The 107,187-nt window shown below is 42.6% G+C and overlaps 5 protein-coding genes across 6 annotated transcripts in view; all 5 read right to left on the minus strand.

Annotated features, from left to right (window-relative positions):
- Positions 1–3,354, minus strand: part of LOC128124029 (extracellular calcium-sensing receptor-like) — a 14,879-nt gene extending 11,525 nt beyond the window's left edge. The window contains exon 1 of the mRNA XM_052760264.1: positions 3,146–3,354. Within this exon, the coding sequence (XP_052616224.1) occupies positions 3,146–3,354 (209 nt within the window). The remainder of the gene's footprint in view (positions 1–3,145) is intronic.
- Positions 3,355–12,398: 9,044 nt separating this feature from the next.
- LOC128124030 (vomeronasal type-2 receptor 26-like) lies at positions 12,399–32,911 on the minus strand. Its single transcript, XM_052760265.1, has 6 exons — positions 32,703–32,911; positions 28,601–28,892; positions 25,525–26,322; positions 16,650–16,859; positions 15,780–15,903; positions 12,399–13,372 (listed from the first exon to the last, which is right to left on the minus strand). The coding sequence occupies exons 1-6, from the start codon at positions 32,909–32,911 to the stop codon at positions 12,399–12,401; spliced, it is 2,607 nt and encodes an 868-aa protein (XP_052616225.1).
- A 5,952-nt stretch (positions 32,912–38,863) lies between these two features.
- On the minus strand, positions 38,864–54,159 carry LOC128124031 (vomeronasal type-2 receptor 26-like). Its single transcript, XM_052760266.1, has 6 exons — positions 53,951–54,159; positions 48,327–48,618; positions 46,478–47,275; positions 43,148–43,357; positions 42,276–42,399; positions 38,864–39,873 (listed from the first exon to the last, which is right to left on the minus strand). The coding sequence occupies exons 1-6, from the start codon at positions 54,157–54,159 to the stop codon at positions 38,864–38,866; spliced, it is 2,643 nt and encodes an 880-aa protein (XP_052616226.1).
- Positions 54,160–57,341: 3,182 nt separating this feature from the next.
- LOC128124032 (vomeronasal type-2 receptor 26-like) lies at positions 57,342–78,114 on the minus strand. The gene is made up of 6 exons (XM_052760267.1): positions 77,906–78,114; positions 73,957–74,248; positions 67,911–68,708; positions 65,529–65,738; positions 60,742–60,865; positions 57,342–58,318 (listed from the first exon to the last, which is right to left on the minus strand). Exons 1-6 carry the CDS (start codon positions 78,112–78,114, stop codon positions 57,342–57,344), a joined length of 2,610 nt encoding a protein of 869 aa, XP_052616227.1.
- Positions 78,115–82,649: 4,535 nt separating this feature from the next.
- On the minus strand, positions 82,650–105,105 carry LOC128124784 (vomeronasal type-2 receptor 26-like). 2 transcript variants are annotated; one of them, XM_052761433.1, is made up of 6 exons: positions 104,787–105,105; positions 102,020–102,311; positions 92,510–93,307; positions 90,338–90,547; positions 87,496–87,619; positions 82,650–85,061 (listed from the first exon to the last, which is right to left on the minus strand). In XM_052761433.1, the coding sequence occupies exons 1-6, from the start codon at positions 104,993–104,995 to the stop codon at positions 84,052–84,054; spliced, it is 2,643 nt and encodes an 880-aa protein (XP_052617393.1). In that variant the 5' UTR covers positions 104,996–105,105; the 3' UTR covers positions 82,650–84,051. The 2 variants fall into 2 exon arrangements, with proteins under 2 accessions (XP_052617393.1, XP_052617392.1); XM_052761432.1 differs by having other exon boundaries at positions 90,308–90,547.
- Between the last annotated feature and the right edge of the window lie 2,082 nt (positions 105,106–107,187).

Here is a 107,187-nt window from a genome sequence, read left to right on the forward strand (position 1 = left end):
TTGCAGAAACTGTGTCATTATGGAAATGGGCTTTGAGGGTTCTTTTGCTTAAGCTATGCTCAGTGTCACAGGCAATTTCCTGATGGCCTTCTGATCAAGATGTAGCCAGCACCATGTCCAATGAACACTGCCATGCTCCCTGTAATGATGGTAATGGACTCAAATTCTGGAACTGTAAGCTGCCACTTCTGTTAAATATTTTCCTTTATAATAGTTGACATGGTCATGGTATCTCTTCACAGCAATAGAAACTCTAACTAAGACATATAGTATGGTTGGTTACAATCAACAGAAACTAACATCTATTTCAGAAGTGCTGAACCTAAGAGCCAGAAGACAGGGAGAAGAGATGTGAAATGCTGTCTTTAGGCCATGACTCAGACATTTGCAGACATGTGAGCCTGTCAGCAACCAATCATGCAGTGGAAAATTCCTTGTGTGGACCTACTCTTCCCTGCTGAACTATTGGCAATTAGCATATTTTGGAGAAAAGATATTCGTTGTCTTCAGTCATGTACCCAACAAGTGAACCCACCAAGCTTCAGTGGACAGTTCCAAACCTACAGTAACACAAACGGCCATGGTTAAAATCAGTGGGTCACAAAACAAAACAAAAAAAAGAGGGAATGTCAGGTGTAGAAGGAAAAGAGACTGGGAGAATGAGAATTTTAAAAATGCACTATAAACACATATGATAACTTCAAAAACAAATGTAATAAAATTTTAAAACATTTACAAAATAAACAATAAATGGATTCAACAGGTCACATTTATATAATTATGTATTAGTTCACATATTTATAGAATAATAATAATTAAAGAATAAAATAAATTTGAAGAGAGGTATATGAGGGGTTTGAAGGGAATAGATATAAATAGTGGAGGGGCTGTTGAGAGAGGGTCTCTTTGGAAAGCCATGTCTGGCCTGGATTCAAAGAGATATACCTGCCTCTGCCTCTTGAGTGCTGAGATTAAAAGCAAGTGCCACCACATAGAACTGATGTTAATTTCAATTAACTTTTTAAATGTTCATGTTGAGAGTAGATTTGTTTTCATTTTGAGGCAGAGTCTCCATATCACTAAGACTAACCTCACAGTTACCATATACCCAAGAATGATATTGAACTCCTTTTACTTGTGTATATGTATACACACGTTTTGGCCGAACGTTGACTTCTAGTATCTATTTCAACCATGCTCAGCATGTGTGTGTGTGTGTGTGTGTGTGTGTGTGTGTGTGTGTGTGTGTGTGTGTGTGTGTGTGTGTGTGTGTCAGAACTGGTACATATGTCATGGGTGTTTCACCATGGAGGGCAAAGACTGATGGGATTTCAGGATATCTTACTCAATTGCTTCTCCACCTTTTAAAGAACATTGATCTGTGTGCATGTGTGTATATGATGTGTCTGTAGACTCATACATGCTACCACACATAGAGGTCAGGGAACAACTTTGTGAGTCTATTCTCTCCTTCCACCTTTATGTGGGTTTCAGAGAGGGCTCAGGTCATACATAAGGTTTGCATGCGAAGTACTTTACCCTACAGGCATCTCAATGTTCCTTTTTCACCTTATCTTTCAGACAGGTTATCCCATTGAACCTGGACCTCATCTATTCAGATAGGCTGGCCGGATAGCGACCATTGGAATCTGCCTATCTCACTGCTCCTAGCCAGGATTACAGATGTTCACCTGGGTGCTAGGAATCAAGCTCAGGTCTTCACACTTGCACAGTAGACACGTCATAAACTCAGGCATTTTCCCAGACCCTAAGACCTTCACTTTCAGCTTCTCCTGTCTCCCATTCCCACATTAGATTTTAAACGGCCACATCACCAAAAAATAAACATGCGAATTGATGGGTTTGTGAGTGGGAGAGATTGATTACCACTCTATAATGTATACATTTATTAAAATATTGCATGATACCCAATACATGCATATAATTATTAGTCATTGGCTTTAAAAAAAAAACAACATGGGATCCAGGTATGGTGGCAAACACTTGTGATCCCAGCACTCAGGTTGGGGAAGCAGGAATATAGTGAATTCTAGGCTAGCCTCATCTACACAGTTAGACCCTGTCTTAAAAAAAAAAACAGGATAGCCAATGTGTCCAATGTGGTGGCTCATGCTTGTAATCATGTGTTAAGGGCTAGCCTGAACCACACAAAGCATTGCAAGCAAGTCCGAGCACAAAATGGTATACTGTATCAAAAAGGTTTAAAAAGTCATTTAAACTGATGTTAAATATGAAAATGCAGAAGTGAAACTCTCTTAATTTTCAGGCTGAATTCAAAGTGATACTAGTTTCTTTAGAAAATACTCTAACAACCTTTTTTGACTCAGATCTAATTATGTAATCCAAAATTGCCTGAAACTAACAATTCTCCCTCCTCAGTTTCCTGAGTGCTATGAGTAAAGCCATATACTCTATACTCAACCATTAATGCAAATAGAAAAATAAACCTAAATACAGCCAATTAACTAATAGTAACAAAAAGGCTTGTGCTGAAAACCACTGTGTGTAACAGTATGTTGGAAAGTTGGCACAAAAAAAATCCAAAATGGGGTTTTGGGTTGTGGCTCTTTTCATAGAGTTGGATCTGCAGCACCTCATAAAGTCAGTGTGGCTATACACTCCTATAATCACAGCAATCAGGAGGTAGTGGCTAGAGGAACAAAATTCAAGGTCATCGTTGACTACCTACTGAATTAGAGACTACATGACCCTTAGGAAAAATAACAGGCAAAAGGAGTACAGTACAGATAAATGATTAAGGCTGTTAAATGATAAAAAAAAATCTATTATTTACACATGAATTCATTCAACAAACACACCTATCTAAACATCACTTTAGGAACAAGTAATATAAAAAAGAACCAAGAATTGCCCCCTCGCCTGTGGAGCACATACATTACAGCCAGTACAGGAGCAGCTAGATTTCAGTCTGGTACAAACAAGAAAGATGACAGACAGAGGTGATGGAAAAGAAAACAAAATAAAGCTTACTGCATGAATACACAGAGAAAACTGGTGGCCATCGATCTGAAATTATGAGAATCAACCCTTATCAAAGACTTCACACAAGCTTGTAAAGCTGCTTCTGGATTTCAGAGATTCCTATACCACATCCAGCACTTACCCTGAAGCCACAAGTTCAGACGGTGGGGCAGTGAAGTCAGACAGGTTACCAATAGAGAGGTAAAAGATGGAGAAGCTGCCCCCCACTATTACATCTCCAGGACGGTCAAAGTGAGGCCTCTGCCTTGGCAACAGCCAGGATCTTGGTGCAGAAAAGGTAGACCCAGAGAGACAGCCACAGAGAACAGGAAGGAGAGTACACAGCCACATGCCTGCTGGGGGCCAGACAGCCAGTGACAGGAAAGCCCCACATGGGGCGATGGTTCGCAGTGAAGGGGACTTTTATCTGGGATACTGCCCTTGATCAAGGACCTCAGGCTAGGACCACACTGGGAGCTAGAGGTTTACAGGCTGTGGGGAGAATATTGATCAGGAGGTGGTGGAGGTGGGTGCTCACTAAATCCCAGAGCCATTAAAAGTTTTATCCCCTTCTCCTGAGGCTTCATGGCCTCTCTGCATCCAAGTTCACAGCTCTGGGCATCATTTGCAGACTACAGTAAGGGCAACAACAGGTCTGATGGTCTCCTAGGGGACTTGCAAGTGCAGGATCATCTGTGCTCAGGGCACTGTTTTGTAGCGAGACCCAGGTAGGTACAAGAAGCAAATACCCAAGTAGCTAAAGTGGAATAGTTCTTTCAAACTCTGTTTCTATACTATGTTGATCCACAAATCCATGTTCTCTGTGGTCTTTGCAGTTCTTTAAAAATTTTATCATGGAGCATATGGACATATATAAAACCAAACAGCAGAAAACAATAAATATCTATGTCTTTGTAGAGTCATGAGAAATCCTCCCAAGTGACTGAGCCCTTTTTCTATCATTTGAAAACAGATCCCAAGGTTGCCAAAGGTGGTTTTCAGGTAAAATCACTTGATACACAAACCTGAAGACCTGTGTTATCCCAAGAACCCACATACAGGTAGAAGGAGAGGACCAACTCTACAAAGTTGTCCTCTGTCTCCACATGCAAGCCATCACACACACACACACACACACACACACACACACACACACACACACACACACACACACACACACACACTTCATACATACACAAATAGATATATTCAAGTTAGAAGACAAATTTCAAACTCTGTTGCTCCAGCAGATAAGTATAATTCTCTAACATAACCAGAATCCCCTTCTAGAGGTTAAAGATAGAACCAAAGTGATGGCTCAGCTCCTTAGCAAGTAAAGGCAGCCTGATGACCCTCATTGAATCTCCAGACTCTGCGTGATTAGAGAAGAGAACTGACTTGTGCAACTTACCCTCCTCATATGTGCTCTGGCACTTGAATATCCAAAAACCCAGATCCACACATGCACACCAATCTGCCCATCAATAAATGTATAAAATTAAAAAGAACTAGAATAAATGAGCAATAACTTTAGTCCACTGATATTTCAGCCTACCTGTATTTAACTTCCACTTTCAAAAGTTTGATCTTTTCTCAGATTAAAATATAATGGAAGTCCACACTGTAATAGATGGATAATTTTTTTCATTCTATGTTCTCTTTATTGTTGTGTTCTTTGTTTCTTTTTTTTTCATTTTTCTTTATTAAAAAATTTTCCACATACCACCCACAGACCCCACCTCCTCACTCCTCCCATCTCCCAGCCCTCCCTACCAAGCCACCCCACATCCCCACATCCCCCAAATCAAGGTCTACCATGGGGAGTCAACAGAGCCGGCTCACTGAGCCTAGGCAGGTCCAAGCCCCTTCCCACTGCACCAAGGCTGTGCAAGGTGCCACACCACAAGCACCGGATTCCCAAAAGCCTGCCCATGCACCAGGGATGGATCCCGATCCCCATGCCTGGGTGTTCCCCAAACAGTTCAAGCCAAATAACTGTCTTCCATATCCAGAGGGCCTAGTCCAGTCCAGTGGGGGCTTCACAGCCACTAGTCTACAGTTCCTGGGCCTCCAATAGTGTGGCCGGTCACTTCAGCATTTCTTCCCATCATGATCTCGACATTCCCCACCTGCAGAATCCCTCCTCTCTCTCATCGATTGAATTCCCAGAGATCAGCCTGGAGCCTGGCCATGGATCTCTGTATCTGCCTCCATCAGTCTCTGGACAAAGGCTCTATGATGACAGTTAGGGTATTCACTAGACCGGTCACCAGAGTAGACCAGTCCAGGCACCCTCTGGACCACTGCCAGCAGTCCAAGGTGGTATCACCCTTGTGGGTTCCTGAGAGCCTCTTCAGCACCCTGCCTCTTCCTTTTCTCATGATGTCCTCATCTATCATGGTATCTCCCTCCCTGCCCTCCCACTCTGTCCCTGTTCCAGCTTGACCCTCCCATTTCCCTATGTTCTCATCCCTCACTCCTCGCCCTCTGCCACACACCCCCACACACACACCCAGTTCATTCATGTAGATCTCATCCACTTCTCCTTCACAGGGTCATCCACGTGTCCCTCCTAGGGTATATCCCTGTTAGCTAGCCTGTCTGGAGCTGTGGGTTGTCGTCTGGCCATTCCTTCCCTCACATCTGGTATCCACTTATGAGTGAGTACATGCTATGTTTGTCCTTCTGAGTCTGGGTTACCTCACTCAGGATGATATTTTCTAGTTCCTTCCATTTGCCTGCAACTTTCTTGATATCATTGTTTGTTACTACTGAGTAGTATCCCATTGTGTATATGTGCCACATTTTCTTTATCCATTCTTCAGTCGAGGGGCATCTAGGCTATTTCCAGGTTCTTGTTTTACAAATAATGCTGATATGAACATAGTTGAGCATGTGTCCTTGTGGTAAGATTGAGCATTCCTTGGGTATATGCCCAAGAGTGGTATAGCTAGTTCTTGAAGAAGACTTATTCTCAATTTTCTGAAAAACTGCCATACTGATTTCCAAAGTGGCTGTACAAGTTTGCATTCCCACCAACAATGGAGGGTGGTTCCCCTTGCTCCACATCCTCTCCAACATAAGCCGTCTTCAGTGTTTTTGATCTTAGTCATTCTGACAATGTGTTTTGATTTACATTTCCCTGATGACCAAGGATGTTAAGCAATTCCTTAAATGTCTGTCAGCCATTTGAAATTCTTCTGTTGAGAATTCTCTGTTAAGCTCTGTAGCCAATTTTTTAATTGTTCAGTATTTTGAAGTCTAGCTCTTTGAATTCTTTATATATTTTGGATATCAGCCCTCTGTCAGATGTGGGGTTGGTAATGATCTTTTCCCATTTGTTAGGCTGTCATTTTGTCTTATTTACCGTGTCTTTTGCTCTACAAAAGCTTCTCAGTTTCAGGAGGTCCCATTTATTAATTGTTGCTCTCAGTGTCTGTGCTACTGGTGTTATATATAGGAAGTGGTCTCCAGTACCGATGCATTCAAGACTACTTCCTACTTTCTCTTCTATTAAGTTCAGTATAAATGGATTTATGTTGAGGTCTTTGATTCACTTGGACTTGAGTTTTGTGCATGGCAACAGATATGGATCTATTTGCAATCTTCTGCATGTTGACATCCAGTTATGCCTGCACCATTTGTTGAAGATGCTTTCTTTTACCCATGGTACAGTTTTGGCTTCTTTGTTGAAAATCATATGTTCATAGGTGTGTGGATTAACGTCAGGGTCTTCAATTCGATTCCATTGGTCCATGAGTTGGTTTTTATGCCAGTACCAAGCTGTTTTTATTACTATAGCTCTATAGTAGAGTTTGAGGCCAGGGATCATGATGCCTCCAGAGGTTGCTTTATTATACAAGATTCTTTTAGCTACCCTAGGTTTTTTGTTTTTCCATATAAATAAGTATTGTTCTTTCCAAGTCTGTGAAGAATTGTGTTGGGATTTTGATGGGGATTGCATTGAATCTGCAGATTGCTTTTGGTTAAGATTACCATTTTTACTAAGTTAATCCTACCTATCCATGAGCATGGGAGATCTTTCCAATTTCTGATATCTTCTTCGATTTCTTTCTTCCGAAACTTAAAGTTTTTATCACACAGGTCTGTCACTTGCTTAGTTACAGTTACCCCCAAGGTATTTTATATTATTTGTGGCTATTATAAAGAGTGATATTTCTCTGATTTTTTTCTCAGCTCATTTATCATTTGTATATAGGAGGGCTACTGATTTTTTTGAGTTGATCCTGTATCCTGGTAACTTACTGAAGGAGTTTATCAGCTGTAGGAGTTCCCTGGTAGAATTTTTGGGGTCTCTAATGTATACTATCATATTGTCTGCAAATAGTGAAAGTTTGAATTATTCCTTTCCAAATTGTTTCCCCTTGATCTCTTTTTGTTGTCTTATTGCTCTACCTAGAACTTCAAGTACTATGTTGAGTAAGTATGGGGAGAGTGGACAGCCTTGTTTTGTTCCTGATTTTAGTGGAATCGCTTTGAGTTTCTCTCCATTTAACTTGATGTTGGCTGTCGGCTTGCTGTAAATTGCCTTATTATGTTTAGGTATGTTCCTTGTATTCCTGATCTCTCTAGAACCTTTATCATTAAGTGGTTTTGGGTTTTCTCAAAGGATTTTTCAGCATCCAATGAGATGATCATGTGTTTTTTTTTTCAGTTTGTTTATATGGTGTATTACATTGACTGATTTTCATATGTTGAGAAACCCTTGCATCCCTGGGATGAAGCCTACTTGATCATGGTGGATAATTGTTTTGGTGTGAACCAGAATTTTATTGAGTATTTTTGCATCAATGTTCATGAGGGTGATTGGTCTGTAATTCTCTTTCTTTGTTGCATCTTTGTGTGGTTTGGATATCAGGGTGACTGTAGTATCATAAAGGGAATTTGGTAATGTCCCTTCTGTTTCTATTGTGTGGAATTTGAAGAGTATTGGTATTAGCTCTTCTTTGAAAATCGGGTAGAATTCTAGGCTGAAACCATCTGGTCCTGGGCTTTTTTTGGTTGGGAGATTTTTTAATGACCTTCTATTTCCTTAGGGGTTACTGGTCTATTTAAATAGTTTATCTGGTCTTAATTTAACTTTGGTATGTGGTACCTGTCCAGAAAATCATCCATTTCTTTCAGATTTTCCAATTTTGTGGAGTACAGTTTTTTGAAGTATGACCTGATGATTCTCTGGATCCTCGTTGTCTGTTGTTATGTCTCCCTTTTCACTTCCCATTTTGTTAGTTTGGATGATCTCTCTCTCTCTCTCTCTCTCTCTCTCTCTCTCTCTCTCTCTCTCTCTCTCTCTCTGCTTTTTTGGTTAATTTGGATAAGGTCTTGTCTATCTTGTTGATTTTCTCAAAGAACCAACTCTTTATTTCATTGATTCTTTGTATTGTTCCCTTTGTTTCTATTTTATTGATTTCAGCCCTCAATTTGATTATTTCCTGGCATCTGTTTCTCCTGGGTGAGTTGGCTTCTTCTTGTTCTAGAGCTTTCAGGTGTGCTGTTAAGTCACTAGTGTGAGAGTTCTCCACCTTCTTTATGTGGGCATTTAGTGCTATTAATTTTCCTCTTAGAACTGCTTTCATAGTGTCCCATAAGTTTGGGTATGTTGTACATTCGATTTCATTGAATTCTAGGAAATCTTTAATTTCTTTCTTTATTTCTTCCTTGACAACCATTGGTGATTCATTTGGGCATTATTCAGTTTCCATGAGACCGTAGGCTTTCTGTAGTTTTTGTTGTTGTTGAAATCTAACTTTAAGCCATGGTGTTCCGATAAGATACAGGAGGTTATTCCAATTTTTTTGTATCTGTAGAGGTTTGCTTTGTGACTGAGCATGTGGTGGATTTTGGAGAAGGTTCCTTGGGGTGCTGAAAAGAAGGTATATTCTTTTTTGTTACGGTGGAATATTCTGTAGATATCTATTAAGTCCATTTGAGTCATAATGTCTGTTAGTTCCCTTATTTCTCTGTTAAGTTTCTTTCTGGCAGACCTGTCCACTGGTGAGAGTGGGGTGTTGAAGTATCCCACTACTAGTGTATGAGGTTTGATGTGTGATTTAAGCTTTAGTAATGTTTCTTTTACAAATGTAGGTGCCCTTATATTTGGGGCATAAATATTCAGAATTGAGACTTCATCTTGTCAGATTTTCTCTGTGATAAATATGTCATGTCCTTCCTGATCTCTTTCGATTGATTTTAGTTTAAAGTCTATTTTATTAGCTATTAGGATAGCTACACCAGCTTGCTTCTTAAATCCTTTTGATTGGAAAGTCTTTTCCCAGCCTTTTATTCTGAGGTAGTGTCTGTCTTTGAAATTGAGGTGGTGTGTTTCTTGTATGCAGCAAATGGTTGGATCTTATTTTGTATCAATTCTGTTAGCCTGTGTCTTTTTACAGGTGAATTGAGACCATTGATATTGATGGATATTAATGACCAGTTATTGTTAATTCCTGTTATTTTTTGGTGGTAGTGTTGTGTCTTTCCCTTCTTTGGTATTTGTTGTTGTGCGACTATCTCTTGCCTGTGCTTTCATGGCTGTATCTAACTTCCTTATGTTGGATTTTTCTTTCTAGTGCTTGCTGTAGGGCTGGGTTTATGGAAAGATATTGTTTAAATCTGGTTTTATCATGGAATATTTTGTTTACTCCGTCTATGTTGATTGAGAGTTTTGCTGGGAATAATAGTCTGGGTTGCCATCCATGGTCTCTTAGTGTCTGTATATTGTCTGTCTAGAACCTTCTGCCTTTTAGAGTCTCCATTGAGAAATCAGGTGTTATTCTTCTGGGTCTGCCTTTATATGTATGTTACTTGGCCTTTTTCCTTTGCAGTTCTTAATATTTTTCTTTATTCTGTATGTTTAGTGGTTTGATTATTATGTGGTGAGGGGAGTTTTTTGTTTTTGTTTTTGGTTTTGTTTTTGGATCCAGTCTATTTGTTGTTCTGTAAGTTTCGTGTATCTTTATAGGCATTTCCTTCTTTAGGTTGGGAATGTTTTCTTCTATGATTTTGTTGAATGTATTTTCTGTGCCTTTGAGTTGGTATTCTTCTCTTCCTTCTATCCCTATTATTCCTAGGTTTGGTCTTTTCATGGTGTCCCAAATTTCCTGGACATTTTGGGTCATGAGTTTGTTGGCTTTAATGTTTTCTTTGACTGATGAATCTATTTCCTCTATTGTATCTTCAACACCAGAGATTTTCTCTTCCATCTCTTGCATCTGTTGGTTATGCTTGCATCTGTAGTTCCTGTTCGTTTACTCAGATTTTCCACTTCCAGCATTACCTCGGTTTGTGTCTTCCTTATTGTCTCAATTTCAGTTTTCAAATCTTGAGTTGTTTCCCTCATTTGTTTAATTGCTTTCTCTTGACTTTCAAGGGATTTACTGATTGCTTCCCATGTTTTGTTTAATTATTTTCCTCTAATTCTTTAAGGGAATTTTTCATTTCCTCTTTAAAGATCTCTATCATCTTCTTAAGGTCATTTTTAAGGTCGATTTCTTCTGTTTCTTCTGTGTTGGGATGTTCAGGTCTTGCCGATGTAGTTTCTGATGGAGCCATGGTGGGGGTTTTTTTGTTGTTGACTGCACTTTTGCACTGGTGTCTACCCATCTCTTTCTTCACTTGGTTCAAGCGCTGTCTGTGTCTGAGGGAGGCTCTCTCGATCTGATCTACACTCTTAGCTCAGTGGGAGCTCTTGGTCTAGTCAGTGCTGATGGACTCATTGTCCCAGAGAGAAGCACTTAGTCCAACTGGGCTTTGTGGGCTCTGTCAAAGGGAGTAGTTGTAATCTTGGCATGGGTGGGTTGGGAGGGGTGGAGCTTGTGGGTTACAAGGTCTGGTGGGGGTTGGTGGTAGTCTGACCTGTCTGCAGGAGGTCTGCATGCCCAACTGGCCTGAAACTGGGACTGCAATGGGTGGTGGTGTCGGGGCACAGGGTTGTGCCCCTGGGTCCCACCTAGACAAAGACTCACCTCTTAGTCCAATAGGGTGCTGGCAGTCTCTGTCCCAGGGAACAGTTGTAGTCTGGGAGGATGGGTCAAATAATTTTATTTTTATTAACCAATTAATTTCTTCCCAGACCCATCATAGCCAACCTCCCTTCTTCAGCTCCCCCCAGTCTTGCCACCCCTAACATTTCCCCTTACCTCCCATCAACTCCCTCTCTCCTCTCCCCCAAAAATGCAGTCCTCCCATGAACATCAGTGAGCCCTGACACAACAAGCCACAGCAAGATTAGGCACCTCCAATATGAGCACATGAGTGCAGGTCCACACAGAGACCAGGGGGCTGGATCCACTGAAGCTGGAATTACAGGTAGCTGTGAGCTGCCTGGCATGGGTTCTGGCAACCAAACTGAGGCCTCTGGAGGAGTGAGTGCTCTGAACCATTAAGCCACCTCTACAGCCCCACCAAACAAATTTTAGACCTTCATCACCCCAGAAGGAAATACTGCACCCTTTAGTCTACACTCCTCACCTCTAAACCTCCCTCCACAAACCTCAAAAAACCATTATTCTAATATATGTCTTTCTGGGTTTACTTCTTAGTAGATTGGAATATTAAAATATATAATGTTCTTTATTTAGCTTCCTTAACTCAGTGTAAAATTCTCAGTATTTAACCACATATTAAACAGTATTCTATTTCTTTTATATTTATTTCTTATTGCCAAATAATGTACCAGTGATGAGTAAGTCATACCAAACACTCATAAACTGAAAAACATTTCAAATGTTTCAACTTTTAGTGCCTAAATAATGCTTCTCTGGATATTCACTTACAGTCCTTGCAGACATGTTTTTATTTTTCTTGGGTATATATCTGTGAGTAAGATTGTTAAATCACATGGTAAGTCTGTGAAGGAATTATCAATGAAAGATTCAATCCCCACTATTGATAGTCTCAAAACGAAAAAGAGAGATTAATAATTGGCCTGTCAATTCCTCACACCCTCAGCAACACGACATCATCATCACCTCATCATCCTTTTCACACTTTTACATTTACATTTTCTGTGTATTCAAATAGGAGGTGCTTCCGTTAGAAAGCAGAGGTAACACAACAAGTTAGTGATGTCACCTCTCTTCTCCCAACATCTGGATCCTCTGTATCAAAGCCAGGTTGTCAAGTTCAATGGGAAGTGCTTCTACCCATTGAGTCATCTTGCCAGCCCCCTTTCTAACTGTCTCAATTGTAATCAATTTTAGCAACACATAGAGAGGGAATAGTAAACAACCATCTATGTGGACACTATCAAGTGATAGTCATGAGTGTTTTGTTACAAGTATCTCACTTTAATCTTGATATGTCTTTTAAATACCTATTGATCCACACAAAAACAGTGAGACAAAATCAGATTGCTTGTCCTGGCAACTTCCCAAGGACTAGATCATGAAACCTTGTGGTGTGGATTTGGGGAGACACCTCTGGAGCATCTCACTCTGCCTCCTCTGCTGTGCCTGGTGGCCTTGCCTTAGCCAGGCAGCAGTGTTCCTCTCTGGTTTCAGCAAGATGATGTAGCACTTGGGGATGAAGATGCCACCCAGAAGGCCAGCAGTGGAGGCCAGGATAGAGAAGATCTCTACAGTCACAGTGGACTTGCCCCGGGCACTGTGGTACAGGGGCAGGAAGTCTATCCAGACACTGCAGAACAGCAGCATGCTGAAGGTCAGGAACTTAGTCTCATTGAAGACATCTGGCAGGCCCCTGGCCACAAAAGCCACAGAGAAGGTACCCACTGCCAGGAAACCCAAGTAGCCCAGCACACAGAAGAAGATGGTGCCAGAACCCTCCTGGCACTGGATGACAATGTGCTGGGGTTCCGAGACCATATCCCTGTCTGGGAATGGTGGGGAGGTGGCCAGCCAGGCTCCACAAAGAACAACCTGCATGAAGGAAGCAATTAGAACCACTGAGGTGGAAGCCCCAGGGCTCAGGCATACCCGGATCCTGTCCCCTGGCCTGGTGACCCTGAAGGCCAGGACCACTGTGAGAGTCTTGGCCAGAACAGAGGACACGGCCACCGTGAACACCACAGCAAAGGTGGTCTGACGGAGGACACACGTCGAGACACTGGGTCGCCCAAGGAACAGCAAGGCACACAGGGCACAGAGGCAAAGAGAGAGCAGGAGTAAGTAGCTGAGACTTCTGTTGTTCGCCCTGACCACAGGGCTGTCTCTGTGCTTCAGGAACACTCCCAGAACCAGGACAGCCAGACCAGCCAGGAAGAGTGCCACCAAAGCCAGCATGAATCCCAGAGGTTCCTCAAAGGCCAGGAAGATCTCTGTCCTGGGCAGGCAACGGTCTCTCGTGTGGCTCGAGTACTGCTCCTTGGGGCACAGAAGACAGCTCTTCATGTCTATGGGAGACACACAGACACCATTTCTGCAACACTAAATGAACTACACCAGCTCTGAAGGAAGGCATTCCAAGCACTAAGTGCTCTTACAGCCTTTCCATCATGTCATGTATTTATGAATTTTTCCTGGTGACCAGGGCTGGAATGTCTGGTATTAGAGGTAGAGGCACAGAGGGAAAAATTGCACAGTCTGTGTCTATTTTATGTGAGGAGTCTTGTTTCTGTCTTCAAACAGTGTCTCATGTAACTCAGGCTGGCCTTGAACTTGTTGAGTAGCAGAGGATGACCTTGAACTCTTAAGTCTTCCTCCACAACCTCTCAAGGGCTGTGATTATAGGCCTGGACCACTATACCTAATTTATGTGAGTTTGTGTATAGGCATATTTGTGTGTGAACACAAGTATTTGAGTGGATGAACATGCATGTGGAGACCAGAGACGATCAGATATTGTTTCTCAGTCATTTCCCTCACCTTATTTTTCTAATCAAACTTATTTGTATATTTTGGTGCGTGTATGTTTGCATGGGCTCAGACATGCCAAGGTGTGCACGTGGAGGTCAGGACAACTGTCAGGAATTTGGTGATCACCTTCCTCCATGCGGGTCTCAGGAACTGAACTCAGGCTCTCCATCTGGGCAAGGAGTGCTTTAACTGATGAACCATTTCACCTGCCTCAGAAATGTACTGTTTTCTTTTAAAGTTACTTGTTTTACTTTACTTGCTGAAGTTGTGGTCTGTACACTTTCATAAACTGCAGAAGATGGCATCGTTTGCCCTGAAACTAGAGTTACAGATGGTGTGATCCAACACTCCTAACCACTGAGCCACCCTCTCAGCCCACTCTTCCCTTTAGTTTTTGAGACAGGATCTCTCATTGAACCTGGAGATCACTGAGTTGACTACTCTGACCGCCACAATCCTAAAGATCCTCCCTTCTGTCTCTGTCTCCTAAGTACTAGGACTACAGGAATGTGCCACCACACCTGGTCTCCTATGTGAGTTTTTAATGGGTCATTTCTTCCCAATAGTATCAGTAACTGATTATATCCACAAATGTTTTAGACTGAGCTGTGAAACCAAAATTTATATGAAGTCCTACCCCTCAGCATCTCTAAAGGGAACTGGATTTTGTCATAAGTAAAATGGAGATGATATAATAAAGGTTAAATCGGGTCAGCAGGGTAGATGCTAATACCAACATGGCTGCTAATCTAATAAAAAGGGGGAGTTTTAGCTGGGTGTGGCTGCACATGACTTTAATCTCAGCACTTGAGAGGCAGAGGCAGGTCAATTTGTATCAGTTCAGGGTCATATTGGTCAATGTAGTGAGTTCTAAGCAAGCCATGGTTGCATAATGAGACATTGTTTCCAACAACAAACAAAGATAGACAGATAGATAGATAGATAGATAGATAGATAGATAGATAGATAGATAGACAGACAGATAGATAAAGAAATAAATTACCTCAAAATGAGAGCACACAGAAAGAGGATGACTCCACCAGGGCAAGAATAGGACTCAGACAAAATCAACCCTGATGAAATCTTGACTTTGCATTTTCAGCCTTCAGAATTATACAGGCATAAGTTCTATAGCTCAAACAGCCACTGTGAATATGGTGGTCAGTTGCCGTTCAATCTCTAGGATGAATCCCACAAATACAGAGGAACAAATAAGTAACAAAAAGACAACCACCATGCAATTCCACTTCCAGGAGGTTTAAACAGTAACTGAAATCCATCAACATCCGCAAAAGCCAGGGTTGTGATTACAGGACCACTTGAAGCTGGTGGAGTAAGTAGCTTATGCCTGTTTCTTGATTGGATCCAAAGGATACATAGTGTTTGCTAGAGGAGAATTCACTAGTTTTTTGTGCACTTCTCTATCTCAATAAAGCATTTGCCTAAGAACAACTGTAAGACTATAGTTCTGGCTGGTGTTCCACAGGAAAGCAAAGACTTGCAACATCAGTGGATGGGTGTGGTGGTTTGACTGAGGCTGGCCCCCATAGTCTCATGGATTTGAATGTTTGGTTAATAGTTAGTGAGTGGATTGTTGGAGGTGGATTGGGAGGTGTAGCATTGTTGGATGTGAAATTTTGAAAGTTCAAATTCCCACACCAGGCCCCATGTCTACCTCTCTGCCTTCCTGCTGCCTTTGGAGCATAAGGTAAGCTCTCAGCTAGTGCTGTGCTACCATGCCTGCCTGCCTGAGGCCACACTTCCTGCCATGATAGTGACAGACTGAAACTCTAAGTAAGCCCCTAGTTAAATGCTTTTCTTTTAGAAGCTGCCTTGGTCACGGTGTCTCTTCACAGCAGTAGAACAGTAACAAAGACAATGGACAAGTACAGGAGGCTCACAGTGCCCTCTTGACCCTCAGATTCCAGCTCCACATGTCCTTACCTCTTTGGTCTGCAAACTGTCCCTCAGGGCAGGGACTGCAATCAAAACAGCAGTGGGGGGCTCCCAGCCTGGGCACTTGGCTGAACCCTGGAAGGCAGCTTTCACTGCAGACAGAGCTGGGCACCTAGTAACAGTGAGCATAGTGTCATCAGGGACTCTCCAGGAATACAGATGCTTGACCTCAGCCTGAGAACCAAAACAGAACAGTTGCCTCGCAGAACACTAGATGAAATGCCTTTCAGAAAACATATCTATCCCAGCAGATGGCAGATGGGAGATGTACCTTTGAGTGTAAACAAGGAAGGGCTACATCTGGCTTACTTAGCTAAGGGATTCAAAAACATAGCTAAACAGTTTGATGTGTTGTCTTTCCAGACTCTCTGGGGCTCCTATATCAACAATTAAAGGTATTTGGGCAGGACAGAGGGCTCGGTGGTTCTGAGTACAGGTTGCTCTTCCAGAGGAGCAGGGTTCAATTCCCAGCACCCATATAGCAGCTCACACTATAACTCCAGTTCTAGAGGATCCGGTGCCCTCTACAGCCTCCACAAGCACCAGGCATGCACATACTACACAAATATACAAGCTTGGAAATCTCCATACATGTAAACAAAACTTGAAAAACAACTGTAAGTATTGGCAGACGTTAAGAAGTGCTACAGTACTGTCAGGTCATTTTTGCTGGTGAATCAATATCATTCAGAGAAAGATCTGTTATGAGGTCAACAACATAGCCAGTTATAACTGACTGGCCCATCCAGAGCTGCATCAACTAAATGCACAAGCACAGATGAGGAGCCCTGGACTTTGAATTGCCCTGTCACTCTAACACATTAGGATAAAACTTATCACTGCAGTCAGGCAACTCACTTGAAGATCCTCCTTCAAATGGACCATTATCTTGCTTCCCAAAGAGACTTGAGGGTCTATCATGCCTACATGAACCAAGTGAAATACACCCTCAGGGGTCTTCTGCCCTTGTAAAATGTCAAATTTTGTCACCAAATCTCCATTGGCATCAAACATAATCTTGATTCCATCAGGAGTCTTGAAGTGCACCTTCCTGAGGGCAAGAAGCATCTGAAGAAGGAAGGGAGACATTGTACACTGGCAAGGACCGGTTCAGGGTCTTGTCTAAAATGCAACATACCATTCACCTCTGCAATGATACAGAGTCATTTCAACCAAAGACAGCACCCTTAGTTAAAAGGGAGATAAAAGACCTGTGATAGTTTTAGACTAACAAATATGATTAGTTATAATTAATTCAAAATTCATAATATTTAATCAAGATAATTATTAATCCTAGCAGTGTGTGTGTGTGTGTGTGTGTGTGTGTGTGTGTGTGTGTGTGTGTGTGTGTGTGTGTGTACAGCTCATTCATATTGAATAATCCAGAGAACAACTCTCAGGAATGTTCTCTCCTGCTGTCAGGTGGGACACAGGAATCTAACTTACGCTTGGGGACAAGTGCCATTACCCACTCTTCCACCTCAACAACCTTAAAATTAAACCCAAAAACATGACAATGTGGTTCCTGCTCCAGGGTCTCATTTGGCTGTGCACTACTGTCCTCAGTCTTCCCATCACACTCAGTAGACTCCAAATCCTAGCAGGACTTCCACAGACTTCCCCAGCCCACCTAGACCACCCATTCACTCCCAACAGTCTCCCATTATTCATCAGTCCTTCCCATGATGCTCTTCTATTTGCTCCATTCTAGGGTCTTGACACACGATGTCCCTGCCATCTGCAATGTAATCACTTCTACCTATGATGAGACTTCTCACCCTCTTGTCTGGAACTCAGATATTTCTTCATAAAAGGAACTTTTCCAGCCTTTCACTTCTCTTCACTCATTCCTCATTCCGTCTTCTTTAAATCTTCCTCATAGAGTATGCACACAGTTACCACCACAATCATATCTGGTTTGTGCTGTGTAGTCCTGTTTGGCCTTGAATTCAGGATTCTATGCTCTCAACCTCCTGTGTGCTAGCATAACAGGCATTGGCCACCAAGCCGGGCCTCATGTAATTTGAAATCTGTCACTCTCAGCCAAAAATCCAACAACCATCACTGTGCATCTGGTTGATAACCACATGTACATTCACCAAGCACATAGTAGAGACTCAGGTCATCTCAGTGAAGGTGATGAAAATATACCCTCTCCGTGGTCACCACTCTCTTTAGTTACCTCACCAGGGAGCAACATTTTTTCCAAGGGCCTCCTTACATATCTGGACCTAGGCTACCCTGAATGGATTTGAGAAGACTGATAGATTGATAGATAGATAGATAGATAGATAGATAGATAGATAGATAGATAGATAGATACAGACAGACAGACAGACAGACAGGCTGGTGCCAAGAATACCAAAATGCATTATATATGTATATGAATTTATCAGTAATATTTTAAAACAGAATAATAAGTGAGGACTTTGAGTTGGCTCAGGGATTAAAACACTTCCTATAAAAGTTTGAGGATTACACAGAGAAAAGCACGGTATTTCAGGGGTCAAGGGAAAGGATGGTGGTCTTATAATAGATATAAAAGAAGGAATTTAAACAAGGGACTGAGGAATGAAATTTCCATAGAAAGATCAGATATTTATTATAGTAGATTAATAGAATAATACATGACATAACAGGAAGTAGGAAATAACTTTGGTTATTTTAATTTAGTCAAACTTAAATAGAGGACATGCTGTCTAATTTTTCTGTAACCATAAGGCTTTATGATACCAACTCTAAGGGAAAAGATATTGAGTTAAAAGAATTTATTTTTTTTTTTGGTTTTAAAAGAATTGATTTTATCATAATGTTAGATTTTAGTTCTCATGATATTTTCTGTTTGCTCCTTTTGTTTCTTTACTTTGATATGCTTTTGTAATCATGGAAGACTTTAGAAAATGTATGTACCATGAAAAGTCTTTATAATCAATAATTAAAGTTTGTGAGGAAATTTAAAAAAGAATTTGAGAACTACACCTCAAGTTCCCAGAACCCATCTGAATTTTAGGTGGATGTGGCAGCACATCTGTAATTACATCCTCAGAATGTGGAGACAAGAGGAGCCCAGAGAAAGCTGACTAGCAAAACCAGCCACATCAACAAGTTCTGGGTCTGAACAAAAGACCTTGCCCTGCCCCATCCTGCCCCGGACTTCCCTTCTGGACAAGAGCTCCCATCGTGCCCTGGAGTTCCCATTTGGACAAGAGAGCTCCCCTCTGAACAAGAGAGAGAGACTTCCTGAATCTGTCAGCTCTGTTTGAATCAAGTGTGCGGATAAGGCCAAGAACGAACCACAAGGAGATGGGCAGACGTCAAGGCGGAAACACATACAACAAAATGAATAGCAATACAGCATCACCAGGACCTAGTCCTCCTCCAACACCTAGACCTGAACATCAGAAATTGGAAGAAACAGAAGAAAACAGCCTTATGAATGACATCATGAAGAAGGTAGAGGCTTGTGTAGAGGAAAAGGCAAAAAAATGGGAAGAACCTAGAGGAAAGGGCAAAATATAAAGAAATCAATAAAGTCCTGGAAGAAAACAATAAAGTACTGAAAGAAAATCAAGAAAAACCAATGAAACAAATGAAGGAAACAGTCCAAGATCTGAAAAGGGAAATAGAAAAAATGAAGAAGACACAAACAGAGGGAATGTTGGAAATAGAAAATCTGAGTAAACGATCTGGAACTTCAGATGCAAGTATAACCAACAGAATGCAAGAGATGGAAGAGAGGATCTCTGGCGTTGAAGATACAGTAGAAGAAACAGATTCGTCAGTCAAAGAAAACACTAAAGCCAACAAAGTCATGAACCAAAATGTCCAAGAAATTTGGGACACCATGAAAAGACCAAACCTACAAATAATAGGGGTAGAAGAAGGAGAAGAATACCAACTCAAGGGCACAGATAATATATTCAACAAGATCATAGAAGAAAACTTTCCCAACTTAAAGAAGGAAATGCCTATGAAGATACAAGAAGCCTATAGAACACCAAACAGACTAGACCCCCAAAAAAAGTCCCCTCGCCACATAATAATTAAACAACTAAACATACAGAATAAAGAAAGAATATTAAGAGCAGCAAAGGAAAAAGGCCAAGTGACTTATAAAGGCAAACCCATCAGAATAACACCCGATTTCTCAATGGAGACTTAGAAAGCCAGAAGGACCTGGACAGATGTAATGCAGACACTAAGAGACCATGGATGCCAGCCTAGACTAATATACCCAGCAAAACTTTCAATCATCATAGATGGAGCAAACAAGACATTCCATGACAAAGCCATATTTAAACAATACTTATCCACAAACCCAGCCCTACAGAAAGCACTGGAAGGAAAATTCCAACCTAAGGAAGTCAGATACACCCTCGAAAACACAGGCAATAGATAAAGCCACAGCAGTAAACCCCAACGAAGAGAAGTATACACACCACACCACCAAAAAACAACAGGAATGAACAATCACTGGTCATTAATATCCATCAATATCAATGGACTTAATTCACCTATAAAAAGACATAGGCTTACAGAATGGATACGAAAGCAGGACCCATCTTTCTTCTGCATACAAGAAACACATCTCAAATTCAAAGATAGACACTACCTAAAAATAAAAGGCTGGGAAAAGACATTTCAATCAAATGGTCTTAAGAAACAAGCTGGTGTAGCCATCCTGATATCCAGCAAAATAGACTTCAAACTAAAATCAATCAAAAGAGATCAAGAAGAGCATTACATACTCATTACAGGAACGATCCACCAAGATGAAGTCTCAATTCTGAACATTTATGCCCCAAACACAAGGGCACCCACATATGTAAAAGAAACATTACTAAAGATTAAATCACATATAAAACCCCACACATTAATAGTGGGAGACCTCAACACCCCACTTTCACCACTGGACAGATCTCCCAAATCGAAACTTAACAGAGAAATAAAGGACTTAACTGATGTCATGACTCAAATGGACTTAATCAATATCTACAGAACATTCCATCCTAACAAAAAAGAATATACCTTCTTCTCAGCACCCCATGGAACCTTCTCTAAAATCGACCACATACTTGGCCACAAAACAAATCTCAACACATACAAAACAATTGGAATAACCTCCTGTGTTCTATCAGACCACGATGGTCTAGTGTTGGATTTCAACAACAACAAAAACTACAGAAAACCTACAATCTCATGGAAACTGAATAATACTCAACTGAATCAACAATGGGTTAAGGAAGAAATAAAGAAAGAAATTAAAGACTTCCTAGAGATCAACGAAAATGAAGACACCACATATCCAAACCTATGGGACACTATGAAAGCAGTACTAAGAGGGAAATTCATAGCTCTAAATGCCCACATAAAGAAGTTGGAGTAATCTCACACTAGTGACTTAACAGCACACCTGAAAGCTCTAGAACAAGAAGAAGCAAAGTCTCCCAGGAAAAATAGACGCCAGGAAATTATCAAAGTGAGAGCTGAAATCAATAAAATAGAAACAAAGAGAACAACACAAAAAATTGATGAAACAAAGAGTTGGTTCTTTGAGAAAATCAACAAGATAGACAAGCCCTTATCCAAACTAACCAAAAGACAGAGAGAGAGCATCCAAATCAACAAAATCAGAAATGAAAAGGGGGACATAACAACAGACATTGAGGAAATCCAGAGAATCATCAGGTCATACTTAAACCTCTACTCCACAAAACTGGAAAACCGAAAAGAAATGGATAACTTTCTGGATAGGTACCACATACCTAAGTTAAATCAAGACTAGATAAACTATTTAAATAGTCCAATAACCCCTAACGAAATAGAAACAGTCATTAAAAGTCTCCCAACCAAAAAAAGCCCAGGACCAGATGGTTTCAGCGCAGAATTCTGCCAGATCTTCAAAGAAGAGTTAATACCAATACTCTCTAAATTGTTCCACACAATAGAAACAGAAGGAACATTACCAAACTCCTTCTATGAGGCTACAATTACCCTGATTCCTAAACCAAACAAGGATACAACAAAGAAAGAGAACTACAGACCGATCTCCCTCATGAACATTGATGCAAAAATACTCAATAAAATACTGGCAAACAGACTCCAAGAACACATCAAAACAATTATCCACCATGATCAAGTAGGCTTCATCCCAGGGATGCAAGGGTGGTTCAACATACGAAAGTCCGTCAATGTAATACACCATATAAACAAACTCAAAGAAAAAAACCACATGATCATCTCACTAGATGCAGAAAAGGCATTTGACAAAATCCAACACCCCTTCATGATAAAGGTCTTGGAGCAATCAGGAATACAGGGAGCATACCTAAACATAATAAAGGCAATTTACAGCAAGCCAACAGCCAACATCAAATTAAATGGAGAGAAACTCAAAGCAATTCCACTAAAATCAGGAACGAGGCAAGGCTGTCCGCTCTCCCCATACTTATTCAATATAGTACTTGAAGTTCTAGCCAGAGCAATAAGACAACATAAGGAGATTAAGGGGATACAAATTGGAAAGGAAGAAGTAAAGTTTTCCTATTTGCAGATGACATGATAGTATACTTGAGCAACCCCAAAGATTCCACCAAGTAACTGATACAGCTTATAAACACCTTCAGCAACATAGCAGGATACAAGATCAACTCAAAAAAAAATAAGTAGCCCTCCTATATACAATGACAAACAAGCTGAGAAGGAAATCAGAGATACATCACCCTTTACAATAGCCAGAAATGACATAAAATACCTTGGGGTAACACTAACCAAGCAAGTGAAGGACCTATATGACAAAAACTTTAAGTCCCTGAAAAAAGAAATTGAAGAAGATGTCAGAAAATGGAAAGATCTCCCATGCTCATGGATAGGCAGGACTAACATAGTAAAAATGGCAATCTTACCAAAAGCAATCTACAGATTCAATGCAATCCCCATCAAAATACCAACACAATTCTTCACAGACCTGGAAAGAATAATACTCAACTTCATATGGAAAAACAAAAAACCCAGGATAGCCAAAAGAATCCTGTACAATAACACAACCTCTGGAGGCATCACGATCCCTGACTTCAAGCTCTACTATAGAGCTACAGTAATAAAAACAGCTTGGTACTGGCATAAAAACCGACATGTGGACCAATGGAATCGAACTGAAGACCCTGACATTAATCCGCACACCTATGAACATATAATTTTTGACAAAGAAGCCAAAAGTGCACAATGGAAAAAAGAAAGCATCTTCAACAAATGGTGCTGGCATAACTGGATATCAACATGTAGAAGGCTGCAAATAGATCCGTATCTATCACCGTGCACAAAACTTAAGTCCAAGTGGAACAAGGACCTCAACATAAATCCAGCCACTCTGAACCTGCTAGAAGAGAAAGTAGGAAGTAGTCTTGAACACATTGGCATAGGAGATCACTTCATAAATATAACACCAGTAGCACAGACACTGAGAGAAACAATGAATCAATGGGACCTCTTGAGAAGCTTTTGTAGAGCAAAGGATACGGTCAACAAGGCAAAGCGACAGCCTACAGAATGGGAAAAGATTTTCACCAACCCCACATCTGACAGAGGACTGATATCCAGAATATATAAGGAACTCAAGAAATTAGACATCAAAATGCCCAACAGTCCAATTAAGAAATGGGCTATAGAACTAAACAGAGAATTCTCTACAAAGGAAACTCAAATGGCCGAAAGACATTTAAGGAATTGCTCAACATCCCTAATCATCAGGGAAATGCAAATCAAAACAACTCTGAGATACCACCTTACGCCTGTCAGAATGGCTAAGATCAAAAACACTGAAGACACCTGTTGCTGGAGAGGATGTGGAGCTAGGGGAATTCTCCTCCACTGCTGGTAGGAATGCAAGCTTGTACAACCACTTTGGAAATTAATATGGCGCTTTCTTAGAAAACTGGGAATCAATCTCCCCCAAGATTCAGCTATACCACTCTTGGGCATTTACCCAAGGAATGGTCAACCACACCACAAGAGCACTTGTTCAGCTATGTTCATATCAGCATTGTTTGTAATAGCCAGAACATGGAAACAACCTAGATGCCCTTCAACTGAAGAATGGATAAACAAAATGTGGTACATATACACAATGGAATACTACTCAGCAGAGAAAAACAATGACATCATGAGTTTTGCAGGCAAATGGATGGATCTAGAAAAAATCATCCTGAGTGAGGTAACCCAGACTCAGAAAGACAAACATGGTATGTACTCACTCATAGCAGGATACTAGATGTGGAACAAGGATGACTGGACGGCTATTCACATCACCAGGGAGGCCACCTGGAAAATAGGACCCCAAGAAAGACATAGAGATCGCCCAATGATGGAGAAATGGAAGAGATCTACATGAACAGCCTGGATATGAGTGGGGGTAATGAAGGGTGAGGGTCGAGGGAAAGGGAGCTTGGGGGAGCGGGAGATCCCAGCTGGATCAACAACAGAGAGGGAGAACAAGGAATAGGAGACCATGGTAAATGAAGACCACATGAGAATAGGAAGAAGCAAAGTGCTAGAGAGGCCCACAGAAATCCACAAAGATACCCCCACAACAGATTGCTGGCAATGGTCGAGTGACAGCCCGAACTGACCTACTCTGGTGATGGGATGGCCAAACACCCTAATTGTCGTGCTAGAAACCCCATCCAACTACTGAGGGATCTGGATGCAGAGATCCATGGCTAGGTCCCGGATGGATCTCTGGGAGTCCAATTAGCGAGAAAGAGGAGGGTTTATATGAGCGAGAATTGTTGAGACCAAGGTTGGATAAAGCACAGGTACAAATAGCCAAACGAATGGAAACACATGAACTATGAACCAATGGCTGAGGGGTCCCCAACTGGATCAGGCCCTCTGAATGGGTGAGACAGTTGATTGGCTTGATCTGTTTGGGAGGCATCCAGGCAGTTTGACCGGGTCCTGTGCTCATTGCATGAGTTGGCTGTTTGAAACCTGGGGCCTATGCAGGGTCGCTTGGCTCGGCCTGGGAGGAGGGGACTGAACCTGCCTGGACTGAGTCTACCAGGTTGATCTCAGTCTGAGGGGGACACTTTGCCCTGAAGGAGGTGGGAATGGGGTATGGACTGGGGGGAAGGTGAGGGGGGGCCGGAGGGGGGAGAACAAGGGAATCAGTGGCTGATATGTAGAACTGAATTGTATTGCAAAATAAAAATAAAAAATTAAAAAAAAAAAGAGACCTTGCACTAAAGAATAAGGTAGAAGAGTGATGGAAGAATGATGTACACATGAGTGCACCCCCACCACATGGGCCTGCATGCCAATGCACATGAGCCCATAGACACGTACCACACACCCAAAAGAGGACAAATGAGTAAGTAGCATTTGGTATCTCTTTGAAATTCTGATTTGTATCATGCCTATACTGAAAATCAACTACTGTTTATCAAAGCTCAGTTTTAAGACACTAAAAGAAATCTATTTATTGTTATATGAAATTTTAATTTTATTAGGAACCCTGTATTTGCTAAGACAAGTGATGCTACAAGGACTGGACTCATCTGAGATCACACACATAGCATGGAATCCTTGTCCATTGTTCCTTCTAAGATTCCTCTTAGATACAAGTATGAGGAATCCTTGCTTAGGCATACAGTCAGCTTTTCTGTAGCTTAGTCAGAGTCAATGTACTCTTCCCCAAACATACCTGAACCACTCACACCACACATGCCTCTCTCACCTGCCAGGGTTGGAAGTCCTGAGAGTCTATAATTTTCCCATGCTGGTGCCCATGGGTTATCATGTCTTGCAGGGCATGAGCAATACTGTAGACAGCTGTGTAAGCAACATCAATTTTACTCACTTCTGGGAAAGCATACTGCTGGTTTTTCAGACTCTCATTCCCTGAGCACAACTGGACACCCTCTGTCACTGTGCTGCTCTGGTGGGGCCATGTACAATTAAAGGTGAACTCCCAAAACTTCTTTATAAACATGTCTTCTGTGTTCTGGCTGGGCCGCAGGCGAGCAAGGAACTCAGGAAAGTCAGTTGCCCTGCTGCTGTGAGGCAGAAGACCAAATGTGCTCTGCAATACCTGGGAAATGCCTGGAATGGTCAGGGCAAGAGCCATGTGCAGAGTGTCCTTGCTGACCCAGACATGGCCTGAGACAGGGACATCCAGTAAGCCATACAGGATGAGCTGGAAATTAGAATTGCTTAGGAAAACCAGAACAACCCTGGCTGTGGATTTTTGCATCGTCTGGACTATCTCTTCAATCTTCCCCAAGGACTCATGGGAAGGAACATGGAGGGTATACTCAATGCACACACCAGCTGTGCTCAGCTCCTGAGTGGCCAGAGAGCTGGCCTGCTGCCCAAAGTCATCATCATGGGCCAGAATGGTCACCCAGGACCACTGAAAGTGAATTATCAGCTGGGCCACTGCAAGAGAGGATGTGAGGTCACTAGTCAGTGTCCGCATGAAAGATGGGAACTGGATCTTGTCACTGAGGATGGGTAGTGAGGATCCATAACTGACCTGTCAAGGAAGAGCCAGGATAGAAGAGTGCAAGAGATCTGAACTTAGGCATGGGCTGATGATCTGGTTTAAATGTAGGAAGGAAGGGGATGGAGACATGACTCAGCAGTTTAGAGCCCTTGTTGTTCTTACAAAGGACCCATGTTCAATTCCCAACACACACCTCAAGTTGTTCACAGCTGCCCGTAACTCCAGCTCCAGGAAATCTGATACCTTCTTCTGGCTTCCTCCTGCATCCGTGGCATAGACTCCAACATATACACATACTCATATATGTATATTAAATTTTAAAACATAAATTATTTTCATGGAAGGACTTGAGCATCCTGATTTGAGAATTGTGCTGATTCAACAAGCAGCTTTGTGGCCCTCACTGACTGATCATCCCAGACACAGCCCTGTGGCTTCTGGAATGAAGCCCAGAACCATAGCTTTACCTGCTCCCCTCTGAGCATCTGTCCTTCATCTGCCATCTCATATTCGGTTCCTGTACTTCAGCTAGGATTGGCCTGACTCTCTGGTTTGCACACAGCTATTAGGTTGTTATATTTTAAATTCATGTGGGTTGTGTGTGTGTGTGTGTGTGTGTATGTGTGTGTGTGTGTGTGTGTGTGTGTGTGTGTGTGTGTGTGTGTGTGATGGTGCATATGTAAGGATCACACCAAATTGTTGGAGATTGTCTCGGGGTAGGAATGATGTGGTGCTGTACCTTTGGGCTTGTGGGGAATGTCTTTCTGCAGGAGGATGAAAATGTTCTCAAATCAACTGTGGTACTCATCCTAAGATAAAAGTCACTGAATTGTTCACCTTAAATGGAGAAATTATCCTCAAGTCACCTCTTAAACCTATGAACTGAAGAGATGATTGTCATATATGGCCAACCTTGTGGGAATGACACTGATGGCTGGGTTACATGGAACATCCAGGGGGTAGATGGGAGCAAGTGGCATGAGCCCAATTGCCTAGACTCAAATTCCAAACACCTACAGCTAGAAGAACTTACTGATAAATCCGTGTGTGTGTGTGTGTGTGTGTGTGTGTGTGTGTGTGTGTGTGTGTGTGTATGCATGTGTATTTATTTCTCTGTGAGCTGGAAGGATATCTCCTCAGGTAAAGGTGTTTGCCACCAAGCCTGAAAATCTGAGCTTAATCCCCTAAATCAACATAGTAGAAGAAAAGAACTAACACCTTAAAAATGTCTTCTGACCTCCACATGGACACCATTGCACTGGTGCTGAGTACACACACACACACAGACACACACACACACACACACACACACACACACACACACACACAAATTATAAATAAGGGTTGAAAAGATGGTACAGTGGATAACAGTACTTGGTGCTCTTTCAGAAGATCTGAGTTCAAAATCCAGCTCACTTGTGACAGATAAAAAACATCTGTAACTTCAGTTCTAGGGAATCCAGTGCCTTGTTCTGAATGTCCAAGTGCAACCAGGCACATATGTAATATATATTTATATAGATACATATATACATAGATATATATGTGTGTATGTGTGTGATACATATATGATATATTGATATATGATATATGAGAAAAATGTGTGTGCTTATATATACATATATACTTCATATATTTATTATATATATGAGAATGCAAAATACATATACACATTAATAAAAACTATAAAAATATATTTTTAAATAAAAAAAGGAAATTTTCCACTAACTTCATCTTTGAGAGGGATGATAGTTCTCTCTAAACTCTAAACATGTAGGAGAACCGTGTTGGACATGGAGAATATTTACAGGGAGACTGGCTCCACAGTAGAGATGCTCACTACTGTGACCATCACCACTGTTTTCACTACCATCTGTAAGGGATTGCACAGTAGAGCTGCTCACTACTGTGACCATCACCACCGTTTTTACTACCATTAGTAAGGGATTGCACAGTAGAGCTGCTCACTACTGTGACCATCACCACTGTTTTCACTATCATCAGTAAAGGATTGCACAGTAGCGCTGCTCACTACTGTGACCATCACACTGTTTTCACTATCATCAGTAAAGGATTGCACAGTAGAGCTGCTCACTACTGTGACCATCACCACTGTTTTCACTATCATCAGTAAAGGATTGCACAGTAGAGCTGCTCACTACTGTGACCATCACCACTGTTTTCACTATCATCAGTAAGGGATTGCACAGTAGAGCTGCTCACTACTGTGACCATCACCACTGTTTTCACTATCATCAGTAAGGAATTGCACTACAATCAGGAAGGAAGGAGACTTTCAGCAACTCACCTGGGGAAACTTGTACAGTCCCAGAAGTCTGGCCATGGAGACAGACAGGGATGACCGCGTGTCCCCAACCAAGGCAGCCTGAGGAGAGCCATGCTGGCATGTGTAGTTGGGGATGGGCTCCTGCTGCCTCGTGAGAAAGCTCATTGTCTCATGGAGGGCCCCATGTACTGTGTCCCCAGAGTTTCGAATAGAGAAGCCCAGGGTCACATTGGGCAACAAGTGAGCACTCCTATTAATCTCCTCAATGGCAAAGACAAAACTCTGGGCCACCCGGTAGCCCCAGTTGGAAACTCTGAGGGAAAGAGAAGCCCACATTCATCACTCATGATGGGGTAATGGAACAAGAATAATCACAGTGACTCAAGGGATACATGTAAAACCTACATCTCCACAAATACTTGTACACTGATATGCAGAGGAGCACAGTTCAGAATACATAAAGGGAAGCCAGAGGGAATGAGGAAACAGTGATCTGAAGGGACAGTTTCAGAAGACAGGAGGGATAAGTGAAGATGTATTAAACAATCTGAGTGTGGTGGCGTCATGTTGGGAGACAATTGTTGCTGTTTGTTATGGCAAGGGTGTGTGGGTTCACTGGGATCCATGGAAAGAAGAATCAGAGGCATCTTAAAAAAGAATTTACCCTTTGGTGGCTGCAGGAGGGTTCAGCTTCAAAGGACCAAATACTTTCCTTGTACTGAGGGCATTTTTATTTTCTCTCTATTTACAGTTTAGCCAGTTAATTTCCATACCTTCAAAGCAACCTAAAAGGAGCTCCCAAAGATAAAATGCCAACTGCAAATTCCTTGATTTCGCAGGTACCACAGTTTTCTGGGTTTTCTGAACCAAGTTTTGCATAGGCCTTTGATCCTTGGGAGACTCCCAGACAAGGTTCACATAGGACAATAAGAGAAACAAAAGGTGTTGGTTAAACAAAGGGTGGATTAGGGCTAGGTGCTACTCTCCAGAGCCAGGCCAAGAGTAGCTCAGCAGGAATGCAGCCACAACTTAATCCCAGCACTCAGGAGACAGAGGCAGGTGGATCTTCCTGAGTTAGAGACCAGCATGGATTACATACCCAGACCCAAGAACCAGAGAAACATACAGAATCTCTGTGTCATGAAAACAAAGTAAAAATCTATTGCATTGTATAGTTGGTTACAATTTATAGCAATTAAAATCTATTTCAGTAGTACTCAACCCAAGAGCCAGAAGACAGGGAGAAGAGATATGAAATACTGTCTTTAGGACATGACACAGACATTGCAGGCCTGTCAACAGCCAAGCATGCATTGGAAGATTCCTTGGGTGGCCCTACTCTTCCCTGCTGAACTACTGTCAACTAACGTATTTTGGGGAATAGACATTCATTGCCTTCAGTCATGTAAGGAACAGGTGAATCCACCAAGCTGCAGTGGACAGTTCCGCACTAGCAATTGGTCCTGGTTAAAATCAGTGAGTCACAAAACAAAATAGCATGAATGTGGGAAAGTGACCTCCGAGAATGAGAAGGGAATTTCAAGTGGGAAGGAAGAGAAGAGAGTCTGTGGAAATGAGAATAAACAATATAAATGCATGTAACCATCAAAGAACAGAAATCCACCTGCTTCTGCCTCTTGAGTAATAAGACAATTAGCAAGCGCCACCACATCCAACTGATGCTGTTATATTTTAATTAATTTTTAAACTTAACATCAAGAGTAGATTTGTTATTGTTTTGAGGCCAAGACTTCATATCACCGAATGCAACCTCACATACACTATATAACTTAGAATGATATTGAACTCCTTTTACATGTATATGTCTATGCACATATGGATAAGAGAGAAGTTGACTTCTTGTAGCATCTTCAACCATGCCCTGCACCTCTGTGTGTGTGTGTATGTGTGTTTGTGTGTGTGTGTGTGTGTGTGTGTGTGTGTGTGTGTGTGTGTGTGTGTCAGAGTTGGTATTGTGTGCATGGTGTATCCCTATGGAGGGTAAAGGCTGATGATATCTTTCTCAATTGCTTCTCCACCTTTTAAGGAACATTATTCTGTTTTCATGTGTGTATATGATGTCTCTGCAGACCAATACATGCTACAACACATAGAGGTCAGGAAACAACTTTTGAGTCAATTCTCTCCTTCCACATTTATGTGGGTTTCAGGGAGGGTTCAGGTCATCCATTAGACTTGCATGCCGAGCACTTTACCCCATATGGCATCTCAAGGGCTCCTCTTAACTTCCTTTTTGAGACAGGTTAACTCACTGAACCTGGACTTCATCCATTCAGATAGACTGGCCGGCCAGTGACCTTTGGAATCTGCCTGTCTCACTGTTCCTAACCAGGGTTACAGATGCTCAACATGCTAGGTTTTCACATGGGTGCTGGAAATTCAAACTCAGGTCTTCAGGCTTGCACAGCAGACAGGACACCAACACAGGAATTTCCTCATCCCCAAAGACCTTCAATTTTAGATTCTCCTGTCTCCACTCCCACATTAGATTTTAAATGTTCACATCACCAAACAATAAGTATGCAAAGTGATGTGTTTCTGGTGGGTTGATTAAATATTCTATATTGTATATGTTCATTAAAATACATCTTTGTGCAAAATACATACATACAATTATTACCCGATGACTTAAAAAGCAACATGGGATCCAGGTATGATGGTACACACTTGTGATTCCAGCACTCAGGTTGTGGAGGCAGGAAGACAGTGAGTTTTAGGCTAGCATCACCTACACAAAAAGACCCTCTCTCAAAAAAGAAAAAATACTCAAGGACAAGTCATTGTGATCACTGTGTTGATGACTCATGCTTGTAATCCTGTGTTTGAAGGGCTAGTCTGAACTACACAAGGAGTTCCAGACGAGTTAGAGCACAAAGTAGAATACTGTCTCAAAGAAAAGTAATAAAAACGGTGATAAATATGAAAAATCAGTAGTGAAAATCTCTTGCATTTATAGCTGATTACAAAATGATGGTAGTTACTGTAGAAAATACTGGGATTTTTTGCTTGTTTATTATTTTGGGGTTTTTTGATTTTTGTTTGTTTGTTATGTTACGTTTTTTTGGGGGGGTTGGTTGTTTTGGGGTTTTGGGTTTTTTTTTTTTTTTTTTTTTTTTTTTTTGGTTTTTCGAGACAGGGTTTCTCTGTGTTGTTTTGGGCCTCTCCTGAATCTCGCTCTGTAGACCAGTCTGGCCTTGAACTCACAGAGATCTGCCTGGCTCTGGCTAACAAGTGCTAGAATTAAAGGCGTGCGCCATCGCCGCCAAACTAGAAAATAATCTTAACAACTCTTTTTGACTCAGGTCTCATTATGCACCCCAATCTTGCCTGTAACTAATAATGCTCCTGCCTCAGCTTCCTAAGGGCTAGGAGTGCAGCCATATGCCCTATGCTCAGTCATTGCTGCAATGAAACACCAATAAAGCTAAATACAAACATTTAAAAACCAAATAATATCCCAAATACTTGTTTTGAAAACTACTACGTGCAACAGTATTTTGAGAGAGATGGGACAAAAACATCCTAAAGTGCAACTGTGGGTGGCTCAGGTCATAAGTTTTATCTCCAGCACCTAAGGAACTGAGTTGGTGATATAGTCCAGCTATCTCAGCACTCAGAAGGTGGAGGCAGGAGGATCAGGAGGATGATTTAAGGTCATCTTCGACTACCTAGTGAATTAGAGGCTTAGGAGGCTTAGGAAAAATAACAAGCAAAAAGAATATAGTACAGAGGAATCAGGGAGGCTGATAAATAATGAAAAATCTATTATTTACACACTAACCATTCAGCAAACACACCTACCTAGACACCACATTAGGAACCAAGGATATACAAAAGAATCAAGAAATGCCCCCTGGTCGGTGGAGCACATACATTACAGCCAGTACATGAGCAGTCTATATTTCAGTCTGGTACAAACAAGAAAGACAGACACACAGAGGTGATGTAAAAGGATAGCACCAGAGATACTGAATGTATACACAGAGAAAACTGGTGGCCATCTAGCTGGGATTCTGAAAATCAACCCTTATCCAAGGCTACAAACAAGCTTGTAAAGCTGCTTCTGGATTTCAGAGACTCCTATCCCTCATCCAGCTCTTACCTTGAAACCAGAAGTTGAGATGGTGGGGCAGTGAAGTCAGACAGGTTACCAATAGAGAGGTCAAAGATGGGGAAGCTGCCCCCCACTATTACATCTCCAGGACGATCAAAGTGAGACCTCTGCCTTGGCAACAGCCAGGATCTTGGTGCAGAAAAGGCAGACCCAGAAAGACAGCCAAAGAGAACAGGAAGGAGAGTACACAGCCACATGCCTGCTGGGGGCCAGACAGCCAGTGACAGGAAAGCCCCACATGGGGCAATGGTTCACAGTGAAGGGGGCTTTTATCTGGGAGACTGCCCTTGATCAAGGACCTCAGGCTAGGACCACATTGGGAGCTAGAGGTTTGCAGGCTTTTGGGAGAATATTGATCTGAGGTGGTGGAGGTGGATGGCAACTAAATCCCAGAGCCATTAAAAGTTTTATCCCCTTCTCCTGAGGCTTCATGGCCTCTCTGCATCCAAGGTCACAGCTCTGGGCATCATCTGCAGACTACAGGAAGGGCGACAACAGGTCTGACTGTCTCCTGGGGGACTTGCAAGTGCAGGATCAGCTGTGCTCAGGGAACTGTTTTGTAGAGAGACCAGGTAGGTACAGGAAGCAAACACCTGAATAGCTAAAATGGAATATTTCTTTCACACTCTATGTTCTGGGTGATCTTTGCTATTCCTTAAGGAAATTTTAGAGTGGTTTATCATGGATAATTTGGACATACAAACAACCAATCAGTAGAAAACAATAAATATCCGTGTCTTTGTAGAGTCATGAGAAATCCTCGAAAGCAACTGAGCCATTCTTCTATCATTTGAAAACAGATCCTAACGCTGCCACGATGGTTTTCAGGTAAAAATCACTTGATACACAAACCTGATGACCTGTGTGTGATCCTAAGAACCCACATAGAGGTAGGAGAGGACCAACTCTACAAAGTTATCCTCTGACTCCACACACAAGCCATGGTGCATACACACACACACATACACACAAACACACACACACACACACACACATACACACACACACACACACACACACACACACACACACTTTATACAGACAAAAAAGATATATTCAAGTAAGAACAAAATTCTAAACTCTGTTACTCCAACAGATGAGTATAATTTTCTAACATAATCATAATTCCCACACTGAAGCCTAAAATGGAGCCAAAATGATGGCTCAGCACCTTAGCAAGTAAAGGCAGCCTGATGATCCTCATTAAATGTACAGGTCCTACGTGATACGAGAAAAGAACTGGCCTCTCAAACTTATCCTCTGACCTCCACATAGTGCTTTGGCACTTGCATGTCCAAAAACATAGATGGGAACATGCACACACCAAATCTATCAAGCAATAAATGTATAAAATTAAAAACAGATAAATAAAACCCAGCAATACTCCAGTTCACTAATATTTCAGCCTATGCTTATTGAACTTTGACTTTCAATGTTTGATCTTTTCTTAAATATCAGGTAATATGGAAGTTCACACTCTGTAATTGATAGATAATTCTTTATTAATACAACCTTTATTGAGATATAATTCACGTAATGTACAGTTCATCCATTTACATTATGCAACTTTATTTTTTTCCTTTTTTATTGAGAAATTTTTTATTCATTCCACATGCCAACGGCAGGTCCTCCCTCATCTCTTCTCCCACTCCCTCCTAGCGTTCCCCAACAGCCCACCCCACAGCTCCTCGTCTAAAAAGGTATGGTCTCCCATGGGGATTCTGGTACATTCATCTGAGCCTGATCCAAGCCTCTCCTCTTGGATCAAGGCTGTGCAATTGTCCCACCATAGGCAATTGGCTCCAAAAAGTCAGTTCATGCACCAGGGACAGATCCTATTCCCACTGTCAGGGGCCCCTCAAAGAGACCAAGCTACACAACTGTCTCGCCCATGCAGAGAGCCCAGTCCAGTCCCAATACAGACCATGCACATCTGTCAGTCCAAAGTTCATGAGTTCCCACTAGCTTGGTTGACTTGTATCTGTAAGATTCCCCATCATTGTCTTGATGCACCTTGCTCACAGAATCCCTCATCTCTTTCTTAGACTGGAATTCAGAGCTTGGCCTGGTGGTTGGCCATGGCTTCTGCATCTGTTTCCATCAGTTACTGAATGAAGGCTCTATGATGACAGAGTATTCACCAATCTAATTACCTGGATAAGCCAGCTCAGCCACCCTCTCCACCACTGCTAGTAGTCTAAGCTAGGGTCATCCCTATGGATTCCTGGGAATTTTCCTAGAAGAAGGTTTCTCCTATACCAGTGATGGCTCCCTCTATCAAAAACTGTCCTTCAATGCTCTCACACTCTGCCCATGTTCCACCTCAATGATCTCATTCCCCCATGCTCACACCCACCGCCTCCTACACTCCATTGCTCCCCTCACCCACAGTTTACTCAGGAGATCTCATCTATTTCCCATTCCCAGGGCATTCCATGCATCCCTCTTAGGGTCCTCCTTGTTACCTAGCTTCTCTGGAGCTGTGAGTTGTAGGCTGGTTGTCCTTTGCTTTACTTCTAGTATCCACTTATGAGTGACTACATACCATGTTTGTCTTTTTGAGTCTGGGTTACCTCACTCAGGATATTTTCTTTTTCCATCCATTTGCCTGCAAATTTCATGATGTCATTGGTTTTTTACCACTGAGTAATACTTGATTGTGTAAATGTACCACATTTTCTTTATCCGTTCTTTGGTTGAGGGGCATCTAGGTTGTATCCAGGTTCTGGCTACTACAAATAATGCTGCTATGAACATACTTGAACAAGTGTCCTTGTGGTATGATGGAGCATTCCTTGGGTATATGCCCAAGAGTGGTATCATTGGGTCTTGAGGTAGATTGAGTCCCAATTTCCTGAGAAACCACCATACTGATTTCCAAAGTGGCTGTACAAGTTTGCACTCCCACCAACAATGGAGGAGTGTTCTCCTTGCTCCAAATCCTCTCCAACATAAACTGTCTTCAGTGTTTTTGATCTTAGTCATTGCAACAAGTGTAAGATGGTATCTCAGAGTTGTTTTGATTTGCATTTCCCTGATGACTAAGGATGTTGAGCAATTCCTTAAATGTCTTTCAGCCAATTGAGATTCTTCTGTTGAGAATTATGTTCATTCCTGTAGCTGATTTTTTTAATTGGATTGTTTGATATTTTGATGTCTAGTTACTTGAGTTCCTTATATATTTTGGAGATCAGCTCTCTATCAGATGTGAGATTGGTGAAGATCTTTTCCCATTCTGTAAGCTGTCATTTTGTCTTATTGACCATGTCCTTTACCTCATAGAAGCTTCTCAGTTTCAGAAAGTCCCATTTATTAATTGTTGCTCTCAGTGTCTGAGCTACTGTTGTTACATTTAGAAAGTGGTCTCCTGTGACAATGCATTCAAGGCTACATCCCACTTTCTCTTCTGTCAGGATCAGTGTAACTGGATTTATATTGAAGTCTTTGATCCACTTGGACTTGAGTTTTGTGCATGCTGATATATGCAGATCTATTTGCAGTATTCTACATGTTGACATCCAGTTATGCCAGCACCATTTGTTAAAGATGATTTCTTTTTCTAATGTACAGTTTTGGCTTCTTTGTTGAAAATCAGGTGTTCACAGGTATGCGGATTAATGTCAGGGTATTCAATTAGATTCCTTTGGTCCACATGTCGAATTTTATGCCAATGCCAAGCTGTTTTTATTACTATAACTCTAAAGTAGACCTTGAGGTCAGGGATGGTGATGCCTCCAGAAGTGGCTTTATTGTTCAGAATTATTTTGGATATCCTGAGTTTTTTTGTTTTTCATATGAACTTGAGTATTTTTCTTTCCAGGTCTGTGAAGAATTATGCTGGGATTTTGATGGGAGTTGCACTGAATCTGTAGGTTGCTTTTTGTAAGATTGTCATTTTTGTTATGTTGATTCTACCCTTCCAGAGCATGGGAGAACTTTCCATTTTCTGATATCTTCTTCCATTTCAATCTTCAGAGACTTAAAGTTCATGTCATAGAGGTCTTTCTCTTGCTTAGTTAGAGTTACTCCAAGGTATTGGATATTACTTGTGGCTATTGTAAAAGGTGATGTTTCTCTAATTTCTTTCACAGCCCATTTATCATTTGTATATAGGGGTTACTGATTTTTTTTAAATAATCTGGTATCCTACCACATTGCTGAAGGTGTTTATCAGCTGTAGGAGTGCTCAGGTAGAAATTTTGGGTAACTTATGTACATGATCATATCATCTGCAAATAGTGAACGTTTGACTTCTTCCTTTCTAATTGCTATCTCTTTGATCTCCTTTTGCTGTCTTATTGTTCTACGTAGAACGTCAAGTACTATATTGAATAGATATGAGAAGAGTGGAGAGCCTTGTCTTGTTCCTGATTTTAGTGGAGTTGCTTTGAGTTGCTCTCCATTCAATTTGTTGTTGGCTGTTGGCTTGCTGTAAATTGCCTATATTATGTTTAGGTATGTTCCTTGTATTCCTGATCTCTCCAAGACCTTTATCATGAAGAGGTGTTGTATTTTATCAAAGGCTTTTTCAGCAACTAATGAGATGATCATGTGGGCTTTTCTTTTCTTTCAGTTTGTTTATATGGTGTATTATACTGACAGATTTTCGTATATTGAGCTCTCCATGCATCTCTGGGTTGAAGACTACTTGATCTTTTCTTAGAAATCAGGAAATAATGGAAATTCACACTCTGTAATTGATCAATAATTTTTTATAAAAACAAGCTTTACTGAGACAAAATTCACACAGTATAAAATTCATCCATTTACATTTACTTTATGAAACTATCCAGGTGTAGGAATACATCTAAAATCTCAACACTCAGGACACTGAAGCAGGAGGATTGCTACAAGTTTGAAGTCAGCCTGGTTGATGTGGGAAAAGCCGGTCCCAAATAAATAAATAAAAGGAGATGACAGTTTAGTGGTGTTTAGCTTATTGGTGGAGTCTTACAACCATTACCAAGTCATTTTTTAATTTAGCATGGGGTGTAGTACGAGCACATGAATGCAGGTGCACTCAGAGACCAGGGTGTTGGATCCACTGGAGCTGGCATTACAGGTGGCTGTGAGGTGCCTGACTTATGTTCTGGCAACCAAACTGAGGCCTCTGGAGGAGGAGTGAGTGCTCTGAACCACTGAGCCAATTCTACAGCCCCACCAAACAAATTTCAGACCTTCATTATCCCAGAAAGAAATACTGTACCCTTTAATCTACACTCCTCACTTCCAATGTCCCCTCCACAAACCTCAAAAACACACTATTTTAATATATGTCTTTCTGGTTTGCTTCTTCATAGATTGAAATATTAAAATATATTATTTTCTTTATATAGCTTCCTTAACTCAGTATAAAATTCGCAGTATTGAACCACATATTAAACAGTATTCTATTTCTTCTATATAATTATTTCTTATTGCCAAATAACATCCTAGGAATGAGTAAGTCATACCAAACATTCATAAACTGATAAATGTTTCCAGTGTTTCAACTTTTGGTGCCTAAATAATGCTTCTCTGAAGATTCATTTACAGTCTTTGCCGACACGTTTTTATTTTTCTTGGGTATATATATATATATATATATATATATATATATATATATATATATATATATATGTGAGATTGCTAAATCACATGATAAGTCTGTGCAGTAACTGCAAGTGAAAGGTTCAATCCCCACTACTAATGATCTCAAAACAAAAAGGAGAGATCAATGATCAGCCTGTCAACTCCTCACACCCTCAGCAACACTTGAGATCATCATCACTTCATTACCATTTTCATAATTTATATTTATATTTTGTTTGTATGCAAATAGGAGGTGCTATGCAAATAGGAGGTGCTTCCGTTAGCAAGCAGAGATACCACAAGTTAGTAATGTCACCTCTCTTCTGGATCCTCTGTATCAAACCCAGGTTGCCAAGTTTAATGGTAAGTGCTTCTAACCATTGAGCCATCTTGCCAGCTCCCCTTTCTAACTATCTCAATTGTGATAAATTTTAGAAATACATAGAGAATAATAAATGACCATCTATGTGGCCCTACCATCAAGTGATATTCATGAGTGTTTTGTTAAAAGTATCTCACTTTAATCATGATCTGTCTTTTAAACACCTTTTGATCTCCACAAAAACAATGAGACAAAATCACATGGCTGGTCCTGGTGACTTCCCCGAGAAACAGGTAATAAAGGTTTGTGGCGTGGATCTGGGAAGACACCTTCTCTGGAGCATCTCACTCTGCCTATCCTGCTTTGCCTGGTGGCCTTGCCTTAGCCAGGCAGCAGTGTTCCTCTCTGGTTTCAGCAGGATGATGTAGCACTTGGGGATGAAGATGCCACCCAGAAGGCCAGCCGTGGAGGCCAGGATGGAGAAGATCTCTACAGCCACAGTGGACTTGCCCCGGGCACTGTGGTACAGGGGCAGGAAGGCTATCCAGACACTGCAGAAGAGCAGCATGCTGAAGGTCAGGAACTTAGTCTCATTGAAGACATCTGGCAGGCCCCTGGCCAAAAAGGCCACAGAGAAGGTACCCACTGCCAATAATCCCAAGTAGCCCAACACACAGAAGAAGATGGTGCCAGAACCCTCCTGGCACTGGATGACAATGTGCTGGGGCTCTGAGACCATATCCCTGTCTGGGAATGGTGGGGAGGTGGCCAGCCAGACCCCACAAAGAACAACCTGCATGAAGGAAGCAATAAGGACCACTGAAGTGGAAGCCCCAGGGCTCAGGCATACCCGGATCCTGTCCCCTGGCCTGGTGACCCTGAAGGCCAGGACCACTGTGAGAGTCTTGGCCAGAACAGAGGACACGGCCACCGTGAACACCACAGCAAAGGTGGTCTGACGGAGGAGACATGTCGAGACACTGGGTCGCCCAAGGAACAGCAAGGCACACAGGGCACAGAGGCAAAGAGAGAGCAGGAGTAAGTAGCTGAGACTTCTGTTGTTTGCCCTGACCACAGGGCTGTCTCTGTGCTTCAGGAACACTCCCAGAACCAGGACAGCCAGACCAGCCAGGAAGAGTGCCACCAAAGCCAGCATGAATCCCAGAGGTTCCTCAAAGGCCAGGAAGATCTCTGTCCTGGGCAGGCAATGGTCTCTCATGTGGCTCGAGTACTGCTCCTTGGGGCACAGAAGACAGCTCTTCATGTCTATGGGAGACACACGACATCATTTCTGCAACACTAAATGAACTACACCAGCTCTGAAGGAAGGCATCCCAAGCACTAAGTGCTCTTACAGCCTTTCCATCAAGTCATGTATTTATGATTTATTCCTGGTGACCAGGGCTGGAATGGCTGATACTAGAGGCAGAGACACAAAAGAAAAAAACTGCACAGTCTGTATCTGTTTTATGTGAGGATTTTGTTTCTGTCTTCAAACAGTGTCTCATATAACTCAGGCTGAGTAGCAGAGGCTGACCATGAATTCCTAAGCCTCCTTCCACATCCCCTCAAATGCTGTGATTATAGGCCTGCACCACTATATTTAACTTATGTAAGTTTCCTTATGTGCAGGTTTGTGTGTGCGTACATGTATTTGAGTAGATGCACATGCTTGTCCGGACCAGAGTTTATCAGATATTATTTCTCAATCATTTCCCCCATCTTATTTTTCTAATCAAACTTATTTGTATATTTTGATGTGTGTATGTATTGTGCCTTGGTATGCACCTGAAAGTCAGTACAACTGTCAGGAATTTGGTGCTCATCTTCCACCAGGTGGGTCTCAGGAGCTGAACTCAGGCTATCAGGGTTGACAGTGAATGCTTTTCCTGAAGGGCCATTTCACTAGTCTCAATAACTTTCTTGGAATTGTTTATTTATTTGTTCAGTGTTTTTTGGTGTATATATATGGAAATCATGTGTATGCCTGGTTCCTGCAGAAGTCAGAAGATGGCATCAGATCCCCTGAAACTGGAGTTACAGAAGGCTGTGAGTCTCCATATGGATGCTCTTAACTGCTGAACCTTCTTGCCAGTCCCTCACGATCATATTTTTTGAGACTGAATCTCTCATTGAACCTGGAGATCACTGAGTTGACTATAATAGCAAGACACAATCTCCAAGATCCTCTTGTCTCCATCTCCTGGGTGCTGAGATTCAAGGAATGTGCCACCACATCTAGTCTCTTATGTGAGTTTTTAATGTTTCATTTTTTCCTAATATGGTATCAGTAACTAGTCATATTAACAAATGTTTTCAACTGAGTTGTGCCCACAATTTCATTTTGTGAAGTCCTGTTATTTGGCACCTAAAATGCCACTGTATTTTGCTATAAGCAAGCTGGAGATTTTCTAATAAAGCTTAAATGAGGTCACCAGGGTAGACTCTAATTCCAATAAGTCTGCTATTCTAATAAGAATGGCGAGTTGAGACTGGGTGTAGCTGCACATGACTTTAATCTCAGCACTTGAAAGACAGAGGCAGGTAGATTCCTATCAGTTTGGGGGCAGACTGGTGTCATGTGAGTTCCAAGCCAGCAAGTGCTGCATGGCAAACCCTTGTCTCAAAACCAAACAACAAACTGAAAAAAGAGGGACACACACACACACACACACACACACACACACACACACACACACACACACACACACAATGAGGGGATGACTGTACCAGGGCAAGAGTGAGGCTACACACAACACCAACCCTGATGATAACTTTGCTTTGCATTTCAAGCTTTTAGGATGGTAAAAGAAAAAGTTCTGTAGCTCAAACAGTATGGGATGTGGTGGTGAGCTGCCATTCAACCTCTGGACTTAACCCCACTAATACAGAGGAGGAAGGAAATCACAAAAGAACATTTACCATGCACTTCAAACTTACAAGAGGTTGAAAAAGCAAATGAAATTCATCAGTGTGAGCAAAACCTAAGGTTCTATTACAGGACCAATAGAGCTTGTGAAAGTAACTTATGCCTGTTTGTTAATTGGGGGGGGGGCAAAGATATGCAATGTTTACTAGGGGAGAATTCATTCTGCAGCCAAATTATGGTCCCTGCACTTGTCTGTCTTGATAAAGCTTTTAACTAAGAACAACGATAAGCCTATCATTCTAGTTGGTGTTCCACAGGAAAGCAAAGATTGGGCAACATCTCAGTGGACGGGTGTGGCGGGTTGACTGAGAATGGCCCCCATAGCCTCATAGTTTTGAATGTTTAGTTGCTAATTGGTGGACTCTTGGGGATAGATTGGGAGGTGTAGCATTGTTGGATGATGGGTGGCACTTGGGGTGGCCACTGAACATTAAATCCCACACAAGGCACATTTTTCACCTCTCTGCCTGCCTGTTACCTGTAGATCATAAGGTAAAATCTTAGCTGCTACTGAAGCGCCGTGACTGCCTGCCTGATTTCATGTTTCCTGCCATGATGGTCATGGACTTACCCTTTGATACTCTAAGGAGGAAGCCTTCAGCTAAATGTTTTTCTTTTGTAAGTTGCCTTGGTCACGGTGTCTCTTCACAGCAGTAGAACAGTAACAAAGACAATGGACACGTACAGGAGGCTCACAGTGCCCTCTTGACCCTCAGATTCCAGCTCCACACGTCCTTACCTCTTTGGTCTGCAAACTGTCCCTCAGGGCAGGGACTGCAATCAAAACAGCAGTGGGGGACTCCTAGCCTGGGCACTTGGCTGAACCCTGGAAGGCAGCTTTCACTGCAGACAGAGCTGGGCACCTAGTAACAGTGAGCACAGTATCACCAGTGACTCTCCACGGATATAGATGCTAGACCACATTCTGAGAAGCAGCACAGAACAGTTTCCTCACAGCCCACTAGATGAGATGCCTTTCAGAAAAATGTCTATCCCAGCAGATACCAGACTGGAGATGTACCTTTGAGTGTAATTGAGGAAGGGCTACATCTGGCTTGCATGGCTAAGGGATTAAAAAAACATACTTAAACATTGTGATGAGTTCTCTTTCCAATCTCTCTGGGGCTCCTATATCAACAATTAGAGGTATGGGGCAGGAGAGAAGGCTCAGTGGTTCAGATTACTGGCTGCTTTTCCAGAAGAGGAGGGTACAATTTCCAGCATTCATACAGCAGCTCACACTGTAACTCCAGTTCTAGAGGATCCAGTGCCCTTAGCAGCATCCACAAGCACCAGGCATAAACATACCACACAAATAACATACTGGGAATAATTCATATATGCAAATACAACTTGAAGAACAATTTTAAATATTGGCAGACATTACAAAGTACTGCCATGCAGTGTTGTCAGGTCATTTTTGCTGATAAGTCAATATCATTCAGAGAAAGATCTGTTGTGAGTTAAACAGCATAGCCAGTTATAACTGACTAGCCCATCCAGAGCTGCATCAACTAAATGCACAAGCAGAGATGAGGAGCCCTGGGCTTGGATTTGCCCTGTGATTGTAACACTCTCAGACAAGAGTCAACCTGCATTCAATCAACTCACTCGAAGTTCCTCTTTCAAATAGATCATCATCTTGCTCCCTGAAGAGACCTGAGGGTCTATCATGCCCACATGGACCGAGTGAAATACACCCTTGGGGGTCTTCTTCCCTTGAAAAATGTCAAATTTTGTCACCAAATCTCCATTGGCATCAAACATAATCTCGCTTCCATCAGGAGTCTTGAAGTGCACCTTCCTGAGGGCATGAAGCAGCTGAGGAAGGAAGGGAGACATTGTACCTTGGCAAGAACCAGTCAGGTGTTTTATCCAAACTACCACATGCCAATGGTCTCTGAAGTGATACAGTGCCACTTCAACCAAGACCTGGCTCCACTAGGCAAGAGGGAGATTGAGGACCTGAAATTTTCAGACTAACAAAAATGTTCTAACTTTTTTTTTTAATTTATTTTGCAATACAATTCAGTTCTACATATCAGCCACGGATTCCCTTGTTCTCCCCCCTCCCGGCCCCCTCACCTTCCCCCCAACCCCCGCCCCCATTCCCATCTCCTCCAGGGCAAAGCCTTCCCGACAGACTGAGGTCAACCTGGTAGACTCAGTCCAGGTAGGTCTAGTCCCCTCCTCCCAGGCCGAGCCAAACAATCCTGCATAGGCCCCAGGTTTCAAACAGCCAACTCATGCAATGAGCACAAGATCTGGTCCCACTGCCTATCGGATGCCTCCCAAACAGATCAAGCCAATCAACTGGAAACACATGAAGTATGAACCAATGGATGAGGGGTCCCCACTGGATCAGGCCCTCCGAATGGGTGAGACAGTTGAAAATGTTCTAACTTTAATAAAGTAGTAATTCATAATAATCAATCCTGATAATTTTAAACCTCTGTCTGTCTGTCTCTCTCTCTCTGTGTCTCTCTGTGTCTCTCTGTCTCTGTCTCTCTCTCTGTCTCTCTCTGTCTCTGTCTGTGTGTGTGTGTGTGTGTGTGTGTGTGTGTGTGTGTGTGTGTGTGTGAAGTTCATGGTGTAAATTCAGAGAACAGCTCTCAGGAATGTTCTCTCCTGCTGTCATGGTGGACTCAGGAATCCAACTTATACTTGGGTGCTGTGGGATGTTCTGTATGGCAAATGTGTTGCTGATTAGTCAATAAATAAAACACTGATTGGCCATTGGCTAGGCAGGAAGTGTAGGCGGGACAAGGAGGAGAATAAAGCTGGGAAGTGGAAGGCTGAGTCAGAGAGACACTGCCAGCTGCCAAGATGAGAACAGCAGGTGAAGATGCCGGTAAGCCACGAGCCATGTGGCAAGGTATAGATTAATGGAAATGGATTAATTTAAGCTGTAAGAACAGTTAGCAAGAAGCCTGCCACGGCCATACAGTTTGTAACCAATATAAGTCTCTGTGTTTACTTGATCGGGTCTGAGCGTCTGTGGGACTTGCAGGTGAGAGAGATTTGTCCTGACTGTGGGCCAGGCAGGAAAACTCTAGCTACACTTGGGGACAAGTGCCATTACCCACTCTTCCACCTCAACAACCTTAAAATTAAACCCAAAAACATGACAATGTGGTTCCTGCTCCAGGGTCTCATTTGGCTGTGCACTACTGTCCTCAGGCTTCCCATCACACTCAGTAGACTCCAAATCCTAGCAGGACTTCCACAGACTTCCCCAGCCCACCTCGACCACCCATTCACTGCAAACTGTCTCCCATTATTCATCAGTCCCGCCCATGATGCTCTTCTATTTGTCTTCATTCTAGGGTCTTGACACATGCTGACCCTGCCATCTGCAATGCTATCACTTCTACCCATGGTAAGAGTTACATCCTCTTGTCTGGAACTCAAGTATTTCCTGACAGAGAGAATTTCTCCAGCCTTTCATTTCCCTTCACTCACTCCTCAGCCTTCCTCTACTTTACATCTTGTTCATAGAATACACATGGACTTCTTCATACTCACATATTTTTATTTTGTGATATGATCTTGCTTATAGTTCAGGTGGTTCTTGAACTGGGGCTTCTCTGGTCTCAACGTCCTGTGTGCTAAAATGGCAGGAATGACCACAACATCTGGCCTCTTGTAACTTTTAATCTGTTACCCTCAAGAAAAACCCAACAACAGCTATCCCTCTCTATCTGGTTTAAAACCACCTGTACCTTCACCAGGCACACAGAAGAGACTCAGGTCATCTGAGTGAAAGTAATGAACATGCTCACCTTCATTGGCCACCACGCTCACTGGTGACCTCACCACGGAACAACTAGTCTTCCAAGGGATCCCTTACACATCTGTGCCTAGGCTCCCATAAATGAATTGGAGAAAGAAAGGAAAGAAGGATGGAAGAAAGAGAGAAGGAAGGAAGGAAGGAAGGAAGGAAGGAAGGAAGGAAGAAAGGAAGGAAGGAAGGAAGGAAGGGAGAGAGAGAGAGAGAGAAGGAAGGAAGGAAAGAAGGATGGATTAATGGATAGATAGATAGATAGATAGATAGATAGATAGATAGATACATAGATACATAGATACATAGATACATAGATACATAGATAAAGACTGGGGGAAATGACAAACATATGTAAATTTATATATGTGTGTGAGTACATAAAATTATCAAATAATATTTCTAAAATAGAAAAATAAGTAAGGGCTTAGGAGATGGCTCCGGGATTATAGCACTGGTCATCAAAGCTTGAGGATCAGACTTCAGATCGCCAGAACCCATGTACATGTCAGTGGATGTGGAAGCCAATCTCTACTTACATCCTCAGAAGGCAGAGAGAGGAGATGCCCAGTACAACCTGGCTAGCAAGACTAGACACATCAACAAGTTCTGGGTTTGAGTGAGAGACCCTGTCCCAAAGCAAGATAGAAGAGGATTGAAAGGTGACTCCTCACTATCCTCAGACCTTCCCACATGTTGTACACATGAATGTGCTCCCCACTACATGTGTCTCCATGCCCCCACACATGTGCCCACATACATGTACCATATACCAAAAAACAAAAAATAAATAAATAGCATTGGATATCTGTTTGAAATTCTGATTTGCAGCATGTCTATACTGAAAGTCATTCACTTTTTATCAAAGCATAAATTTGAGATATAAAAAAATCTATTCACTGTTACCTGAAATATTAATTTTACTAGGCATCCTGTATTTGCTAAGTTAGGCAAGCCACAGACACTTGACTCATCTGAGATCACACACATAGCATGGAATCCTTGTCCACTGTTCCTTCTAAGATGCCTCTCAGTTACAAATAGGAGGCATCCTTGCTGGAGCATGCATGCAGTCAGCTTCACCTCTATAGCCTAGTTGGAACCAATGTCCTCTTCCCCAAACATACCTGAATCACCCACTCCACACATGCCTCTCTCACCTGCCAGGGCTGGAAGTCCTGAGAGTCTGTAACCTTCCCATGCTGGTGCCCATGGGTTATCATGTCTTGCAGGGCATGAGCAATACTGTAGACAGCTGTGTAAGCAGCATCAATTTTACTCACTTCTGGGAAAGGATGCTGCTTGTTTTTCAGACTCTCATTCCCTGAGCACAACTGGACACCCTCTGTCATTGTTCTGCTCTGGTGGGGCCATGTACAATCAAAGGTGAACTCCCAAAACTTCTTTATGAACATGTCTTCTGGGGTCTGGCTGGGCCGCAGGCGAGCAAGGAACTCAGGGAAGCCAGTTGCTCTGCTGCTGTGATACAGAAGACCAAAGGTGCTGTGTAATACCCGGGAAATGCCTGGAATGGTCAGGGCAAGAGCCATGTGCAGAGTGTCCTTGCTGACCCAGACATGGCCTGAGACAGCAACGTCCAGTAAGCCATACAGGATGAGCTGGAAATTAGAATTGCTTAGGAAAACCAGAACAACCCTGGCTGTGGATTTTTGCATCGTCTGGACAATCTCTTCAATCTTCCCCAAAGACTCAAGGGAAGGAACATGGAGGGTGTACTCAATGCACACACCAGCTGTGCTCAGCTCCTGAGTGGCCAGAGAGCTGGCCTGCTGCCCAAAGTCATCATCATGGGCCAGAACGATCACCCAGGACCACTGAAAGTGAATTATCAGCTGAGTCACTGCAAGGGAGCATGTGAGGTCACTAGTCACAGTACGCATGAAAGATGGGAACTGGATCTTGTCACTGAGGATGGGTAGTGAGGATGAGTAACTGACCTGTCAAAGAAGAGCCAGGATAGAAGAATGAATGAGATCTGGACTTAGGCGTGGGCTGATGATCTGGTTTAAATGTGGGAAGGAAGGGATGGAGACATGGCTCAACAGTTAAGAGCCCTTGTTGTTCTTGCAGAGGACGCATGTTCCATTCCCAACACCCACATCAGCTTCCTCACATCTGCCTGTAACTCCACCTCTGGGAAATCTGATACCCTCTTCAGGCTTCCTCCTGTACCTGTGGCATAGACTCCAACACATACTCATATATGTATATTAAATTTTAAAACATCAATAATTTTCAGGAAAGGACTTGAGCATCCTGATTTGAGAAGAGAACTGACTCCCAAGAGTTGTCTTCTGACCTCCACATGGGCACCATGGCTCTAGTGTTAAGTGTACATACACATTAATAATAATAATAATAATAATAATAATAGATAAGGGGCTAGATAGATGGTGCAGTGTTTCACAGTATTACTGTTGTTTCAGACAACCTGAGTTCACTTCCCAGAATCAACATCTGCCACTCCACTTCTAGGGATCCCAATGATCTTTTATGACTTCCATAGGCATCAGGTACACATGTGGTACATACATATATACATGAAGTCAAAATGCTCATGCCCATTAAAAAATAAGTAAATCTTTAAAAATACTTTTTAATGAAAACGAACTTTCTCAGTTACTTCATCAATGTATCGATACATGGAAAAGAACCGTATTAGACACGGAGAATATTAGCAGGAAACCTGGCTCCACAGTAGAGCTGCTCACTACTGTGACCATCACCACCGTTTTCACTACCATCAGTAAGGGATTGCACAGTAGAGCTGCTCACTACTGTGACCATCACCACTGTTTTCACTACCATCAGTTAGGGATTGCACAGTAGAGCTGCTCACTACTGTGACCATCACCACTGTTTTCACTACCATCAGTAAGGGATTGCACAGTAGAGCTGCTCACTACTGTGACCATCACCACTGTTTTCACTATCATCAGTAAGGGATTGCACAACATTCATGAAGGAAGGAGACTTTCAGCAACTCACCTGGGAAAACAAGTACAGCCCCAGAAGTCTGGCCATGGAGACAGACAGGGATGACCGTGTGTCCCCAACCAAGGCAGCCTGAGGAGAGCCATGCTGGCTTGTGTAGTTGGGGATGGGCTCCTGCTGCCTCATGAGAAAGCTCATTGTCTCATGGAGGGCACCATGCACTGTGTCCCCAGAGTTTCGAATAGAGAAGCCCAGGGTCACATTGGGCAACAAGTGAGCACTCCTATTAATCTCCTCGATGGCAAAGACGAAACTCTGGGCCACCCGGTAGCCCCAGTTGGAAACTCTGAGGGAAAAAGAAGCCCACATTCATCACTCATGATGAGGTAATGGAACAAGAATAAACACAGTGACTCAAAGGATACATGTAAAACCTACATCTCCACAAATACTTGTACACAGATGTGCAGAGGAGCACACTTCAGAATACATAAAGGGGAACCAGAGGGAACGAGGAGACAGTAATCAGTGGGGGCAGTTTAAGAAGACAGGAGGACAATGCCACATGCTCAGCTATGTTCATATCAGCATTGTTTGTAATAGCCAGAACCTGGAAACAACCTAGATGTCCCTCAAATGAAGAATGGATAAATGAAAATGTGGTACATGTACACAATGGAGTACTACTCAGCAGAGAAAAACAATGACATCATGAGATTTGCAGGCAAATGGATGGATCTAGAAAAAATCATCCTGAGTGAGGTAACCCAGACTCAGAAAGACAAACATGGTATGTACTCACTCATAAGTGGATACTAGATGTAAAACAATGGATGACTAGACTGCTACTCACAACTCCAGGGAGGCTACCTAGTAAGGAGGACCCTAAGAAAGACACAGGGATCTCCCAACTACAGAGAAATGGATGAGATCTACATGAACAAACTGCTCATGGCGGGGCGGGGGGGGGGGGGGGATGGGTAAAGAAGGGCAAGGGTTGGGGGAAAGAGAGTTTAGGGGAGCGGGAGATCCCAGCTGGATCAAGAACAGAGAGGGAGAACAAGGAATAGGAGACCATGGTAAATGAAGACCCCATGGGAATAGGAAGAAGCAAAGTGCTAGCGAGGTCCCCAGAAATCCACAAAGATACAGCCACAATAGACTACTAGCGATGGTCAAGAGAAAGCCCAAACTGACCTACTCTGGTGATCGGATGGCCAAACACCCTGTCAGGATAGAACTCTCATCCAATGGCTGATGGAAGCAGATGCAGAGATCCACAGCCAGGCCCCAGGTGGAGCTCTGGGAGTCCAATCGGAAAGAGAGGAGAGATTGTATGAATGAGAGATGTTGAGACCATGAATGCAAAAAGCACATGCACAAATAGCCAAACTAGCGGAAACACATGAACTATGAACCAATAGCTGAGGAGCCCCCATGGAACTGGATCAGGCCCTCTGGATAAGTGAGACAGTTGATTAGCTTCAACTGTTTGGGAGGCCTCCAGGCAGTGTTACCGGACCTGTCCTTAGTACATGAGGTGACTTTTTGGAGCCTGGGGCCTATACTGGGACACTTTGCTCAGCCTGGGTGAAGGGAGGAGGGGACTGGACCTGCCTCAACTGAATCTACCAGGCTGAGCTGAATCCCCAGGGCAGTCCTTGCTCTGGAGGAGATGGGATGGGGGGATGAATTGGGGGGGAGCGCAGGGGGAGGGGGCGGGAGAAGGGATGACAGGGGAATCCGTGGCTGATATGTAAAATTAAATTAATTATAAAATTTTAAAAAAATGAAAAAGAAGACAGGAGGAATAATTGAAGATGTATTAAATAATCTGGGTGTGGTGGCATACTTTTTTAATGCAAGGACTCAGGAGGCAGAGGTAGGTGGATCTTTGTGAGTTGGAGACCAGAATGGATTACATAGCTACAACACCCAGGAAGCCAGAGCTACATCAAGAAATTTTGTCTCAAGGAAACAAAGAAAAAAATCTAATGTGTAGTGTAGCAATTTGAATGTAATTGACCCCCATAAGCTCATAGGGAGTGGCACTATTAAGAGGTATGACTTTGTTGGAGTAGGCATGACCTTGTTGGAGGAAGTGTGTCATTGTGGAGGCGGACTTTGAGGTCTCCTTTGCTTAAGCTTTGCTCAGTGTCCCAGGCAACTTCCTGTTAGCCTTCTGATCAAGATGTAGCCAGCACCATGTCCACTGAACACCGCCATGCTCCCTGTAATGATGCTAATGGACTGAAACTCTGGAACTGTAAGCTGCCACTTCTATTAAATGTTTTGTTTATAATAGTTGACATGGTCATGGTGTCTTTTCACAGCAATAGAATCCCTAGCTAAAACACATACTACGGTTGGTTACAATCAATAGAAACTAACATCTATTTCTGAAGTGCTGAACCTAAGAGCCAGAAGACAGGGAGAAGAGATGTGAAATGCTGTCTTCAGGACATGACTCAAGACATTGCAGACATGTGAGCCTGTCAGCAGCCAATTATACACTGGAAAATTCCTTGTGTGGACCTACTCTTTTCTGCTGAACTATTGGCAATTAATATATTTTGAGGAAAAGACACACATTGTCTTCAGTCATGTACCCAACAGGTGAACCCACCAAGCTTCAGGGGACAGTTCCAAACTGCAGCCATGGTTAAAATCAGTGGGTCACAAAACAAAAAAGGCATGAATGTGGGAAAAGGACCTGTAGTAAACAGGAGGGAATGTCAGGTGTAGAAGGAAAAGAGGCTGGGGGAATGAGAATAAACAAATGCACATACACATATGATAACTTCAAAAAACAAATGTAATAAAACTTTAAAATATACAAAAGCAACACTAAATGGACTCAACAGGCTACCTTCATATATTTGTTTGTATATTGTTTGCATATCTATAAATCAATAATAATAAAAGAATAAAAGCCTGCTGTGGGATGTCTTTCTGTATGCTGTGAATATGTGTTGCTCCCATTGGCTAATAAATAAAGTTGTTTTGTCCTATGGCAAGGCAGCTTAGAGGTAGGTGGGAAACCCAAGAAGAGAGACAGGAAGAAGGAAGGCAGAGAGAGACTCTGAGCCAGCCACCCAAGGAGCAACATGTAATGGGATACAAGTACAGCCACAGAACATGTGGCAATACACAGATTACTAGAAATGGGTTAATTTAAGTTGTAAGTGCTAGCTAGTAAGAAGCCTGAGCCACAGGCCATATAATTTACAATTAATATTCAGCCAATGAATGATCATTTTATAAGCGACTGAGAAACCACAGGCCGAGCAGGACCAGAGGAAACTTCTGGCTACAAAAGGCCATAAATTTGAAGGGAGGGGGCATATGGGAAATGTTGGAGGGAGTAGAGTGCATACATATATGTATATATATGGGGGGTGCTGTAGAGACAGGGTCTCTCTGTGAGGCCATGGATGGCCTGGAATTCAAAGATATCCACCTGCCTCTGCCTCCTGAGTGCTGAGATTAAAAGCAAGTGCCATCACATAGAATTAATGTTACTAAATTTTAATTAATTTTTAAAAGGTTAATGTTGAAAGTATATTTGTTTTCATTTTGAAGCAGAGTCTCCATATCACCCAGTCTGACCTCATAGTCACTATATAGCCTAGAATAATATTGAACTCCTTTTATGTGAGTATATGTATGCACATAAGTTTCAGGCCAAGATTGACTTCTAGTATCTTTTTCAACCATGCTCAGCATGTGTGTGTGTGTGTGTGTGTGTGTGTGTGTGTGTGTGTGTGTGTGTGTGTGAGAGAGAGAGAGAGAGAGAGAGAGAGAGAGAGAGAGAGAGAGAGTTGGTACGTGTGTGCATGGGTACTTCCCCTTGGAGGGAAGACTGATGGGATTTCAGGATATCTTACTCAATTGCTTCTCCACCTTGTAAAAATATTATTCTGTGTGCATGTGTGTATATGATGGATCCGTAGTCCAAAACATGCTACAACACATGGAGGACAGAAAACAGCTTTGTGAGTCAATTCTCTCCTTCCATTTGTATGTGAGTTTCAGGGAGGGCTCAGGCATCCATAAAGCTTGCACGCCAAGCACTTGACCCCACAGGGCATCTCAACAGCCCTTTCCATCTTATTTTTGAGACAGGTTATCCCACTGACATGGATCTCATCCGTTCAGATAGGCTGGCCAGTGACCTTTGGAATCTACCTGTCTAACTATTCCTAACCAGGTTCGACGTGCTAGGTGTTCACCTGGGTGCTAGGAATCAAACTCAGGTCTTCATGCTTGCACAGCAGACACGTGACCAACATAGGCATTTCTTCAGCCCCTAAGACCTTCACTTTCAGTAGACCTGTCTCTGCTTCCCACATTAGATTTGAAATGTTCACATCACCAAAAAATAAGTACACAAAGTGATGGGTTTCTGAGTGGGGTAAGCATTATTAATCATTCTATAATGTGTCCATTTATTAAAATATTGCACCGTACCCAATACATACATAACATTATTACCCATTGGTTTAAAAAACAACATGGGATCCAGGTATGGAGGCACACACTTTTGATTCCAGCCCTCAGGTTGGGGAGGCAGGAATATAGTGATTTCTAGGCTAGCCTCATCTACATAGTTAGACAATGTCTTAAAAAAAAAAAAAACCAGGATAGCCAGTGTATCCAGTGTGGTGGTTCATGCTGGTAGTCCTGTATTTGATGCTAGCCTGAACCACACAAAGAGTTCCAAGGTCATCTCAGAACAAAGTGGAATACTGTCTCAAAAATTTTTTAAAGTTGTTAAACAGATGTTAAATGTGAAAATGCAGAAGTGAAACTCTCTTGCATTTTGAGGCTGAATACAAAATGATAGCAGTTTCTTTAGAAAATACTCTAACAACCCTTTTTGACTCAGGTCTCATTAAGTAACCCAAAGTTGCCTGAAACTAACAATTCTTGTGCCTCAGTTTTCTAAGTGCTAGGAGTACAGACATATACTCTATACTCAGCTATTGATAGAAATAAAAAAAGCCAAATACAGCCACTTAAGAAATAATAATAACGAAAAAGCTTGTGTTAGACACTACTGTGTGTAACAGTATATTGGAAAGCTGGAGAAAAAAATCCAAAAGGGTGGAAGGAGTTGTGTTTTGGGATCTTTTCATAGAGTTGGATCTGCAGCACCTCATAAAGTCAGTGTGGTTATACACTCCTATAATCACAGCAACCAGGAGGTAGCAGCAAAAGGAACAGAAATTCAGGGTCATCGTTGACTACCTACTGAATTGGAGACTACATGACCCTTAGAAAAAAGAATAAGCAAATGGAATACAGTGCAGATAAGTGATTAAGGCTGTTAAGTGATAAAAATTTATTATTTTCACATGAATTCATTCAACAAACACACCTACCTAAAGACTACTTTAGGAACCAAGGACATACAAAAGAATCAAGAATCCCAGCCTGGCCTGTGGAGCACATACATTACAGCCAGTACATGAACAGGCTATACTTCAGACTGGTACAAACGAGAAAGACAGACAGACAGACAGATGTGATATAAAAGGAGAACACCAGAGCTATTACATGTATACACAGAGAAACGTAGCTGGAATTCTGAGAATCAACACTTATCTAAGGTTTCACAAGGGCTTGTAAAGCTGCTTCTGGATTTCAGAGACTCCTATCCCACATCCAGCACTTACCCTGAAACCAGAAGCCCAGATGGTGGGGCAGTGAAGTCAGACACGTTACCAATAGAGAGGTAAAAGATGGAGAAGCTGCCCCCCACTATTACATCTCCAGGACGATCAAAGTGAGGCCTCTGCCTTGGAAACAGCCAGACTCTTGGTGCAGAAAAGGCAGAATCAGAGAGACAGCCAAAGAGAACAGGAAGGAGAAAACACAGCCACATGCCTGCTGGGGGTCAGACAGCCAGTGACAGGACAGCCCCACATGGGGCAGTGGCTCGCAGTGAAGGGGGCTTTTATCTGGGAGACTGCCCTTGATCAAGGACCTCTGGCTAAGACCACACTGGGAGCTCTAGGCTTGCAGGCAGTGGGGAGAATATTGATCGGGAGGTGGTGGAGGTGGGCGTCCACTAAATCCCAGAGCCATTAAAAGTTTTATCCCCTTCTCCTGAGGCTTCATGGCCTCTCTGCATCCAAGGTCACAACTCTGGGCATCATCTGCAGACTACAGGAAGGGCGACAACAGGTCTGACTGTCTCCTGGGGGACTTGCAAGTGCAGGATCAGCTGTGCTCAGGGCACTGTTTTGCAGTGAGACCCAGGTAGGTACAAAAAGCAAATAGCCCAGTGGCTGAAGTTGAATAGTTCTTTCACAATCTGTGTTTCTATACTATGTTGATCCACAAATCCATGTTCTCTGTGGTCTTTGCAGTTCTTTAAAAAGTTTTTTAAAAACTTTTATCATGGAGCATATGGACATATATAAAACCAAACTGTAGAAAACAATAAATACCTCTATCTTTGTAGAGTCATGAGAAATCCTCCCATGTGACTAAGCCTTTTTTCTATCATTTGAAAACAGATCCCAAGGCTGCCAAAGGTGGTTTTCAGGTAAAATCATTTGATACACAAACCTGATAACTTGTGTGTGTTCCCCAAGAACCCACACAGAGGTAGAAGGAGAGGACCAACTCTACAAAGTTGTCCTCTGTCTCCACATGAAAGCCATCACACACACACACACACACACACACACACACACACACACACACACACACACACACTTCATACATACACAAATAGATATATTCAAGTTAGAAGACAAATTTCAAACTCTGTTACTCCAACAGATAAGTATAAGTCTCTAACATAACCAGAATCCCCTTCTAGAGGTTAAAGATAGAACCAAAGTGATGACTCAGCTCCTTAGCAAGTAAAGGCAGCCTGATGACCCTCATTGAATCTCCAGACTCTGCGTGATTAGAGAAGAGAACTGACTTGTGCAACTTACCCTCCTCATATGTGCTCTGGCACTTGAATATCCAAAAACCCAGACCCACACATGCACACCAATCTGCCCATCAATAAATGTATAAAATTAAAAAGAACTAGAATAAATGAGCAATAACTTTAGTCCACTGATATTTCAGCCTACCTGTATTTAACTTCCACTTTAAAAAGTTTGATCTTTTCTCAGATTAGAATATAATGAAAGTCCACACTCTGTAATAGATGGATAATTTTATTTTTTATTAACCAATCAATTTCTTCCCAGACCCATCATAGCCAACCTCTCTCCTTTTCCTCCCCCCAGTCTCTCCACCCCCAAGATCCCCCTTCCCTCCCATCAGCTCGCTCCCCCAATCTCCAAAAAAGTGCGCTCCTCGCATGTATATCAGGGAGCCATGGCACACCAAGTCACAGCAAGTTTAGGCACCTCCCCCCACCAAAAGCACAAAGGCTGGACAAAGCAACACAGTCGAAGGAAGGGGTCCCAAAAGGAGGAAAAAGAGTCAGAGACATCCCCTGCTCCCTGTTAGGAGTCGCACAAGAAGATCAAGCAACACAACTATAGCAAATGTGCAGAGGATGTAGGTCAGACCAATGCAAGTTCTCTGGTTGCCACTCAGTCCCTGTGAATTCCTAAGAGCTCAAGTCAGTTGATTCTGGGGGTTGGGTTTTCTTGTGGGGTCCTTGGCCCCTCTGCCTCCCAGAATCTTTCCTCCCCCTTTTCCACACAATTCAAATAATTATTTTATAATATCAGCTTTACTGAACATAATTCACATAGTGTACAATTCATCTATCTACAGTATACAATTTTCCAGATGTGGGATCACCCTCAGGATGCTGAAGTATGAGGATTCCTACAAGTTTGAAGCCAGCCTGGAGGATGTGGAAAAGCCTGTCCCAAATAAATAAATAAAAGGAGATGACAGTTTAGTGGTTAGATGACAGTTAGCTTATTGGTGGAGTCTTACAACCATTACCAAGTCATTTTTTAATTAAGCATGGGGTGCACATGAGTGCAGGTGCACAGAGACCAGGGTGTTGAATCCTCCAGAGCTGGAATTTCAGGTGACTGTGAGCTGCCTGACATGGATTCTGGCAACCAAACTGAGGCAGTTGGAGGAGAAGTGAGAGCTCTGAACCATTCAGACACCTCTACAGCACCACCAAACAAATTCCAGACCTTCAATGCCCATGAAGAAACACTGCACCCCTTAGTATACACTCCTCACTTCCAATGTCCCCTCCACAAACCTCAAAAATTATTATTCTAATTTATGTCTTTCTGGGTTTACTTCTTCATCGATTGAAATATTAAAATACATTATGTTCTTTATTTAGCTTCATTAACTTAGTGTAAAGTTCTCAGTATTTAACCACATATTAAACAATATTCTATTTCTTTTATATTTATATCCTATTGCTAAATAATGCCTAGGGATGAGTAAGTCATACCAAACATTCATAAACTGATAAACATTTCGAATGTTTCAACTTTCAGTGCCTAAATAATGCTTCTCTGGATATTCATTTACAGTCCATCCAGACATGTTTTTATTTTTCTTGGGTATATATCTGTGAGTAAGATTGCTAAATCACACGGTAAGTCTGTGCAGGACCTGCAAGTGAAAGGTTCAATCCCCACTACTGATGATCTCAAAACAAAAAGGAGAGATCAATGATCAGCCTGTCAACTCCTCACACCCTCAGCAACACTTGAGATCATCATCACTTCATCACCCTTTTCATAATTTACATTTATATTTTGTGTGTACGCAGATAGGGGGTGCTTCCGGTAGAAAGCAGAGGTAACACAGCAACTTAGTGATGTCAACTCTCTCCTTCCAAAATATGGGTCTATATCAAACCCAGGTTGCCAAGTTCATTGAGCCATCTTGTCAGCTCCCCTTTCTAACTGTCTCAATTGTGATCAATTTTACCAATACATAGAGAATAATAGTAAATAACCATCTATGTGGCCACTATCGAGTAATAGTCACAGGTGCTTTGTTTAAAGTATCTCACTTTAATCTTGATCTGTCTTTTAAATACCTTTTGATTCACACAAAAACAGTGAGACAAAATCACATGGGTGATCCTAGTGACTTTCACAAGGACTAGACCATGAAGTTTTGTGGTGTGGATCTGGGGACACACCTTCTCTGGAGCATCTCACTCTGCCCCTCCTGATGTGTCTGGTGGCCTTGCCTTAGCCAGGCAGGGGTGTTCCTCTCTGGTTTCAGCAAGATGATGTAGCACTTGGGGATGAAGATGCCACCCAGAAGGCCAGCAGTGGAGGCCAGGATGGAGAAGATCTCTACAGCCACAGTGGACTTGCCCCGGGCACTGTGGTACAGGGGCAGGAAGGCTGTCCAGACACTGCAGAAGAGCAGCATGCTGAAGTTCAGGAACTTAGTCTCATTGAAGACATCTGGCAGGTCCCTGGCCAGAAAGGCCACAGAGAAGGTACCCACTGCCAATAATCCCAAGTAGCCCAGCACACAGAAGAAGATGGTGCCAGAACCCTCCTGGCACTGGATGACAATGTGCTGGGACTCTGAGACCATATCCCTGTCTGGGAATGGTGGGGAGGTGGCTAGCCAGACTCCACAAAGAACAACCTGCATGAAGGAAGCAATAAGGACCACTGAAGTGGAAGCCCCAGGGCTCAGGCATACCCGGATCCTGTCCCCTGGCCTGGTGACCCTGAAGGCCAGGACCACTGTGAGAGTCTTGGCCAGAACAGAGGACACGGCCACCGTGAACACCACAGCAAAGGTGGTCTGACGGAGGAGGCACGTAAAGACACTGGGTCGCCCAAGGAACAGCAAGGCACACAGGGCACAGAGGCAAAGAGAGAGCAGGAGTAAGTAGCTGAGACTTCTGTTGTTTGCCCTGACCACAGGGCTGTCTCTGTGCTTCAGGAACACTCCCAGAACCAGGACAGCCAGACCAGCCAGGAAGAGTGCCACCAAAGCCAGCATGAATCCCAGAGGTTCCTCAAAGGCCAGGAAGATCTCTGTCCTGGGCAGGCAACGGTCTCTCGTGTGGCTCGAGTACTGCTCCTTGGGGCACAGAAGACAGCTCTTCATGTCTATGGGAGACACACAGACACCATTTCTGCAACACTAAATGAACTACACCAGCTCTGAAGGAAGGCATCCCTAGCACTAAGTGCTCTTACAGCCTTTCCATCAAGTCATGTATTTATGAATTACTCCTGGTGACCAGGGCTGGAATGGCTGATATTAGAGGAAGAGACACAAAAGAAAAACCTGCACAGTCTGTATCTGTTTTATGTGAGGATTTTGTTTCTGTCTTCAAACAGTGTCTCTTGTAACTCAGGCTGGCCTTCAACTTGTTGAGTAGCAGAGGATGACCACCAACTCCTAAGCCTCCTTCCACATCCTCTCAAGTGCTGTGATTAGAGGCCTGTACCACTATACTAAATTGTGTGAGTTTGTGTATGTGCAGGTTTGGGTGTGCGCAAATGTATGTAAGTGGATATACATACTTTTCAAGACCAGACATTATCATCAGATATTGTTTCTCAGTCATTTCCCTCACCCTATTTTTCTAATCAAACTTATTTGTATATTTTGCTGTGTGTATGTGTGCATGGGCTCAGACATGCCAAGGTGTGCACGTGGAGGTCAGGACAACTGTCAGGAATTTGGTGCTCACCTTCCTCCATGCGGGTCCCAGGAACTGAACTCACACTGTCACGGTTGACAGGGAATACTTTAACTGGTGAACCATTTCACCAGACTCCGAAGCTTATTATTTTGTAACTCCTTATTTTATTTTACTTCTTGACTGTTTTGTCTACACCTATGTATGGAAATCATGTGCATGCCTGGTGCCTGCAGAACTCAGAATTTGCCATCAGTTCCCCTGAAACTGGAGGTACATGGGTTTGTGAGCCACCATGTGGGTGTTCCTAACTGTTGATGCATCTCCTCAGCCCCCTTTTTACCTTAGGTTTTAAGACAGGATCTCTCACTGAACCTGGACATCACTGAGTTGACTATACTGGCAGACCAAAATCCCCAAAGTCCCTCCTGCCTCTGCCTCCTGAGTGTTGAGATTATAGGAATGTGCCAGCACAACCTGTCTCCTCTGTGAGTTTTTAATGGTTCATTTCTTTCCAAGAGTATCAGTAACTAGTCAAATTAAAAGGGTTTAACCTGAGCTGTCCCCCAAAATTCATTTCTTCAAGTCCTGTCTCTAAGCACCTCAAAATGGGACATACTTTGCCATAAGGAAACTGGAGATGATGTAATAAAGTTTAAATGGTGTCACCAGGGTAGAATTAGCCCCTAATTCCAACAAAGCTACTATGTTAATAAGAAGAGGGAATTGGACTGCATGTAGCTGCACATGACTTTAATCCCAGCACTTGAAGGGGAGAGGCTGGTAGATTTCTATCAGTTTGGGGACAGACTGGTCAACATAAGGAGTGACAAACCAGTCAGAGCTAGGGGTGAGACAGTGTCTCAAAACCAAACCACATACCAAAGACAAAAGGAAACAACACACACACACAGACACACACACATGAAGAAATGAGAGCACACAGGGAGGGGATGACTGTGCCAGGGCAAGAGTGAGACAGCACACAACACCAACCCTGAGGATAATTTTGCTTTGCATTTCCACATTTCGGGCTTTCACAATGATAAAGGAATATGTTCTGAAGCTCAAACAGTATGGGATGTAGTGGTCTGCTGCCATTCAACCTTTGGAATGGACCCCAATAACATACAGGAGGAAGGAAATCAAGAACATTTACCATTCATTTCCACTTACAATAGGTTTAAAAAGCAAGTGAAATTCATCAGTGTGTCAAAAGCCAGGGTTCAGTTACGATATTACTAGAAGCTTCTAGAAGTACCTGATTCTTGATTGGAGGCCAAGGATGGGTTGTGTTTGCTAGGGGTGTATTCATTCTACACCCCAAATATGGGAAGTGCACTTGTCTGTCTGAACAAAGCATTTAAATAAGAACAGCCATAAGACTAGCATTTGGCTGGTGTTCCACAGAAAAGCAAAGACTGCAATATCTCAGTAGATGGGTGTGGTGTTTTGACTGTGAATGACTCATATATTTGAATGTTAGGTTTCTAGTTGGTGAACTGTTGGGATGGATTGGGAGGTGTAGCATTGTTGGATGAGGGGTGTCCATGGGGGTGGCCTTTGAAAGTTCAAACTCCCACACCAGGCACATGCTCCACCTCTCTAGCAGCCTGGTTCCTGTAGATCAGAAGGTAAGATCTCAGCTACTGCTGAAGCACCATGACTGCCTGTCTCATACCATGTTTCCTGCCATGATGGTCATGGACTTATGCTTTGATCCTCTGAGTAAGCACCCAATTAAATGCTTTTCTTTTAGAAGCTGCCTTGGTCATTATGTCACTTCACAACAGTAGAACAGTAACAAAGACAATGAACAAGTACAGGAGGCTCACAGTGCCCTCTTGACCCCACGCCCCAGATTCCAGCTCCACACGTCCTTACCTCTTTGGTCTGCAAACTGTCCCTCAGGGCAGGGACTGCAATCAAAACAGCAGTGGGGGGCTCCTAGCCTGGGCACTTGGCTGAACCCTGGAAGGCAGCTTTCACTGCAGACAGAGCTGGGCACCTAGTAACAGTGAGCACAGTGTCACCAGGGACTCTCCAGGAATACAGATGCTTGACCTCAGCCTGAGAACCAGAACAGAACAGTTTCCTCACATAACTCTAGATGAGATAGATGCCTTTCAGAAAAAATGTCTATCCCATCAGATGCCAGACAGGAGATGTAACTTTGAATGCAAAAGAGGAAGGGCTTAGTCTGCCTTTCTTGGCTAAGGGATTCAAAAACATAGCTAAACATGTGATGCGTTTTGTTTCCCAGTCTCTGGGGCTCCTACATCAACAATTGAATGCACAGGGGCAGGAGAGAAGGCTCAGTGGTTAAAAGTGCAGGCTGCTCTTCCAGAAGAGCAGGGTTCAATTCCAAGCCCCTGTAGGGCAGCTCACACTGTAACTGCAGTTCTGCAGAATCTAATATCCTATTCTGGCCTGAACAGACACCAGGCACACAAAACAGTACACAAAAATACATGCAGGGAAACATCCGTATATGCAAAAAACCTTTGAAAAGATTTTTAATATTGGCTGCCATTACTAAAGTCCACAGCCTAGATAAGATTTCCTTGATGCTCGTGGTTTTCAATTTCTTTCTCTAAAACTCCCAACAGCCTGGTAGCTACTTGATGCACTCCATGTCTAACTCAGAAGACATGATGATCTCACTTACTTTTCTCCATCTACATCTCTGAAGCTGCTAAGACTTACAGTTTGACTGCACTGCTGTTTTTCACTTAAACTCTAATAGTAAAGTATCATCCAGCTTCAATAAGAGAAAAAAATTTAAGTACTGACTCCCTCAACACACAAAGACACATACACACACACACACATTTTCACACCACACTTAATCATCCTCTCCTTTACCTTGGACCTGCCAAGGATGACTCAGTTTTTCTTAGCAGAGCTCTACCTCCAGGCAAGGATTAGGAAGATGGAAGTGTGGCATGCTGACATCGCTGCCACAACAGAAGACAGCAGAAAACCCTCCCATGATCAAAGCCATTGAAAGGTTCTTCAAAGAAGTCCTTGGAACACATAGCATGTGTCATTCATGCTTGAGAAATATAAGAAAGGGAATCTCATTCTCATGTGGAAAACCTTAAGGCCACCATTGACTGGAAATGCCACCAGAACAACGTTAGATCAAGTTGTAGAGGAGAGAACTCTATGTACACTGGTGTTAGGCAGCTGAGGCATTTCTATGCACCAGACTCCACACATAGACATAACTACCTCAACACTACTTCTGATTGTGATAGTAAATGTCTGGGCTTGAACCTCAAAAGTTTCCCAAAGTCTCCTATGTTGGACCACTGGTTACCTGACAGTGGATATTTAAAGATGATTGGATCTTGATAACTGTGGTGGTTTGAATGTAATTGGTCCCCATAAGCTCATAGGCTCTATCAGAAGATGTCACTTTTTGGAGTTGGTGTGGCCGTGTTGGAGGAAGTGTGTCTATACGGGGATGGATTTGGGGGTATTATATATGCTCAGACCATGCCCAATGACCCAGTTCACTTCCTGTTGCCCATAGGTCAAGATGTCGGACTTTCAGCTCCTTCTCCAGTGCCATGTCTAAGTGCAAGCCACCAAGTTGCACCAAGATGATAATGGAATAAATCTCTGAAAATGTAAGCCACCCCAATTAAATGTTTTTCCTTTATAAGAGATGTCATGGTCATGGTGTCTCTTCACAGCAATAGAAAGCCTAATAAGATGGAAGGTAATTCCTGGCACTGGGGTATTGAAGTGATAGGCCTGATCATGTTATTGTTTGAATAAATATGGACCATGGAACAATGGATTAGAAAAGCAGTAGGAAGATTTAAGTGCTGCTTAGTGGGCCATCTCGTAGGAGCATAGAAGACTGAGGTGCTGAGTGTATTTAGATGAAATGTGGGCCTGGCTCAAAAAGTTTCAGAAGAGAAGAATACTAATGTGTGACCTAGAGACTGTTCTTGTGATATTTAGGTGAAGAATGTGGTTGCTTTTTGCTCTTGTCCAAAGAGTCTGCCTGAGGCTAAAGTAATGAGTTTTGGATTAATTCCATTGGCAGAAGAAATTTCAAAATAGCCTAATATAGACTCTGTTGTGTGGTTGTTAGTGTTAACTCTAAGAAAGATTTATAATGAAAAGGAACAAGCTGAGCAATGAAAAATATGAAATGTATAGTTTGAGGAAAAAAGGAACACCAGGACCTGGAATGGAGCTAAGTCCTATGTTCAAGGTGATAAACAGATTAAGAAATGGAATAAAGGGATTGGTGACCACAGGGCAAGATCCCTTTCAGCTAAATTTCCAACTTGTGAAAAGGCATTAGAGAGAAGCTTAAAGTCAGGTATGGTGGTGCATACCTTTAGTCCCAGAGCTCAGAAGGCAGATGCAGGTGTATCTCTGACTTTGAGGCCAGCCTAGTCTACAGATCCAGTTTCAGGGTAGCCTAGGTTAGGCAGTGAAGGAAACCATAAAAAACAAAAAGCTGATAAAGATGTAATTGAGTGAGAGGGCCATGTTCAGCCCCAAAAGCAACAGAACTTGGCAGTCTGGCTACATGGTTCTGGCTCTTAGGCTAGAAGAAAAGGGTTATGGAAATTGCCTCTGAGACTATGGAAAGCTGCTGAGGCAAGGCATGTATCCAGGGAGTCCCTAAATGGAGGCCTAGAGAGGTCATTGCATGAAGCTTTGAACGTAGGGCCTGAATTGCCTTGAAGACCCCAAGATGTTAGAAATGCTAGAGTCGTGGAACACATGCTGGGGAGAGCTACTAACAGGGAGTGGAACCAGCAAAAGAATGAGAAGTGTGAAGCAGTTAACATAGATGAAAGGAGTTGGCGTTTGAGGAACGTATTAACAACTGACATAAATATGCAGTTTAGAGTTTTCCCACCTGGTCACCTGTCCTGCTTTGGTCCACTATTTCCTCACTATGCTCCCTTTTATACATTTGGAGCAATAAAGTACATCCTGTGCCATTATATGTTGGAAGAATGTGATCTGTTGTTTTACTTTGATTTTATAGGGGATTACAGTTAAGAGACTGCATGAATCTCAGAAGAGACGTTGAACTTTGGACATTTAAACATTGTTTCAACTATGATAGACAGTGAGAACTTTGGAAAATGGACTAAATATACTTGCATTATAATAATTTTACAAGCATTGAGGGGCAGAGAGAGAAATTTGGTGGTTTGAATATAACAGGCCTCCATAAACTCATAGGGAGTGGCACTATTAGAAGATGAGCCTTTGTTGGAGTTTCTGTGGCCTTGTTGGAGGAAGTGTGTCACTATGGAGATGGGCACATCTTATCTATGCTCAAGCCTCACCCAGTGACCCAGTCCACTTCCTGTTGCCCACAGGTCAAGATACAGGACTATCAGCTCCTTCTCTAGAACCAATTCGGCCTGCATGCCACCATGTCCCATAAGGATGATAATGGATCAAATAAACCTGGGAAAATATAAGCCACCTCATTAAATGCTTTTATTTTATAAGAGATACTGTGGTCATGATGTCTCCTCACAGCAATAGAAACCCTAAGTAAGACAATGCCTCTGACATAATCAATGGAATAGGTCCTCTGTGGATTTATAATTTGACTAATTAGTGTACATATTGGAAATAGAACATGGGACCTAGTTAGGATTAGTGGGACACTGGGGCTATCACTTGTAAAATGTAACTTGCTTACCTATCTAACCTATCTGGCTCCCCACCTTCCCTACCTGTGCCCCATGAACGGAGCAACCTCTTCCACCACACATGCCTGCTGCCATGCATGACATACTGCCTCAAGCACACATACACACAAAGAAATAGATACATCTGAACTTGGATATCTCAAACCAGGAGACAAATAAAACTTTTCCTCACTTCAAACTATTTCTCAGGTATTTCTCATAGTGGCTAAAACACCTAACACAACAAGTACACTGAGTGTCTGTTGAGTCTATGTCCCAGATAGACCATGGGAAAGTAAATCACTATCATACTCTTCTCAGAGCAGGTCCTGAACACAGACACTGAAAATACTTCCAAGGGAGCACCAGCTACAGATTCTCATTCTATTTTGTAGGTCTTATATGTTCTCCCCAGCCCTATTTTTATGTGTATTTGGTATAAATATGCTTACATGCAATTGTACATCTATGTGGGATCATGTTCATGTATGAACAAGTACATGTGGAGGCCCAATGTTAAAGTTGGGAATCATCCTCAACTGCTTTTCCTCTATGTTCTTTAAGGCAGAGACTCAAAGTAAAACCCAGACTACACTGATATGACTAGTCTTACTAGCCAGTTTGCTTTGTGCATCTCCTTGTCTCCACCTTCCAAGACTGAAATTATAGGTGGGCCACACTGCCCACTCATCATGTACAAGTGTTCTGGACATCCAAAGTCTGGTTCTTGTACTTGCATACAAAATACTTTAACCACTGAACCATCTCCCGATTCCAGGTTTGTATTTTCATTTTTGATTGTGAATCAAGTCCATCCAGAGAAAGATCTCTTAGGAGGTAAACAGCATAGCCAGCTATACCTGACTGGCCCAATCTAGGGCTACATCTACTTCATGCACAAATGGAGATGAGAAGTCCTGGACTTGGATTTTCCCTCTGATTTTAACACACTCAGACAAGAGTCATCTCTGCATTCAGGCAACTCACATGAAGATCCTCCATCAAATGGAACTTCATTTTGCTCCCCGAAGAGACTTGAGGGTCTATCATGCCTACATGGACCAAGTGAAATACACCCTCAGGGTTCTTCTGTCCTTGGAGAATGTCAAATTTTGTCACCAAATCTCCATTAGCATCAAATATAATTTCACTTCCATCAGGAGTCTTGAAGTGCACCTTCCTGAGGGCTTGAAGCAGCTGAAAAAAGAAGGGATATATTGTGCACCAGCAAGGGCAGATCTGGAGTCTTCTCCAAAATAGAACATACCATTTACCTCTGCAATAATACAGAGTCATTTCAACCACTGTCTGGTCCCATTGTGCATGAGGAAGATCAAGGACATTTGCTATTTTCAGGGACTGACAAATATGTTTTACCTTTAACGAAGTAATAATACTTAGTCCAGATAATTTTTAAACCTAGTACAGTATGTGTCACGCACACACACACATACACACAGACACAGACACACACACACACACACACACACACACACACACACACACACACACACACACACACGCATGTACATACAGCTCACTCATATTGAGTAATCCAGAGAACAACTCTCAGGAATGTTCACTCCTGCTGTCATGTGGGACTCAGGAATCCAACTTATGCTTGGGGATAAATGCCATTACCCACTGATCCACCTCAACAACCTTAAAATTAAACCCAAAAACATGACAATGTGGTTCCTGCTCCAGGGTCTCATTTGGCTGTGCACTACTGTCCTCAGTCTTCCTATCACACTCAGTAGACTCCAAATCCTAGCAGGACTTCCACAGACTTCCCCAGCCCACCTAGACCACCCATTCACTCCAAACTGTCTCCCATTATTCATCAGGCCCACCCATGATGCTCTTCTATTTGCTCCATTCTAGGATCTTGACACATGCTGACCCTGCCATCTGCAATGCAATCACTTCTACCCATGGTGAGACTTCTCACCCTCTTGTCTGGAACTCAGATCTATTTCCATACAAAGACAACTTTTCCAGCCTTTCACTTCCCTTCATCTGCTCCTCACTCAACTTACTTTATATCTTCATCATAGAGTATGCACAGACATTTCAAAACACACATATTTTAATTTTGTGGCAGGATCTTGTTTTGTAGTCCATTTTGGCCTCAATATCCTGTGTGCTCGGAGGCCAAGGTTGGAAGCCCATACCTGTCATGGGCCTCCAAGCCTGGCCTCCTGTAAATTTTAACCTGTCACCCACAGCCAAAATGCCAACAACTATCACTCTCCTTCTGGTTTACAACCATATGTATCTTCACCTGGCACATAGTAGAAACTTAGGTCATCTGAGTTTCCATAATGAAAACATACCCCCTCCTTGGCTATGATTCTCACTGTTTACCTCATCAGTGAGCAACATGTCTCCCAGGGGTCCTCTTGCCAAATGGGACCTTGATTACCCTGAGTGGCTAGGAGGAGAAAGTAGATAGATGGATGGATGGAAAGATAGATAGATAGAAGGATGGATGGATGGATGGATGGATGGAAGAAAGGAAGGATGGATGATGGATGTGTAGACAGACAAACATCAGACAGAGAGACAAATAAAGACTCAGGACAAAATGACCAAAATAGATAGATAAATGTATGAAATTATCAATATTTCTAAAATACAAAAACAACTAAGGGTATAGGAGATGGCTCTATGATTAAATCACTGGTCATAAACACCTAAGGATCAGACTTCAAATCTGAACCCACATAAATGTCAGGTGGATGTGGGAGACAATCTCCACTTACATCCTCAGAAGGTGAAGACTGGAGATGCCCAGACCAAGATGGCTAGCAAGACTAACCACATCAACAAGTTCTGGGATTGAGTGAAGACCTCAACACAAAGTAAGCTAGAAGAGGATTGAAAGGTGATTCCTCATCATGCTCAGACCTTCCCACATGAGTGTTCCGCACCACAGGTGTCTCCAAGCCCACACACATTTGCCCACATACCTGTACCATATACCAAAAGATGAAAAATAAATAAATGGCATTTGATATCTATTTGGAATTCTGATTTTGAAGCATGCCTATGCTAAAAGTCATCCACTGTTTATCAAAGCTTAAATTTGTGACACTAAACAATCTATTTACTGTTATGTGAAATATTAATTTTACTAGGCATCCTGTATTTGCTAAGTTATACAAGCTACATGGACAGGACTCATGTGAGACCACATACATAGCATGGAATTCTTGTCCACTGTTCCTTCTAATATGTGTCTCAGCTAAAAGTATGAGGCATCCTTGCTGAAGCATGCAGTCAGCTTCACATCTATAGCCTAGTTGGAACCAATGTCCTTTTCCTGAACCATCCCTGAATCACCCACTCCACACATGCCTCTCTCACCTGCCAGGGCTGGAAGTCCTGAGAGTCTGTAACTTTCCCAAGCTGGTGCCCATGGGTTATCATGTCTTGCAGGGCATGAGCAATGCTGTAGACAGCTGTGTAAGCAGCATCAATTTTACTCACTTCTGCAAAAGGGTACTGCTTGTTTTTCAGACTCTCATTCCCTGAGCACAACTGGATACCGTCTGTCATTGTGCTGCTCTGGTGGGGCCATGTACAACCAAAGGAGAACTCCCAGAACTTCTTTATAAACATGTCTTCTGGGGTCTGGCTGGGCCGCAGATTAGCAAGGAACTCAGGGAACCCAATTGCCCTGCTGCTGTGATACAGGAGGCCAAATGTGCTGTGCAATACCTGAGATACTCGTGGAATGTTTAGTGCCAGCGCCATGTGCAGAGCGCCCTTGCTGACCCAGACCTGGCCTGAGACAGGGACATCCAGTAAGCCATAAAGGATGAGCTGGAAATTAGAACTGCTTAGGAAAACCAGAACAACCCTGGCTGTGGATTTTTGCATCGTCTGGACAATCTCTTCAATCTTCCCCAGGGACTCATGGGAAGGCACATGGAAATTTAACTCAATGCACACACCAGCTGTGCTCAGCTCCTGAATGGCCAGAGAGCTGGCCTGCTGCCCAAAGTCATCATCATGGGCCAGAATGATCACCCAGGACCACTGAAAGTGAATTATCAGCAGGGTCACTGCGAGGGAGGATGTGAGGTCACTAGTCAGTGTCCGCATGAAAGATGGGAACTGGATCTTGTCACTGAGGATGGGTAGTGAGGATGAATAACTGACCTGTCAAGGAAGAGCCAGAATAGAAGAGTGCATGAGATCTGAACTTAGGCGTGGGCTGATGATCAGTTTTAAATGTGGGAAGGAAGGGGATGGAGACATGGCTCAGTAGTTAAGAGCCCTGGTTGTTCTTTCAGAGGACCCATGTTCAATTCCCAACACACACCTCAGGTTGCGCACATCTTCCCATTAACTCCAGCTCCAGGAAATCTGATACTCTCTTCTGGCTTCCTCCTGCATCTGTAGCATAGACTCACACAGACATATCCACACACATAAGAGTGTATTAACTTTTAAAACATAAATAATTTTCAGGGAAGGACTTGAGCATCCTGATTTGAGAATTGTGCTGATTCTATAGGCAGCTGTGTGCCCCTCACTGGCTGATCATCCCTGACACAGCCCTGTGGCTTCTACAATGAAGCCCAGAACCATAGCTTTACCTCCTCTGCTCTCAGCATCTGTCCTTCACCTGCCCCCTAATATTTCATTCTTGCACCTCAGCTTGGATTGGTCTGACTCTCTGCTTTGCACACAGCTGTTATGTTGTTCTTTGAAATTCCGTGTGTGTGTGTGTGTGTGTGTGTGTGTGTGTGTGTGTGTCTGTGTGTCTGTGTGTCTGTGTGTGTGTCTGTGTGTCTGTGTGTGTGGTGTGGTGTGTGGTGGGATAGTACATGTATAGAGGTCAGAAGACAAATTGTGGGAACTGGGTCTCTTCTTCCACCATGTCGATCACAGAGGCCGAATCTCACGTCATCATGCTTGGCTAGCAGCTTTACCACATCAGCCATCTCACTCTCCCTGGTATGAAACAGTCAGTTCCTGGTAGGAACCAACCTGCAAGAATAACAATCGGCTCGTATCACAGCACCATTGTGAGATTTTCCAGTTTTCAGACAAATAGGAGTCTGGTTTGACATGTTGTCGAGGAAGAGATGGTACCATGTTCTCAAAAGAGAGAGTTCTTGGAGATGTGACAAGTGAGGAATCTGTGTCTGTGTTTGTTTTGAGGGGCACAGAATGTGGCTGCTCAGCCTCAGAGTATGAGTGCAAACCCTTTTCCTGCCACTACAAGATCTGTAAAAGTTTTATTGTCTTAACACAGAGGCCCTAGCATTTTGTTGGTTCATATGGAGGGATAAGGCTGACTCAATCTCATGCAGGTGGTCCTGCCAGGCTCTCCAATAAAATAGAAGATATCCAGTTCAGTTTGATTACAGACAATGATCATTTTTATAAGCTTATCCAATTGCACACACATTATTAACTAATGACAAATTATAATTTAGTGGAAATATTGGGATAAAGTTTGACTATAAATAATTCATTGTTTCCTTGATATTTAAATATTTACTCTTTTCCATGCATGAATGTTTTGATTGTATGTATGATTGTGCACCACATGAGTGTCTGGTGCCCTTGGAGGACAGAAGGAGCCCCATTGCTGGAAATGGAGCTACAGATGACTGTGAGTCCCCATGTGGGTGCTGGGAATTGAATTTGGATCCACTAGAAGAGCAGCCAGTGAGTACTCTTAACCTCTGAACCTCTGAAATTCAAATTAAACTAAATCTTATCGGGCAGCTCAACAAGTTAGAAAACTAGATGTTCTTTAAGTAAGTTCAACATATCAAGTTTCTGTTCTAGTCATGATAGTGCACAGCACTTAGGAATCAGAGAAAAAAGGAATGAGAGCTCCAGAGCAGCAGAGTTACATGGAGAGTTGCTGTCTCAACACACACCACCACCACCACAACCACCACCACCACCACGAATAACATAAATGAAGCATTCTGCTGTATATGTCATCATATCCAGAGTAAGAAATGAAGTTTCTAATCATTAAAATATCCCTAAATGAGATGGGATGGAAAGATGCCTCAGTGGTTAAAAGCACTGTTTTACAAAAATCATAAGGATAGGAGCTCAGATCCCAGTACCCACATAACAAGTTTGGTGTCCCTTTCATGGCTGTAACCTCAGCTACAGGATGGATGCACATAGGAGGCTAGATGGAACTTACTTGCTTCCAGCCTAGCTGAGGAAACATGGCCCTAGGTTAAGGGAGAGATTCTGCCTCAAAGTCAGAGGTGGACAGTGATGAAGTAGGCCACCAGATGGCCTCTAATGGCCTCCACACCTATGCAGAGCTTCATACACTTGCACACACACACACACACACACACACACACACACACACACACACACACACACACAATCAGAGAGAGAGAGAGAGAGAGAGAGAGAGAGAGATGCATACACTCATGGAAATATACACATACATGGATTATGCCATAATTTCAAAAAAATAATCCTGCCTTACAGCGGGGCATGGTAAAACACACTTGTAATGTAACATTTGGGAGGCTGAGGCATGAGAATGTATCTGCAATTTCAAGGCCAGCCTGGTCTACATATTGAGTTCTAAGCCACCTAGGTCTTCAGGGTAAGACTCTGTGTCTCAAGAAACAAAATTACAAACTTTACAGAAACCTCAAGTTCAGAAGCACTTCAGTGAGAATCTACCCATAAGTGGTGATAGGTAAGTCCCTGGATACAGTTCTGTGGATTACACCATTCAGCTTCAAGGGACACGGGAAAACCCATCTAAAAAAAAAATTAACAAATGTGAGACATTCAAAGAGACTGGAATTTACTCAAATTTAGAGAATTCATAGTGAAAAGCAAATAATTTAAATCAGAATCTTCACACAATGCTTATGTTAATGTGAAGCGTGAATATATATATATATATATATATACATTTGTATATATACATATATGTGTGTGTATACATATATATGCATTGAGAAGGGGTCTCAACTAGCCAAGGCTAGCCTCAATCTCACTATATAGCTAAGGATAACATGGCACACTGGATCCTCCTGTTTCCACCTTCCAACTGCTATATTATAAGAACACTAGAGTTTAGAACCAGGGCCTTGTGTGTGCTAGGCAAGTGCTCTAGCAACAGAGCCACATCCCAGTTCTTGAAGTGACTATTATGGTTTGAATCTGAGATGTTACCAGAAGATTCACATGTGGGAACTTGGTTTCCTGTAGATGGATTCTAGGAAGTGACTGGATCCTCAGGGCTCTGTCCTGATCAATGGTTAGTCCTTTAATGGAGTCATAGTGGTGGCATTTTTATAGACCCCATGGAAAGTAGGTGGGAGGAACCAGATCTCTGGAGCTGTGTCCTGGTGGATGTAGTGTGTCTCCCACACCCTATGTCTCTCTGCTTCCTGACCACTGGGGTTGACTGTCCCACTGCACACTTCTGCCATGAAGCTCTGGATTACCACAGGCCCAGAAACAATGGTATCAGATCACAAAAGTGTGAAGCTTCAGAAACTAAGTCAGAATAAATCTTTCCTCTCTTAAGCTGTTTCTCTCAGGTATGTCTGTCACAGCAAGGAAAAGCTAATTAACAGTTTAGTGATTGGTTAAATAGCTCAACAGAATTGCCATTTGACCAAGCAATTTTATCTACATTCCTATGATAACCAAAATTATACGGACATTAAAAAAAACCTATATTCAAATATTCATAGAAACAGCACACATGAGAGCCCCAAAGAGGAACCAGCTCTAGTAGTGATTGCTCATTGGTGTGAGAGAAATATCTGACAAGAAGCAATTTTAATGAGGAAGGGTAGTTTTAGGTTCATGGTTTGAAAAAGTACAATCAATTAATTGTGACATTTCTAAAAAAAAAAAAAAGTACAATCCATGTGGCGGTGTATACACGGCAGCAGAGAGTGCCATGGAAGTAGATATGGACCTGGGAATCATCATTCTTCATGGAACAGGAAGCAAAGAACATACAGGAAGTGGAACCATAGTATTAAACCCTAAGGCCCATCCATCTACACTGGCCATGTTGCTCAAGGTTGCATAACCTTCTAATACAGGCCCACAGCTGGGGCTGAGGGTTAAGTCTTCAAACACATGAGCGTATTTCATAATCAAATGTATATGAACTGATAAATGGATAAGCAAAACATAGTCTTTGCATACAAATTATTATAATTATTAATACAAATTAATATAATTGTTATAATAGTAATATAATTTCACATGCCCCGCTGTAAGGCTATGACATGGATGAACCTTGAAGACATGCTCAGTGAAAGAGGCCAGGCCAGATAGCTGTGGAGAGTGTGATTCAGTCATGTGAAAAGACCAATAAGGTCAAATCCACAGAGACAGAAAGGAGAAGAGGTTGTGTCTGGATAGGAATGATGGGATGTGGCACTAATTGATTTGTGGCACTAATAGCTCCTTGCAGGAAGATGAAAACATTCTTAAATCAATTGTGATAATCACACTAAGATAAAAGTCATTGAATTGTTCAACTTAAATGGAGAAATTATCCTCAAGTTACCTCTTAAACCTATGAACTGAAGAGATGATTGTCATATATGGCCAACCTTGTGGGAATGACACTGATGGCTGGGTTACCGGGAACATCCAGGGGGTAGATGGGAGCAAGTGGCATGATCCCAATTGCCTAGACTCAAATCAAAGCTCCAGTACCTACAGCCAGGAGAGCTTACTCTTACATTGTGCTTTTGGTTTTGTTTGTTTCTTTGTTTGTTTTCTCTGCAGACTGGGAAGATGTCTGTGCAGGTAAAGGTGTGTGACACCAAGCCTGGAAACCTGAGTTTAATACCCAGAACCAACATACTAGAAGAAAGGAACTGACTCTCAAAAGTTGTCTTCTGACATAAAGATGAGCACAATGGCACTGGTGTTGTGTACAAACACACACACACACACACACACACACACACACACACACACACAATATTAATAATAATAATGATATGATAAAATCTGTAGAGATGGTACAGCAGCTAACAGTATGTACTACTCTTTCAGAGGATCTAGGTTCAATTCTGAGACTCCTCACAGCAGCTAAAAACCATCTCTCACTCCAGTTCTAGGAAATCCAATGCCCTCTTCTGATTTCTATGTGCACCAGGCACACTTGTCATACATATGCGTACATAAAGGCAAATATACATACATATAAAAGAAAATAAGTAAATCTTTAAAGACATTTTCTAAAAAGAATTGTCTAAGTTTCCTCATCAATGAGAGGGACAATAGTTCTCTCCAACATATGTACACATGTAGGAGAACCACATTAGAGCTGCTCACTACTGTGACCATCACCACTGTTTTCACTATCATCAGTAAGGGATTGCACAACATTCAGGAAGGAAGGAGACTTTCAGCAACTCACCTGGGGAAACTTGTACAGTCCCAGAAGTCTGGCCATGGAGACAGACAGGGATGACCGCGTGTCCCCAACCAAGGCAGCCTGAGGAGAGCCATGCTGGCATGTGTAGTTGGGGATGGGCTCCTGCTGCCTCGTGAGAAAGCTCATTGTCTCATGGAGGGCTCCATGCACTGTGTCCCCAGAGTTTCGAATAGAGAAGCCCAGGGTCACATTGGGCAACAAGTGAGCACTCCTATTAATCTCCTCAATGGCAAAGACAAAACTCTGGGCCACCCGGTAGCCCCAGTTGGAAACTCTGAGGGAAAGAGAAGCCCACATTCATCACTCATGATGGGGTAAATGGAACAAGAATAAACACAGTGACTCAAGGGATACATGTAAAACCTACATCTCCACAAATACTTGCACACAGATGTGCAGAGGAGCACAGTTCAGAATACATAAAGGGGAACCAGAGGGTATGTGGAGACAGTAATCAGAGGGGCAGTTTCAGAAGACAGGAGGGATAAATGAAGATGTATTAAATAAGCTGGGTGTGGTAGAACACTTTTTTAATCCCAGCACTCAGGAGACAGAGGCAGGTGGATCTTCCTCAGTTAGAGACTAGCATGGATTACATAGCCAGACTCAGGCACCATACCTACATATAGAAACTCTGTGTCATGAAAACAAAGTAAAAATCTATTACATTGTATGGGTGGTTACAATCAAAAGAGACCAACATCTATTTCAGAAGTATTGAACCCAAGAGCCAGAAGACAGGGAGAAGAGATGTGAAATGCTGTCTTTAGAACATTACTCAGACATTGCAGACCTGTGAGCCTGTCAGCAGCCAATCATGCACTGGAAAATTCCTTGTGTGGCCCTACTCTTCCCTGCTGAACTATTGTCAACTAATGTATTTGGGGGAGAAGAGACTCATTGTCTTCATTCATGTACCCAATAGGTGAACCCACAAACTACAAGGACAATTCCAAACCTGCAACCACACAGATATCCCTGGTGCCGGACAGTGGTGGCGCACGCCTTTAATCCCAGCACTCGGGAGGCAGAGCCAGGCGGATCTCTGTGAGTTCGAGGCCAGCCTGGGCTACCAAGTGAGTTCCAGGAAAAGGCGCAAAGCTACACAGAGAAACCCTGTCTCGAAAAACCAAAAAAAAAAAAAAAAAAAAATCACTGGGTCACAGCCCAGTGGTTGTGGCACATGCCTTTAATCCCAGAACTGGGAAGGAAGAGGCAGGTGAAACTTTGTGGGTTCAAGACAGCCGGGTCTACAAAGTGAGTTCTTGAATAGCCAGAGCTACAAAGAGAAATCTTGTCTAGAAAAAAACAAAAAAAAAAGAAAAGAATCAATGGCTAATGAAACAAAAAGCCATGAATGTGGGTAAAGGACCTATATAGAGGAGGAAGGAAGGGCAGGTGTGAAAGGAAGGTAAGAAAGGCTGGGGATTAGAATTAAACAAAATGCACACTATAAAAATATCAAAGGAACCAAGAAAAATGCAATAAAATTTTGAAACATATACATACAAGTAACACTAAACGAACTCAACAGGTCACATTAATGTCTTTATATATTTGTTTGCATATTTATGCACCAAAATAAGTAAAGAATAAAAGACCATGAATTAGAGCGGGAGAGGCACATGGGAGGTGTTGAAAGGAGAAAAGTGAGCTACATATGTGCATATACAAATATGGGGTTGTTCACATAAAAAGACTCTGCATAGCCCTGGCTGGCCTGGAAATCAGAGATCCACCTGCCTCTGACTCTTGAGTGCTGGGATTAAAGGAAAATGCCGCCACATCCAGTTGGTGTATTTTTTCTAAATGTTAATGTTGAGAGTAGAATTTTTTTTGTTTTGATGCAGTCTCCACACCAGCCAATCTGAACTCACACTCACTATTTAGCCAAAAATGACCCCAGTCATTATCTGTATATGTGTGTGCATGCAAGTATAAGACAGAAGATAACTTCTAGCATTGTCTTCAAGCATGGTGTGTGTGTGTGTGTGTGTGTGTGTGTGTGTGTGTGTGTGTGTGTGTGTGTGTGTGCAGAGTTAGTATGTGTGTGCATGGTTGTATCCTCATTGAGGGTAAAGGTGATGTGATGTCAGGATATCTTTCACAATTGCTTCTCCACCTTTAAAAAACATTATTCTGTGTGCATGTGTGTATATGATGTGTCTGCAGACCAAAACATGCTATAACACATAGAGGTCAGAGAACAACTTTTGAGTCAGTTCTCTCCTTCCACCTTTATGTGGGTTTCAGAGAGGGATCAGGTCATCCATAAAGCTTGCATGCCAAGCACTTTGCCCCATAAGGCATCTCAAGGACCCCTCTTCACCTTATTTTGTGAGACAGGTCATATCACTGAGCCTGGACCTCATCCAATCAGATAGGCTGGCCAGCCAGTGACCTTTGAAATCTGCCTGTCTCACTGTTCCTAACCAGGGTTACAGAGGCTCAACATGCTAGGCTTTCTCGTGGGTGCTGAGAATCCAAACTCAGGTCTTCAGGCTTGCACAGAGGGACAGGTCACCAATACAGGAATTTCCCCAGACCCTAAGACCTTCACTTACAGATTCTCCTGTCTCCAATTCCCACACTAGATTTTAAATGTTCACATCATGAAAACATAATACGCAGTATGGTGGGTTGGTGGGTTTGTTGATGAGTTAATGAAATATTGTATATTGTAAATGTTCATAAAGATATATCTTTGTACCCAATACACGCATGCAAGTACTACTCATTTTATTTAAAAAAAAAAAAAAAAAACATGAGATCCAGGTATGGTGGCACACATTTGTGATTCCAGCTTGTAGAGGAAAGAAGATAGTTCTAGGCTAGCATCATCTACACAGTAAGACCTTCTCTCGAAAAAGAAATAAAAACACTCAAGGACAAGCCATTGTGGCCACTGTGTTGGCCCATGCTTGTAATCCTGAAGGTGAGGGTTAGTCTGAACTGCACAGGGACTCCAGAATAGTCGGGGCACAGAGAAGTTTACTGTCTCAAAAGAAAAAAAGTAATATAAATGATGATTAATGTGAAAAATCAGTAGTGAAAGTCTCTTGCATTTGTAGCTGATTATAAAATGATGGTAGTTACTGTAGAAAACTCTCTTAACAACTCTTTTTGACTCAGGTCTCATCATATACCCCAATCTTGCCTGTAACGAATAATGCTCCTGCCTCAGCATCCTGAGGTCTAGGAGTGCAGCCATATGCCCTATGCTCATTCATTGCTGCAATGAAAAACCAATAAAGCTAAATACAAACATTTAAAAACCAAATAATATTCCAAATACTTGTTTGAGAACTATTGCATGCAACAGTATTTTGAGAAAGCTGGGACAAAAATATCTTAAAGTGCGACTGTGAGTGGCTCAGTTCATAAGTTTTATCTCCAGCACCTAAGGAACTGAGTTGGTGATATGGTCCAATCATCTGAGCATTCAGAACGTGGAGGCAGGAGGATCAAAAATTCAAGGTTATCTTCAAGTTCCTAGTGAATTCGAGGCTTATGAGACATAGAAAAAAATAACAAGCAAAAGGAATATAGTACAGAGGAATCAGGGAGGCTGATAAATAATGAAAAATATATTATTTACACACTAACCCATTCAACAAACACACCTACCTAGATACCACTTTAGGAACCGAGGATAAACAAAAGAATCAAGAATCGCCCCTGGGCTTTGGAGCACATACATTAAACACAGTACATTAGAAGCCTATATTTCAGTCTGGTACAAACAAGAAAGAGAGACAGACAGAAGTGATATAAAAGGAAAAAAACAGAACTACTGCATGTAGTAGTACACAGAGAAAAGTGGTGGCCATCTATCTCAGGTTATGAGAATCAACCCTTATCCAAAACTTCACACAAGCTTGTAAAGCTGCTTCTGGATTTAAGAGAATCCTATCCCACATCAAGCACTTACCCTGAAGCCACAAGTCCAGATGGTGGGGCAGTGAAGTCAGACAGGTTACCAATAGAGAGGTCAAAGATGGAGAAGCTGCCCCCCACTATTACATCTCCAGGACGATCAAAGCGAGGCCTCTGACTTGGAAACAGCCAGGATCTTGGTGCAGAAAAGGCAGACCCAGAGAGACAGCCAAAGAGAACAAGAAGGAGAGTACACAGCCACATGTCTGCTGGGGGCCAGACAGCCAGTGACAGGACAGCCCCACATGGGGCAGTGGCTTGCAGTGAAGGAGCTTTTATCTGGGAGACTGCCCTTGATCAAGGACCTCAGGCTAAGACCACACTGGGAACTCCAGGTTTGTAGGCTGTGGGGAGAATACTGATCGTGATATGGTGAAGGTGTGTAGTCACTAAATCTCAGTCATTAAAAGTATTATCCCCTTCTCCTGAGGCTTCATGGCCTCTCTGCATCCAAGGTCACAGCTCTGGGCATCATCTGCAGACTAGAGGAAGGGTGACAACAGGTCTGACTGTCTCCTGTGGGACTTGCAAGTGCAGGATCATTTGTGCTCAGGGCACTGTTTCGTAGAGAGACCAGGTAGGTACAAGAAGCAAATACCCAAGTAGCTAAAAAGGAATATTTCTTTCACACTCTATGTTCTGGGTAATCTTTGTTGTTCCTTAAGAAATTTTTACAGTGGTTTATCATAGATAATTTGGACGTACAAACAACCAATCAGTAGAAAACAATAAATATCCATGTCTTTGTAGAGTCATGAGAAATCCTCCCAAATGACTGAGCCTTTCTTCTATCACTTGAAAACAGATCCCAAAGCTGCCACGATGATTTTCAGGTAAAAATCACTTTATACACAAACCTGATGACCAGTGTGTGATACTAAGAACCTACATAGAGGTAGGAGAGGACCAACTCTACAAAGTTATCCTCTGACTCCACACACAAACCATCTCACACACACACACACACACACACACACACACACACACACACACACACACACACACACACACTTTACACATACAAAAAAGATACATTCAAGTAAGAACACAAATTCTAAACTCTGTTACTCCAACAGATGAGTATAATTTTCTAACATAATCATAATTCCCACACTGAAGCCTAAAATGGAGGCAAATCCATGGCTCAGCACCTTAGCAAGTAAAGGCAGCCTGATGATCCTCATTAAATGTACAGGTCGTAGGTGATGAGAGAAAAGAACTGACTTCTCAAACTTATCCTCTGACCTCCACATAGTGCTTTGGCACTTGCATGTCCAAAAACATAGATGGGAACATGCACAAACCAAATCTATCAAGCAATAAATGTATAAAATTAAAAACAGATAAATAAAAACCAGCAATACTCCAGTTCACTAATATTTCAGCCTATGCTTATTGAACTTTCACTTTCAATGTTAGATCTTTTCTTAGGTATCAGGATATAATGAAAGTTCACATTCTGTAATTGATAGATAATTCTTTATTAATACAAGCTTTATTGAGACATACTTCACATACTGAACAGTTCATCCATTTTCACTATGCAACTTTAATTTATTTTTTCCTTTTTTATTGAGAAAATTTTTATTCATTCCACATACCAACGATAAGTCCTCCCTCATCTCTCCTCCCACTTCCTCCCAGCTGTCCCCACCAGCACACCCCACAGGTACTCATCTGAAAAGGTATGGCCTCCCATGGGGAGTCTGGTACATTCAACTGAGGCAGGTCCAAGCCTCTCCTCCTGCATCAAGGCTGTGCAATGTGTCCTACCATAGGCAATTGGCTCCAAATAGCCAGTTCATGCACCAGGGATAGATCCTATTCCCACTGTCAGGGGCTCCTCAAACAGGCCAAACTACACAACTGTCTCACCAATGCAGTGAGCCCAGTCCAGTCTCATGCAGACTCCACAGCTGTCAGTCCAAAGTTCACGAATTCCCACGAGCTTGGTTCAGTTATATCTGTAAGTCTCCCCATCATGGTCTTGATGTACCTTGCTCACAGAATCCCTCATCTCTTTCTTAGACTGGAATTCAGAGTTTGGCCAGGTGGTTGGCCGTGGCTCTCTGCATCTGTTTCCATCAGTTACTGGATGAAGGCTCTATGATGACAGAGTATTCACCAATCTAATCACCTGGATAGGCCAACTCAGGCACCCCCTCCACCACTGCTAGCAATCAAACTTTAGTCATCCCTGTGGATTTCTGGGAATTTCCCTAGCAGAAGGTTTCTCCTATTCCAGTGATGGCTCCCTCTATCAAGAAATCTCCTTCATTGCTCTCACACTCTGCCCACGTTCCAGCTAGACAATCCCATTCCTTCATGCTCACATCCACCACCTCCTACACTCCATTGCTCCCCTCAGCCACAGTTTACTCAGGAGATCTCATCTATTTCCCAATCCCAGGGTGTTCTATGTGTCCCACTTAGGGTCCTCGTTGTTACCTATCTTCTCTGGAGCTGTGGATTGTAGGCTGATTATCCTTTGCTTTACTTCTAGTATCCACTTATGAGTGAGTACATACCATATTTGTCTTTCTGAGTCTGGGTTACCTCACTCAGGATATTTTCTTGTTCCAACCATTTGCCTGCAAATTTCATGATGACATAGTATTTTACTGCTGAGTAGCACTCCATTGTGTAAATGTACCTACCACATTTTCTTTATCCACTCTTTGGTTGAGGGGCATCTAGGCTGTATCCTACAACCATACAAATAATGCTACTATGAACATACTTCAGCAAGTGTCCATGTGGTAAGATGGAGCATTCCTTGGGTATATATGCCCAAGAGTGGTATCATTTGGGTCCTGAGGTAGATTGAGTCCCAATTTCCTGAGAAACCACCATACTAATTTCTAAAGTGGCTGTATAAGTTTGAACTCCCACCAATAATGGAGGAGTGTTCCCCTTACTCCACATCCTCTCCAACATAAGCTGTCTTCAGTGTTTCTGTTCTTAGCCATTCTCACAGGTGTAAGATGGTATCTCAGAGTCTTTTGATTACATTTCCCTGATGACTAAGGATGTTGAGCAATTCCTTAAATGTCTTTCAGTCATTTGACATTCTGTTGAGAATTCTGTTTACTTCTGTAGCCCATTTTTTCATTGGATTGTTTGTTATTTTGATGTCTAGTTTCTTGAGTTCTTTATATATTTTGGAGATCATCCCTCTATCAGATGTGGGATTGGTGAAGATCTTTTCCTTTTCTGTAGTCTGTCATTTTGTCTTATTGACCATGTCTTTTGCCTTATAGAAGCTTCTCAGTTTCAGAAGGTCTCATTTATTGATTGTTGTTCTCAGTGTCTGTGCTACTGGTGTTTTATTTAGGAAGTGGTCTCCTGTACCAATGCATTCAGAGCTACATCCCACTTTCTCTTCTATCAGGTTCAGTGTAACTGGATTTATATTGAAGTCTTGAATCCACTTGGACTTCAGTTTTCTACATGCTGATATATGCAGATCTATTTGCAATCTTCTACATGTTGACATCCAGTTCTGCCAGCACCATTTGTTGAAGATGCTTTCTTTTTACCATTGTACCATTTTGGCTTCTTTGTTGAAAATCAGGTGTTTATAGATATGCGGATTAATGTCAGGGTATTCATTTAGATTCCTTTGGTCCACATGTCAATTTTTATGCCAATACCAACCTGTTTTTATTACTATAGTCTATAGTAGACCTTGAGGTCAGGCATGGTGATGTCTCCAGAGGTGGCTTTATTATTCGAAATTATTTTGGATATCCTGGGTTTTTTGTTTTTCATATAAACTTGAGTCTTGTTCTTTCCAGGTCTGTGAAGAATTGTGTTGGGATTTTGATGGGGGTTGCACTGAATCTGTAGGTTGCTTTTTGTAAGATTGTCATTTTTGTTATGTTGATTCTACCCTTCCATGAGCATGGGAGAACTTGTCATTTTCTGATATCTTCTTCCATTTCTATCTTTAAAGACTTAAAGTTCTTGTCATACAGGTCTTTCACTTGCTTAGTTAGAGTTATTCCAAGGTATCTGATATTATTTGTCACTATTGTAAAGAGTGATATTTCTCTAATTTCTTTCTCAGCCCATTTATCATTTGTATATAGGAGGGTTACTAATTTTTTTTTAGTTAATCTGGTATCCTACCACATTGCTGAAGGTGTTTATCAGCTGTAGGAGTGCCCTGGCAGAATTTTGGGGACTCATGTATACTATCATATCATCTGCAAATAGGGAAAGTTTGACTTACTCCTTTCCAATTTGTATCCCTTTGATCTCCTTTTGCTATCTTATTACTCTACCTAGAACTTTGAGTACTATATAGAATAGATATGAGGAGAGTGGAGAGCCTTGTCTTGTTCCTGATTTTAGTGGATTGCTTTGAGTTGCTCTCCATTCAATTTGATGTTGGCTGTTGGCTTGCTGTAAATTGCCTTTATTATGTTTAGCTATGTTACTTTTATTCCTGATCTCTCCAAGATCTTTACCATGAAGGGGTGTTGTATTTTGTCAAAGGCTTTTTCAGCACCTTATGAGATGGTCATGTGGAGTTTTTTCTTTCAGTTTGTTTATACAGTGTATTACACTTACAGTTTTCATATATTGAGCCCTCCATACATCTCTGGGATAAAGCCTACTTGATCTCTTCTTAGACTTCAGGAAATAATGGAAATTCACACTCTGAAATTGATGGGTAATTCTTTTTTAAAACAAACTTTATTGAGACATAATTCACATAGAGTACAATTCATCCATCTACATTTTCTTTATGCAACTATCCAGGTGTAGGAATACATCTAAAATCCCAACACTCAGGACACTGAAGCAGGAAGATTTCTACAAGTTTGAAGCCAGCCTGGTTGATGTGGAAAAGCCTGTCCCAAATAAGTAAATAAAAGAAGATGACAATTTAGTGGTATTTAGCTTATTGGTGGAGTCTTACAATCATTACCAAGTCATTTTTTAATTAATGACTTGTGAGCTGCCTGACATGGGTTTTGGCAACCAAACTGGATCCTTTGGAGGAGGAGTGAGTGCTTTGAACCACTGAGCCACGTCTACAGCCCCACCAAACAAATTTCAGACCTTCAATGCCCAAGAAAGAAATACTGCACCCTTTAGTCTACACGCCTCACCTCCAATGTCCCCTCCAGAAACCTCAAGAAAACACTATTCTAATATATGTCTTTCTGGGTTTGCTTCTTCATAGATTGAAATATTAAAATATATAATGTTCTTTATCTAGCTTCCTTAAATCACTATAAAATTCTTAGTATTTAACCACATATTAAACATTATTCTATATCTTTTACATTTATTTCTTTTTTTAAGATTTGTTTATTTATTATGTATATAGTGTATGTATGCCTGCATGCCAGAAGAGGGCACCAGATCTCTCTATAGATGGTTGTGAACCACCATGTGGTTGCTGGAAATTGAACTCAGGACTTGGGAAGAGCAAGCAGCCAGTACTCTTAACCTCTGAGCCATGTCTCCAGCCCTTATATTTATTTCTTATTGCCAAATAACGTCCTAGGGATGAGTAAGTCATACCAAACATTCATAAACTGATAAATATTTTGAGTGTTTCAACTTTTAGTGCCTAAATAATGCTTCCTTGAAGGTTCATTTACAGTCCTTGCAGACGTGTGAGTGAGATTGCTAAATCACATGGTAAGTCTGTGAAGGAACTGGCAATGAAAGGTTCAATCCCCACTACTGATGATCTCAAAACAAAAAGGAGAGATCAATGATCAGCCTGTCAACTCCTCACACCCTCAGCAACACTTGACATCATCATCACTTCATCACCCTTTTCATAATTTACATTTATATTTTGTGTGTACGCAGATAGGGTGTGCTTCCGGTAGAAAGCAGAGGTAACACAGCAACTTAGTGATGTCAACTCTCTCCTTCCAAAATATGGGTCTATATCAAACCCAGGTTGCCAAGTTCATTGAGCCATCTTGTCAGCTCCCCTTTCTAACTGTCTCAATTGTGATCAATTTTACCAATACATAGAGAATAATAGTAAATTATCATCTATGTGGCCACTATCAAGTAATAGTCACAGGTGCTTTGTTTAAAGTATCTCACTTTAATCTTGATATGTCTTTTAAATACCTTTTGATCCACACAAAAACAGTGAGACAAAAATCACAAGAGTGGTCCAGGTGACTTCCCCGAGGAATAGGTCATAAAGGTTTGTGGTGTGGATCTGGGGAGACACCTTCTCTGGAGCATCTCACTCTGCCTCTCCTGATGTGCCTGGTGGCCTTGCCTTAGCCAGGTAGGGGTGTTCCTCTCTGGTTTCAGCAAGATGATGTAGCACTTGGGGATGAAGATGCCACCCAGAAGGCCAGCAGTGGAGGCCAGGATAGAGAAGATCTCTACAGCCACAGTGGACTTGCCCCGGGCACTGTGGTACAGGGGCAGGAAGGCTATCCAGACACTGCAGAAGAGCAGCATGCTGAAGGTCAGGAACTTAGTCTCATTGAAGACATCTGGCAGGCCCCTGGCCAGAAAGGCCACAGAGAAGGTACCCACTGCCAGGAAACCCAAGTAGCCCAGCACACAGAAGAAGATGGTGCCAGAACCCTCCTGGCACTGGATGACAATGTGCTGGGACTCTGAGACCATATCCCTGTCTGGGAATGGTGGGGAGGTGGCCAGCCAGACCCCACAAAGAACAACCTGCATGAAGGAAGCAATAAGGACCACTGAGGTGGAAGCCCCAGGGCTCAGGCATACCCGGATCCTGTCCCCTGGCCTGGTGACCCTGAAGGCCAGGACCACTGTGAGAGTCTTGGCCAGAACAGAGGAAACGGCCACCGTGAACACCACAGCAAAGGTGGTCTGACGGAGGAGGCACGTAAAGACACTGGGTCGCCCAAGGAACAGCAAGGCACACAGGGCACAGAGGCAAAGAGAGAGCAGGAGTAAGTAGCTGAGACTTCTGTTGTTTGCCCTGACCACAGGGCTGTCTCTGTGCTTCAGGAACACTCCCAGAACCAGGACAGCCAGACCAGCCAGGAAGAGTGCCACCAAAGCCAGCATGAATCCCAGAGGTTCCTCAAAGGCCAGGAAGATTTCTGTCCTGGGCAGGCAACGGTCTCTCGTGTGGCTCGAGTACTGCTCCTTGGGGCACAGAAGACAGCTCTTCATGTCTATGGGAGACACACAGACACCATTTCTGCAACACTAAATGAACTACACCAGCTCTGAAGGAAGGCATCCCTAGCACTAAGTGCTCTTACAGCCTTTCCATCAAGTCATGTATTTATGAATTACTCCTGGTGACCAGGGCTGGAATGGCTGATATTAGAGGAAGAGACACAAAAGAAAAACCTGCACAGTCTGTATCTGTTTTATGTGAGGATTTTGTTTCTGTCTTCAAACAGTGTCTCTTGTAACTCAGGCTGGCCTTCAACTTGTTGAGTAGCAGAGGATGACCACCAACTCCTAAGCCTCCTTCCACATCCTCTCAAGTGCTGTGATTAGAGGCCTGTACCACTATACTAAATTGTGTGAGTTTGTGTGTGTGCAGGTTTGGGTGTGCGCAAATGTATGTAAGTGGATATACATACTTTTCAAGACCAGACATCATCATCAGATATTATTCCTCAACCACTTCCCCTTCCTTATTTTTCTAATCAAACTTATTTGTATATTTTGGTGCGTGTATGTGTGCATGGACTCAGACATGCCAAGGTGTGCACGTGGAGGTCAGGACAACTGTCAGGAATTTGGTGCTCACCTTCCTCCATGCGGGTCCCAGGAACTGAACTCACACTGTCAGGGTTGACAGGGAATACTTTAACTGGTGAACCATTTCACCAGACTCTGAAGCTTATTATTTTGTAATTCCTTATTTTATTTTACTTCTTGACTGTTTTGTCTATACCTAGGTATGGAAATCATGTGCATGCCTGGTGCCTGCAGAACTCGGAATTTGCCATCAGTTCCCCTGAAACTGGAGGTACATGGGTTTGTGAGCCACCATGTGGGTGTTCCTAACTGTTGAGGCATCTCCTCAGCCCCCTTTTCACCTTAGGTTTTAAGACAGGATCTCTCGCTGAACCTGGACATCACTGAGTTGACTATACTGGCAGACCAAAATTCCCAAAGTCCCTCCTGTCTCTGCCTCCTGAGTGCTGAGATTATAGGAATGTGCCACCACACCTGGCCTCTTATGTGAGTTTTTAATGGTTCATTTCTTTCTAAGAGTATCAGTAACTTATCATATTAACAAATGTTTTAGCCTTAGCTGTGCCCACAAATTTCATTTGTTGAATTCCTGTCCCTAAGCACCTCAAAATGGGATATATTTTGTCATGAGTAAACTGGAGATGATATAATAAGGTTTAAATGAGGTCACCAGGGTAGACCCTTATTACAACAGGGCTGTTATCCTAATAAGAAAGGGGAGTTGGGGCTGGGGCTGGCAGCGCATGACTTTAGTCTCAGCACTTGAGGAGCAGAGGCCAGTAGATTTCTATCAGTTTGGGAGCAGACTGGGCAACATGAGGAGTTAAAAATCAACCAGAGCTGCAGGATGAGACAGTGTTTATAAACCCAACAAGTCAAAAAAAAGCAAGACACACACACACAAATAAGACAAAATGAAAACACACACTTAGGAGATGACTCTGCCAGGGCAGGAGTGAGACCACATACCAAACCAACCCTAAAGTCAACTTGCTTTATATTTCCAGCTTTCAGAATGGTAAAGGAATATGTTCTGAAGCTCAAACAGTGTGGGATGTGGTGGTCTGCTGCCATTCAACTTCTAGAATGAATCCCACTAATACAGAGGAGGAAAGAAATCACAAAAGAACATCTACCATGCAATTCCACTTACAAAAGTTTTCAAAAGCCAGTGAAATTCATCAGTGTCAGCAAAAGCCAGGGTTCTGATTACAGAACCATTAGAATCTTGTCTAAGTAGCATATGCCATCTTTCTTGATCGGGGCAAAGTATGTACAGTGTTTTCTAGAGAAGAATTCATTATGCACTCCAATTATGATCCATACACTTGTCTGTCTCAATAAAGCATTTACTTGAGAACAACTATAAGTCTAAAATTCTGGCTGGTGTTACACAGAAAAGCAAAGACTGTGTAATATCCACATATCCGTCAGTGGATGGGTGTGGAGGTTTGACTTAGAATAGCCTACACACCGTCTCATATATTTGAATGTTTGGTTCCTAGTTGGTGGACTGTTGGGATGGATTGGTAGGTGTAGCATTGTTGGATGAGGGGTGTCTATGGGGGGGGGTGGCCTTTGAAAGTTCAAACTACCACACCAGGCCCACCCTCCACCTCTGAGCCTGCCTGGTACCTGTAGATCAGAAGGTAAGATCTCAGCTACTGCTGAAGCACCATGGCTGCCTGCCTCATACCAGGCTTCCTGCCGTGATGGTCATGGACTTACCCTTTGATACTCTAAGGAAGCCCCCAGTTAAATGCTTTTCTTTTAGAACCTGCCTTGGTCACGGTGTCTCTTCACAGCAGTAGGACAGTAACAAAGACAATGGACAAATACAGGAGGCTCACAGTGCCCTCTTGACCCTCAGATTCCAGCTCCACATGTCCTTACCTCTTTGGTCTGCAAACTGTCCCTCAGGGCAGGGACTGCAATCAAAACAGCAGTGGGGGACTCCCAGCCTGGGCACTTGGCTGAACCCTGGAAGGCAGCTTTCACTGCAGACAGAGCTGGGCACCTAGCAACAGTGAGCATAGTGTCAACAGGGACTCTCCAGGAATACAGATGCTTGACCTCAGCCTGAGAACCAGAACAGAACAGTTGCCTCGCAGAACACTAGATGAGATGCCTTTCAGAAAACCTGTCTATCCTATCAGATGCCAGATTGGAGATATACCTTTGAATGAAATAGAGGAAGGGCTACATCTGGCTTGCATCGCTAAGGGATTCAAAAACATAGCTAAATATTGTGATGTGTTTTCTTTCCCAGTCTCTGGGGCTCCTACATCAACTATTGAATGCATGGGGGCAGGAGAGAAGGTTCAGTGGTTCAGAGTACAGTCTGCTCTTCCAGAGGAGCAGGGTTCAGATCCCAGCATACATATATCAGTTCACACTGTAACTCCAGTTCCAGAGGTTCCAATGCCCTCTTTTTTTTTTTTTTTTTTTTTTTGGTTTTTCGAGACAGGGTTTCTCTGTGTAGCTTTGCGCCTGCTGGCCTCGAACTCACTGAGATCCGCCTGGCTCTGCCTCCCGAGTGCTGGGATTAAAGGCGTGTGCCACCACCGCCCGGCCCAATGCCCTCTTATAGCCTCCCCAGGCACCAGCATGCACATACTACACAAATATACATGCTAGAAAACATGCAAAATAAAACTTGAAGTAGCATTGTATCAGCAGACATTATAGAAGTGCCGCCATGAAGTACTGTCAAGTCAGCCTGCTCAACTCAGTTACTCAGAAAAGAGGATTTTTCCTTTTTCCATATTTTTAACTCTTTCTTTCTTTTACATACTCTCCATATCCTGGACATGCTTTCCTTGATGCTCTTGGCTTTCTATTTCTTTAACTGAAGCTTCCAGCAGCCTTGTGGCTGCCTGCTGGCCTCCATGCCTAACTCAGAAGACATGATGATCTCTCTTACTTTTCTCCATCTACCTCTGTGAAGTTGTTGAGATTTACAGTTTGACTGCCCTGATGTGTTTCACTTAAAAATCTAATAATAAAGTATCATCCAGCTTCAATAAGAGAAAAATTACAAGTACTGACTCCCTCAACACACACACACACATTTTCACACCACACTTAATCATCCTCTCCTTTACCTTGGACCTGCCAAGGATGACTCAGTTTTTCTTAGTGGAGCTCTGCCTCCAGGCAAGGATTAGGAAGATGGAAGTGTGGCATGCTGACATCGCTGCCACAACAGAAGACAGCAGAAAACCCTCCCATGATCAAGGCCAATGAAAGGTTCTTCAAAGAAGTCCTTGGAACACATAGCATGTGTCATTCATGCTTGAGAAATCCAAAAATGGGAATCTCATTCTCATGTGGAAAACCTTAAGGACACCATTGACTGGAGATGCCACCAGAACAAAGTTAGATCAAGCTGCATAGGAGGGGACTCTTTCTTCACTGGCACAGGACGGGGATCTGGGGCATTTCTATGTACCACACTCCACACATAGATATATCTATCTCAACACTGCTTTTAATTGTGTTAATAAATGACAGTGTTTGAATCTCAAATATTTCCCAAAGTCTCATGAGTTGGAGCACAAGTTGCTAGATGGTAGGTTGTTGAAGAATGATTGGATCTTGATGCCTCTCACCTAATGAATGGATTTTTTTTCAATGGACTCCTAACTTGATGATTTATTGTAGATGGTGGAAATGGAAGTAGGACCTAGATGGCAGAAGTGGGTCACAGAGAGTATGCCCAGGTAAGACGTAACTTGTTTACCTATCTAAAATATCTAGTTCCCCACCTCCCTACTTCCTGGCACCCATGAATTGAGCAATCTTTTCCACCACACATGCCTGCTGCCATGCATGACATACTGCCGCAACCACACACACCCAAAGCAAAGGATGCGTCTGAACTCAGAGCTCTCAAACCAGGAGGCAATAAACACCTTTCCTCTCTTTGAACTGTTTATCAGGTATTGCTCATAGTGGGGAAAAGAAGCTAACACAGCAGATAAACTGTCTGTTGAGTCCACGTCCCAGATAGACCATGGGAAAGTGTTTAACTTAGTGGATCAGTATCGTCTACCTCTCAGATCAGGTCAGGTCCCGAACAAAGACAATGAAAATACTCCCAAGTGAGTACCAGCTGCAGATTCTCATTCTATTAGTGAGTCTAGTATATTCTTTTCTTCCTCCATGTTTATGTGTGCGTATGGTATAAATATTTGTTTTCCACTTGTACATTCATGAGGGATCATGTTCATGTATGAACAAGTACATGTGGAGGCCCAAGGTTAATGTTGAGAATCATCCTCAACTGCATTTTCACTATGCTCATTGAGGCAGAGGCTCAAAGTAAAACCCAGAGTTTACTGTTATGGCTAGTCTTACTAGCCGGTTAGCTTTATGCATCTCTTTGTCTCCACCTTCCAAGACTGAAATTACAGGTGGGCCACACTGCCCACTCATCATGTACAAGTGTTCTGGAGATCCAAAGTCTGGTTCTTGTACTTACATACAAAACACTTTAACCACTGAGCCATCTCCTGATCCCAGCTTTTATATTTTCATTTTCGCTGGTGAATCAAGACCATCAAGAGAAAGATCTCTTAGGAGGTAAACAGCATATCCAGCTATACCTGACTGGCCCAATCTAGGGCTACATCTACTTCATGCACAAATGGAGATGAGGAATCATGGACTTGGATTTTCCCCTGTCACTTTAACACACTCAGACAAGAGTCATCTCTGCATTCAAGCAACTCACATGAACATCCTCCATCAAATGGACCATCATTTTGCTCCCCGGAGAGACTTGAGGGTCTATCACGCCTATATGAACCAAAGGGAATACACCCTCAGGGGTCTTCTGCCCTTGGAAAATGTCAAATTTTGTTACCAAATCTCCATTGGCATCAAACATAATATCGCTTCCATCAGGAGTCTTAAAGTGCACCTTCCTAAGAGTATGAAGCAGCTGAAAACAGAAGGGAGACATTGTACCTTAGCAAGAACTAGTCAGGTGTTTTATCCAAATTACCACATGCCAATGGTCTCTGAAGTGATTGAGTGCCACTTCATCCAAGGACTGGACCCATTAGGCATAACAGAGATCAAGAACCTGTGATATTTTCAGACTAACAAAAACATTCTAGATTTAATAAATAATAATTCGTAATAATTAATCCAGATAATTTTAAACCTGATACTCTGTGTGTGTGTGTGTGTGTGTGTGTGTGTGTGTGTGTGTGTGTGTGTGCGCGCGTGCATGCATGTGTACATGTGCAACAGCCTTAAAATTAAACCCAAAAACATGACAATGTGGTTCCTGCTCCAGGGTCTCATTTGGCTGTGCACTACTGTCCTCAGGCTTCCCATCACACTCAGTAGACTCCAAATCCTAGCAGGACTTCCACAGACTTCCCCAGCCCACCTAGACCACCCATTCACTCCAACCAGTCTCCCATTATTCATCAGTCCCGCCCATGTTGCTCTTCTATTTGTCTTCATTCTAGGGTCTTGACACATGCTGTCCCTGCCATCTGCAATGCTAGCACTTCTAGCCATGGTGAGACTTCTCATCCTATTGTCTGGAACTCACGTATTTCCACACAAAGAGAACTCTTTCAGCTTTTCACTTCCCTCCTTTACTCACTCCTCACTCCTTTGTCTACTTTACATCTTCATAAAATACACACAGATATCTCAACACATATTTTAATTTTGTGACAGGATCTTGCATTGTAGTGCAGGTTAGCCTTGACTTCAGGATTCTATGGCCCCAACCTGCCCAAATGACAGGCATGACCAAGAAAGTCTGGCCTCTTGTAATTTTTAATCTGTCACTCTCAGACAAAAAGTCAACTTCCATTACTGTCTATCTGGTTACAACCACAGGTACCTTCACCAGGCACACAGTAGAGACTCAGGTCATTTGAGTGAAAGTGGTGAAAATGTACCTGTTCCTTGTCCACCACTGATCATCTCACCATGAAACAATTGGTTTACAGAGGGGCCCCTTACAGATCTGGGCATATGCTAAATTGAATGGATTTGAGAAGATTAGATAGATAGATAGATAGATAGATAGATAGATAGATAGATAGATAGATAGATAGATGGACGGACTCGTGCCAAGAATACCAAAATGCACTATATATGTATATGAATTCATCACTAATATTTTAAAACACAATAATAAGTTAGGACTTGGGAGATGGCTTCATGATTAAAGCACTGGTCATAAATGCTTGAGAATCAGACTTCAAATCCCCAGAACCCATGTAAATGTCGGGTGGATGTAGCAGCCAATCTCTACTTACATCCCCAAAAAGATGCAAGTAAGGAGATTCCCAGACCAAGCTGGCTAGCAATACTACACACAACAACAAGTTCTGGGATTGAGTGAAAGACCCTGCCCCAAAGCAAAATAGAAGAGGATTGAAAGGTGATTCATCATCCTCAGACCTTCCCACATGTTGTACACACAAGTGTGCTCCCCACCACATGTGTCTCCATGCTCACATACATGTGCCCACATACATGTACCATATACCAAAAAATGAAAAACAAATAAATGGCATTGGATATCTGTTTGAAATTCTGATTTGCAGCATGCCTATGCTAAAAGTCATCAACTGTTTACCAAAGCTTAAATTTGTGACACTAAAAAAATCTATTTACTGTTATGTGAAATATTAATTTTACTAGGCATCCTGTATTTGCTAAGTTAGGCAAACCACATGGACAGAACTCATCTGAGATCACACACATAGCATGGAATCCTTGTCCACTGTTCCTTCTAAGATTCCTCTAAGTTGCAAGTATGAGGCATCCTTGCTGAAGCATGCAGTCAGCTTCACTTCTATAGCTTAGTTGGAACCAATGTCCTCTTCCCCAAACATACCTGAATCACCCACTCCACACATGCCTCTCTCACCTGCCAGGGCTGAAAGTCCTGAGAGTCTGTAACTTTCCCATGCTGGTGCCCATGGGTTATCATGTCTTGCAGGGCATAAGCAATACTGTAGACAGCTGTGTAAGCAGCATCAATTTTACTCACTTCTGGGAAAGGATGCTGCTTGTTTTTCAGACTCTCATTCCCTGAGCACAACTGGACACCCTCTGTCATTGTGCTGCTCTGGTGGGGCCATGTACAATCAAAGGTGAACTCCCAGAACTTCTTTATAAACATGTCTTCTGGGGTATGGCTGGGCCGCAGGTGAGCAAGGAACTCAGGGAAGCCAATTGCCCTGCTGCTGTGATACAGAAGACCAAAGGTGCTGTGCAATACCTGGGAAATGCCTGGAATGGTCAGGGCAAGAGCCATGTGTAGAGTGTCCTTGCTAACCCAGACATGGCCTGAGACAGGGACATCCAGTAAGCCATACAGGATGAGCTGGAAATTTGCATTGCTTAGGAAAACCAGAACAACCCTAGCTGTAGATTTTTGCATCGTCTGGACAATCTCTTTAATTTTCCCCAGGGACTCATGGGAAGGAACATGGAGGATGACCTCAATGCACACACCAGCTGGGCTAAGCTCCTGAGTGGCCAGAGAGCTGGCCTGCTGCCCATATTCATCATCATGGGACAAAATGATCACCCAGGACCACTGAAAGTGAATTATCAGCTGGGTCACTGCAAGGGAGGATGTGAGGTCACTACTCAGGGTCCGCAGGAAAGATGGGAACTGGATCTTGTCACTGAGGCTGGGTAGTGAGGATGAGTAACTGACCTGTCAAGGAAGATCCAGGATAGAAGAGTGGATGAGATATAGTCTTAAGCATGGGCTGATGATTTAATGTGGGTTTAAATGTGGGAAGGAGAGGGATAGAGACACGGCTCAGCAGTTTAGAGCCCTTGTTGTTCTTGCACAGGACCTAAGATCAATTCCCAGCACCCACATCAAATGGCTTACATCTGCCTGTAGCTCCAGCTCCAGGAAATCTGATACCCTCTTCAGGCTTCCTCCTACACAGACATATTCAAATACACATAAATGTATATTTAAATAAAAAATATGAAGAATTTTCATGAAAGGACTGATTCCTCTTGTTCCCGTCCCCACCTATCCCCAGTCCACTGAAAAATCTATTCCATATCCCCTTCCAAGGGAGATCCGTACATCCCCCGTTGAGCCCTCCTTGTTGCTTAGCTTCTCTGGGTCTGTGGATTGTAGCATGATTATCCTTTACTTAACAGCTAATGACCACTTGTGAGTACATACCATGTTTGTCTTTGTGGGTCTGGGTTACCTCACTCAGAAACATTTTTTTCCAGTTTCATCCATTTGCCTGCAAATTTCATGATGTCATTGTTTTCAACAACTGAGTAATACTCCATTGTGTAATGTATCACATTTTCTGTATCTATTCTTCAGTTGTTAGACATCTACATTGTTTCCAGTCTCTGGCTATTACAAATAATGCTGCTATTAATATAGTTGAATAAGTACCCTTGTGGTACGATGGGGCATCCTTTGGGTATATGCCCATGAGGGTTATAGCTGGGACTTGAGGAGATCAATTCACAATTTTGTGACAAACTGCCATATTGATTTCCAAAATGACTATACAAGTTTGCACTCCCACCAGCAGTGGTGGGGTATTCCCCTTTTTCCACATCCTCACCAGCATGAGCTGTCACTTTTGTTATTGAGCTTAGCCATTCTGACAGGTGTAAGATAGAATCTCAAAATAGTTTTGATTCGCATTTCTTGATGAGTAAGGTTGTTGAACATTTCTTTAAGTGTTTCTCAGTCACTTAAGGTTCCTCTGTTGAGAATATTCTGTTTCAATCTCCACCCCATTTTTAATTGGGTATTTATATATTTTGGATATTAGGCCTCTGTTGGATGTGGGGTTGGTAGAAATATTTTCCCATTCTGCAGTCTGCCAGTTTTTCTATTGATAGTGTCCTTTGCCTTACAGAAGCTTCTCAGTTTCATGGGGTCCCATTTACAGATAGTTGTTCTTAGTGCCTATGCTATTGGTGTTCTGTTCAGGAAGTTATCTCCTGTGCCAAGACTATGCATTCAAGACTATTCCCCTCTTTCTCTTCTACTAGGTTCAGTGTATTTTGTTTTTATGTTGAGGTCTTTGATCCACTTGTACTTGAGGGTTTTTTGTTTTGTTTTGTTTTGTTTTGTTTGGGGGTTTTGTTTTTGTTTTGTTGTTGTTTTGATTTTTCAAGACAGGGTTTCTCTGTGTAGTTTTGGTGCCTATCCTGGATCTCGCTCCGTAGACCAGGCTGACCTCAAACTCACTGAGATTCACCTGACTCTGCCTCCCAAGTGCTGGGATTAAAGGTGTGCACCACTGATGCCCAGCTTGTACTTGAGTTTTGTGCAGGGTAATAGATATGGATCAATTTGCATTCTTCTACATGCTAACATCCAGTTACACCAGCACAGTTTGTTGAAGATGGGTTCTTTTTACCATTGTATATTTCTGGTTTCTTTATCAAAAATCAGGTGTCCATAGGTGTGTAGATTTACATCTATGTCTTCAATTAGATTCCATTAATTAACCTGTCTGGTTTTATGCCATGAGGTTATTATTACTATAGCTCTGTAGTACAGCTTGAAATCAGAGGTGTTGATACCTCCTGATGTTCTTTTATTTAACAGGATTGTTTTAGGTATCCTGAGTTTTTTGTTTTTCCTAGCAAAGTCTCCCAGTAATGGGGGATACAGAGCCCAAACTGGCTATCTGCTATAACCAAGCAAGGCTCTTGGCAACGGGACTGGGACATCAACCTAGTCATAAAACCTTCAACGTACACTCTGCACTGCCTGCAAGATGTGCTGGGGCAATGGTAGCACAGAACTTATTGGAGTGGCCAACCCATGACTGGTCCTTCTTGTGACCCACACTGAGAGAGAGAGAAAGAGAGTCACATTGCCTGTATGGCCAGGAACCAGAGGCAGAACAGCCCAGAGACCCAGGACAGAATCAAACACAACTGGCAAAAAAAATCAATGAAATGATTCCTAATGATATTCTGCTATAGTCATATATCAGTGCCTAGCCCAATTGTCATCAGAAGGGTGTTACCTAGCTTCTGATAGCAGCTTATGCAGAGACCCACAGCCACACACCAGTCAGAGCAAGAGGAACCCAGCAGAAGAGGAGGAAGAAAGAGTGTAGGAGCCAGAGGGGTCAAGAGCACCATGAGAACAACAGGCCTTTGAATCAACTAAGCAGGGCTCATAGGAGCTCACAAAGACTGAAGCAACAAATATAGACCCTGTATGTGTCTGAGATAGCTTCTCTGCATATACCTTACAGTTGTATAGCTTGATGTTCTTGTGGGATTCCCGACAATGGGAGTGGGGGTGTCTCTGACTTTGCCTATACTTGGGAACCTTTTCCTACCTACTACATTATCTCATCCAGCCATGATATGAAGATTTGTGCCCAGTCTTATTATATCATGTTAGGCCATGTTCACTGAATATCCCTGGGAGGATATCTGCTCTTTCTTTCTTTTTTTAAAGGGAAACAAAGGAAGAGTTGATCTCGGGGAGGTGGGAGGTGCGGGGAGACTGGGAGGAGTGAAGGGAGAGGGAGCTACAGTCAGGATATAACGTATGGGAGAAAAATAAAAGTTAAAAAGGGGGGGATAGCAGGCCCAGAAAGACAAACATGATACTCACTCATAAGTGGACCTTAAGTGTAAAGTAAAAGATAACCATGTTACAATCCACAGACCCAGAGATGCTAGGTAACAAGGACAGCCCAAGGCGAGATGCATGGATCTCTGTGAGAAGGGGAAATAGAGGAGATCTCCTAGGTGGACTGGGGATGGGTCGGCTTGGGAACTTGAGGGGTCGGGTTGTGGGGTGGTTGGAGGGGGACAGTGCTGAGAGAGATGACATGGAAATGGGGGCCTTATGGAGTCAAGTAGAAGCCTGAGGCAAGGGAAACTTGCACGACTCTATAAGGTGGCCCCAGCTAAGACTCCTAGCAGCAGTGGATGCACAGCCTGAACTGACCATCCCCTGTGATTAGATTGGTGACTACCCCAATTGTCATCGAAGAGCCTTCATCCAGTGACTGACGGACACAGATTCAGAGACCCATAGCCAAACATTGGGCTGGGGAGTCCTGCTGAGGAGAGGGAAGAGGGACTGTAGGAAAGAGGGGGTCAGGAACATTGCAGGAAAACCCACAGAAACCACTAGCCTGGCTCATGGGAACTCACAAAGTTTGAACCAATAGCCAGGGAGCCTGCATGGGACCCAGCTAGGCCCTCTGCATATATGTGACAATTGTGTAGTTTGGTCTATATGTGGGACTCCTGGCAATGGGAGCAGAGGGAGCAAGTGCTTTGGCTGGCTCTTGGGAACCTATTCCTCATGCTGGTTGCCTGGCCGAGCCTGAATACAGGGAGAGGTGCTTGGTCTTAAGGCATCTTGATATGCCATGCTTTGCTGAAGCCCATGGGAGGCCTGCCCCTTTCTGACTGATTACAAAGGAGTAGTGGATTAAGGGGACAGAGGAGAGAAGAGAGGAGGGAGGAGGGGAAGAGGAAGGAGGGATGGCTGCAGCCAGAATGTAAAAATAATTAATTAATTAATTTTTAAAAACCTTCCAGTGCCAGGAATGAGCTACATCTTGTTGAGTATTTGGCCAAAGAGGTCCCATAGAATCTCCTAAACATCATAGACTATTCCTAAGGCCATTGTTTATCCTCCACAACCTGATGGTAAGGCTCTATTGCTGAACATACTGCTTACTTATGTCATCAAACACTGGAGAAATCGAGCTGGAGCCCAGCTAGAAGCTTCACCCCCTACTGACTAGCATTTGTGGCTCTGCAAAGTACTCCACATTACTGGAGGTGAAAGTAATCAACACTACCACCCAGCTACAAACCCTGTGTCCAACAACAGCAACCTGCCTATAAGATATACTGGTGCAATAGTGGCAAGAATGTTAGGGAAGTAACCAACTACTTTTTTATTGGATTTGAGGCCCATTCCATGAGATAGAATCCAACCTGACATTAAAGTGGCCAAGAATTTGAGGCTAGACAAGTCATAGGACCTGGGAGAAAATCTACTATTGTTATTCTGCTAAAGAAACATGGCAATACAATGACTCCTAATGACATATTGCTACATTCACAGATCAGTGCCTTGCTCAAACCTCATTAGAGAAGCATCTTCTTTCTTGGTAATTAACAGAGATCCACAACTGAAAGATATGCAGACAGTGAGAGTCTTTGGAGTACTCAGTCATAAATGGGATGTCTTCATCAAGTCCCTCCCCTCAACGCTCAGGGATCCATGTGGAAGAAGAGGTGGAAAGATTATAAAAGCAGAAGTGATGAATGACTCCAAGGATGCAGCATCTTCCAGACACAACAGAACTGATACACATATGAACTCAGAGACTGTGACAGCAGGCACAGGATCTCAATAGGCTCAAACCAGACAAAGTCCCAGCTCCAAGAAAGGGAGGTGGAAATCAAAGTCCCACTGCTAACCAAGAAACTATTTGCAATTGATACCTACTGGGAAAGGGATTTAGCTTTCTAAAATGGCATCTCACTGGGTACAACAACTACAATGCAGCATAGGACCCATGCCTAGAAGTAGTTACCAATGCAAAATAGACTTCAAGTTTGTTTGTTTGTTTTGTGGGGGAATTTTGGTTCATTTTGATTTGCTGGGTTTTGTCATTAATTTTTGTTTGTGTTTTCATTGTTTTTGAGAGGGAGAGACAAAGAGGGAGAAGGGGAGAGGGATGGGGTAAGAGAGAGGGACAGAGTGAAAGACTAAGATAGAGGGAGGGAGAGAAAGAGAGAGACAGAGAGAGAGTATGCATCATGAAGTTGGGTGGGTAAGGAAGTGGGAAGGTCTGGGAGTAATTGGGAGAGGGGAAAGAATATGATTAAAACATATTTTATGGAAATTTTTTAAATAAAAAGAGAATGGCCTAGTTTTAAAAAATGGGGGGGTGATAGGTGGAGAATGATAAAGGAGGTCACCAGGTGGCCCCCACACCTATGAAAAGGTTCACACACTTGCACACACACACAGAAGCACATACTCATGGAAATATATACACAAACATTAAATATGCCAGAATTTCAAAGAAACAAATAATCCTGCCTTACAGCGGGGCATGGTGAAACACACCTGTAATGTAACATTTGGGAGGCTGAGGCATGAGAATGTATCTGCAATTTCAAGGCCAGTCTGTTCTACATAGTGAGTTCTAAGCCACCTAGGTCTTCAGGGTAAGACTCTGTATCTCAAGAAACAAAATTACAAACTTTACAGAAACCTCAAGTTCAGAAGCACTTTAGTGAGAATCTACCCAAAAGTGGTGATAGGTAAGTCCTTGAATATTATTCTGTGGATTACACCATCCAGTTTCAAAGGACAGGGGAAAGCCCATCTTGCAAAAAAAAAAAAAAAATTAACAAATGTGAGACATTCAAAGAGACTGGAATTTACTCAAATTTAGAGACTTCACAGCAAAAAGCAAATGGATTTAAATCAGAATCTTCATACAATACTTATGTTAATGTGAGGCATGAATATACATATACATTTGTGTATGTATGTATATATACGTGTGTGTATATATACATTTGTGTATATGTATATATACATGTGTGTATATTTATACACATATATATTATAATATGTAATATATATACATATATATATATATATATTGAGAAGGGGTTTCAATTAGCCAAGGCTAGCCTCAATCTCACTATATAGCGAAGGATAACAAGGCACACTGGATCCTCCTGTTTCCACCTTCCAACTGCTATATTATAAGAATACTAGAGTTTAGAACCAGGGCCTTGTGTGTGCTAGGCAAGTGCTCTAGCAACAGAGCCACATCCCAGTTCTTGAAGTGACTATTATGGTTTGAATCTGAGATGTTACCAGAAGATTCACATGTGGGGACTTGGTTTCCTGTAGATGAGCTTCTAGGAAGTGACTGGATCCTCAGGGCTCTGTCCTGATCAATGGTTAGTCCTTTAATGGAGTCATAGTGGTGGCATTTTATAGACCCCATGGAAAGTAGGTGGGAGGAACCAGATCTCTGGAGCTGTGTCCTGGTGGATGTAGTGTGTCTCCCACACCCTATGTCTCTCTGCTTCCTGACCACTGGGGTGTCTGTCCCACTGCACACTTCTGCCATGAAGCTCTGGATTACCACAGGCCCAGAAACAATGGTATCAGATCACAAAAGTGTGAAGCTTCAGAAACTAAGTCAGAATAAATCTTTCCTCTCTTAAGCTGTTTCTCTCAGGTATGTCTGTCACAGCAAGGAAAAGCTAATTAACAGTTTAGTGATTGGTTAAATAGCTCAACAGAATTGCCATTTGACCCAGCAATTTTATCTACATTCCTATGATAACCAAAATTATACGGACATTTATAAAAACCTATATTCAAATATTCATAGAAACAGCACACATGAGAGCCCTAAAGAGGAACCAGCTCTAGTAGTGATTGCTCATTGGTGTGAGAGAAATAACTGACAAGAAGCAACTTTAGTGAGGAAGCTTTAGGCTCACAGTTTGAAAAAGTACAATCCATGTGGCGGTGTACACACAGCAGCAGATGGTGCCATGGAGGTAGATATGGACCTGGGAATCCTCATTCTTTGTGGAACAGGAAGCAGGGAACATACAGAAAGAGAGACCATATTTAACCCTAAGGCCCATCTCCACTGGCCAAGCTCCTAAAGGTTGCAAAACCTTCTAACACAAGCCCATGGCCAGGGGAGGGGGGGTTAAGTCTTCAAACACATGAGTGTATTTCATAATCGAAGGTATATGAACTGATAAATGGATAAGCAAAACACAGTCTTTGCATACAAAGGATTATAAATGTTGATAGAGTGAAATGCATGCTGGCACACGCTACAACATGAATGAGCCTTGAAGGAATGCTCAGTGAAAGAGGCCAGTCTGGATATACACACATAGTGGGAGTCCAGTCATGTGAAATGATCAGAAAAGCCAAATCCACAGAGACAGAAAGTAGATTAGAGGTTGCTTCAGAGTAGGAATCATGGGATGTGGTAGCCAATGGGTTGAGAGGGGTGGCTCTTTTCAGGAAGATGAAAATATTCTCAAATCAACTGTGGTAATCATGCTTAGATAAAAATCACTGAGTTGTTCACCTTAAATGGAGAAATTATCCTCAAGTTTCCTCTTAAAACTATGAACTGAAGAGATGATTGTCAGATACGGTCTCCATTGTGGGAATGGCATTGATGGCTGGGCTACAGGGAACATCTAGGGGGTAGATGGGAGCAAGTGGCATGAGCCCAATTGCCTAGACTCAAATCCCAGCTCTAGTACCTACAGTTGGGCAAGCTTTACTGATAAGTTGTTTAGGGTGGAGGTTTTTGCTTTTGCTCCTTTGTTTGTTTTTTGGTTTGGGGGGTTTTGTGTGGGTGTGAGAGAGCTGGAAAAATGTCTCCTCAGGTTAAGGTGTTTGCCTCCAAGCCTGGAAACCTAAGCTTAATACCCGGAACCTACATGATAGAAGAAGAGAAGAAAAGTTGTTTTCAGACCTCCACATGGGCACTGTGGCACACACACACACAAAAAAAATAATAATAATAATAATAATAATAATAATAATAATAACTAATAAGCTAGAGAGATGGCTCAGTGGTTAACAGTATTGCTGCTCTTTCAGAGGACCTGGGTCCAATTCCCAGCACCCTCATGGCATTCTGTAACTCAACTTCAAGGGAATCCAGTGCCCTCTTCTGACTTCCATGGGCACCAGGCACACATGTACACATACATTTATACATGAAGGCAAAATACTAATACACATTAAAAAAAAAAGTAAATCTTTGTCTTAGTTAGGGTTTCTATTGCTGTGAAGAGACACCATGACCATGGCAACTCCTATAAAGGAAAATATTTTACTGGGTGGCTTACAGCTTCAGAGGTTTAGTCCATAATCATCATGCCAGGACATGGCAGAATGTAGGCATACATGTTGCTGGAATAGGAGCTGAGAATTCTGCATCTTGATCCACATGCAACAGAAAGTGCACTGTCCACACTAGCAGTAACTTGAACATAGAAGACGTCAAAACCCACCTCCATAGTGACACACTTCCTCCAACAAGGCCACACCTACTCCAACAAAGCTACATCTTAATAGTGGCATTCCGTTTGGGAGCCATTTTCTTTCAAACCACTAAAATGTTTAAAATGTATATATTTAATAAAAAAAAATGTAGTTTCCTCCTCAATGCAGTAGGATGATAGTTCTCTCTAAACTGTCTATACATGTACGAGAACCATGTTGGACGTGGAGAATATTAGCAGGAAACCTGGCTCCACAGTAGAGCTGCTCACTACTGTGACCATTACCATCATTTTTACTATCATCAGTAAGGGATTGCACTGCAATCAGGAAGGAAGAAGACTTTCAGCAACTCACCTGGGAAAACTTGTACAGCCCCAGAAGTCTGGCCATGGAGACAGACAGGGATGATCGCGTGTCCCCAACCAAGGCAGCCTGAGGAGAGCCATGCTGGCATGTGTAGTTGGGGATGGGCTCCTGCTGCCTCGTGAGAAAGCTCATTGTCTCATGAAGGGCTCCATGCACTGTGTCCCCAGAGTTTCGAATAGAGAAGCCCAGGGTCACATTGGGCAACAAGTGAGCACTCCTATTAATCTCCTCGATGGCAAAGACGAAACTCTGGGCCACCCGGTAGCCCCAGTTGGAAACTCTGAGGGAAAGAGAAGCCCACATTCATCATTCATGATGGGGTAAATGGAACAAGAATAAACACGGTGACTCAAAGGATACATGTAAAACCTACATCTCCACAAATACTTGTACACTGATGTGCAGAGGAGCACACTTCAGAATACATAAAGGGGAGCCAGAGGGAATGTGGAGACAGTAATCAGAGGGGCAGTTTCAGAAGACAGGAGGGATAAATGAAGATGTATTAAATAAGCTGGGTCCTGGCACTTAGGAGGCACTCAGGAGGCAGAGGCAGGTGGATCTTTGTGAGTTGGAGACCAGCATGGATTACATAGCCAGACCCAGGAACCAGAACTACATAAAAGATCCTGTCTCAAGGAAACAGAGAAAAAAATCTATTGCATAGTACAGTTGGTTACAATTTCTAGTAACTAACATCTATTTTAGAATTGCTGAAAGTAAGAGCCAAAAGTTGGGGAGAAGAAATGTGAAATGCTGGTTCAGAACGATTCAGACATTGCAGACGTGATATGGCAGCTGCAGGTGTCTGCACTAGGCCTGTACAATGTTATGTGTTCATGTGTGTACGTGATGTGTCTGTAGACCCACACGTGCTACAACACATGGAAGTCATGGAACCAATTAGTGAGTCAATTCTCTCCTTCCAACTTTATGTGGGTTCCAGGGAAGAATCAAATTCAGGTTATCCATCAGGCTTGCATGCTGAGTGCTTTACCCCATGAGCCATCTGACTGGCCCCTCTTCACCTTATTTTGTGAGACAGGTTATCTCACTGAACCTGGACCTCATCCATTCAGATAAGCTGGCCGGCCATCGACCTTTAGGGATCTGCCTGCCTCACTCTTCCTAACCAGGGTTACAGATGCTCAACATGCTCGGCTTTCACCTGGGTGCTGGGAATCAAACTCAGGTCTTCATGATCACACAGCAGACACCTCACCAACTCAGGCATTTTCCCATACTCTAAGACCTTTACTTTCCGATTCTCCAGTCTCCAACTCCCATGTTAGATTTTAAACATTCACATCATGAAAAAATAAGTATATAAAGTGATGGGTTTGTTGGTGAACTTGATTAATCATTCTATAATGTATACATTTATTAAAATACAGCTTTGCATCCAATGCATACATACAATTATCACTCATTGGCTTAAAAATAATATGGGATCCAGGTATAGTGGCACACACTTTTGATTCCAACACTCAGGTTGGGGAGGCAGGAAGATAGTGAGTTTACAATAGCCATGTCTACAGAGCAAGACCCTGTGTCAAAAAAGAAAAAGAAAAAGCAAGCCAGTGGGGTGGCTCATACCTATAATCCCATGTTTGGGGCTAGCCTGAACTACACAAGGAGTTCCAGGCCAGTTGGAGCACAAAGAGATATTGTCTCAAAAAACTTGTCATTTAAAGTGATTTTAAATGTGAAAATGCAGAAGTGAAAATCTCTTGCATTTGTAGCTGAATACAAAATAATTGTAGTTACTTTACAAAACACTCTTAACTATTTTTTGACTCAAGTCTCACTCTGTACTCCAATCTTGTTTGAAACTATCAATGTTATTGCCTCAGCTACCTGAGTGCTAGGAGTACAGTCATACGCCCCATAATACTCAGCCAATTAAAAAGAAATAAAGTTAAATACAAACATTCAAAAAACAACCAAAAAGGCTGTGTTGGAACTACTGCGTGCAACAGTATGTTGAAAAGGCGTGGACAAAAATGGGCAAAGCGGGGGTGTTTATGGCTCAATTCATAAGTTTGATCTGCAGCACCTCATAAACTGAGTATGGTGGTACACTCCTATAATCCCAAGTGCCCAGGAGATGAAGGCAGGAGGATCAGAAATTCAGGGTCATCTGTGACTACCTAGTGAATTGGAGGCTACGTGAGACTCTTAGAAAAAAAATACAAGCTAAAAGAATACAGTACCTGGTGGTAGTGATATATACCTATAATCCCAGAACTCCAGAGGTAGAGGCAGGTGGATCTCCCAGGTTGAGGCCAGTCATGTCTACAGACAGAGTTCCAGGAGAGCCAGGGCTATGCAGAGAAATCCTGTCTCAAAAATCAAAATGAAATGAAGAGGAACACAGTAGAGAGGAATCATGGGGCTGATAAGTGATGAAAATGTATTATTTACACATGAATTCATTCAACAAATACACCTACCTAGACACTATTTTAAGAACCAAGGATATACAAAAGAATCAAGAATCCCCCCCCTCCCCGCCCTGGCCTGTGGAGTACAGCCAGTACATAAGCAGCCTATATTTCATTCTGGTATAAACAAGAAAGACAGACAGACAGAAGTGATGTAAAAGGAGAGCACCAGAGCTACTCCATGTATACACAGAGAAAGGGGGTGGCCATCTATCTCAGATTATGAGAATCAACCCTTATCAAAGACTTCACACAAGCTTATAAAGCTGCTTCGGGATTTCAGAGAATCCTATCCCACATCAAGCACTTACCCTGAAGCCACAAGTCCAGATGGTGGGGCAGTGAAGTCAGACAGGGTACCATTAGAGAAACGAAAGATGGAGAAGCTGCCTCCCACTATTACATCTCCAGGACGATCAAAGTGAGGCCTCTGCCTTGGCAACAGCCAGACTCTTGGTGCAGAAAAGGCAGAATCAGAGAGACAGCCAAAGAGAACAGGAAGGAGAGTACACAGCCACATGCCTGCTGGGGGCCAGACAGCCAGTGACAGGACAGCCCCACATGGGGCAGTGGCTCGCAGTGAAGGGGGCTTTTATCTGGGAGACTGCCCTTGATCAAGGACCTCTGGCTAAGACCACACTGGGAGCTCTAGGCTTGAAGGCTGTGGGGAGAATATTGATCTTGAGGTGGTGGAGGTGGATGGCCACTAAATCCCAGAGCCATTAAAAGTTTTATCCCCTTCTCCTGAGGCTTTCTGGCCTCTCTGCATCCACGGTCACAGCTCTGGGCATCATCTGCAGACTACAGGAAGGGCGACAACAGGTCTGACTGTCTCCTGGGGGACTTGCAAGCCCAGGAGCAGTTATTCCCATGGTGTTCAGGGCACTGTTTTGGAGAGAGACCCCAGGTGGGTACAAAAAGCAAATAGCCCATGACCCCCTTGAGCCTCACTGGCAGCATCTGGAGATAGATGTCCCCAAAGCTTTACCAGACCCTGGGCTAGTCCTCTTGCCCTGAGCAACCAAGTAGAGGGTCTCAGACAGGATGGAGCCTCTTCAGCCCCAGAGGGCAGCCCTTTATGAGGTGGTATGTCTCTGTGGTCAGGGTGATGGGTCCATGCTGCAGAAGGAAGCTGAGTTGTGAGCAGCTCTCCAGAATGGAAAAAGTTCAGCAGCTCTCTGTGCCTGAAGGAGGGTGTTCAACATTCCCTGTCAGCAAGGTCAAGGTCATTTAAATTAAAACCATGGTGGGTTAGTATCCTGGGGAGGTGGGAACATATATCTACTTGCCCACACAGAACACTAATGACAGATCAAAGACATTCAAGTACAGTTTGGAAACAGTGCATTTATTGACTTTACTTACAGAAGCATGGGTAACTCTTGACCAGCTGCGCTACTGAAAAACCCACCTAAGCTTGGATGATAGCTCATGAAAACTGCATCCCTGAGCTCTTTTCCTCAACCTGAAGGTACCACCATAGAAGAGTTTCCTGTTGCCCTGCCAATTGCTTACTGTTTATATTAGCTTGTGGAGGAGCCTTATGAATCTTACAACTTTTTGAACTTCTTGAGTCATAAGTGCGGAACTTCCTGCAGCTTTTAAATTGGCTTCCTTAGTTTTATGAGTCTCCCTCTGTCCTCCAGGAGAGAATGCTTTACTTCAGAGGAAACAGCTACACATCAGAGAGATACCTGTTTAGACCCAATAAGAAAACTTTTTTTTTAATAAAAATGAGTCTCAGTAGGGATGTGAAGAAGAGATGCCTCCACAGAGAGTGATTGCCATGCAAGCATGAGGGTCTGAATTCAGATCCCAAGTAAATGCTGGATGGGTGTGGTGGCCTACCTGTAATTCCAGCCTCAGAGGGAGGCAGGAGATCCCCAGAGCAAGCTGGCCAGGTAAGACTTGCCATATCAGTGAACTCTGGGTTTGATTAAGAGAGCCTAGCTTGATGAATAGAATGGGAAAGCAATCCAGAGAGCAACCCAGAAAGATTCCCGACATCAACCTTGATTCTCCCTGCAAGCACCTACAGACACCCTCACACACATGTGCACCCTCACAAATAAGAACACGCATACACAAACACATGCATAACACATACACATATACATGAAAATGGAAAAAGACCCCAAAAATGATGTGGTGAGATTAGCCCTTAAGCTTTTTTTGAGACAGAGTCTCACAATGTAGCCCATGCTAGCCCTGAACTCATGATCCTCCTAACCAGCCTTCCTAACGCTGGAATTACATTCATGTGACACCATGGTCACCTAATTTTGTTTTTGTAATAGAGATATATATGTGTATAAATTATTTTTTAAAAGCTATTATCAATATATTATTTAATAAATACTGTTCAAACACATGTTGCTCAAGGGCCAACTGTATACCATAACACTGAATTGTATATTGCACAAAAGTTAACTAGTGCCAGCAAGATGGTTCAATGGGTAAAGGTGCTTGCCACCAAGCCTGACAACGTGTTCAATCTCCAGAATTCACACGATAGAAAGAGACCTGACTCCTAAAAGTTGTCTTTCTGACCTACACACACTAAATAAATAAGAAATTTTAATTAAAAAATAAAAGGAAAAAAAGTTAAATCATTAAATGACAGGTGGATTTCATCTTAATAAAGCCCATATATACGGGGAACATTCTAGAACTCATCACTTTGGAGAAACACTACTTCAAGTGGAAATTGCA

The sequence above is a fragment of the Peromyscus californicus genome, unplaced genomic scaffold (assembly GCF_007827085.1).
Source record: "Peromyscus californicus insignis strain IS unplaced genomic scaffold, ASM782708v3 Scaffold_4__1_contigs__length_199733344, whole genome shotgun sequence".
NCBI classification, from domain to species: domain Eukaryota; kingdom Metazoa; phylum Chordata; class Mammalia; order Rodentia; family Cricetidae; genus Peromyscus; species Peromyscus californicus.

Bases quoted from the DNA above. Each gene is read 5' to 3' on its own strand.
- LOC128124032 (XM_052760267.1), bottom strand. From the start codon at position 78,114: ATGTGGCTGTGTACTCTCCTTCTTGTTCTCTTTGGCTGTCTCTCTGGG. The intron at 65,739-67,910 runs GTGAGAGAGGCA...TTCTTTTTTCAG, and splicing joins AGGACTTCCAGCCCTGGCAG to CTGCTTCAAGCCCTCAGGAA. The intron at 58,319-60,741 runs GTAAGGACGTGT...TGTCTCCCATAG, and splicing joins ACAGTTTGCAGACCAAAGAG to ACATGAAGAGCTGTCTTCTG.
- LOC128124030 (XM_052760265.1), bottom strand. From the start codon at position 32,911: ATGTGGCTGTGTACTCTCCTTCCTGTTCTCTTTGGCTGTCTTTCTGGG. The intron at 26,323-28,600 runs GTGAGTTGCTGA...CTTCCTTGACAG, and splicing joins GACTGTACAAGTTTCCCCAG to GTCAGTTATGGATCCTCACT. The intron at 13,373-15,779 runs GTAAGGACATGT...TGTCTCCCATAG, and splicing joins ACAGTTTGCAGACCAAAGAG to ACATGAAGAGCTGTCTTCTG.
- LOC128124784 (XM_052761432.1), bottom strand. From the start codon at position 104,995: ATGTGGCTGTGTACTCTCCTTCCTGTTCTCTTTGGCTGTCTCTCTGAT. The intron at 102,312-104,786 runs GTAAGTGCTTGA...TCTTTCCCTCAG, and splicing joins TCTGGACTTGTGGCTTCAGG to AGTTTCCAACTGGGGCTACC. The intron at 90,548-92,509 runs GTGAGAGAGGCA...TTCTGTTTTCAG, and splicing joins AGGACTTTCAGCCCTGGCAG to CTGCTTCATACTCTTAGGAA.
- LOC128124031 (XM_052760266.1), bottom strand. From the start codon at position 54,159: ATGTGGCTGTGTTTTCTCCTTCCTGTTCTCTTTGGCTGTCTCTCTGAT. The intron at 48,619-53,950 runs GTAAGTGCTGGA...TTTTTCCCTCAG, and splicing joins TCTGGGCTTCTGGTTTCAGG to AGTTTCCAACTGGGGCTACC. The intron at 42,400-43,147 runs GTGAGTTGATTG...CACTGTTACTAG, and splicing joins ATTTGAAAGAGGAACTTCGA to GTGCCCAGCTCTGTCTGCAG.